The sequence below is a fragment of the Urocitellus parryii genome, chromosome 7 (assembly GCF_045843805.1).
Source record: "Urocitellus parryii isolate mUroPar1 chromosome 7, mUroPar1.hap1, whole genome shotgun sequence".
NCBI classification, from domain to species: Eukaryota; Metazoa; Chordata; class Mammalia; order Rodentia; family Sciuridae; genus Urocitellus; species Urocitellus parryii.
In genome coordinates this window covers 90,269,327-90,394,964 of record NC_135537.1, presented here as the reverse complement: position 1 = coordinate 90,394,964, position 125,638 = coordinate 90,269,327, and the positions used below count along the sequence as shown (strand labels likewise).

Below are 125,638 nucleotides of genomic sequence, written 5' to 3'. Positions count from 1 at the left end.
ACTTTTATGTGGTGCTGAGGATCAAACCCAGTGCCTCACACATGCTAGGCAAGCGTTCTACCACTGACTGAGCTATAGCCACAGGCCCTTGTATGTGTTTTTTAAATTTTGATAAAATCCAATTAAGAATTTTTAATTTTATGGTTTGTGGTTTATACGTCCTGAGAATTCTTTAGTAGAAGATTTTCTCTTATGTTTTCATTAGAATTCTAGCCTCTTACATCAAGACTATCAGGTTATTTTAAGCTAACTTTCGATTATGCTCTAAAGTCAAGTATGAGTTTCAATTTCTCCAAATTTGACATCCAGTGTTCCTAACTACTATTTGTGAAAAAAATTAACTATATCCCACTGAATTACGTTGGTACCTTTGTCAAAATCAATTTACCACATTTGTTTAAGCCTATTTCTATGGTCTGTTTCCCTGTTCTATGCCTATGATCAATTATTTCACTTTTTTCATTACTGTAGCTTTAGAGTAAGTCTTGAAATTAAATAAGCCCTCCATTTTTTTTTTCAAATTTGCTTTGGATACTCTAGGGCAGGAGTCTGCAAATTTTCTCTGTAAAAGGCCAGACAGTGTTTTAAGTTTTGTAGACCATGTTGGAGTTTGTAACAACTACTTGACTGCCACGTTATTGCAAAAGCATCTATGCACAATACACAAATACATTAAGTGTGGCAGTGTTGCAATGACACAATTTCCAAAAACAGACAGTGAGCCACTTTGGCTTGCAAGTAGTAGTCTGCCAAACCATGCAGTAGAGTCTATGTATTACTATACAAATTTTACAATCGGAGTGTCAATTTCTTAAAAAAAAAAAAAGGCTGCTGGGACTAACTCTACAGATCAATTTGATATCTTGCTGATCATGGTGGTGCACAAATAGAATTCCAGTGATTTGGGAGGTTAAAGCAGAAGGATCACAAGTTTGAGACCAGCCTGTTCAACTCAGTGAGACCCTCAGCAACTTAGTGAGACCCTGTCTCAAAATTTAAAAATAATAAATAAAATAATGAGGACTGAGGATGTAGCTCAGTGGTAAAGCATCTCTGGGTTCAATCCCCAGTGCCAAGAGAGGGGGGGAGGTTGACTTTTTAAATTTGTTTTAATTAGTTATACATCACAGTAGAATACACTTTGATATATCATACACAGATGGGATATAATTTCTCGTTTTTCTGAGTGTATGTTATAGAATCACATTGGTCACGCAGTCTGTTTCATTCTACTATTTGTCTTATCCCCACATCCTCTCCCCTTCCCTCTACCTAATCTGAGGTAACTCTATCCTCTTGTCTAAGTTTCACCCCCCCCACACACACACACCCCTGTGAATTAGGATCCGCATATTAGAGAAAACATTCGCCCTTTGGTTTTTTGGGATTGACTTATTTTATTTAATGTGATATTCTCCAACTCCATCCATTTACCCACAAATGCCATAATTTCATTCTTCTTTAAAACTGAGTAATATTCCATTGAATATATACACCACATTGTTTTTATCCATTCATCTACTGAAAGACACCTAAGTGTAGTACTGTATTTATTTAGGATCTTCAAGTTTTTTTCTCAAAAATATTTTGTAGTTTTTAATGTTATAGGTTTTGTCCAATTTTTGTTAAGTAAACCTCTAAGCATTTCTTGGTTTTCTAAATACTATTATAAATGATATTGCTTTATTTTTATTTTCAATTGTTCATGAGACAGATACTTCCTGGGCACACACCTGGAATCCCAATGACTCAGGAGAGGGAGGGAAAAGGACGTCTAGTTTGGGATCCTCAGCAAGACTTTGTCTCAAATTTTAAAATAAAGGATTGGGTATGTCACTCAGTGGTAAAAAAAAAAAAAACTCTGTGTCTAATTCCCAATCTAATAATAATGATAATAAAATAATTTTTAAAAAGATACTTCTATACTGATGTGTGTATTAACTTGTTATGTTCCTGCTAACCTCTCTGTTATCAGTTCTACTAGTTTTTTTAAAATAGGTTCCATAGAATTATCTACATCCAGAAAGATCACAAACCAGTTTTATTTTCCTTTCCAATGTATGCCTTTGCCTGCCTGGCTTACTGCACTGGCTTGCTCCTTTAGAGTACAATGTCGATAGAAGTGAAGAGAGAAAACATCTTTGCGATGGCTCCTGATATTAAGTGAAAAACATTCAATCTATACCTTTAAGTTGTCTGAAGGAAATTTTGGTAGTTGATTGTCCTCAGGCTGAGGAAATTTCCCTTGAAATTCTTTGTTTGCCTGAGAGTTTTAAATCATTAATGGGGATGTTGAATTTCTTCCAGTTTCTCTATTTGTACTTATACAATCATATAGGTCTTTTTTATTCAACTTATAAGGTGAATTACATTGATTTTTCAATGTTAAATCAAACTTGGAACCTTTGAATTCTTGGGATGAAGAACATTTGGTCACAGTATATCACCCTTTTAGTATATTCCTGAAAGTTAATATTTTGTAAACTATTTTTGGGTCTGTGGTCAAGAGACATTATTTTTTAATTTTCTTGTGAATTTTGTGTTGCTTCTGGTATTAGACTAATCATGTTGGCCTCATGGAATGAGTTGGGAAGAATTCCCCATACGTGTGTGTATTTGTATGTGTGTGTATTTTTAAAGAAATTAAGACAGGTATTACTTGTTCCTTAAATGTTGAAAAGAATTCACCAGAGAAGCTATTAGGGCCTGGAGTTTTCAATTATAAAATAAGTATCTTTAATATATAGCACTATTTATATTCTTGATTTTGTTTCTTGCATTAACTTCCAAGGATTTCTTAAACTCATCCCAGTTGTTAAATTAATATCAGCATCAAGTCATTTACAACATTCCATTATTACTCTAGTTTAGCCCCACCCTCCCCCAGAAAGGCCCAAGGCTCTTTGGGAGTTTTCACTAAATGCCCTGAGTGATCAACAAGGACTTTTCCCCTCTGGTTGGTAAAAGCTCAAATACCTACCACTCATCTATGACCCCCGATGTACGTCAGGTCACATTAATTTGGCCACTCTTTGTGCGGTTTTATAGTCTCACTCTATGCCTACATTAAGAAAAAGTAAAAGACTTCTATGCACATGCACACTTTTAACATTATTTATCTACATTGTGTCGGCTGGAACTTTTCTTTTCCTCTGCAAACTCTAGCTACCTCCGTTTCCATAAGTTCTGAACTCTGTCTCTTCAACTTGTTAAGGCCATCATTCTCTACCTTTGCTGAGGGGGTTAGGTAACTGTAAACTGCACCTTGCCGCAACCCGGCTGGGCACAGAAGCATGAGCCGCCGCAACCCGGCTGGGCACAGAAGCATGAGCCGCCGCAACCCGGCTGGGCACAGAAACACAAACCGCCGCAACCCAGCTGGGCACAAAAACACAAGCCGCTCAAGCGGGAAACAAAGCTTTATTTAAAAAAAACGTCAGCATCCCGTGTGCGTCCTGATAGCAAGCCGGTCGACCCACGTGTGTCACCGGAACTGGGTGCCCGGACCTCCCCCGGAAGTTCCCTCCTACTATCCTTCCCCAACCAATGGGAACTCTCCCATTACATGAGTAACATGAGTTCCGTAACAGGCCGAGGTGAACAGCAGGAGTCCAATTCCCATATGAAATGTAAAGCTTAACATAATCATATCATCTCAATGGCTAGCTGGCAGTCACCTAAACCAAAAGTGCCATGTATCATAATACTTTTGCTGTGGCTCCTAGCATCTGCCCCCTTCTGTTTAATTAAACAACAGGCAATGTGGCTACGGACCGTGCCTGTTAGGTATGTCCAATTCAACATATGGTTCTTACCCGTCATCGGAAAACTGACCTTATTGCATCAGCCTCCTGGCTTAGGTTGATACCACTGCAATCGAATCATGCCCGTCACTGACTACCGGTCCAGTATATAGCCATACCTGTGGAATAGGCCTATGCACCAGTGGGGGGGTGAGGTTCTTTGCCTCACCTCTGTTGGCCCCCAAATTTGGCCTTGGTGTCGGTGGGGGGGGTGAGGTTCTTTGCCTCACCTCAGTTGGCCCCCAAAATTAGACCATCACTAGTAGAAGGGAGGAGGATACAGAAATGCCACGACATCAAGTCAATTGATGGCTCCTTAAGAAAAATAGTAACACTGGTGACACATCAGCTAAGATATTTCAGCACTACCAATTTGCTGTATCAACAAATAGAGCACAATGCATACAAGTGATACATAGTCCAGGCTAGTTGTGTAAGCAGTTCAAAATGGAGGAGTCTATCAATATGTCCATTTCCTCTCAAAGTAAATCAAATCCTTGATTGAGCATTACTTGTTGAGTTATAGAAGCTGTAGTCTGGTTATATCTTAGTCTTCAGCGGCACTGGGATGGAGATGGGAATTCTGGCCATGGTGCTAAAGAGACATTATCCTGAACAGAATTATTAAATATAATGAAAAGGAAAGGTGAAAGTAAACAAATAGATCTGTTAACCACCTTAGAAACAAATTTTTAACAGCTGTTTACCTAATTTAAATTAAACCATTTAAATCACGTGAATAAATTTTTTTTTTTATTTTTGGATACATTTATACATGAGCGCTCCTCATAAATGAAATATGGACATACACACATACAGACATACAACACAAAACAGTGCATACATAACATACAACACATAAGACAATAGTAAATAAAGGCCTTGTAGCTATACCTAGGTGAAATCTCCATTGCAATGTTTAAAAACTCCACAGTCTAAAAATAAAACTGATCAGAAAAACATTAACCTAGGTTTGTATGAGCTAAAAAAAATAAAGTAAAATAAAATAAAATAGAACTTTATGATGTGGGAAAAATGCAAATAATAAAATAGATATTGAAAAAGGCACCGTGGTAAATCACTGTCGCAGATGTAAGAATAGCAAGGCTGGAACGCTGGATATCAGCTGTTATGGATTTGAGTCAAATCATCTTCTTTTTCTGTAGAAATTGTTTTAGTTAATCTCTCTGGAATCCAAATTGGTTGCTGTTCTTCCTGTGGAAAGACACATACAGAGCCCCGACTCCAGACTATTACTGGGTCCGGGCCTTTCCATTGTCCTGTTAGAATATCTTTCCAAAGTACCTTAGGCTTATGTTTAGAGTAAAAAGGGTTATTTTAAGTTTATCTTTGGGGGATATATACCCCTTTCCAATTCCCTCCTTTTGTTTTAATAAGTACATTTTAATAGTTTGATGAGCTCTTTCAACTATGCCTTATCCCTGTGGATTGTATGGGATTCCTGTTATATGAGTAATGCCAAATGATGAACAAAATTGTTTAAAAGACTTGGAGGTGTAACCAGGACCGTTATCAGTTTTTAACTGTTTAGGAACACCCACAGTGGCAAAATTTTGTAAGCAATGAGCTATAACATCTTTAGTTTTTTCTCCGAGATGAAGGGAGCCCATCAAAAATCCAGAAGAAGTATCAACTGTAACATGTAAATATTTTAATTTTCCAAATTCTGGCAAGTGTGTGACGTCCATCTGCCAAATGGTTAGGTATCAGTCCTCTAGGATTGACTCCAAGATTAACTTGTGGTAAAAATGTCACACAATTTTGACATTGTTTTATTATATGTCTGGCTTGTTCTTTAGTTATTTTAAAACGTTTTTGTAAAGTATTAGCATTGACATGGAACCTTTTATGAAAATTTATAGCTTCTTCTATTGTGGAGAAAATATGTATGTCATGTGTAGATTTATCTGCTAGTTCATTACCCAAACTAAGGGCTCCAGGCAATCCTGTATGTGCCCTGATATGTCCTATAAAGAATGGATCCTTTCTGTCCCAGATTAGACTTTGTATAGCAGAAAACAAAGAGAAAACAGCAGAGGAAGGATAAATCCTACCAGCATCTTCAAGAGATACAATAGCATTAACTACATACTGACTATCAGAAAATAAATTAAATGCAGAATCTTTGAATTGTTGACACCAATTCATGTCTTCATACATGTACTTTGGATAATGATATATATTGCATTCCACCATTTTTGCTTGTCCCATACCCCCCTCTTTCCCTCACATTTCTCTTGACATTGACTTTTGAAGAGAGACTGGACCAGTTTTTCTTTAGAAATTGCTCTTTGTTTTCTTGTCTTATTTAACTCCCTCTCTCATCCTCTGACCTTGTCATCTAGTTAGGTGAACCATTTTGGACAAGGACGTTTCTGGGCTGTGTGGGGCACTTCATGCAGCATCTCATCAAAAAGCACATTATGTGGGCACCCTATGACTTTTGATGCAAAGTTGATTACTAGATTATGACAAAGGAAGCCAGATCACTTCACAGGCAATATAATTTTTTTCTCTTTAGCACAGGCCAGCAATTGGGGGTGAAACACAAAGAATGTGAACATTCAGTTTCCAGAAAAATTCTAATCTCTTCAAGAGCCCTACCATGTAAATTAATATATCCAACTGATGAGTAAGGTTTTCAGCTCCCAGCAGGTATGGTGACACACACCTGTAATTCTAGTGGCTCAGAGGCTAAGGCAGGAGAATTGCAAGTTCAACACCAGCCTCAGCAACAAAGCAAAGACCTAAGCAACTTAGTGTGACTGTTTCTCTAAACAAAACTTTTAAAAAATGGCTAAGGGTGTGGTTCAGTTGTTCAGTGCCCTGGGTTTTATGCTTGGTACCCAAAAAATAAAACTAAAATTAAAAAATAATAATTTTCCCAAGGCACAGACAATTGAGAATTTAATATTCTTACTTGTATTGTTTTTGTTCTGTTTAATTTTCTTTTCTGTAAGCTCCATCTGTTTACCTCACAGGACAGACACAGTGTTGCTTTCTGAATGCAGGCAGGCCTGGTGTACCCGGCCCAAATCATAGTCCTCTGAAGGCTCCAGACACAGCCCGAGACCCTGACGGGCTGACAGTGGTTGGGGAGAATGGACTCCCTAGATGGGCATGATGGGAAAATCCCACTTTCTCCCCCATTCTTCTCTTCTAGCCTGGTGAATCCAGCAAGAAAAGCTGACCAGATTCCCTCTAAGGGTGGGGGAATATAAGAAAAAAAAATTCTCACATGTGTTGAGAATTAACTTCTAAAGTATTTAAGCAAACATTGGCTTATCCTGTCATTTGATAAGGTGTATCCAGCAAAGAGATGAGAAAAATTGGGAGGCTATTCTTTTAAATTTCATCAGGAGGGGGTTTGTTCCTGCTGCAGAGCTCAGAGGATTCTGTCTGAGAAATCACATTACCATCAGCACACTCAAAGACAGTATTGAGTGCTTTCTTCTTACTGGCAATTCAGGAATTCACAGGGATAGATAGATGATATATAGATATACAGATATATTGATATTGATAGATAGATAATATAGATAGATAGATATAGATATAGATATAGATATAGATATAGATAAAGGAAAAGGTATTTTTAAAATAAAGTGCATGTATGGCCAGCTGTCTAACCTGAGCCAGGGCTATAGCAAGGATGATTATGGAAGAAGAAATGGTTTGGTTAACCATCACACAGAAGTTTCTAATGGTTCTTCTGCAGGGACATCACCTCTTATTTTTCCAGAGACCCTGTATGAAGAATTCCATCCTGCCTGTCCCAGACCCCACTTTGAGTTCAGAATTTCTTCTTTCTTGGCAGGATAGGCAAGGAAGAATTCTAGAAAGATAGGGCTGGACAGCCAGCTTCCACTGGAAGATCAGAGTCATTGCAAGGCCACCAAGCCTTGGACAGAAAAGTTTGGGTCCAGGCTTTGGATGATGCCAATGGACCTACCTTCTTTCCTGTTCCTCTTCTGACCACCAAAAGACAGGAGCAGGTTCTATGTCCCTTTCCATGACATAGGTAGGCCCTCTTCCAGTCCCACCCAGGCATGGGAGGTGTCATGAACACTAGAGAGAGTTGAAAGTCTTCCATGAATGCCTTCTGTGACCCCAATACTAACCTTTTCTCTTTATGCCTCAATTTTTATATGGGTCAAAGAAGCTGGATAAGATGATCTTCAAGGCCCTATCAACTTTGCTCATAATAGTGTTTGTTCCTAAGATTCCCTGGATTTTTTTCTTGACATAGATTTTTTTCAAGAAGCAACTTTCCCTTCTCCCAGGGAAATCTTATCCACATGTTTCTGACACTCAAGTCTCAGAACCTGGCAATGATCCACTTGAAGCCAAGGCTCCTGGCATGTGACATCACACCCAGTCTGCTCCCCACCCAGCTTTGTCAATCTGACTCTTTAGAGAGGACTTTGTACCAAATCCTAAAAGAGCCCAAATGGCAGAGTGCAATGTGCCATCATTTCCGTCACAGAGGAGCTGTGGGATTTTGGATAAGTTCCTCCCATGCTCAGAAACCTTGATTTATTTTCATGAGTAATGAGTGTGAGACTCTGCACCTATCTCAACAGATTATGGTGGGCAGCAAAACTGCACAGGCTTCTCTGACTCAGATGTAAAAACATATTATCCTCTTTCACTCACAGCACCCACACATCTCAAGCATCACCTGTAGCAATACCTGACAGACATTTCTGAATCTCTAGCTGTCACCAACTTTGAACAGTCATTTAAAGCTTCATGAATATTTCCATACTTTCTAGTCTGTAATTCACCCAACAGACATCTAAGTAGGCAGTGCTGCTCCTGTCCTTGGCTGTAGTTCACAGATTTAGGAACTAAGGCCCACCATTGATGGTTCCCAGCTTGTTGAAGGGTTGACATGGAGTTGGAGCCCCCGTCAACATTTTTCCATCTTGTTGTCATTTGGATAGAGCAGGCTAGTAAGGACATCTCTACTACAGCCATCTGTGGTCCAGATGTGACCAAGACCCTCTTGGGCCCTGTGTCCCTCCACACCAGCCACGTGCCTGAGTTCAAAGGCAGCCTCAGGACTGAGCGTGGAGGTTAGCCCACAGGTCAGCCCTCCTGAGGCCACCCACGTCCTGAGGGCTGCTGGTCTTTTATTTTTTCTTTTTTGTGTGTACTGGAGATTGAACCCAGGGATGCTTCACCCCTAAGCCCCATCCCCAGCCCTATTTTGTATTTTATTTAGAGACAGGTTCTTGTTGAGTTGCTCAGGGCCTCATTAAGTTGCTGAGGCTGGCCTCCAACTTTTGAACCTCCTGCCTCAGCCTCCCAAGCTGCTGGGATGACAGAAAGCACCACCATACCTAGCTCTGAGGATGCATGGACACCTGTAAATGTACCATGACCCGAAGTTGAGTGGGACTCACCCCCAGAGCACTAGCCTATATAGCATCTTTCTCTAAAGCACACTCCCCAGGTCCTCTTCAATCCTAGCTGGGCACAGTCCCTGGGGACATGACTGCTGGGAAACTGCCTGAAGAACTGGATGATTTGGAATTTGTGCTTCATGGTCATAGGATGCTGGCTTATTTCTGTGTCTTCAATGCCATTTTGAAACCAAGGTGGTTCAGACTTCTTTACAAACAGCCAGTAATTAATTCAACTTCATTAAGGCAAATTAATCCTGGATTCATTATAAATTTGCCCAGAGGGAGTTATTATACTTTCCCCATTGATTGGAATTTGGGCTTTAAAGATGCTTTCAGGAGTGAAATGGAAATTTCTCTTTTCTCAGAGGGGACCTACCTTGCCAGCGATTGCCATTAAACCGGTGTGTTCCTCAGTGGGTCAAACACCAACCTCAGAGCAAACTGTCAGGCCTCCAGGTGAGCTCCCTGTCACCCCCAGAACTGAAAAGATCAGCTAATGCCACACTGAATCAGAGGTGGAGGAAGTCTGATGCAGTGGCAGAATCTCATTCCAGCAGGGCACAGTGGTGCTCATCTGTCATCCATCTGGCTCAGGAGGCTGAGGCAGGAGGATGGCAAGCAAGTTGGAGGCCAGCGTCCACACCTTAGTAGGACAGTAACTCAAAATAAAAACACCAAAGAGAGCGAGGGATACAGCACAATGGTAGAGTATGCCTGGGTTCCCTCCCTAGGACCACAATCAATGAGCAAACCTGCCACTGAATTTGGTTTACTAATACCAGATTTTTGTGAGAAATTTTGTGTCTATGTTCATGGGGATATTGACCTGGGTTTTTGTTTTGTTTTGTTTCTCCTTGTAGAATCTTTACCTGATGCTGTTACCAGGATGACACTGGCTTCATGGGAACATATTAGAAAACATTTCTTCCTCTTTATTTATTTATTTATTTGGTAAGAGTTTGGGATGCATATTGTTTCATTCTTTGTTTTTGCACCAGGGTTTGAACCCAGGGGTGTTTATCTACGGAGCCCTATCCCCAGCCCTCTTTCATATTTTATTGAGAGACAGGGCCTTACTGAGTTGTTTAGGCCCTCGCTTTTGCTGAGGCTGGCCTCTAAATTGTAATCCTCTTGCCTCAGCATCCCCAGCTGCTGGGATGACAGGAGTGTACCACCTTGCCTGGCTGGTGTTCCTTCTTTAAATACATCATAGAATTAACAATTGAGTCAAGGCATTGAGTCGTGGGCTTTGCTTTTCTCTCTTAGAAATCACTTGCAGCTAGCCATAACTTTTTTTTTTTTTGGTACTTGGGCTTAAACCCATGGTGCTTAACTACTGATCCACATCTCCAGCCCTTTTAATGTTTTATTTTGATACTAGGTCTCACTAAATTACTGAGGCTGGGCTCCAACTGGAGATCCTCCTGCCTCCACCTCCTGAGCCCAGTGATTACAAGTGTGTGCCAATGTGCCTAACTGAGAAAAATAAATAACTTCTATTTTGCTTTATCCACCCTTGTTTTGAGTCTCTCTGTTAATACAGTTATACTAACATTCTAACTAATACAACATTATATCATCAGTTGCACAGCTGTGAATGTTCAGCTGAGGTCAGAGGCCATGATGACACAAGGGCTCCTGGGGAACCCTGGGTGACCTTCTCCTCCTGAGCATCAGTACAGAAGGAAAGGCAGGATTGATGCCAGGCTTGGGGGTTGAAAGGTCAGATGGGTCAGAGGTCAAGAAAGGCAGGGAGCAGAAGAGTTGGGAACCAAGTGACTGAGGGCATCAGTCTTGAGCTGGAGAGAAGAGAGGTGGAAGGACTTAAGTTGAAAGTTGATGGGAGTGAGAAACTGAGAGATGGCAGAGATGGGTTGTCCAGTGCATGGTTCTGGAAGGTAGTTCTCCATAGGATTACTTGTATATGTTTCATTGCATTGGTCTGGCTTTTTAGTACCTGTTAGTAGATTAAAATATAATTGAAGCCAGGCACAATGGCGTATGCATATCATCCCAATGACTTGGAAGGCTGAGGCAGGAGGATTGCAAGCTGGAGGCCAGCCTCAGCAACTTATTGAGTCCCTAAGCAACTCAGTGATACCTTGTCTGTAAATAAAATATAAAAATTGGTGGGGATGGAGCTCAGTGGTAAAGTGCCCCTGGGTTCAATCCTTAGTATAAAAATAAAGAGCATGGATTCAACAGTGTGTGTGCGTGGGCAGGGGGGTGTTTTCTAGAACCTTCTTTGAATTCATAAGAAGTCTTATCTAGAAGCTGGTTTGTAGACTGTGTACCACGTTCCAAAATTAAAATTAAAATAGTAAATATGAGTTCTATACCTTCAGCTGCATGAGCGCATGCCTGAGCCAATGCAGAGTGGCGGTGTTTTAATATCCTCCAATGGGGAGCCCACAAAGGCGGGCTCTTGAGAGCTGCCCTAGTAACTGCCGCTTGGTAACCCCTGTGCAGGCACAGGGTAGTGGTTCCTGTTTTCCCTCAGTTTGGGCTCTGGCTGGCACCTTGAAGGTCGAGGAGGTGAAGAGCACCATGAAGATACTGCGCATTGCCTCACACAGCCACGGGAAGGGGCTGGGGCTCGATGAGAGCACCCTGGCCAAGCAGGCAGCCTCGGGGCTTGAGGGCCAGGAGAGGGGTGGTGGTCGGGGTGAGGGGCTGAGGGCATGGGGGCGTGAGGACCATCCTGGCATTGGCCCGACTCAGCAGACCGGGCCAGGGCCGTGGGCGTGGGGGTGTGGGGACCATCCTAGCATTCACCCGAATCAGTGTCACTTTCATGCCAGAGTTGACCCAGGGGCACTGCCCACAGAGTCACACTGTGGCCTTTTTGTGGCCCTTTTTGTGCTTATTCTGAGACAGGGTCTGGCTGAGTTGCTGAGGCTGGCCTCCACCTTGCAGTTCTCCTGCCTCAGCCTCCAGGTGCCCTGGGATGACTGGCCTGCGCCACCATACCCTGAACAAACCATCCTTTTACCAGTCAGGTCTACTTTTGTTATGTGGCAACTATACCAAGTCCCAGCACTTACAGTATTATTATTATTATTATTATTATTATTATTATTATTATTATCACTTTGCAGAAAAAGATGGCCCATTAATTGGCCACCGAGTTTAGTAATTAGAGCTGCGGTTTTCACTCCACCGCCTCTAAGCTGTTGGATCCTAGAGTCATGGCCTGTGGTCTCCCTGGAGGCTGAGCAGCTACAGAAACCTGCAATTTATATGAGCTTGTGACTGTTGCCTCAGAACCTCCTATTAACAGAAAGGGCCAAATAAAAGCCTCTGGTTTCTTGTCTATGTCTCTTTTGGGGGGATGGGGGGTGCCAAGGATTGAACTTAGGGAACCTATGATCCCTGAGCCCCACCCCAGCCCTATTTTGCATTTTATTTACAGACAATGTCTCTCTGAGTTGTTCAGGGCCTCACTTTTGCTGAGGTTGGTTTTGAACTAAGATCCTCCTTCCTCAGCCTCCCGAGTCCCTGGAATCACAGGTGTGGGCCACTGTGCCAAGCAGACTTTTCTCTCTCACCTCCTGTGTTGGGGCATCCAGAGCAGTGCATGGAGGGTGCTGGCATATGCCTATCATCCCAATGACTTGGAAGGCTGAGGCAGGAGAATTGCAAGCTGGAGGCCAGCCTCAGCAACTTATTGAGTCCCTACTAGTACTAGGTTTTGTTGCTTTCTGTCTCCATTGGGCTCTGGGGCACCCAGCTATATAGAGTTTCCATTTACGATGAAACTTATTGTTACTTATAATGACACAAGTGAGAATTAGTATTGATCTTGTGCTTTGCAGTCACCAAGCATCCCCAGGTGATGAACTCATGGAATCCCGTTCACCCAACTGCAACACTGTGATGAACTGGCTTATTCGGAAGAAGAAAGTGAGGCTGAGGCAGGTCAAGTAACCTGTCCAGCGGCTGGGACACAGGGGAGCCTGAGTCCAGGAGAGCAGCTTGATAGACTGCTGGAGAAGTCAGACCAGAGCCAGGGTTTAAAGGTCTTCACCAGCCCTAAAACTTCACATCTCATCCAAGGAGGCCAAAGAGGGCAAGCAGTATACACAGAGTAGTCTAGGATAGGAGACCCAGAAGCAATGATTATGGGCAGGTGGCAGGACATTCTAGGGCAGGGGCCACCTGAAGATTCAGGGAGGTAGGCAAGAGCTAGCACCCCCCCCAACAGTTAAAGTTGGGGAGATTCAGACAAGAGCATACCATCAACAAATATTTATCAACAAATCCTTACAGTGATAGAGGTTGAGAACAGGCTGAGCCAGGCTACCTGCATTTAAACCCCAGCTTTGCTACTTCCTGTGCGGCCTTGGTATAGTTATTTAACTTCCCTGTGTCCCAATTTGCTCATCTGAATAATGGGAATAATGATGGTAAACACCTCAAGGAGAATTGAAGATTAGATCCATTATTTGACATAAAGCATTTGGTGGAGTGCCTAGAACATGGTAAGTCTTAAATATTGGCTTCTGATGTCTTTGTCACTGTGGTGGCTTTTTGCCAGGCCTGGGCTGAGCATTAGGACAGTATCAATAAGCAGAAGAAACTGTGGTTCTTCTCCTCATGGAGATTTGTGTTTTGGGGGGGAAGGTTGACATTAGTCACAAAAGAACACAACCAGGTAAAATTACAACAATAAGAAATAGAGGGAAGAGGTCCACGGTGACATGCCAGTGAAAAATTGAGAAACCCTCCTAGCCAGGAAAATTCAGGAATGTCTCTGTGACAGATACTTGAATTTTGTTCTACAGTAAGAGTTGACCAACGGAAAAAGGAAAAGAAGATCGTTCTAGAGGGCATAGCATGTGCAAAGGCCTTATAGTACGATGGAGCTTAGGAGCCTGGTACAAGATGTGGATGGAGAGGTAGGCAGGGATTAAATCAAAGCAGACCCTGTAATTCAGGCCTTATCTTTCTTAAGAACAAAAGATAACCAGAGGAAAAATTTAAAGACACAGTAACATGATTAGTAAAAGACTACTTGGGTATGGTAGCATTTACCTGTAGTCCCAGCTACTGGGAAGGCTGAGACAGGAAAATTGAAGCCAGCTTCAGCAATTTAGAGAGATCTTGTTTAAAAAAAAAATGGTTGGGGGTGTAGGTCAATGATAGAGTGCTCTTGGATTCAATCCTCAAAAAGAGGGGTGGGGAGTTGGGGAAATATGGGGAGGGAGGTCCTGGATGGGCAGGGAGGGAAGAGACATGGCCAGCCTGTAGGTTTGAGGCAGATTTCAAACTGGAAGGTGAGGAAGGAAGGCCTCATCAGACAAGATAGCAGAATCTAGTTTTAACACATGCTCACACCCTTGACTCCCTTGCTCTATGTATGACCTTGGGAAATTCCTTTCCCCTATGTGGGCTTGGGTTTCCATCTGCGTTCCAAATGATCTTCCAAGTCTACTTTAGGGGTCATCTTGGCCTGACCAGAACAACCCAGAGGGGGGGATGCACTCTGGCCTCCTGGCTTAGAGGTTCCCTCTGGGGCCAGCTGACCCATTGCTGCCAGCCTGAGATGAGGTGGGACGTCTGGGTGGAAGGGAACAAGCGGGGAAGCGTCCCTAGCTCATGGCAGCCAGAAGGTTGGGGGGGGAAGGAGACAGGAGGAGACAGTTCGCAGGGGACAAGATGTGATTCCCCAGGGCATGTCCCCGGCCACACTCCACCTGCCCACACTCCTCTCAGTACAGTGGGCCTTTCAGATAATTAACCCACAAAATGGATGGATCCACGTATTAGGTCACAAGTCTCACAGTCTAATCATTTCACCTCTGAACACTGCTACTGTGGCTGACCCTGAGCTTTTGGTGGGGGGACCCCTTATTTCTAAGCCATAATAGCCCCTACAGACCATGTGCTTTGGTTAGAATACCTTCATGCAGTCTGGGAGAGTAATCGGGTGCCAAAACAAGATTAAAAGGAAATATCTGGTAACTGAAGATGTGACATTTGGAGCTTGGGGAAAAGCTCTGAAGAGGAGCCCTGGGTGGAGCACTTTAAAGTCCTGGTGACCAGGACACAAGAGGGCACCTGGTCTGTGGGGTAGCTGAGTGGCAGTGGGATCACTCATTAAAACAGGAAGGAAATGAGAAGGAGCGCGTCTGGGGAGAGGAAAAGAGGGAGGGAGGTTGGGCCTGGAGTCTGGGTACCTGAGGGCTCTCCGAAAGGAGATTCCAGCAGGCAGCAGGGGCAGGTTCCCAGGAGATAGGCCTGCGAGTCACGTCTTACTGTGACTGTGGAAGTCACAGGTGCTCATGAAGCCACCAGAGAGCAGGGTGAGGAGAGAGGGCCTGATGGACTGCGCGGAACAGAAGATGTCCAGAAGGAGGCTCACCAGCTCTCAGCACTCGTTCTGCACACCAGTGTCAAACCTCTGCTCTCTGTAATGGTCCTTCTGCACCCCAGTCTCCAACCTCTGCTCTTTGTAAGATCCTTCTGCACCCCAGTCTCCAACCTCTACTCTCTGTAACAGTCCTTCTGCACTTCAGTCTCCAACCTCTGCTCTCTGCAACGATCCTTCTGCATCCCAGTCTCCAACCTCTGCTCTCTGTAACAGTCCTTCTGCACCTCAATCTCCAACCTCTGCTCTCTGCAACAATCCTTCTGCACCCCAGTCTCAAACCTCTGCTCTCTGGTAAGGATACTTCTGCACCGCTGTGGGCACTGCTTCCCAGCTGAGCCACGTCCAGAGTCTTCAGTCAGGAGCAGTGTGTGCACCCTTCTCTGTTTTCTCCAGCAACGCCACGGGGTTTAAATTCACTGAAAATCAGTGTCACCATTTTCTAACTCATGATGTTGAAAAGGAGGGTGCTACAACACTTTTACAGGTAGATGTCTAGGTTCATTCATAGAAAGAAATGAAACCTCCCATGAAACATTGACCCATAAACAGAAAGCAATATATGATCTTTGTCCAAACAAATACCAAATGAATTTTTAATGTTTACACATTTAGCCAATTATGCTTTCTGAATCACACATATTGCTTACTTTAAATATGATTTGAAGGCATCACTGAGAACTATATTATCAAAATATTATGTAAATACATGTACTATATTATGTAATATACTATATTATATATAAACTATATATCTCATATTCACACATGTATTTACATAATAACATATAACATTAAGTATACTGTAATTATATTTAAATGTAATTATGTTTATATATAATTATATAAACACATGTAACTATACTGATATATATATAATATATGATATAATTACATAAAATTTTTTTATTGTAAATATAATTATATGTAATCATAATTATGATTATATTTATATATAATATACATTAAATGTATTATAGTTGTATTTAAATGTAGTTATATTTAATGATATTTACATATATATTTAATGCCCTATCAATATATTTCTCAGAGATGACTTCAAGTCTTATATATGTATGTATGGATATATATAAATACACACATGTACATATATATGTGTGTGTGTGTGTGTGTATGTGTGTGTATGTATATGTATATGTATATGTATGTATGTATGTATGTATATGTATATGCAGGAGACTAAGAACAATAATAATGATTTTTCTTGGTTTACTAGACCAAGTTTTTGTGGGCCAGGGATAGAGTAAGGAGTGATGTCCATTCCACTTTCCATGTCCCTCATCTCCCACGTTTGTGTAGGTCAACAAGGATGCTTATCACCATCATGATCAAAGTCCATTGTGGGAAAGTCCACTTATACACTACAGTCTGTGTGACACTCGGGACACTTCCCTCTTGGAGTTCTGTGCTGATGCATATCAACAGGCACCCACAACCTCAAAACCTCTGCTTTCTGGTAAGGATCTTTCTCTCCCTGTTGGTAAGGATAAACTTCACTGGAAAAATAGATTGGGAATGTTTTTTCTTAGGTTGAGTCTACACACTAAAATAAATACCTTGAGGAAGTCATGTTGAGTTTAAAAGAAGTATGTTTTAAAACATATCAATGTAAGTTCCTTATGACCCGTCTCATCAAAAGCACAAAACAAAACACAATGAATGAGTGAAAAAACCCCACATATTTTGCATATCTGAATTCTACCAGGATCTTTCAAGTAAGTAATGAGTAGAGAGACACATAGGAAAATAATAGCTAACACTGATGAAATGTTCTGTTAACTCATCATAGGGTTTCCATCCTTAAAGGAAACAAAATGGCCATAAAAGCAACCAAGGTAACTGGTCTGAGTGTGAAAACTCTTCAAGCACATAAGAAAAACAGAACATCTATTCATATTTTATGTAATATGAAGCAATCATTTAAAACCAAAGACTTAATTTTCATGTTGCCTAGTAAATTGCCTATTTAAAACACACACACACACACACACACACACACACACACACACACACCAATCAATGACAGCACTCAGGAGGATTTTTCTAAAAATCCAGATAATTCTAGGTGTTTGTGGCAAAATTAACTTATTGGTATGGAATGTTAACTCTCTTCACTTTAAACCAGGCTACTACAGGCATACGTCCACAGAATATGGGTGGTACGCACGCAGAAATCTGAAAACATTCAGAAGTCATCGAATAGTTGATTGTTCTCAAACTTCAATATGTATGTAAATTTGGGATATTTCTCTCTAGTGACATGGACACAAATCCCTCCATCTAAAATAGTCTGCAGTAATGGTGTGAAAACGACCTTCTTCTACCTGTTCAGCTTTGGACACCTTCCTACAAGACTTGCGATTAGCCTTTCCAGCCCTCTGGAAGAAGGACAGCTCCTCCTCTTCCTGTCTGCAGGGCTGGACCGTCACTGTCCCTCCCACTTAGCACTCACTGAGCATATCCTGTAAGTCAGGATCTCTTTGGGAAGAGCGATTCTCAGTGCAACTTGAAAGTGCAAGTACCATGATTGATCTTGTTTTTCCAGTGAGAAAAGTTCAGTTTTAAGAGTTCTCACTGGGAATTTGAATTCAGAGCCTGGGTTTTAACTACTAGGGAATACACTGTTTGAAGGACCAGGTCGTCTCACAATTCTCCTCAGTTGCTTCATTCCAACTAGAGCTCAGGAGTTCACTGGTCAAACTGCTGGACTCAGGTGGAGTGAAACCCCTTCCCTTTCAGGTTTCATGGGCTGGATCTGAGTTTGCTTTGACTCTTCAGACTCGCAACTCCTTGTTTCGCTAACCAGATTCTAGCTATATGAGCAAGGATTTTATAATAAGTGAAGTCGCGAGACCCACAGAGAGTGAGGAAGGGGCATCCCAGGTAAACTCCGGAGGACATTTCTCTCCAGTGATTCTGGTCCAGGTGATCCTGGGTACATGAATGTCCCCTGGCCTGTGGGAACTTGCTGTGCCCTTCTCTTGAGCAGTTTCCATGCAGACACTTAGTGATGTTGCCAATTTTCCAACTGAGAGCAGCAGCTCTCCTTCTTTCTGAATTAGTAAATCATCCCAGAAGACAAATGATTGAGAATGAAATTATTTAGGAATGACCTTGGGTCTGTGAAGTCTCTTTTAAAAAGTGACTGAGAGAAGTGGATGATTCACAAGCTTCCAGATTCCTTTTAGTAAATAAGCTGATTGCAACACACCTCCCAAGCATCATGTGTTGGACTAAGATGAGAACCCGTAGCCAAGTGAGCAAAAGTTTCCAAATCTGAATGTTATGCAAATTTGATATTTTATTAAAACAATTTCTTGTGTGCCCCACACTGTCATATCATAATGAATCAAAGGAGATGTGACTCTATGTTTTCTCCTTGAAAATTATTGCTACTGTTCTGCTTGTCAAAATTAGATTAAGAATAATGTTTTGTATTATATTTTACCATGAACATATTTTCTATTCATATTATCTTACTTCAGGCACTCCTCAGAATTTCAAGTAGACAAACTCTAATGTCATTTCAACTCTGGTTTTATTATTACTATTTTAGAAATTGATACACACAAAAAGTGATATTAAGCCAGGTGCAGTGGCGCATGCCTGTAATCCCAGCAGCTCAGGAGGCTGAGACAGGAGGATCGTGGGTTCAAAGCCACCTTAGCAAGGGTGAGGCACTGAGCAATTCATTGAGACCCTGTCTCTAAATAAAATACAAATAGGGCTGGGGATGTGCTCAGTGTTTGAGTGCCCCTGGGTTCAATTCCAGGTATCAAAAAAAAAGTGATATTAAGACTATGTCATTACGTAATATCATGAAAATGATAACAAAATATGTACTATGCCTTACGATTGTTTTTAAGAGTTAGGCCCTGAGCTGGGGAGACTTTTGTCTGATTTGTGATGGTGAATGAAGGAACTACTCACCGCTCACTCGTGATGAAAACCTGTGTTTCTGGCTTTGGTGGCAGGTCTTGCTGCCTCCACAGTAGTGGGGAAATTGGGTCTTGGTAAAACTGGCTGTTGACTTCCATGCATCATGATGGAGTTCCTGCAGGAACTTCCTAGAACATAATCCTTGCTTCAAACAGGAGTTCAAAGTCCTCTTTGTTTTCTCGGGAATTCACTTTCCTAGGGTGGCAGTTTATAAAGGCCTGGGGACTGAACCTTTGGGAGTATCCACCTAATTTGTCTCTCCGCAGCTGTTCTGGGATGCTCAGTGTGCAAACACAATGTGAAAGCCGGGGTCTTAATAGAAACTGTAGAAGTGAACTGCCGTTAATCCTCTGTTGGAGTCATTAAGGTCTTGCAATCATCTTTTCCCAGCATGCAAAGAGATCAGCTTCCTACCTCCTCTGGGACACTTGTGGGTGAATTTCAGCACCAGACTTGTTGTTCGAAATGTTGGGATCCGAAAACCTGAAAGACTGTCTTTTCCTCCTTCCCAGTGGGGAACATAGGTATATGCAAGGACAGGGGCTTACTTGATTGGATTCTTCAATGCATAAGAGAATTTCCTCCTTTGTCCACGTAGCTTGGCCATGGCATGAACCTGGACTGTGCTCCATGCCCTGCCAGTCGGACACGTATCTGTACCACAGGACCAGCACCCTATCGGCCGTCTTAACTTTAAGCCACTGATGGTTAGGGCTGCTTCCCTGGTGTAGCATTTCCTTTCTTTCCCACCATCACCATTTATAACATCGCCTTTTATAACCTGATTCTTGGTCCTCTCATTGCTCATGGTCTGGTGATGACACTGCTGCCGTGAAAGTCCAAGGGAAAAGGCACAGAGACGTGAGACAGCCGTAGGGGTGGCTGAGGAGAAGGTAGGAGTCTGGAGACCTCACAGCACGTTATTACACCAAAGTTTGGACTAAACATTAAGCAGTGTTAAGTTTCTAAAGTTCAAAATCCACTTAACAACATGGATTTTTAACTTATGTGAAGAAATGCACATTTGATGCCTATGGAAATGCAAATCCAAATAACCCGTGGCCACTTCCACGAGGGATGGTTATCATCAAAAAGACAAGTGACAATTGTTGATGAGGATGTGGAAAATTGGAGACCTTGTTCACTGCTGATAGTAATGTAAAGTTGGGCAGCAATTTGGAAGCATTCTGGTATTCATTCAGATTAAGCAGCGTTACCATGTGATGTAGCAGTTCTATTCTCATGTCCGTACCCAAGAGAAATGAAGTCCACCCAAAACTTGTGCAAAACTATTCTTAAGCATTATTATGAATAGACAAAGTGGGAATGATGCAATGTCTATTACTGATGAACAGGGAAAAGGTGCTACAACCATCAGGAACATTCTGTGAATGGAGAACTTATCCATGCTACAGAATGGCCAAGCTTGAGGACATCTCAGGGAAAGGGGCTGGACAGAACAGGTCACATACTCTACATGTCCATCTTGTTGAATGCTCAGAATCAGCAAATCTAGAGTCATGGATGATAGTTGCCTAGAGTTGAGGTTTTCAGGAAAAATAAGTGAGATGGGACTGGGGCTGGGGCTCAGTGGTAGAGTGCTTGCCTAGCATGTGTGAGGCACTGGGTTTGATTTCCACATACAAATAAATAAAATCTATTGACAACTGAAATAAATTAAAAAAAAGAAAAAATAAACAAATGACTGCCAACAGATAGGGCCTTCTTTTGGGGGGCAATGGAAACTTCTAAAATATCAGTTTATTAGAAAGAACCCAATGCACAAAGATGGCAAAGTGTGAGACACTAATCACAGGTGTGTTTGCCTTGGTGGGCGGGGGCACCGCAGCTGTCAAGAGACACTATTTAGAGAGAACGCTGTTAAATTCACTGCTGAAGGGTTCACAGTTAAGAAATCTTCTAGAATGACACCATCAACTAGTTCTAATCTCACTGTACAATCTGTCTCCCAGCCAGCTTCCTGAGGGCACTCTGGACCTCCTTGCTTCTCAGGCTGTGAATGATGGGGTTCAACATGGGTGTCACCACACAGAAGAGCACAGAGACCAGGGTGTCCGTGTCCAGGGAGTCGCCTTCTCTGGGCCTGTCATAGTGGAAGTTGGCTGTTCCATAGAAGACCACCACAACAGTGAGGTGGGACACACAGGTGGAGAACGCCTTCCTCCTGCCCTGGGCAGAGGGCATCCCGAGGATGGCCGCCATGATGAGTGTATAGGAGCCTGCAGTGAAAAGGCAGGGCCTCAGGCCCATGGTGGCACTGGCCAAGTGGAGCGCAGACTCGTGGACAGAGGTGTCTGAGCAGGAGAGCTTCAGGAGCAATGGGGTGTCACAGAGAAAGCGGCTGATCTGGTGGGGCCCACATAGAGTGAGTGTGGTGGCCATCACCATGTGTGTGACCGAAGTCACCTGCCCACACAGCCAGGACCCAGTCACCAGGCCAACACAGACCTTCACACTCACGAGGACTGGGTACTGAGGAGGACAGCAGGTGGCCACACAGCGGTCATACGCCATGGCAGCCCAGAAGCTACTCTCAATGTCAGAACTGGTCACCAGAAGGGGATCTGGGAGAAACACCTCTTAGGCTGAACCTGCTCTGAGAAGCTCTCCATCATGACCTGGACTAGGCGTGTACGTAGCTGATGTGGAGAGACCCAAGTTTTGAGTTAATGATACACGGAAATGTGGAGGGAAGGATTGACTCTGACTACATTTCTCAGAAAAATTATCAGATAAATATCCAAGGAGAATAGATATCGCACAAGAACAGATCTTGTAATTCAAGTCCTAGGAAGATGAATTCAGTGACCACTTTCTGAATTTCCATTTCTTTGAATTCTTCCTCAACTGAAATGATTATTGGGAAGTAAAATTTTAAAATAATGAAATGTGGTGACAGACCCCAGGAGAGCTCTTACTCACCCTTTCTTTGTTGGATTAGGTAATGTCTGTTTTAGATACTGTACCCTGGCCCTAAGACTAAGGGGTGTGCCTTTCCTCTCATTTCTTTACCTCCCTGTCCCTGACTTTATTCTCATGCAACTCAGTATTATTTGTTAGGTGTTTGTTTCCCTTATCAGTATGTAAATTCTATTAAGCAAAATGTTTGTCTATTTAATCCCTATAGACTCTATAAAACTTTTGTTGGAAGGAAAGAAATTCAATCTTCACTGATGTTGTAAAAACAATAGTTGATGAATTAAGATAGAGCCCCAATACTTTTCCTGCCAATGTTTCTCTTCCATGAAAAACACGGCAATACCAGTTTCTACCTTGTGGAGTGTGAGGTTATCTCCATGACCTTCACCACCTGGTTTACTCAGGTGAAAATGTGATCTAATAGGGCAGAAGGGAATTTGCAGATGTGATTACGTTCACATGACTTTAAAATATGGATTATCTTGTATTATCAGAGTGGACCCTTAAAGCAGAGATCATTCTCCAGCTGAAGATGAAATCAGAGGAGATTCAATTCACAATCATAATTCAACAGATCACTATTGGCTTGATGATGAAGGGGGTCACATATTAAGGAAATGCAATCCTTGGTCCTATGATCACAGGAAATCAGATTTTGTCATCAGCTTCCATAAACTTGGAAGTAGAATCTCCCCCAGAGTCTCTAGGTAAGAAACTAGCTCACCTGACACCTTGTCTTCAGCAGAGGACCTAGTTGAGTCACACTTTGCCTGGACTTCAAATCCACAGAACTGGAAGATAACAACAAATCGGCATTTCAATGACTACGCTGTGGTGATGTGTCATGATACCAATAGAAAATAAACAAGCCAAGCATTCCATTTGGTGTCTGAAGGTTCCGCTTGTTTGGGCCTAGTAACGAGAGACCACCAGTCTAAAAGCCTGAGGAGTGTCCCACATCCATTCAAATCTGAGACCACCCTTCTCTCTGCTATCTTTTTCTTCATTCTGCCTTGGTCAACTCTCCTCTTAAACAATAGTTAAAGAGATTATAGAAGAAAAAGCCAAACTCCTACTGTACAGTTTCCTAGTCAAGAGCTCCAGCAAAAGGCTAGAAGAAAGATGAATTTGGAACTGCTGAGTAGGGTGGTATTTGGGATTATTTTGAAGTTTTAATCACTCTCTTCCCATGCTGCTTTGCCATGACCAGCCAATGAATCCGAGGCCGTGACATAATGACCACAAGTTCTAGGAATTGTGAGAGCCCATCAACTTGCATCTGAAATTACTTTCTTGGCAGATGGTTCTTCAATGAGGCTTGGGTATCTCAGCTTCTTCATTTTCTGTAGAATCTGCTAAGCTATTCCTTTTCCTATGTGTAAATCAGTGGTCAGCAACCAAATCCAGCACACTATTTTTTTAAATAAAGTTTTATTGGAACATAGCCACTCTCATTCACTTAGTTGTTTATGGTTGCTTTTATGTTATAATGGCAGTATTAAATAGTTGGGCTAAGTCCACAAAGCCTAAAATATTTCTTTTCTGATTCTTTACCAAAAAGATTCTTCAACCCTTAGTGTAAACCTTTGGATTTGGGTTTTAACAGTGGGTTTAGATCATGGCTTTATCACTGGTTAACCTGGACCCTGAAAAACATCATTAGCTTCTGTGAACCTCAGTTTGCTCATGTTTAAGAAGGGATACTATCTGGATTACAGTTTTTTTATGAAGATTAGATTAATTAATGAATAACAAAGGAAGGAACATAGTTGACCTAGAACACATGTCTAGTATGCAAATGCCCCCATTTCAAGTTCCCCTTTAAAACGTTATTTCACTTTTGTATTTCTCCAGCTTGACTCAAATCTTATTTTAATTCACCACCTTTATCACCTCTACTTTTAAGCAACTGGCATATTATTAAATTACATAATTCCCTCTCATTAGATAAATACTTATGATCCACCTTACAGTAGTATCTGCTCTTTTGTTTTACAATTACATTTTATAAACATATTTTCACAAGAATCCAATGAAGAAGGAAAGTGGATTTCATTATCAACACTTTCAGATAATAAGATTTCTCTGAAACTGGAAATTAAAATAGCCAAAAAAATGAGGCTGCAAATAACACTGTGAAGTGATTGATAAAATTAGACCCAGGGCCTCTGAGAGTTCTCTTAATACTCCTCAACTCCCCACAGAAACCTAAAACCTGAGTCATCCTGTACCTTCCTTTCCCCGGTTCCATGCCCATACCTACGTCTTTAGCAAATCCTGCTGATTCTCTCTCAAGTGTACCTCAAACTTATGTGTGATTTTCATCTCCATGAATACTATCTAAATGGTTGGATCTGCTCCTCTTAAAGTCTCAACTTGAAAATCAATTCTCAGAGGAGCCTTCATCTCTTATAACATCATATTCTTTCAAATAATTTGTAACAATTTTTATTGGTATTTTTGTTTATCCATTGACTATCTGTATCTCCCTAGTGAATAAGCTCTAAGTGAGCAGGGATTATGTCTGTCTTTATCACTTTGGTTTTATTGCCTGGCCCATATATATATCGTTTTAGGAATGCATTAATGCCTGAATTCACTTTAAAAGATCAAATGTGATTATGTAATGCTTTGTCACTTTAAAATGAAAGTTCATTTACGGTATAAATAAATAAAAGTAAATAAAAATTTTTATTTACTGTATATATTTACTCACCCATATAATATTTTAAATCAGTCAAAAAGAAGGCATCATATTAAAAAAAGTAGTGATACAAGTTTCAAATTCACAGTTGATGACTAAACTATTCAGTTAACCAGCTGATTCAATCCAAAGAAAGGACCTGTGTATTGATGCAGCCTAGAATTGCAGAATAATAATATAATAGTAACAACAGTAATAATGGTTAACATTTTCTGCACTTATTACATGCCAAGTATAATTACTGTACTAAATGCTTTACATACATTTACTTCCTTTAATTCTCAAGTCATCATTAAAAAGTATCATTAACATTCCCCTTTAGATATGAGTAAACTGAAATTCTAGGAATCTGCCTATTCTCTTCCGTCTAGTTAATAAAACCACATATTGGCAAAGATTTGAAGATCCAGAATACACGTTCAACTCTATTAACTAGTCAAAGGACCGTTCTGTCTCTGGACATCAATTTCCTCCTCTGTAAAGTAGAGTAAAGTAGAGCTAGACTAGGTGCGAGCCGTCCTTTGTACCTTTGATATTTTGTGATTATATTTGATATCTGCTTACTTTCCAGATTCTAAGATGAAACCTGTAACAGGGCAAGGATGAGCAGCCAGAGGTCTTCTGGGGACAGAAGAGCTGTTTCTTCATTGTCTTTATGAAGTACACAGGTCTAGGGTGGGGGGAATTTACCAGGTGCACTGGTGAGGAAGACCAAGTAATGCCCCCACCCAGGATATCTGTTCCCTAACCCCCCTTTGTGAGGACATGACATTACACTCAAAATGGATTTTGAAGATAGATTTAAGATACAGAGAGATTATCCCAGATTATCCGGGTCAGCCAGAGCTTATCACTTGAGCCCTTCAAAGAAGACAGGTTTCTGCAGCTTGAGGGAGACATGCAGCACAGGTGAGGCCGAAGCACCGAGTTGTCGTCTTTGAAGAGTCCCACAAGCCAGTGAAGACAGGCAGGATCTAGAGGATAAGGATGTGGCTGCCGGGGCCTTTGTCCTAGGACCACAGGAGAATGATCCCACCAACACCCTGAATGAGCCCTAGAAGGATTCTCCTCTACAGCCTTCAGAAAGACACACGGCTCTGCTGACATCTTGATCTGAGTCTTTTGAGACTGTTAAGCACAAGAATTACACAACCCATGCTCTGCCCAAATTTACGACCTTCGGAGCTGCAGGATGATAAACTTGTGTTGCTGTCAGGCATCAAATCTGCTGGGTGTGGCGGCATATATGCATAATCCCAGACACTCTAGAGGCTGAGACAGGAGGATCCTTAAGTGAGAGGCCAGCCTAAGCAACTTAGTGAGACCCTATTTGGAAATAAAAAAACATAAAGGGATGGAGATATAACTCAGTGGTAGAGTGCTTCTGGGTCCAATTCCCAGTACTAGGCGGGGAAAAGCCGCTACATTTGTGGTAGTTCATTATGGTTTTTCAGTTGGAGTACCAGGGACATATTTTGCCTTTATCAACCCCCTGTGTTCATAGACATGAATTTGAGTTTTAACTCTATCTCCTAACATTTGAGCTTCTGAACATTATATTTGGATTGAGAGTTAAATTCTCCTTTAATTTAAATATCAACAAAGTTCCTAATTCTTTTCTTCTTCCCCGTCATTGAAACCTACAATGACATTTTATTTGTGAATTTGAAAAACTGTTTTTTTATGTTCCAGTCATGTTGGAATAACTGCAAATAGATGCCCCCATTTTAATAACTAAAAACTTTAAAGATTTAGACTTAGCAAACAAATACTTTAAAATAGTTTTTGCAAGTAGGTTCAAAGAACTAAAGGAAACTAAATAGTTAAAAGAAAGCATGAAAACCATGTCTCATAAAATAAAGAATATAAGAATACAAATTGTAGAAGCACCAAGTAGAATTTTGGGAGTTCTGTTGAGAATAAATAGCTGAGATAAAAATTTTACTACCTAAGTTAGAAAGCAATTTTAGTAAGTGGAAGAAATAATCGGGAAACTTGAAGATGGGCCAACAGAGACGATGCAGCTAGAGGGACAGGAAGAATGAGGAGTGAGGAAAATGAACAAAGCCTCAAAGACTGTGGAGCACTCTAAATCCCAGGGAGAATGAGAATCCAAACACAGAAAAGGCACCCACAGCCACATACAGCTACTTAAAAACCCCCAAGTAAGAAGAAGGAATGGTCTACTTAAGAGCAAAAATCAGTGAGGTTGAGAAAATCTATTTTTAGAATCTGCTTCTTTGAAAAAATCAAAAAAATTGATAAATCTTATTTTAATTCTAAGACTAACAAAGAAAGAAGACAGACTACAGATATCAACTGGATAACAAGGAAATATGCCAAATAATTCCATATATGAATTTAATAGCTTAAATGAAAGAACAGTTTCACAACTTACCTGATATTAAATAAATAATTTGAATAACCTGGTCAGAACTATTAAGAAAATTAAATGTTTAATTTAAAAAATTCAATATAAGAAACCTCCATGCTCAAATCGGTCTGCTGGAGAATTCCACTAAATTCTAATTTCACAAACCAAGCTGTAAAATTAATGCTGATTTTACAAAATAGTTTTCAGAAAACACAAGATGAAGAAACATTTCCAATTAATTTTATAATGTGAGGATTACCCTGATACCCATGTTAGAGACATCCAAAGGAAAGAAAACTATAAGCATTTGTAATAAATATAAGTGCAATGATTCTTAACACCAACTTACTATTATAGATTCAGCATTACATAAAATGAATTATGCAATAATACCAAGTAGGTTTTATTCCAGGGATGCAAAGCTGGTTCACTATTAAAAATTAAGCAATGTGATCCACCATATTTACAGGCCAAAGAAGAAAACTCACATGATCCACGCAGAAAAAGAATTTGGCAAAACCTAACATATATTCATGGTAAAGACTCTCAGGAAAAAAATGGAAAAAGAGGGAGATTCCCTTAACTTCATAAAAAGAACCTACAGAAAACTTACATCTAGCATATTTAGTAGTAAAAGGTAGAAAAATTTTCTCAGGGCTGGGGTTATGGCTCAGCAGTAGAGTGCTCACCTCACACGTGCAAGGCCCTGGGTTTGATCCTCAGCACCACATAAAAATAAATAAATAGAATAAAGGAATTGTGTACAACTACAAAAAAAAGAAAGAAAGAAAGAAAAATTTTCTCAATACCAGGAACACAATAAGGATGTCTACTCTCACTACTCTTATTCAATATAATGCTGAAAGGAATGGAATAAGGCAAGAAAAGGAAATACAAGATAAGTCAAGAATGAAGAAATAAGAGTTTCTTTTTACAATGATATTACAGTTGATGTCAAAAATCCTAAGTCTAATAAATAAATAAATAAATAAATAACCCTAGAACTAATATACAAGATCAGCAGGTCTCAGATGAACATACCAAAAAAGCCAACTGTATATTTGTATAATATTAATGAGCATGTGGAAACAAAAATTCAAAATATGATACCTTTTACAATTGTTTTAAAAATTGTTAGGTTTAAATCTAATGAAATATGTATAATACTTCTATGCTGAAAACTACAAAATGCTCATGAAATAAATTTTAAAAAGCTAAAGAAATAGAAGTACATGTTGCATTAATGTATGAGATGATTCAGCATTGTGAAAATATTAATTCTCCCCAAATTTATATGTCTAGGTTTAGTGCATTTTCTATCAAAGTGTCAGCATAAGTTTTTGTAGATATAGAAAATATTATTCTAAAATTTAAATAGACAGGTAAAAGAATATCTGAAACAGTTTTTATTTTAAATAAACTGGGATAAAATGAGAAAGGTTAAAGAAAACATATGTGTCCTATAAGAAGACTATTGTAGTATTGGTATAAGGAGAGACACATAGATCAATGGAACAGAATAACGAACCCAGAAATATACTCACACTAAAACTAATAACTGATCTATGACAAAACTGCAAAAGTAGTTTAGTGAGAGAAGGACAGTCTTGTGAATAGAAACTTTTAGCTACTCAAAGGGAAAAAGAATAATTGAACCTTGACCTAAACCTTATACCTTACTAAAAAATTAATGAAATGCACTGTATATTTAAATTTCAAATATAAAATGATAAAAAAGTTTAGAAAGCATTGGAGAACAGCTTTGGGATCTATGATCTGGTGAAGACTTTCCAGATAAAAACCTGATTTGAAAAAGAAAAAAACCATCAAACAAAGATTTGTTAAAGGAGAGCCAAGCAGCTGGGGCTGGGGCTCAGTGGTCGAGCGCTCTCCTGGCATGGGGAGGCGCTGGGTTCCGTCCTCAGCACTGCATAAAATAAATAAATAAAGTAAAGATAAAAAACAGAAAAGCAAAGGTCCACATCTCCCAAAGGCAGGTGCAGATTGCCCTTGACTCTCAGAGGATAAAAGATGAGAGACACCCCCAGGGCTGGGCTGGGGCTCAGCGGTGGAGCACTCACCTGGCACGTGGGAGGCCCCTGGGTTGGATTCTCAGCACCACCTAAACAAGCAAACAAACAAACAAATAAATAAAGGTATTGTGTCTCTGTACAACTAAAAAACATTTTAAAAAAAGACAAGGTTGAGCTGTCTGACTATGTATGGCATTTTCCTGAGAGGAAATCTGTGGTTCCCAAGCAAACCTTTATGAAAATCAGATCCATGCCAATCAATTGATGTTTGGGGTTCAGAATGTTCCCTTCTAATGAAGCAACCTAGCCTGAGTCAGATGTGGGCGCACTGCGCAGTTCTTTGGATCTGATGATCTTTAAATCAATTGTGCTTTGTTGTAACTGGTCTGTACTAGCACACACTGGGGTTTGTTCATCCCACCGCAGACAGGCATGGCTGGTCATGGTCACAGGTCCAGGCCTCCCTCGGGTAGGTATCTCCTTCCCCCTCCAGAGAGGCCCCCATCTCATGTTTAAAAACTCAATGAAGGAGAAAGAAAGGCGTTATCAGACCAGGCAGTCCTGCAGCCCTCCCCCATGGGAAACACTGAGGCTTACAAGAAAGGACACTAGAGAGTAACTCAAAGGCACTTGTTTAAAGAAAAAAACTGTAAAATAATTAGACAGTGGTTAAGTAGGTATACATGAAAGACCTTATAAACACATTTTGTTACCTTTTCTTCTGATTCAAAAGACTATTGTACAAATGTGTTAATTAGCTTATAATCGGAAGAGAAGGAAATTTAATGCACCAAGCTTCTATCCACTATTGGAATTATGTTCCTATTAGTATGAATTTGTTTAGTTTAAATTGAGATACAGATTGTGATGCTCATAGCAAACACTAAGCAAATGACTTAAAAATATAAAGTAAAAATAATATATAACAAACTGTATTTTCTGCTTCATTCTGTGAACTTAAAACTACACTAAAATAATCTATTAAAAAAGCAAGTCACCAAAAGATAAAAGAAACTTAAATGATACTTTTAAAATTATTTATTTAACCCAAAAGATGGTCGTAAGGGAAGAACAAAAGTAAATAAAATATAGAAAACAAAACTCAAAAGAACAGATATGATACCATTTCAATAGTTACATTAAATATGAGTGAATGACGTACAAAAGCCTGGGATTGTGATTGGGTTTAAAAGCAAGATCTAATTATGTACAAAATGTACATAAGAGACACACTTTAGATTCAATAGTGCAAATAGGTTAACAGCAAAAACATGGGGAAAATATACACTGTGCAAGCAGAAAAAGAGACCAACTGACTCCTTAATATCAGGAAAAATAGACTTTAGGACAAAAGGCTTACTTTTTACTTTATTTATCTATTCTAATTAGGTCTATATGACAGCAAAATGCACTTTGACTCATTGTACAAAGTTGCAGCACGACTTTTCATTTCTCTGGTGGTACACCATGTAGCCTTCACCTTACGTGCAGTAATTCATGTACTCCAGGTAATGATGTCCATCTCATTCCACCATCTCTCCTCTCCCCATGCCTCCTCCCCACCCTCCCTCCCCTTTGTCCAGTTGAATTTCTTTCATTTTCCCCATGTCTCCCCACCCATTATGGATCACTTCCACTTATCAGAGAGAACATTCGGCCTTTGGTTTTTGGGGATTGGCTTACTTTGCTTAGCATGATATTCTCCAACTCCATCCATTTACCTGCAAATGCCATAATTTTTATTCTCTTTTAATGCTGAGGAATATTCCATTGTGTATATATACCACAGTTTAAAAAGAGCTTATTTGAAACAAAGAATAATATTCTATAATGATACAAATTAATTAATTCAGAAGGAATTTTTAATGATTATAAATATATATGTATTTAAGAACAGAGATCCTGGGTTGTGGCTCAGAGGTGGAGCGCTCGCCTAGCATGCATGGGGCACTGAGTTCGATCATCAACACCACATAAAAATAAAGTGAAGATATTGTGTCCACCTATAACTAAAAAATAAAATATTAAAAAAAGAACAAAGATCCAAAATATGTGAAACAAAAAAAAAATCAGCAAAATTGAAAGGAGAAATAGACAATATGATGAGAGTTAGAAACTTCAACACTCCACTACCAGCATGTCTGGAACACCCAGACAGAAACCCAGCAAAGATACAGAAGACTTCACCAACAGCAGGAACCAACGTGACTTAACAGACATCCAGAAAATGTCCAACAACGTCAGAAGACACATTCCTTTCAAAGACACATGAAATGTTCTCCAGGATAGACCACATTCTAGACAATAAAAACCAATAATCTATTTTAAAGGGCTTGATTAATACGAAGTATGTTCCTGGACCACATGGAATTAAATTAAAAAAAAAAAAACAACAGTAGAATGAAATCTGAAAACTCTGCAAATATTTGGAAATTAAGCAATGTATTTTTGAATAATTCAGATCAAAGAAATATTACAAAATAAATTAGAAAATACTTTAAGTGAATTAATATGAAACATCACACATCAAAACATATGGAATGCATCTAAAGCAACAGTAATAGGAAAAGTTCATGGATTTAGTGCCTAAATTGGAAGTGTGCCTGCTTATTGTGCACTCAGTCCTGGGTTTGATCTGCAGCAGCAGCAACAGCACCAACACACACACACACACACACACACACACACACACACACACACACAAAGTTAAAGTTACAAGAAGGATAAGGAAATAATATGAACTTTATGCCAACAAATTAAACAACTTAGACCAAGTAGTCAAATCTCTAGAAAAGCAAAAAATATCCTAACTAATGCTGAGCCAAGCATGGAGGTGCATGCCCATGTCCTAGGTGTTCAACAGGCTGAGGTCAACTGGGAAAGTTGGTAAGACCCTGTCCGAAAATAAAACAAAAAGCCCAGTGACAGAACACCTGCCTAGCATGACTGAGGCCCTGGATTCAATTCCCAGTACCACCAAACAAAGGCTTCACTCTGGAAGGAGTAAGATATCTTTCCTTTTATAATCAGTGCATTACAGTTCTACATGACCATGGGGACCACTGTCACAGATTTATAGATGTGATGATTGTGATGATCATAGTCTGCTTCCTTTGAACCAGAGCTACCCTCTTCCCTCCTTCTTCCCCCATCCTCTTTCTCCTCTCTGCTGGTCTTCCATGTGTCAATTTATCTTTTAAATTTGTGCTTTATAGTTACACATAAAAGTGGGATTCATTGTGGTACATACATGGTGCACATGGTAATCTGGTTCATCTCCAGCTGCCGTTCCTCCCTCAGACTGGATCTCCTTACTGCAATGTTCTCCCTTGAATTTTCATGAGATCCCCCTTTTAAAAAATTCCTTTTTCTCTGTCACTTTTGCAAACGAGAGAAAACATTCGAATCTTAACTTTCTGAGTTGGGCTTATTTCACTTAGTGTGATTTTCTCCAGTTCCATCTATTTACCATCAAGTGACATGATTTCATTCTTCCTTAAGGTTATACGAGTTTAACTTCATTGTGTGTGTGTGTGTGTGTGTGTATGTATGTGTATATATACCATCTTTATGGATTTATCTACTCATGGGCATCTAGGCTCATTCCACAGCTTGATCACTTTGAATCGCACTGCCTTAAACAAGTTCCAGGGAGAGGGATAGCCAGGTCATATTTTGAGTTCATTCCTAGTCTTTTGAGGGATCTCCGTAATGCTTTCCAAAGTAGTTGTACTGATCTTCAGTCTCAAAAACAATGCATAGGGCTCGGGATGTGGCTCAAGTGGTAGCGCGCTTGCCTGGCATGCGTGAGGCACTGGGTTCGATCCTCAGCATCACATAAAAATAAAATAAAGATATTGTGTCCACCTAAAAAACTAAAAAATAAACATTAAAAAATGCATAAGTGTAATTTCCCCCACATACTTGCCAGTCTTTATTGTTATTTGTATTCTTGATGATTGTGGTTCTAACTGGAGTCAGATGAAATCTCAGTGTAGTTTTAAAAAAATTTTTAGCTGTAGATGGACACAATACTTTCATGTGTTTATTTATGTGGTGCTGAGGACCGAACCCAGGGCCTCACACATTTGAGGCAAGCGCCCCACCACTGAGCCACAGTGTAATTTTGATTTGCATTTCCCTGATTGCTAAGGATTTTGAACCTTTTTCATATTTTTGTTGGCCATTTGAATTTCTTCTTTTGAGAAATGTTTATTTAGTTCTTTTGCCCAATTATTGGTGTGTGTGTGTGTGTGTGTGTGTGTGTGTGTGTGTGTTGGTGTCCTTTGAGTTCTTATGTAATCTGGATTAACTTCCTATGGGAAGAGTAGGTGGCAGAGACTCTGTTCCACTCTGTAGGCTCTCTCTGCAGGCCCTACATTGCTCCCTTTGTGTGCAGAAGCTCTTTGATTTTTGATCTCTCTCTCTCTCTCTCTCTCTCTCTCTCTCTCTCTCTCTCTCTCTCTCTTTCTGTGTGTGTGTTTTGTGTGTGTGTGTGTGTGTGTGTGTGTGTGTGTGTTGGTGTCCTCTGAGTTCTTACCTCTGAGTTCTTATGTAATCTGGATTAACTTCCTATGGGAAGAGTAGCTGTTCCACTCTGTAGGCTCTCTCTGCAGGCCCTACAGTGCTCCCTTTGTGTGCAGAAGTTCTTTGATTTGAGGCCCTCCCACTTCTTGCTTCTTGGTTTCTTGCTTGTGCTTCAGAAGCCCTTAAGGAGATTGATGCCTGTAGCAGTATGTTGGTGTGCTGACCCTATGTTTTCTGCTCGCAGTTTCAGGGTTTCTAGTCCAATTCCAGCATCTTCCATCCACTTTAATCTGACCTTTGTGCAGCATGAGACACAGGAATCTGTTTCTACCTGTGGATACCCAGTTTTCCCAGCAACATTTGTTTAAAAGGCTATTTTCTCCAGGATATTTTTGGTACTCTGTCAAGGGTCAGATGACTGTCCGTGTGTGCATTTGTCTGTTGTCTTCATTCTGACCCCCTGGCCTTGATGTGTATCTCTATGTTAATACCACGTAGGTCTCTATAGTTCTGTAGCATAACCTGAGATCAGGTGTCTGAGGCCACCAGCCTCACTCATTGCTCAGTATTGTTTTGGATATTCTGGGCATTTTTTTCTTCCATAACTGTTTTTTTTTTTTTTCTGGTCCTGTAGAGAACACCGTTGGTATTTGGATGGGGAGCACATTGAATCTGTAAAGTTTGATAATGAGGCCATATTGACAAATGTTAATTCTGTCTGTCCAAGAGCATGGCAGACCATTCCATCTTCCAAGCACTTCTTCAGCTTCTTTCTCCAGAGTTCAGTAACTTCACTGTAGAGGCCTTTCACCTCCTTGTAGACTGAGTCCTACATATTTTATGTTTTAGACTATTGCGAATATATTTTTTTTTCCTTTCATAGAAGGTTTATTGTTGAAATACAGGAAAGCTGTAGATTTTTGCATGTTGATCTTTTATCCTTTTATTTGGCTGAATTCCATCTATCAGTTCTATTAGCCTTCTGGTGGAGTTTTTGGGTCTTCTAAGTATAGGATAATGCCATTGGCAAGCATAGATAATTTGATTCCTGTTCCTATTCATATCCCTTCCTTCTTGGTCTGATTGCCCTGGTTAGATTTTCAGGAATCTATGGAATAGGAGTGGTGGGGACATCCTCTTCTCATCCCTGATTTGAGAGGAAAAGATTCAGTTTTTCTCCACTTGATAATGTGTTGGATTTGGGTTTGTCATATTGTATTTATGAGGTCAAGATGAGTGCCTTTTATCCATGGTTTCTTCTGTGTTTTTATCATGAATTGGTGCTTTCTCTGAATCTATTGAAATGATCATATGATTTTTGTCCTTAATTCTATTGATGTGCTGAGTCAGTCACATTTATTGATTTGTTAATGTCGAACAGATCTTGCATCCCTCTGATGAAGCAAATTTGATCATGTTGTACAATCTTTTTAATGTGTTTTCAAATGAGATTGTTAATATTTTATTAAGGATCTTCACATTTATTTTCATAAGGAATATTGATCTGTAGTTTTTTTTTCCCTTGATGTGTTTTTATCTGGTTTTGGTGATGACAGCGTCGTAGAATACTCCCTTTCTATTTCATGGAATATCTTGAGGAGAATTGGCATCAATTTTTCTTTAAATTTCTGGTAGAACTCAGCTAAAAATTCATCTGGTCCTTTGTTGGAAAACTTTTAATTATTGCTTCAATATTGTTGATTGAAAATAGTTTGCTTAGGTTTTTCTATAACCTCAGTTCAGTTTGGCTAATCATACGTTTCTGGAAATTTGTCAGGATCTTTATGATTTTCAAATGTATTAAAATATAAGTTTTCAAAATAATTCCTAATGATCCTTTGGATTTCAGAAATGTCTGTGGTGATATCTCCTTTTTCATCTGTAATTTTGTTGATTTGGATCTTCCCTTTAAGGGTATATCAATCTTGTTTACCTCTTCAAAGAGAGGATTCTTTGTTGCATTGATTCTTTGTATTTTCTTTGTTTCATTTATTCTCAATTTCCTGAATTTTAGCTCTAGTATTAATTATTTCCTGTCTTCTACTGGTTTTTGAATTAGTTTGCTCTTGCTTTTCTAGGGCTTTGAGTTGTAACATTAGATTATTTATGTAGGAACTTTGTGGGTTTTTGGTTTATTTGTTTTGTTTTAATGTAGGCACTTGATGCCATACACTTTCCTCTTAGAACTGCTTTCATAATGTATTAGTCTGCTTATTTTCGATGCTATGACCAAAAGACCTGACAAGAGTAATCTTTGAGGAGGAAAATTATTTGGGGCTCATGATTTCAGAGGACTTGGTCTGTAGATGTCCGACTCTGTCTTTGGGGTCCAGTGAGGCAGAACATTCTGGTGTCCTAGAGGGAAGCAGCTTAAGACAGGGCTCCCAGGAGCCAAGTCTGCTCAGCAGGACAAAGTGTACACCCCACAGGTTCGCATGCCCCCAGGGGTCTGCCTCTTCCAGCCACACCCCACCTGCCCACAGTTACTACTCACTGAATTCCTAAGGAGGACTAATTTGCTGATTGGTCAAGGTTGTCATGACCCAACCATTTCTCCTCTAAGCTTTCTTGCGTTGTGTTACACACGACCTTTTGGAGGACACATATCCAAACCATAACATTTCATCCCTGGCTCCCCAAAGCTCATGCTTATCACTCAGTCAAGACACATTTAGTCCATTTTCAAGAGTTCCCAGGGTCTTAACAGTTTTAGCATTGCCCAAAAGTCCAAGCACAAGATGGCCTTTGAAAACCGAGACAAACTCCCAGGGTGAGCTCCTGTAAAATTCAAAAGCAAGTTCCACACAGCCAATATACAAAAGCACAGAGTAGACATTCCCATGTGAAGAGAGAGGGGCATGGAAAGAAGGGATGGGACCACAGCAAGACTGAAATCCAGATGGACATATAAGTGCGGTAACTGCATGTCCAGCAGCTGGACACACGGGGGCTTGTGCAGCTCTGCCGGGGGCTTTGCAGTTGCCCCCCCTGTTGGCTGGCCTGGGCTTGGTCCCTGCAGCCTTTCTCAGCATGGTGCCTGCACTAGCACTTCTTCATCCTGGGGGACTGAGGCTTCCTCCTCACATCTCCACGAGGAGTCCTTTCAGGGGCAGCTGCAGGAACCCTGACCCTGCTGCGATTTCCCTGGCCTCCCATGGAAGCCTTCATGACCCTCTGGCTCCAGCATCCTGCCTTCCTGCAAAACCAGCACCACATGGTGGCTGCCGAGATCCGCTGCCACCCAGAGACCATGGCTACAGCAGCCTTTGAGAGCCTTAGTGGCTGGCAGGTGAGACGACTTCAAGGGCCCCTCTGGTCTCTCCTCAAAGGAATCTTTACTTTTACCCTTGGGCCTGAGATGGGCATGGTCTTCCTAACCCTGAGATGCCCTCAAGCCATGTTCCTCGGTGTGGTGTCTCTGGTCAAAGTCTTTATGTATGTATTCATTCTATTTTATTTTTATTTTATTGACAATTTTTATTGAATGTGTTTGTAATTTCTTTAAAATGTTAGAAAATGTTTGCATACATTTTTAAAATTTGTTTTAATTAGTTACACATGACATACAATGACCTTGACATATCATACACTTGGATCAGATGGGAGATAACATCTCATTTTTCTGTGTGTACAGGTTAATCCTACTTCTATATAAATCTCTCAGCAGTGCATTTTTCTTTCTCATTAACAAAACCTATAAAAATAATGTATGCATGCACACATGGGCATGGACACACACATGGACACATAGCTTGTTATTTTTTAATGAAAGTATGAAGTAAAGGCTTCATTTCATCTACTCATGGTACTTTGATTCAACTCCAAGCATTCCCTGGATAAATTTTGTACTGGATTTACATTCTTAGATCTCAGCTGGTCTAAACTATTGCAACTTGATTGAAATTTGTTAAAGTTTTCTTCTTTCAGGGTGTTGAGCTTCTAATATTCAGCTGGTCAGCATTGCAATCTATGTTTTAAACTATTTTTAGATATTAAATTCGGACCACTCTCTAGCAAGGGTAATGCACTAAGGAAAAGAAGAAAATGACAAAATGTCTCAGGAAAATTTATAGAATCCAAACACACAGATTATATTTATCAAGAGTTTTACAGTTTACAATATGTCATCTCCTTATTTCAATTGTAAAAGAATTCTTGGAGTTTCTATGGATATTTTCATTTAGTAACAAAACTCTCCTTAAAACTGTAGGTATTGTATAGTCTTAGGGCTAGTAAAATTAACAACCGAGGAAGATTCATTCATTGCATTCACAAACATCCACTAACTACTTAATACGTGCCAGTAATCATACTGAGTTCTGGTAGTAAATAGAATTTTCTTAAGCTTGATATTTGATACCCTTGAAAGACTTATATTACGACAACAAAATAATCTAGAGAATTTTTACAATTGATTTTATCATGAAATAAAAGCAGATCTTTAGGGAACTGGATCATGGCTTTGAAAGTCACATTTTCTCTTGGTTCCTTAATTTTTTTAAAAAAAATTTTATTTTATGCAAGTAAGAGGCTACTTATCTCATTGTAGCAATCAGGGAGATAGCAATGTAGGCAAGCAAACATTTTCTTTGAATACAATTAGCCAGAAATTAGGGTTGTCAATGATTTGTTGGATTTAAAACTCTTCACTATTCCATGCTCTGCTGAATTATTTTCTACATGAACATTGAAGAAAAGTATAAGGTCCTGATATTTAATTTTATTTAATTTTCATGATATCATGTTTCTAGCATTTCTACTTGGCTTTTCTAGCTATAGTCTTTTTAGGTAGTGCCAAGCATTTGACATGTGATATTTAATTTATCAGTAGGCAAAGTGGTTAGGGCTACATGGAAGACAGAAAACAATCTAACACTGATCATAGATTTTATAGATGGGGAAATTGAGACTCAGATAAAGGAAATGGCTTATCCAAGATCACTGAGTTATTTGATCATGAGTTCAAGCTACAATTTAGCTTTAAGCTGACTCCCATTTTATCATCAGTTTCCACTAGCTACTCTCCAACTTTCTGCTTATTGTTAATTTATAGCTGTTTTGCACTAATGATAATAAATGGCCTCATAAATTCGAAAGGTTTAGTCTCGTGGTTCATTACATAATTTGTTTTCTAATAAGTTATCCCAGGGAATTTTAATGTACCTGATCTGATGCAGGAGCTCCACCACTGCTGGGAAATACCATCCCCACTCTTTCTCATCAGAGATGGAATGTTTTGATCCTCTTTGGAAATTCTTTTTTTTTTTTCATTATAACTTAAAAATAATGACCCTCTAGTGTGCCAGTGTCAGTATTCAGACACTTTAGAGTGTTAGTGTCAAATGCTTGGCACTACCTAAAAAGACTATAGCTAGAAAAGCCAAGTAGAAATGCTAGAAACATGATATCATGAAAATTAAATAAACAAGACATCTTATAAATATTTTAGCTCAATCATTTCTTTGGCTTGTGGCTCACAGAAAATACATAGACTTTCTCAAAATCACATATTGATACTGTCAACTGTAGTATTCATCTACTAGAATTTCTATAAAAAATTCCATTGGTTTGGTGGCTCAGAAAATGGATATCTGCATTCTTACGGTTCTGGAAGGTAGCAGTCCATGGTCAAGTTGCTAGAAAATTCTGTTTCTGGTAAGAGCACTTGCTTAGAGAAGGCTTGTTTTTTACTGTATCTTTAAACAGTGTATGGACTGTTGGCCAGGGGAGAATGAACTCTCTCTGTTCTCTTCTTAAAAGAAAATTAATCTTCCCCATTTTGATCTCATTTAACTGTGATTACTTCCATAGAAGTACTATCTCAAAGCATAGCCACAGTGGGGATTAAAGCTTCAACATGGGAATTTAAAAGGGCACAGATATTCAGTCCACAGTAGATGCAAATATTATTCTCATATTGATATTGAAAAGATATTCTTTGTAGGAGATGGGAAGCTTCGTTGCAGGTAGTTTTGTATCATTATACATTATGGTGCATTTAAGAATGGTATGTTCCCCAGAGGCCATGGCACTCACCAATAATCCAAGAAGCTCTGGAGGCTGAGGCAGGAGGATCATCAGTTCAAAGCCAATCCATCCTCAGCAAAAGCTAATGCTAAGCATCTCAGTGAGACCCTGTCTCTAAATAAAATACAAATTAATTCTGGAGACCTGGCTCAGTGGTTGAGTGCCCCTGAGTTCAATCCCCAGTACAGAAAACAAAACAAAACAAAACAAAACACATACACAACTAATGGTGTTTTCATGTCAGTGATGGCTTGAAGGATTTTCTAGGTCTCACCTTTATTCTAAGACTCTAGCATTCTGATAATATGGTATGTTAAAGAAAATGGTATGAATATGGAGAAAGAGAATGATGCATGTTCCTTGAACTTAGTTGTACAACCCTACGATGAGGAGCCACATCACTGGCTTGAAATCAGTATGTTGGAAAATAGAATTATCAGGGTCACTCTCTTCCTGGACAGCCTCTTATTGTACATTTTCTGGAACACAGCTGAACACAGTTTGGCCAGTGGATTTTTGTGTGTGTGTGTATGTGTGTGTACATGTGTGTGTGTATATATATATATATATATATATATATATATATATATATATCATAGTGTGTCTTTGATTTAAGGATTGTATAATGTATGTATAATGCCAGTATGTTAGAGTGGATCATCAATATACAATGATGTTGAAAAACAGTGAGAAAAATGCTTACCACTGATGAATCACAACTCTCCTATCTGTAAAATGGGATGAAATATCCACTCTTCAAATTAGTTATGACTTTCTGTATGTAGCGACTTCTGAAGAGATAGTGCAGAATGTTGAAACACATAGAAAAACAATCATATAGGACTAAGCACAGTGATTTAAATAGCAATTTACTAATTGATCTAAGGCCATCATTTAATGGGTCTTAGTTCTCATGTTCCTATGTACAAGCTATTATGGTTTGGTGTGAAGAGATATTTTTTTAGATATGGATGTTATATGCTTAGCTTATTTCCTGTCACCTAAGTAGTCAATCCTTGTTTTGTTTAGTTTACTGCTGTTCCTACTGTTGCTGCTGCTAGTACCATTATCATCACTACTGCTAAAGTTACTGCTGTTACTAGTGAAGAACTTTACCAGGAGCACAGCAGGAGGCTGGGAGACCTGAGGGTGTGGAGGCTATGACTATTTCCGGCTCAGAGCAGTAATATTCCTTTTATTTCAAAGCAATAAAATTGATAGCTCCTGACACTATGTTGGCACCTTTCCTATGCCAACAAGCTTGAAGTTACGAAATCCAAACTTACAAGAGCTTATTTCTGAGCAGAGAATTAATAGCAATTAAAAAGGTTTCATTGTGAACACCTCAGTGGAAATCAGTCTCTCCAATTGATTTCTTCTGACAGCGGGCTATGGTCTGGAGACTTTGCAGGGGAAGGAGGCAGGGGTGATTTCAGAATCTAGAGTAGTAATTGAAGATGGAAAAGTATAAAACTGGGTATACTTAAAATATGTTAAGAGAGGAGAGGTGGAAGACTTTTATAGGCAAAAATCTATGCATTTCACCTAAAATAAAAACTGGATAGATCTTAGGAATGCATTCATAATTGGAAGGAAAGACTTCCATAAGTCAAGAACATAGATCCAGTCTTAAATCATAAATATATTTTTTAAAAATAAATTTGGACTAAAGTAGGTGTACAATCCTCATCTGGCATATGAAATAATAATATACATTTCTTAATGAGTTGTTTTAAGGATTAAATTATGCAAATTATGGAAACCACAGATTGTAGTGCCTGGGACATAGTATGAGCTCAACAAGTAGAGTTTACTGAATTTAATAATACCAGCATGATTTTATCCTCTTTGTCTTTCTTTCAACATTGCTGTTATTGTCATCATGTCATCCTTCTTAACCATTATCTAACATCTATAGATGCCTTATAATGAGCCAAGCATTCTTCCTAATTAATACATACCATAATCCTCCAAAAATATTCCATCAATATTATCTTGAAGATTAATAAGTGGAGACACAAATAAGTAAGGTAACTAGAAAAATTCATGCAACTTAGTGGTGGAACTGAGTTTGGATCTGGGCGTCTTGACTTCAGAGATGCTGTGCACTCTCAAACATTTACACATTCATGTATTTGCTAATTATTACAAAAATATACATTCCCTGAAGCGCTTATTTTAGAATCATTTCCTTTAAGAATCTCCTCTTAATTTTGTTATCTGGCTATTTGAGTGGGGAATTGAATATGATTATAGCTAAAGTTCTATTAATCTATTAAAGATGATATGTGATAGCCTAAAAAAGATGCTGACAATTCAAGATCTGGGTTAATTTATGTACAAATATTCAGTGATTTCTTACCATATGCTGAGTACTAATCTTGATGAGGAAGATAAATAATAAAAATGCATACAAGACCCAAGTTATGAAATTTATACTCTAGTGGAAGCAAACAAAAAAATAAACTAGCAGGTTAGAAAACATTTTTTTTTCTTTAAATGGCCAGACTGTAAATATTTTATGCACTGAGGGCCATATGGTCTCTGGCATAACTACTCAACTCTCACATAGTACAAAAATATCATAGGTAATATTTAAATAAGTGTTTGTGTTCCAGTGAAACTGTTTGTATAAAAATAAGTGGCTGTCCAGATTTGGCTTCCATACTACAGTTTTCAGATTCCTGAATTACTAAATAAATGAATCCCAAACCACAGTGATATTAGTTAGTAGTAAATGCTGACTAAATAATACAAATAACAGTAATTTGGTAGTAATTTCTTTAGGTCATGGTGATTAAGAAGACCTCTTGAAGGAAAATTCACTTCAAATGAAATTTTAATGAATTGAAGAAGACAGACATTTGGAAAATCAGAAGAAAAAAGCATACAGGGAGAATGCAGATGTTAGTAGAAACTTCTAGAACTTACCAAGGAAAGAGAATGGGACAGATAAGGTTGGAGGTATGGCACTGGACATACATTACAGAAACTTATCAACCCAGTTAATAAGTTTTAATATCCTTATAAATGAGTTGAAAAAGCATAGAAAGACATGAATTATTTTGTTTTGTATCAAAATGTTACTGTAGGGGACACTGAGAAGATGGCTGGGCTGCCAGTTTTTATTCTGTCCTAGTCTCTCAAAGAAACAAAACAAAACAAAACAAAAACAAAAAAAACTCATAGGATTACATTCACAAGAAAACAAGGTGGAAAGATGTTCTCAGAAACACCAAACCTTAAGAAAACCGCCAGCCTCCATAGAAACTGCATCATGTTAACATTTGTGTTTTTTATATATATATATATATATATATATATATATATATATATATATATATATATATACCAGAGGGGAGCAACAAGAAATGAAAACCCATAACAATCAGCAGAATATCTATGTATACCTATTCATTAGAAACCCAGGGGGTCAATTTGAGCAAACCAGATGCAGGAATTTGAGCCAGATGATGGCACAGGATCTGTGGTAAGGACAAAGGGCTTGAGCAGGTTATCCACAGTGAACCAGGACCCAGAGTGAGCCCTCATTTCCATGTAGAAAGACAGCAACCAATGCTGCAGAAATCACTCCTGTGATAAATTGGAAATACAGTTAATCCGGACTCAATTGAACAGTTCCATCTCTGAACAAGCAGTGGGGTGGGATATGGAGGTTGGGGAGGGGAAGGAAAAAACACATAAAGCCCCTCCCTTTAAGATAGTGAAATGTGTCTTCTCATCTATAATGCAGCACCATAATGTTCTTATATGAGTTGAAAATACCAGGCAATCAAAGGCCATATGTCCTCAGCTTAGATCCTCAGAATGTCCATGTATTTTTAATCAAGGCTGCATTTCTGAAGCATGTTTGTGTTTTCTTGACATAAAAGATATCCCCTCTGATTAGCTCTGGACTGGGTTCCAAGAGGTTGTTATCTTCAGGTACACCAGCAGAAAGGAAGTTGGCAGATCCCCCATAATGCATTACTGTAGGGATAATGCAGGCTGCCCTTGAGGACAGTGAACACTGAGCATCCTCTAAGGCTGAGGATATGGACACAGGACTCACTGCAGCCTTCACTTCATAGATCTCTCTGCTTCTATGCTCTCCCATTCCCTAAAATTCCTTCTCCATGTAGCACTCAAATTGATCTGTTAAAAATGTAAATCCAATGTCTTTGTGCTCCCACTCAAAACCCTCTATGAAAAGTTGAACACATTTAAAATAAGCACCAGACCCTGTGATATGGTCCACACAGCTCTGAGTGATTTATTTTACTATCTCTCTTTCATATTCTACTTCAATTCTCCACACTCATGATGCTTCAGTCAAATTGCCTTTGTTTCTGTTTCCAGCCACTGATTATTCACTCTTCCAGGCAGTCTGTTAAAAGTATTGAGCCCTGTGTGTGTGCTAGGAACTCTCCTAGGTGTTGGGGAAATGCCAATGAAGAAAAGTGCCCTCCTAGACTCCCCTAGACCCTCTATCCCAGTGGAGAGTCATGGACCAGCAATACACAAGATGAAAATATAAAGTGTGTAGCATACTAGAAACTGACAATTCCTTTACAAAATATAAAGGAGGGAAGCAGAGAGCACAGTGGAGTCAGGAATAAGTAGCAGAGAGAGCTAGATGGTACAATTAAACAGTGTAGTCAGGACATCTCACATTGAGGCGCCTGCCCTCATGGATCTCCCTGCAAAAGTACCTCTCTCCCAGATATTCGTGTGAGTGTCTCAGAACTCAGGTCTCAGTTCAGATGTCCTTTCTCTGGGGGAAATCCTCTGCTCTCCAATGTGAAACACTTACTTCCCATCACTCTCTACCTTATGTGTAGGATAGTACTTAGTCCTGTCTGAAATTGTTTTACATTCATTGATTTACTTTTTGTTGTTGTTGTTGTTGTTGGCAATACTCATGAACCATAAGCTTCCTAAGAACAATGTCTTTATTGCCTCTTCATTATGTCTTCTATGTATATATCATTAGTATCTGGTATATATATATATATATATATATATATATATATATATATATATACACATACTCAGTAAATGCATGTTTGAATAAAAGAAAGACTGAAGATACGAGAGTATTGGAGCAAGAATGGTACATAATATTTGGCAGTAAGAAAATTTATTTATAAAGAGACATTATTTCTCTTCTGATGGTATCATGGTATTTGTTTTAAGCACTTCAATCCAAGAAATACAGAAAAGATCAAGAAAATAAAATAATCATCTAAAAAAACCAAATCACACGAAGATTCTACTTCCTTTATACAGTCAGGACTGTCTATCCCTGTTTTCATTGCCTTCACTCTGGTCCATGTACCACCATCTTTTGTCTTACCACTTCCAATCTTGCTGGCATTCAAAACATTTTCCAAGTCTAGCAAGAGTGAGCTTTTAAAAATGCATGCTTTTAAAATGGTTTCATATCTACCACATTATCCAAAATCATAAAATGATTTCCCGAAACTTTAAGAGCTGGACTCTGGATGCTTCCCCAATTTCATCTTGCAGTACTTCTCCCCAGCTCCATGATCTATCCAGGCTGAATTCTTCTTGGTTTCCTGAGTGCTCAAAGCTACCCTCTTCCCTTATGCCACTAGGAGATGATTTCTATTTTGAAAGTGCCTTCTTTACTCTCTCTGTGGCTGGCTAACTCATACCTATCTTTTAAGTCTCTTGTTAGACTTCATATCCTTTGGCACTGACTCTCTGATCCCTGAGCCTGGACTAAAGTAACTCTTCTCTGCAGTCTCATGCCATTCTGCCCTTGCCCTTCCCATTAATTCCTTGCCCAGTGAACTGCTCACTTTCTTCTCTTTCTTTCTATAATTAATCAATAATTGGACAGAGACAATGTTTGTCTCCTTTTTCCTTAGAGTTCATCCATCATTTAAGTCCTGGCTTGAATATATTTGTAAGTGTTTGGAAGAAATGTGTAATTGATTAAAATACTCCAAGTTTATTTTCAGACAAAATTTCGGGTATTATTTCTCACGCCAAAGCTCTTATGTGTCTTGGTATTTGGTGACAGCAGTGCTGAAAACTGAGAAAAGATATGGTAGAAAGTTGAGGGCACATAGATCATTGCTTGATATTTGTGCCACAGAGCATAACCAGGTTCTTCTGTTCAACCCTTTGCAATAGCTTTTGGGGCCAAGGAACTTGTGTCATGACAAGAATTCTGACTCACACTGGAAATACTGAGCGGGGGGGGGGTGCAAATAGGGAATTCTGGTGTCTTATTTATCAAAGTTGAAAGAACTCTGAGATAAAGGGCCTTGCCTGTGTCTCAAGACAAACCAAAGTGGGTATAGAAATAAGAGAACCTGAGAACCGGAAGGGATTTCTGAGAGCATAATATCCAAGAGTCTCATTTCACTGATGAAGAAAGTGAGAAGTCTAATGGTTGTTTAGATAATGTACTTCCTGTGTTCAAACTGAATTCTTGATGTTTCTTCACATTCTATAGTTTTCTTCATCCATTTCACTCAACTTAACACTTTTAACCATATGCTATGCATTGAGAATATACACACACACACACACACACACACACACACACACTCCTCAGCCCAACTTTTGGTATTCCAGCTCCAAAACTATAAGTGCTGTTTCACAGTTAATCTTTCAACACAATTGGATTCAGAAACCTGACCTTCTTTAAAATACTTTTACTAATTCACTTGCAGGAGAGCTTTGGAGAGCAAGACATAAGTTACTAAAAGTATCATAGGAAAAATAGACAGAGATATTACATCACACATCTCTCTAAGCAAACAATTTAGAAAGACTCTTATGTAAGAACATAAATTCTCTGAAGTCTCTTCCCCCTCTTGTTGTGACTGAAGTTTTCTTTTTCCTCCTCATCATGGAAGGTAGGACCATTTTTCTTTGGTATATTTCTCTGGTATATTTCTCTAGGCATTTCAAATTCTGTTATTAGACACCTGAAAAAGTTTCTACTTCCAACAGTGCCTATCCAAAGTCATCACAGTTGTTCAGCTAAACAAAGGGTCCTCTGATTAACAGAACCCTATGCACATCTTTATACTTGGCCAGAAAATCCCAAAGAGTGAAGTCATCATTAACCTAAGTTTCAAGCATCTGGATCAACATTTATAAGATGCCCCAAAACATAGAGTTGTTGTGTAGATCACATGGAATGAATGTGAAAAGAATCTGGCACATAACCCAGAACAAAGCAGCCTGGAAGAATTATGTGCACTGGCTTCTTTCTCCTTGATCTACTACCCAGAGTGAATCATAACTTCCCACTTCATTAGTGTTTAGGGGAACTTTCAATCTCTTGAAAGCCATTTCTCTCCCCAAAATATGCTCAAAATAGTCCAGAAAAACATTTTAAACCAAAAAGCTCATGTTTTTGTCATGCTTTTTCATGATTGAGATCTGATTATCCTAATGAAAATCCAGAAAATTGCATGTGTATTTTTCCAAAATTTTTAAACACTGAAATTCCTCTAACAAAAGCTGTGTTGTGTTCTAAAAGGCTATGATAACATGCTTTTGTTCACAACTCAATTTGACACTGTGTATACTAACATTCCAATTGTTAGGGGTGGCCAGAGGCATTTTGTGTGTGTGACACAAAACTTTGTCCATATGTAGAAACACCATAGTTTGAAAATCCCTAAGCAATGAAGTTTCTCTATTTATAATCTAATTCATATTCATAGCAAATCTTGCAAACAATCATGTTCTTCACAATAGCTCTCTGGCCATGACTGAGTAGTGCCACCGACCAGACATTTGATGCCATCTAACCATCAGAGATATATAACCTCTTCAGCCTTTTCCTCCAGCAATTCCAGAGAGGCAGGATCTCCTGGGCTTCTGTCCATGCAGCCAATGGCAAAAGCACTCATGTGAGTGGAAAAAAAATATTCATTTACCATAGAGATGAAACAGCATGTATTAAAGAAAATCCCCAGACTCTAGGTCTTAATTCATGACTACTGAATTATTATTCAATCTCTAATATTCCAAAACTGTATAAGTAATGTGTACTCTTAAAGAGCTGTAGAAATGAGTTACAATGGAATAAGTATTTATATCACCAATATTATATCAGTTAATCTGCACAGCAATTTCATAAGACTGATTATAAGTATGCTTATTTTACAAAAAGAAAAATCAAGGATCAGAAAGATTAGGATACTTGTCTAAGATTAGAAAATTCATGCTAAAATCATATTTCAAAAGGAGAAGTTATTTTTCTAGGGAGAAGGATTAAAACACAGTCATAAGCAACGTTGGAAAATGTTTTATATACATTTCCCCCTCTAATGTTACAAAAATCTTGGTTTGTCTCCATTTCAGAGATGAGTACACTGAGGTTAGGGGAAATTTGGTACTTGTCCAGAGAGATCATGCTAGTGTTTCAAGAGAAAGGCATATAAAGTACTCCTGATTTCTGGGAATCATCAGTGGTGTGGATTCAGGTTCAGAAAGATGCACAAAATCATCCAGGAAGTCGAAAACAGGGGAGAGTTGAAGAAAGGAAAGGATAGCAAAAGAAAAATAGTTGTATTAACAAGGACACTAATTCTGCTTCTATTGTAGATGGCAAATCTACAATTTCTGTTGAGTTATGTAAGAGAAAGCATTGTGTTTGTGTTCAAAGGGCAAGCTTGAGGAAAATCTCAGGACACTGCCTGCATTCTAAGTGGCCCAAGTGGTGGAGGGAATGGGCCCTGATCCAAATTGATTAGTTCTGCTACCTTCTCATTATTGTTCCGCCTGAAGTTTGGCACGCAAGCAAGGTCATTCCATGCATGGGTCTGCGTGACTTAACTGATTCTGCTACAAACTTCCTCCCCTTACACCCCCCTACCCCCACCACAGCATGCCACCTGCACTAGAGAAAATTAAAAATCAGCCCATACATTTTACATGAGTTCCCAGGACCAGTGAGAAATTAATATTATGTTGTCTTTTGATAAAGATACAGCTGTTTTTTAAGATGTTCATCCAATTCAGTAATAGAAAACCTTGTTTAAATTTCTCCATGGAGCCTAGACCTCAAGAGAGGAAGAAGAAATGCATGCAGGCTCAGAAGAATATGTTTGAGCAAGTTTTCATCTTGCAATTCACCTTACAACAGAATTTCAGGGTTATGTATTAGGTTGCCGTTCTCCCCAAACTCTTAGGTGCCTTATTAATTTTCTATTTCCATGTTTTTTTTTTCTTAGATGGTTTTCTTAGCCTGGAATTGTGTCTTCTCATATTCTCCTGTTCAAATCCTCCCTGTTGTTCACGGTTGACCTCAGGTGCTTCATTTTCTGTGGAGTTACATCATTCTCTCAAAGTAAAGCACCGTTGATCCCATCAGATCATCAGTAATTCCTAGAAAAGTTATGAATTGTTCTGATTCTTAGTCTCCAGCCAATAATGGGAGAATAATCACAGCTATATTTTAGTGTTGATTTTTAAAATAGGTATAAGAAACCTAAAAACTTGATAAATAATGTTTAATAAACAGTATCCATTTTATTATTCCAAATAACAAATAAATAAATAAATACCCAAAGTTATTTGTATGAAAGTGAAGCCTTCAGAATCAAGTGGTAGCCTCAGTTTCCAGAGTTCCATCATGCCACTTTCTGTGGGATATGTCTATCCTTGCCCTTCCACAACTCTCTGTTCTACTAACAAAACCCCTCACTGCAGTGTGAACATTAGGCACACACCCTACTGAGGACCTCCATGGCTCTTTTACTTTTCTCTGTTTCCTACAGTGATAACTGATGCTCAAATCACAGCAACAATAAGAGACACAATCAGAATTTAGATCCCATGCCTCATAGCCATAAACAGTTCTGCCAGGCTTCTAAAAGCCATCGGGTAATTATTAAGTTATATGGTTAGTTATGAGTGTAAGTTTTGAATTCAACAAAGAACTTTTACTATACCTGATGGTGACATACACATGTTCAGATGTGTCCCCCATAGTTCCATATGTCACAGACTGGGTCCACAGCTTATGCTGCTGTTAGCAGCTGGCAGAATCTTTAAGAGGTAGTACCCTTTGTAGGTAATAGAGGGCATACCCCAGAACATTGTCCTTTCCTTTCCTCTTTTTTTTTCTTTTTAAAGATTTGTTGTTGTTGTTGTTTCTCAGACATTAGGTAAACATCTTTGCTTCACCATAAAAACCTACTATAAAGTCTTGCTCACCCAAAGCCAACTGATCATTGACTAAAACTGCCAAAACTGAGACAAAATGAACTTTTTTTCTCTATAAGTTGTAATGTTATGTGTTTGTTATAGTTACAGGAAGCTGATTAACTGATTATATATATTGGTTATATCACGATTAACTTATTGGTGATATAACCAATATATAATATATATAAATATATATAATTTGATTCCCTATAATACTTTAAGATTCATGTACATATGTGTGTACGATATACTATATAACATATTGTATATTAGTATAAAATATATCTATATATGTATAATACACAAGTAAATATGACTTGAAGATACCTGTTTTGAGACTGACACAGGTAGAAATGAACCAAGAGTAAGTTGGTTTGAAATCAAACATTGATTAATTACTTTAAAAGATGCTGGACTATGTGTTTTAGTTTAGATATGTTAAAGCCTATTGCCATGCTCCCCACCATTTCAGACCTTGTGATAGGATCCAGAGGGCAAGGAGGGCCTCAAGCAGAGTAGAAGGTAACTGACATTCATTGCCCACAGTATCACTGGGTGGAGAGGGAGAGAAGAGAGTGAATTCCTGGTACTTACTAACTGGAAATGAACTATCTCTACCTAATTAAGAAACAGACCAGTGTCTGTCATCCAATAGTCAATGACGTACTTATCCTGGTGAGAACCTTGGAATAGGGTTGTTGCAAGTTGCCAGTTCGGCTCCTGAAGGAGAGAACCCTCCCAATGGGAAACAAGAAGTTCAGAGATAAGGGTCATTTCTAATTTTAGTACAATGCTTCATGTGTAGCAAGTAGTGCCTAAGTGCTATCTATTACCATGAAACAAAAACTTGCTATCGACAAGTTTTGACTGATCAACATTAAAATATTTTGAATGATGCTTAATATATCGAGGATACATGTGTATCTATCTTTCTATGCAGGCAGAAATAAACCCTTCAACAAAGACCACTGAATGAAGTGTTCTGTTGAGTGGTTTCTCCATCCTTGTGGAAAGTCTGACTCCAACAACTATTTTGCTGACCTTGCTTCAATACATTTGAATCCAACCAAATGCCTAGTTGAGCAGATGCATTCACAAGTCGCAGCCCACGTAACACTCAATCTGTTTGACCAAAATGTTGTTCTGGTTCATATCTGTGCTAATGCCGGAAATGGATTTGTGTCTTTCTGTCTCAGTGAAGCATAAATGTAAAGGGACGTCAGCAAGGAAGCCAGATGTGGAAGGGACAAGGGGTAAAGTGGCAGCTGGGGCATGATAGAGGCGGGACCCTTGGAAAGATACAGAGGAAGATGACTCAGACGATGTCATTGGATATAAAGGAGCACCCAGCAGCCCCTTCTTGAACTACCACAGCAGGTTTCCACTTCAGCCTGATATGAATTTAGCAGACTATTTTGATGACCCACTGAGATTGCTAGAGTGTTCTCTATAGGGGCGTGTATTTCCCCATGCCTGTATACATTTCCATCAAGGGAGAAATATTAGGGAGAAGAGGAAAAAACTTCAATTTAAAAAGATCCATACAGGGTGACATCAACAATGGATCCATTGTGCTAAAGACCTGCAGCACACTGGTACCTGAGGAATGAACTTTCCCTCACAGATCATGTGGTCAAAGAGAAAAAGCAGAAATAAATGCATATGATTTGACACAGTGAGAGTCATGTACATATAACACTGCAGAGAGAGGACACTAAAGCAGTCAAAAGAGCTCAATCTAAGGCAGAACTGGGGATTCAGGGTGGCAGAGTGAAGTTCTGAGATGAAATTGTTAAGAAGTGTTTTGGTCTCTCTGCCTCTCATTGGCCTCCTCAACTCCAGATAACAGTGTAAACACATTCCTATTTTCTAATCCTACCTATACTTCTTGATCTCAGTGATGATATGATGATCTGTTAGTTCTGTTAAACAAGAATATTATTTTAAACAAAAATTATTCTCCACTGTCTCTCAAAATCACATATGGCAATATGACCTGCTTTGATAAACTAAATGTGTCTCTTTCAGAGCTAAAAGGTAATAGATAACACCTTATTCAGAGTCCTGGAGGTCATGGACATGTGTGTTATGACAGAGTTTCCACAGTGTAGGTCCTGATGTGGATACGGTTAAGAGAGTCTTGCACGTCCACTTTGAACACACAGGTGAGCATAATCTGGGTCTTCACTGGTGAAAACCACTGAGGTGGGTGCACCCCACCTAATTAATGCTGCTCTTACTCTAGGGTCTGGGCATAGAGTGTGAATACACAGACAACTGACCTGTATTAGAGAGGAAGGGGTCCTGCTGGACATGTAATTGTTAGATCTCTTCAAGTGATCATTTAAGCTTCTCCAAAACTGCATACATCACACATCCTCCTTCTCATAGCCCACCTCAAGCTGGTCACCATCTCCATCCAGAGTTGCTCAAGTAAGTGGTAGGTACGGTGGTGCACGCCTGTCTTCCCGGTGGCTTGGGAGGCTGAGGTGAGGCACTTAGCAACTGAGTGAGACCCTGTCTCTAAATAAGATAAATAAGATAAAACATAGGGCTGGGGATGTGACTCATTGCATATTCTATTTGCAGAGCCACTATATTAAAACAGTTAATAGTTAACAAAGATTTTGGCTTTTCTCAGGTATTGCTCTAAGTATTTTAGAGCACAATAGTATTTAATGCTTACAATAACCCTATAAGGCAGGTCACAGAAGGCTAAATGATGTTAATGAGGAAATACAGGAACAGAGGTTAAGAAATGTGTTCAAGGTCACAGGGCTAGTGACCAACAGGTCTGCAATGTGAACTGAGTTAGTCTGATACAGCTGCTTACTCAAAACCACTAACTTACCTTATTCTCTTGATAAATACAGACGTGATTTTTTGAGACCTTAGGAGGATTATAAGTATATGTAGCATCTATACTGGGTTCTGACAGATGACCTATTAACTGTCTCCTGGAAAAACTTCAACTTCAGCCATTTCAGACAGATGGTGATGACCAACTTTAACAAGAGTTGGGGGGTCTCTACCACAAATCTGTTCTAAATCATAGCCATCATTCCCAGAACATCCTCTAATATGTTATCTATTTAAGTTAGAATTTGGGCCCCATAAAATTGATACTGCCACCAGCCAGTGTTGTCAAGGTGAATTTTAGCTGTCTGTACAAGTAAAAGAATCCTCCCAAATGGCAAATCATATATACCTAGTGTCTACAGGTTCACAAATGGAGGTAATGGAATAATTTGAAGGAAGGGTGCTATTAATTTCTCCTTCTATCTACTCATACAATTTCTCTCCTGGATCTTCAAAGTAAACAAACAAAAACAATGTTAATATAACTATTTTAAGCAATGATGATATTTAATGTAAGCGTAGCAGTTGACATAACCGGTATTCCATAAATATCTTCATTTGAAATTCTAAGAGGCTCATATCCTCTTAAAGATGGAAGCATTGAGACATGGGAGACTTTAATAAGTGTATTCAAGATCACACAACCACAATATTATTGCCATGGTTGTGACCCTCAAACATTACTCCTTGACAGCTATAGTTATTGTTCCTTGTAACAGGATACCATAATGTAGCAATCTTATTGGTCAAATCTCAGTGCTCTCTGATCCCAAGGTGAAGGACATGAATAGAGAGAAGACCTCCTCCAGCTAATGGCCAAGCCCCAATCTTACCTGAATAGGGAGAGAATGACGGTATTCCAACAAAGTGACAACAAGTGAAAATTTCTCAGTAATCATTCTATCTCCAAAGATGCATGGTCCTCTTCCTGAGGTTGGCAACAGGAAAACTTCTATTGGCATATCTCAACTTTCACAGCAGTTCATGCTCACTACTATGATACCTAGTGTTAGGTTGCCCCAAAGGCAATTCAATGCTAGTTATCATTATGACTACTGTTATTGTTGATATTATTTTATAACAGTGCTGAGTGACACCTTTCTTCAATTCCAACTTATTTGGAGTCTAACTATAGAAAGTAGGTATATTGGCACATAAAGCATATTCTATTTGCAGAGCCAATATATTAAAACAGTTAATAGTTAACAAAGCTTTTGGCATTTCTAAAAGAATGCCAAAAAGCATCATAAGCATCTCCCAGCTTATGAAACTGACTCAGAGTGGTTGTTTCTTATCTGTCGCTAGCCATTGTACACAGCTGGTGCACTTTCTACTTTACCAGAACAGTCACACACTGTTACTCAATACTTTAGTCAACACTGACGTTATCATAGCACTCCTATGGTTGAGATATGAGGTGTCCCCCAAAAACTCATATGTGAGACAAGCAAGAACATTTGGAGAGGAATAATTAGATTATGAGAGCTGTGACTTAATCAGTGGATTAATCCATTAATATGGATTAACTGGATGGTAACTGAAGACATGTAGGTGTGGCTGGAGGAGATAGATCACTGGGGGGCATGTCTTTAGGATTTTTGTTTTGTCCATAGCTCTGCCTCCAGTTGCTATGGCCTGAGCTGCTTTTCTCCTCCAATCCCTTCCACAATGATGTTCTGCCTCACTTCAGTCCCAGAGCTATGAATTCAGCCAACCAGGGACTGAACTTCTGAAACTATCAGCTGAAATTAACTTTTCCTCCTCTATGTTATTATTTTTCTTTTTATTAGTTGCTCAAGACAATACAATGATCTTGACATATCATGCATTTGATTAAATTGGGTATGAATTCTCATTTTTCCACATGTACAGATTGCAGGATCACATTGGTTATACAGCCATGTATATACACACAGGAATACTAGTTAATCTTGACTGGTATTTTGGTCAAAACAATGAAAAATCTGATTAAGCCAAGCATTATTCTTTACATTTATGGGCAGGAAGGTATTTACTAATTTAATGAATAGACAGGTGACCCTTTTGATGGAATGTCCTTTCCTGGCCTATTGAGCTAAAACAGTCGAGGGGGATATTCCAGAATATTCTTCAGGTATATATGGAGCTGTGATTCAGGAATGGACATTTCTGGTTCCATTTCTAGTATTATGTTCCCTCACTTACATGATGTTGGACACGGACATAACACATATTAATGGAATGTGAACAAAATGTTCTGAATTTTCCCTGGATGGAATCTTTGGTAAGAGGACGCATTCTTCATGATGATCTCTTCTTGATTCTGCAATGACTGTGGGAACCTGTGTCCAGGTTGTGTCTTGCACCATCCAGTCCCTGAGTGACCACACTGCATTAGAGAAGCCCTGAGCAGCCTTGTTGGACTTTTGCTAAGTAGTTGAGATTTAAGGGCTTCTGTTACTACCATTATTGTCATGTAATATTATTTGGTACACGATGTAGATATTTGGGGCAATATTTAGTAAGGTAATTATATGAAAAATATGAGTCTGGAAAAGAACTTAAAGGAAGTAGAAGTCAAGAAGTTCAGGAATTTGGAAGAATGAGGGAGGAAACTGCTTTTGAAATACAATCTATAAAAAGGTATCATTGAGAATGTCATTGAATTTAACAAAGGCCAAAGAAAACTCAGACTCTTGGTGAGGACAAAATGAAAGGAATGGCCATCAAAACTACTGTTAAAGTCTTTGAGTCAATTAAGGTGTTTCAGAGAAAAGGTATAATTAAGAGCTTGGTATCCAATAAGTGCATTCAATTGCACAAAATGATTCAAGGAGAAAAAAGACTAATATCTTGGCTTCCCTATGGAAGGCTTATTGGTGCAGCCAATTTGGAAAGCAGTATGGAGATTTCTCGGAAAGCTGGGAATGGAACCACCATTCGACCCAGCTATTCCCCTTCTCGGTCTATTCCCTAAAGCCCTAACAAGAGCATGTTACAGGGACACTGCTACATCGATGTTCATAGCAGCTCAATTCACGATAGCAAGACTGTGGAACCAGCCTAGATGCCCTTCAATAGATGAATGGATAAAAAAATGTGGCATTTATATACTATGGAGTATTATTCTGCATTAAAAAATGACAAAATCATAGAATTTGGAGGGAAATGGATGGCATTAGAGCAGATTATGCTAAGTGAAGCTAGTCAATCTTTAAAAAACAAATACCAAATGACTCCTTTGATATAAGGGGAGTAAACAAGGACAGGGTAGGGACGAAGAGCTTGAGAAGAAGATTTACATTAAACAGGGATGAGAGGTGGGAGGGAAAGGGAGAAGGGAAATTGCATGGAAATGGAAGGCGATCCTCAGGGATATACAAAATGTCATACAAGAGGAAAGGAGGGGTAAGACAAGATAATACAAATGGAAGAAATGATTTACAGTAGAAGGGGTAGAGAGAGAAAAGGGGAGGGGAGGGGAGGGGAGGGGAGGGGAGGGGGGATAGTAGAGAATAGGACAGACATCAGAATACATCAGACACTAGAAAGGCAATATGTCAATCAATGGAAGGGAAACTGATGTGATACAGCAATTTGTATACGGGGTAAAAGGGGGAGTTCATAATCCACGTGAATCAAACCGTGTAATATGATGTATTAAGAACTATGTAATGTTATGAACGACCAATAAAAAAAAAAAAACTCATAAACTTGTAAATTGTTTCCTAGAGATAATATTTATACTTAATTGCATATTTATCAATTTTTTTCAGGTCTTTGATTTCAGATCATCTTTTGAGGGTCATTTTTCTTTTTCTTTTTTCTTGTTTATAATTCTGGTAAAATATACATAACACAAAATTTATCATCTTAGCCATTTTTAAGTGTATAGTTCAGTAGTGTTAATTACATTTGCAGTCTTATGCAACCAATCTCTAGAATTCTTTTCCTTTTGCAAAACTAGAACCCTACATCCATTAAACAAGAATTCCCCATTTCTTCATTTTTCTCAGCCCCCAACAACCACAATAAAATAAATAAATAAATAAATAAATAAATAAATAAATAAATTGAAGTTGCTATAATTAAATTTGCAGGATATGAAGGGAAAGGCGGCGAGCAAAAAAAAAAAGTGATGCAACAAATTCTAAGAAATATATCTATAGAAGAGCAATGTGTATGCTGTTGACACAGAATGACGATTGTCAAAGAGATGTGAAGTCCCCTAACATTTTAAATAAGTGACACTGCAAATAAACCACAAACAGCCTTTAACTACATTGAGATTTAAAATTATACTAATGATCTCAAACCCCTAAGCAGGAAAAAGGTTGAATGGGATGCATTCTATAACATCAACTTTGGATGTGACCAAGAAGATTAATGGAACTGGACAAACCCCAGATTACAGGATCATAGGGTACAAAAAAAAAAAAAAAGGATTGGAAGCCCCACCCAGGAAATGAATGGGACAGTAACAGGAACACTTCCAGTGGTGGGGGGGGATTGGGTAGAGAGAGAACTTGTTACATTTTTTCAGTGGGATTTCAGGTTTCTATAGATAAAGAATTATCGCTTCCATTTATGGTTGGGAGCATTGATTGAACTAATCCAGTGCATGCTGCTCTGTTATGGATTGTCTCCAAAAAAAATGTCTTTTTTAGTTTGTTTTTTTAGTTCAGATCTCTGAACCAAAAGAAACCACCTCTGGATTTGATGAAGAAGCAACAGAGAGCCCTGCAAGGATCTGAACTTCAAATGGTCACACAGGATGAGCTATCCTTTGAGTTCTTCAGCTAAGTCCACAAGCTGTTGCTCCTGATGTGGAAATGATTTTTTTTTACAAGCAGGAAAAAAAGAAAGAAAGAAATGTTTATCACCAGAAAAAGCAAACTTCTGGAGTTATTAAGGCTGTAGAAAAATATTCCAGGACTGGTAATATACCTCAGTGGTAGAGGGAAAATATTGCAAGAAAGCAGACTGAAATAGGAGTGTCCAAGTTTGCAGGAGTTCATGCATTTTTAGCGATTTATTTAACATTCTTTGGGCATAGTTCTAAAATATTCATGCATGTTAGACCTAATTATGGCATTTTATTGTCCACTATGTGTCAGTGAAATGTCATTTTTCCACTGCAGCTTCTATCATTTCTGGGGCAATTGGGAAATGCAAACAATTAGAAACACAGAAGTCTTAAGTGGTAGAGAATTTGTTTTATGAGTTTTATAGTGAAACTTTTAAGTGTGAATGCCGTACTCAGGGAATTATTGAGAACTGAATAGGCACATATCTCTATACAAAGCATAGAGTGGTCCCTTTACAGCCGTCATATTTAGAGGGACATTGAACTAATGATTAGAGAGATCACAAGATATCCTAGTAAAGAAGGAAGAGTGAATAAATTATTATTCCCAACCTACAAGTGACTTGTTCTGTGCTGTTTCATAGGACTCCATTAGTACCATGGAAGTGAAGAGGCTGGTTTGTTTTGGAACTCATCTTTCATGGTGAATTGTTATCCTTGGTATTAGTGGTGTGTTAGCAGACGGATGCTAAGAAATGGTGCTACATGCCGGGAAGCAGAGGAGACTAGAGACATTCCAGCGGATATTTGACATCCTGGAAATTGCTTGAGCTTTGGTGTCAACCAGGTTAGCATCCAAATCTTAACATTCTCAAACTGCTGACCAACTGACTGTTGGGTTTAGCTTAACCTTTCTGAATTTCGACTTCCCTCGCTTATAAATAGGAATAGCTGCTCAGGTTGTGAAGATTTCTTTCTTTTCCAAGGCTGAATAATAATACCCCATGTGTGTGTTTGATCTGTCTTGATTTATGCATAGATCCAGTGATAGAGGCTTAGGTTGTTTCTATATCTTATCTATTGTGACAATAAAACCCAGTATGTGGCAGGTTCAGGCACATCTTTTATATATTAATTTAATTTTCTTTGAATATAAACCCAATCCTGGGATTGCTGGATCATATGCTGGGTCTTAAGTTTTTGAGGAACCTCCCTCCAAACTTTTTTCTTCAATGACTACACCAATGCACATTCCCACCAACAATGCATAAACTTTCCCTTAGGGCTCCATATCAGTACCTGACAGTGTCTCGCTTTTTTTAATAACAGCCATCATCACAGATGTGGTAGATGTTTCATTGTGGTTTTAATTTGAATTGCTGATAGTAAGGGCAGTTCAGCACCCTTCCTTACACCTGTTGCCTTTTGTATATCTCACTTGGTCTATTCAGGTCTTCTGCTCGTTTAAAATTCGGTTAAATTTTAGGATTTGGTATTGAATTTTATGAGTCCTTACATATTTTGCATAGTGACTCTCATTGGATATATGGCCTGCAAATATTTTCTCCTATACCATTAGTTGTCTTGTCCTTTTGTTGATTATTTCCTTTGTGTGAGAAAAATTAGTCTAATGCTGTCTCACCTATTCAGTTTTGCTTGTGTTGCCTATAATTCTGATGTGATACACAGGCAAACATTATCAATACCAAGTTCATGGAGATTTTACCCTATCTTTTCTTGTAAGAATTTTACAGTTTCTGGTCTTACATCTACATTCTTTTTTATTTTTATATTGATTTTTTAGTTGTACACAATACCTTTATTTTGTTTATTTATTTTTATGTGGTGCTGGGGATCTAATCCAGGGCCTCACACGTGCTAGGTGAGCACTCTACCGCTGACCCACAACCCCAGCCCCTTTCATCACATTCCTAATCCATTCTGATTTGATCTTTGTATATGAGGTAAGGTAAGGATCCAATTTCTTACCACTTCTCTGCCTCCACCCTCCCTCCCTTTCTTTCTTTGCATGTGGATATTTATGTTTCAGAATGCTACTTATCAAAAGGACTATCCTTCCTCACTTGTGTGATCTACAACCTCTTTTGAAGACTACTTGACCATATATGACTGAGTTTATTTTTGTGTCTTTCATTCTGTTCCATAGCTATAAGTGTCTGTTTTTATGCTAAGATCAAAACTGATTGCAACTACTATAGCTTTCTAATATAATTTGAAATCAGGAAGTGGGATAACTTTGGCTTTGTTTTCTTTCTCAAGATTCATTTACCTATTTGGAATTTTTTAGGGTTTCATAGAATTTTAGGATTTTTTCTTCCCTGTCTCTGAAGAATTTCACTGAATTTTTCATAGGACTGAACTTGGAGGACATTTTATTAAGTGAAATAATCAAGACACAGAAACACAAATACCACATGATTTCACTCGTACATAGAATTAAAAGTTCAAATTCATGGAAAGATAAGAGAAAGATAGTCACCAAGGGTCAGAGCAGTGGGAGAAATGGGGAGCTTTTGCTGATCAAAGGGCACACACTTGCAGTTCCGAGAGGAATGCTTGCTGAAGGCAAAATGTGCAGCATATTGGGGATAGATAAAAATAATGTACTGGATACTTGAAATTTCCTGAAGGTAAATGGAAAATATCCATTCCATAAGGAAAAAGGAACTATGTGGGATAAGTGTTATGTCAATTAGCTTGATGGTAGTAGTAACTTCAGTATTACATATATTACATATATACATGCATACCATGTATGTGTATATGTATATATGTATATACATATACACATGCATGTATATACACATATGTGCATACATATATTATATATATATATATATGCATATATACATATATGAACATATATGTATGTATATATCAGGACAGTATATTTTAAACCTTAGCATGTATAATTTTAAGTTATCAATTATATCCCAATAAAGCTAGAAAAAAATATAGTGAGCGTATTAGCCTACTAAAACAAAGAGTAAATGAGGTGACATATGTAAAAATTTTTACAAATAAAAGAAACTTTTTAATAAAAATTTCTGGGCAAACCAGCCTTATGGAAATGTAATACTTCACTGTCACCCAGTAGCTACATGAAAATGTTCCTCCGTCTTTCCATATCACTAATTGTAGAGTGTCTTTAGGTTCTGAAAACATCCACTATCATCTTCTCACATCTAGTAAAAAACACTCACCTGAGGCTGTTTTTGTTGCTTTTCTGGTTTTGATATTTAAATCCCAACTTTGTTTTCCCAGCCCTCCTGTGCTTACTTCTATAGGTAATGAATTTCCCTTTATGTCTTAGGGTTCTTTTATTTTACCCTTCTTTACAATTGCAGGGTTTTTTTTTTTTATGAGAACGTCAAAAGAAAAAGATGAAAACGCAACATTCTTCTTGACCCTTGTTCCAATTTAAATTAAAAAACCAAAACAGTGGCATTAAATCCAAAAGGAGCTTTGGATTAGTCAGTCTGGTTTCTTTTTATTTGGTGGCAAGAGAGGCAGCTGTGTTTTTACAGCAGTGGCTTTATTTCCCTTTGTTGCAAAGAAATCCAGCTTCAGTCACCATGCTGCCCGTGGCTGCCAGATACAACCCGGGGAACTCACAGCTACTGCATGTAGTGATCAACCTTGATATTCCCTAGGTTAATTTATCTTCTCCATCCTTTTGTTTTTTCATTTTTTGTTTATCATTGTCTTGTTTATCATTGTCCTAAAAAGCCCAACCAGAATTTTGTATTACAACCAGAAAAAGAGTAATGCAGAAGACTCGTGCACAATCTACATGGTCTCAATCATCTCTATTAACCAGTGTGCAAGAATTGTAGGGGCTGGATAAACAGCTTTCCTGTCTTCCATTCTGACCAAGCAAATCTCTTTTGAAGATGATGTCTAGAGTTGTCCATCTTCCTCTATGATGGGCTAAATTTATTTGTCAGGATGAGCATCCCACATTTGTGAGGACGGCTGTTATCAAAAAGCAAGACACTGTCAGGTCCTGGCAATGATATGCAGCAAAGGGAATATTTACATTGTTGGCAGGAATGTGCATTGGTGTAGTCATTACAGAAAATAGTTTGGAGGGAGGTTCCTCAAAAACTTAAGACCCAACATGATGCTAACCTTTTAGTGGACTGAAAGAGTTAATTCCTCCTTTTTTCACATGCCCAACAAGAGGTACAGGACAGGCTCTGCACACTGTAGACTCTAGGTGACCCAGCCTAATGTTGAAATTTACAGATGATAGAAACAGGATCCATTAGCTGGAGAGCAGGACACCAATGTTATTTCTGACAAAAGGTGGGTAGAAATAGGTGATTTATAGGTCATCCACAGTGTTCTTCCTAACATTTAACCAGATCTTATCTCAACTAATAAATCACTCTCCACCAGCGGTAAATGAAGGAGTCCTTCTGAAGATAGCAAAAACACCAACAACCATTAACTTATTGAGGAGAAATTCCACAAGCTGCGAAGCAATTTCAGACCATTTCTCATTTTGTCCCCAATATACAGATGCCATTTTCTCCCTATTTTTTTTTAGAAAAAGAAAATCTGTTCTCAGCAGATGAGTCACTAGTTCAGTGTTAGAGATTTAGTACATTGTACAATATGGTAACAAATAAATACATAAATTATTAAGAATGCATATTAAAATAATGCTAATGGGTTAGATATGCATGAGTCTTTAAAATTTATGAAGTGATTTCACTTGCATCCTCCCACCCAAAGGGGATTCTGCACAATCCTGGAAGGTGATCGGAGCAGAGAAAGCTGTATGCTTTTCATAGAATAAGAAATCACAACTAATATTCATATAGCATTTGCAAATTACAGAGCATGTTCCTGTATATCACTTCACTTAATCCTCATAACTGCAGGAAAAAGATAAGCAGATGAGGAGAAACAGTAGGAGAGAAGAAGGGTGTGGAAAGCTGTCCTGGTGTTCACTGGAGAACAAATCCCTTGTGCTAGCATAAGTGAATCACCTCCATGTTCAGGAGGAACCTTATTCTCATATGACTATGATACATCTTTTACTTGACTAACTCATGGTTTTTCTCTTTCATTTTTACTCATTCAGGGAAAAATGACTTATTTAATTATCAATTTTTGGAGAAGGTATGAAGAATATTTGCTTTCAATTCCTCCTAAAATTACTATCAGAGATGCCTACTTGTCGACCTTCTTTCTGGTATTTGATACATTTTCTTAGAATCTTTTCTGCAGAGAAGACTTGGAAGTTTTCAGTTTAATTTGTAACTTGCTAGGTTCATCAGTCAGAATTGGCTAGGCTATGCCTGGTAACAAATGATACCAATAATCAAGTGGATTTTTTAAGGCTTAGTTCCTGCTCATATTCCATGTCCAATAAGCATGGCCAAAGGCTCAGCCTAATGGATATTTAATCTCACCAGTTTCTACCATGTGTGCCAAAGCAAAAAATTGCAATGCATCAAATCACATACTGACTCATTTAGCCTCCATCTTCAGGGGACACATGGCACTCCCATTCATAGCTCATGGCCTAAAGCAAGTCCCTTGGAGCAAGGCATTGCATTGTTCTTTGTCCACTGGCCTAAAGCCTCCAATGTGCCTAGATAAATGAACTAATGCACATATTTGGTGACTCTCCCAGTGACTGCCGCAGTGGATGGGTGTAGAGTCAAGGGCTTTTATTTTATTCAGAATTGTGCACCCACCACTACCTCCATCCATTTTAGAATATTTTTGTCACTTACATAAGAAACCTGTCTGCACCCATTAATTGTCAATCCTTACCCTTTGTAAATAATAAAAGCTAACCAGAAAAAAAAGAAGAAAAAAAAACCAGCATGTGTAATTTGTAAAACGTATTATTTATAAGTAATAAAGTACGTATTAAGAAAAAGGAGCCCTTTAATACTGGCTGTGGTGAGGTGTGATGTAATCTCAGTTACCAAGAACCTCAGGCAGGAGGATCACAAATGCAAGTCCAGACTGGGCCATGTACGGGAGACTCTAGCTCAAAACAAAACACAACACAAAGGACACTACTTCAAGGTTCTCAAGAGAAAGTTGAACCCGAGTCATGGGTCTGTGTGTGCTCTTTTTGCTTGATTTTTCCATGGACTTGAGTTTTTGGCATTTTGTCAATTGGCCTTTCCAAGTTATGCACTGTTTCTGGTGTCCTCTAAAACAGCATCTTGTGCTCATATTTTGCTTCTAATCTTCATGTTCTTTTTTCCCCCCTTGATCATGTTGCAATATTAAAGCATTAGCATGAGAGCTTAAATGAATTTACACAATACCTAATAGTAAAATTAACATTAATACCACCACCCTATATATGTGCAATTACCTGTATTTATACAAAGTGCCATCACAAAATTTGGCTCCATTTAACTTCACAGTAAGTCTTTAAGATACCTATAATTATCTAAATTTTACAAATGAGAAAGTTACACTCAGTAATAGAGTTAGTACCTAAATGTGGGTTTCCTGATTCCATGTCCAAGGGTCTTCCTTGTAATGATTTTAGTATATCATTCCTTGCAGAACTGAAAAAGAAATATGCCAGACTTTGATAATCAACACTGTCTGCATCTTAATAATAAATTGACTGATGTTTTTTCAATGTTTGCATAAAAAACAAATATTGAATAATATCACTAATTCTTTGACTCAGGAATGCTGAGGAGAGAAATTCTGAGAGTCAAATAACGTGGTCAGAGCAGAGCCAAGGATTATGAGAGACTTTTAATCAAAACACATAAATAAGGAATTGGTGAGAATGTCGTTGGGTGGGTCAGAAGCAGAAGGATATAGATTCCAAGAGAAAAGTGAAGTTAGGAGTGATAATGTTCCACAAAGATGATCAGAACTACAGACGTTTTCCCAAAGCTAAAGAAGGAAGAAGACAGAAAAGATGAAAGGTAAGACAATCAGAATCCATTATTAGTTGGGCAATAAGCATGAGTTTTCATTTAAAATCTTCCTCTTTTTAAATTTTTAAACAGTTTTGATGCTTATAAGCTACCTGGCTTTTGCCAATTTTCTTAACTCCTCTGGATCTCAGTTTTTTGGTTGATAAAATGGGGGTGATGATATTTATCCCAAAGTTGTATTCTATTCTATGACCACATCAATTATATATTCAATGTGGGTTCATAGCTCCCTAGAATTCTCATTTATAGGAGTCATTCCTTTTACCTACTTCCATAATACATGTCGGCAGCCACTGTCCTACTGATTATCACTGCATCCACAAAACATCCTGCTAAATAGAGGTGATTTAGGAAATTTGTATAGAATCGTTTTGATTAAAATTATGTGGATGAATTGCTTAGCATATAGTAAGCTGTTAATTTTATTTTCCTTTAGAGCAGAGTTCAGCAAACATTTTCTGTAATGGAACAAATAATAAATATTTTAGGCTTTTTCATCCATAGAATCTAGATCAAAACTACTCAATTCTGCTCTTGCAATATGAAAGTAGCCATAGATTATATGCAAATGAGTAAGCATGATTGTATTGCAATAAAACTTTATTCATGAACACTGGCAGAGGGTCAGATTTGTCTCTGTCATTATAGTTCATCAATCCCTGCTCTTGAGTAAATTTCTATATATCACATGCTGTAAAAAGAACTACTTTTTAAAAATTCTGATCCAAAACTTAAGAAGTCTTTTTAGTAAAAAGATTTCATACAACTAAATTGTGACCCAGCTTACAGAGTTAAGCATTTCTCTGCCTGCACACCCTCCCCACTCCTTCCATATGATGAAGTTCGCACTGTTAATTTTCGTGGCAAAACTCTTTTCTCTCATAGACAGCATCAAAACACACTTTAACCCAATTCAGGCTGAACCATTTTTGAATATGCAAAATGCATATGGATTATAAACTTTATAATCCTAATGGGCCTGGAAATATGTTCATTTAATTATTTTTGTTGAAAGTAAATAGGTGTTGGGATATACATGCTCCAATTGCTTCTCATGTTATCATGGATACCAATGTCTTTTGTAGTTATTACAAGTAAAAGTTTTACATTGATCTTATCAATAATTTCAAGGTACGTTTTTCTCCCTTGAGTCTTCTGAATCTAACTGGATGCCTCCTTGAGATGCACAAGTTGTGCAAAATGAAGGAGATACTAATATACCCAACAAAAATATCCATTAGAAATAAAGGTAGAGTGAAAACATGTTTAGATTTGCAAAATCAAGATAATTTGTCTCCTGAGTTCTGGAATTATAATAAATACTGATGCAGTTCATTAGGCTGAGGCATTTTGACAGATCTACAGAAAGAGATAACATGCATCAGAAATGAGAAGTGTTAAGAGTAAATGTAATAGAGCATTTTGTACTTAATTAATTTATTGAAAATGTCTATGACAAGAGGAAAAATTTGTAACATTGCATGCATATTTCATATATGTAAGGTATATATGACACCATATGAAAGGAGGACAGCAAATAGATACCTAATATTTCAAGACTTTCAATTCAATAGAAATAATGAGGTCAACGCTCAGTCAAGTGTTCCAACATCAGGGTGAGTACTGGGACTCCTAAGCAATAATTTCAAAAACAAGTGATGAGGCAAAGCAGAGAAGTCAATAGAGAAATTAAAATGAAGTTCTGGAAAGTATTTGATTAATCCAAATGAAGACAGGAAAGGACAAATAGCACAGTAATAATAAAAATCATAGCCCTAATTCCAACTATATGAATAATATTAAGTCTAATCCAACTAAGCTACAACCAAAAGGATGAGACTGTTAGACTAAATAAAAAGCAAGATGCAGTGTCATCAAGTTGTACTTTATGAGGCCAAAGAGAGTTTGAAAGTAAAATGACAAGAACAAAATGTATAATGAAAACAGTAAAATTAAGAAAGCTAAATTGCCTCTCTTACTATCCAATAGCATAGACTTCAAGACAAGAACACATTAACTTTGTAAAAAATTATCCCAAATATACAGAAAAGTTGCAAAAGAGTTTTAGGAATATCTATTTATTCTCTACCCAGTTTTACCAGGTATTAACTTTTGAAATATTTTCTAATTTTTTTTTGCTATGTACCTCTTTTCTCTCCTTCTCCCTCCTTTTTTCACTTTGTTTATCTGTGGTAGAGTCACACACACACACACACACACACACACACACACACACACACTACACAGATTTTTTTTTTCCTATGTTGCCTGAGAATATGTTACAAACAAAATTCTTCTATGCTTAAATATTTATTAGGTGTTTCCCAAAACACATTATCATATGTAAACCTCAATGCAATAATCAAATCAGAAAATTAATATTGATACAAAATTATTGTCTATCTATAAGTCCTACTTAATATTTTCACTTATCTAAGGTATTTTTCTTTTCTTTTTTAACAAAAATAATTTTAATCCAAGATTAAATAGACATGGTCATGTCCCTTTCCTTTACTTTATTGTGGAACAGATTTTTGGTCTGTCTTTCATGAACTTGAGGTCTTAGAAAATTATAGGCTTTCTTTGGTAGTATTCTCTTCAAGTTTTGCTTAAATTTTTTTTCCCATGATTTACTCAGTTTACACATATTTGAGGAGAAGATCTTGGAAGTAATGGTGTTTCCTTTTCACTGCAAAATATCCAGGAGAAAATGGTCTCTGTGTGTGTTATATTTCTTCAGGTTCACTTTGGTGTTTCCTGTCAGTTTTTTCCTCAATGGATCCTGTTTTCACTCTTGTGAGAGATGCTGTGACACCATGAAAATATCCTGTTTGCATGAAACGTTCAACTACTGGTCAGAATTCACCGATGACCCTTTCCTGAAACAATTTGCTACCGTGGTAATTGCCAATCAATCAACAAACACATGAAAAAATGTACATCATCACTAGCAATTAGAAAAATACAAATCAAACCACTCTCAGATTTCATCTGTCTCCAGTCAGAATGTCAACTATTATGCATACAAACAACAATAAGTGTTGGTGAGGATATGGGGACAAGGCACACTCATACATTGCTGGTGATACTGCAAATTGCTGCAGCCAATATGGAAAGCAGTGTGGAGATTTCTTAGAAAATTGGGAATGGAAGCACCATTTGACCCAGCCATCCCTCTCCTCAGTCTATACCCAAAGGACTTAAAAACAGCATTCTACAGGGACACAGCCACATTAATCTTTATAACAGCGCAATTCACAATAGCTAAACTGTGGAGCCAACCTAGATGTCCTTCACTAGATGAATGGATTAAAATGTGGCATATTCACAATGGAATATTACTCAGCAATAACAGAGAATAAAATCATGGCATTTGCAGGTAAATGGATAGAGTTAGAGAAGATAATGGTAAATGAAGTTAGCCAATCCCCCCCAAAAAATGCCAAATATTTTCTTTGATATAAGGAAGCTGATTTATAGTGGGATAGGGAGGGGGAGAATAGGAGGAATAGATGCACTCTAGATAGGGCAGAGGGGTTGGAGGAGAAGGGAGGGGGCATGGGGTAATTAACGATGATGGAATGTGGTGATCATTATTATCCAAAGTACATGTATGAGGATATGAATTGGTGTGAATATACTATGTATAAAACCAGAGACATGAAAAATTGAGCTCTATATATGTAATAAGAGTTGTAATGCATTCTGCTGTTATATATCAAATTTTAAAAAATTAAAGTACAGATGATGCTGAAAAAAAAAAGAGCAAGACAAATAGCCAGTGACAAAGAGCAAAATATTGATACTGATAAAATGGTCAATTCATTAGAAAACAGACATCATAAAGTATATAGGCCACATAGAGTTTCAAATATATGAAGCCAAAAAGAGAATGGCAAATCCACAATCATAATTTAACATTATGATACTTCTTTTTAACAGCTGACAAATAACTAAACCAAAACTCAATAAAGTTATAGATCTGAACGGAATTTTCAAATCTGTTCATCTAGATGACAATTGTACCATACTACACCCAGGAACTACAGAGCTGACAAAGTTTTCTAATATACATGGACTATGCACCAAGGATAGACCATATGCTGATTTCTAAGAATCTCAACAAATTTTATAAGATCTACATCTTACAGAAGGTTGACTTTAAACAAATAAAATCTTATTATAAATAATAAACATAGAAATAAATTAATATTTAATTACTTATAACTATGTACTATCCATAAATATATAACATAATAATAATAAGATATACCTATCTAACCCCCAATTATATGGACCTTAAAATGCTACTGGAGTGATTTTTCTAAGGAGATGTCCTTATAGAAAATTCTAAATATAGATTCCACAGTGTGATGCCCTCAGGGGGTTTTGGAGAGAAGTACTATTTTTATGCATTTCATTATTATTTGATATTTGCATACTCAACAGAAAAACTTACAGGTAAAGGAAGATGACAATTATAATTAAATATAGATGCAGTATGTTGATTCCATGGTTTGGTAAAGATCTCTGTCCATAAGAAAAATAAAGTGGCCAGACCACCTGCCACATGACCAGCTGGGTAGCATGTTACCCCAAACACAGGTAGGATGGGGACCAGTGTGTGTCATGGGACCTGCTCATCATCCAGGTTGCAGTGGCTGTATCCTCCAGGGGTTTTTGGTCGCAAACCTATTTCTTCCCAGATTCCAGCTTTTAGAGATGGTGACATTATTTCTGGCTTCAGGGAACTATAGAAATAAAGCAGCAGCAGCAGCAGCAGAATTACCTGGTGGCACATCTCGGCATAAATGCCGCTGGATCTTTATTAGAATGGGAACAGAATGTTTCGGAGCAGCTGACCTCGGGAGGCTCTTTCTGCCAGCCGACGAGTACAAAATTGCATGTGTGACTATATACACATTTATACCATTCCTATATTTTATTTTGTTTTGTTTTATCTCGTAATTTTTTTCTGATGTGACTGTTCTTTAAGTAAGAGGTAGGCATTTATGAGTGTTCATATATACACACATATATATATATATATATATAGGTAAGCAAGTTCAATGTTCCAAGCGAGAAAGTTTTTCCTTTTTCATCCTCCTTTTAGAACATTACACTGTTCCTATTATTTTGGGAAACAAATCAGTGTGTTAAAATGATCAAGAAACTAAAGGGGGAAAGTTGTCTTGATTTATTTTATTTTTTTTTTTTTAGGTGATGAAATTCACAGTTTGGAAGGGAGAAAGGGAACCTGAGAATACAACTGTGCAAGTTAAGATTCAGTGAACTACTGGAAGTTGGGGTGTCAAGAAGACAGAGGTGGAGGGGGTGGGCATCAGGAATTAAGAAAGCGATTCAGTCAACTGACTCAAAAGGTCAGGCTGCTGAGAGTCCCTGCAGGGTGAGAACCAGAAATCACAAGACGCAGCCCACGTAGGCCCACATGAACGACCAGAATAATTGATGATATAAGAGCAAGGATCTGTGTAATTCACAGGATCTTAAACCACCCACAGACATGCAGCCCAACTGTTTCTGTGCAAACATCACAGAACTTGGGGATGGAGGGAGCACGTGGGGCTGCAAGGTGATAGGGTCTCTAAACAAGGGGGCTGGCTAGAAAGAGCCCTGAAACCCACCCTGATGCCACCCACTGTGTTTTGAAGACAAAAGAAAAAATAAAACCCCTACTTTGTGTGAATACATGCACCAGAGTCGAATGATGCAGTACTGAGCTCTTCAGTAAAAGCTGAATTGGAGTTGATGCTTGGCTTCTGGGCCTCAGCGCACATCCTCCAACCCCATCTAATTGTACTGCTTAAATCTAACTTGCATTGGCATATCCATGCCTACCTGGGAGAGAGAGACATAGAAAGACATTCCTACTGGGGAGCATTCCTAGTGCTCCCCAGTAGGAATGTTGGTTTAGCTCAGGCTTTCTGCCTCTTGAAGAGGTAGAGGGCATGCAATAAAGGTGCTGGTATACAGTTCTGGATTTTTCCAGACACTGTAACATTGTGACCTAATTAATGACTCAGTCTCCACCCATCAGACTCATAACTCTTCCTGCCATTGGAGAGAGGATGTGAATGGAGATACAGGCTGGCATGGGGCAAGGGGTAGAATTGTCCCCATCTGCCATCTCCAGTGTCACTCAGAACCAGTACAAGGGATCCTGGATTCTGTTCTCAATAACTTATACCCTTGAACTGACCTGGGCCTCGAATGATAGCCATTCTCTGTGCTTCCCACACACTAAATTCTTAATTTAGTTTAGGACTTGGATATCCCTTGGTCACCAGCCCATGAGTTGAGCAACTTCCTCTGCACACCTTCCCACCATGATGCCCAGCCTCTCCACATGCCCAAGCTGTCGCAGTCTGGCTGGCTGCAGCAAACTAAGGGGGGCGGGGTGATGAGCAACTTGTGTAGATTGATACAGCAGGAGTTGGAGCCGTTTATTGTAGGACAGGAGGGGTATATATATACATTACACACAGCTTATCTTAATTAACATAAACTGGATACAGCAGTCAACCAATAAGGAATCTCCACACTTAACGGCTTGCTAGCATTACTTCACAAACCACTCCCTCTGGCATTTTGCCAGGCGCCATCCAGACTTGTTTACAGACTCTAACATTTCTCTGGCAAAATGCCAGGCGCCATCCTGACTTGTTTACAGACTCTAAAACCAAGCAACAGGCCAAACAACCATGGACTAAAACCATGAGTTAAAATAAACCTTTCCTCCTTTTAAGTTGATTAGCTTAGGCATTTTGTTACAGTGACAGAAAACTGACAAGAACAGTTCAACTACTTTGAATATGGCTCTCCTACCATCTCTTTGTGATTTCTCCAAACTGGGGCAAGGAAGAGTCAAGCTCCTGCGGTGGTACTGACTGACCTTGGGAGATCTCTCAAGCTCTCTGGGACAGCCACTTTTGTTAATGTTTGAATTCACCTACTTCGTGCTCAGCCTAGTGCTAGGAAGCTTGGGCAGGAAGCTGAGCAAAGATCTCTCATGTGGACAAGTCAGACCATGACTAGGAAGCAAGGTGCTGATTTAGAGAGAGAAGGTGTCTAGGATTTTGTAAAAGGAGAAGGGAAAGAGATTGGTGCCAACTGGATATTGTGATGGAAACTGTTAATTTTCCCTTAGAATCCATTTGTTCTTCTGTTCTCCCTTTTAACAGTGGAATCTTCCAAGACATCGCTGGGTACATGGTCTTTCCACCTCATTCCAGGCATGGGCTTAGTTCTGGATTTATGAATGGGAATAGAAATGCTGGACCAACTGTGTGGTGATAGTCTTTACAAAGGAAACATCTGTCCTTAACTCAGTATCTTTCTCCCCATCAGATCCCAATGGATATGAGGGCTGGTGAGCCACTTAGTTGCCTAGGGGTGAGTAATACCTCCAGGGACAGAGGAAAAATAATCCAGAGGTACCCTGAGCTACTGTACGTCCTCACATAGAAATGGCTGACTATTCACCTGTGGATTCTTATGTGGTAGAATAGTGAACCTCTGCTTGTTTGAAGTATTTATGGGGGTCTGTCTGTTATGGTAGCCCTAATCCTATACACTAAGTAACACAGAGTTCCATAGAAGAAGGGATTAACATCTGCACACAATCTCAAGTGATAGGAAATGGTATTTCAGGATTATAAAAAACAGATAAATAATTCCACCTAAAGAAAATAGCATATTAAATAATTCAGGGGATGCAGAAAAGGACAATTCAGAACTTCCCCAATTTGCTTTGTGACTGAGGGGATTTGACCATACCCAAGGATGGATGAGAGAAGATGGGAGAAATTAGCAGCAGTTCAACTCATAAAGAGCCTTCTTGTCCATTCAGTTGAGACTTTATCCTGCAGGCAATGGGGAGCCTTACAGAATTTGAACAAGCTAAAGAGAGATCAAGTCATATATGTCCCCAAATAATGCCCTTTATTAGAGAGTGAAAGAAATAACCCTCATAGCAGGGCCTTAGTAAATGCAGTCATCCGATGTGTGCTCCGGGGCTCACTTCCTTCAAGATGGCCAGGTTGCTGTGGTTCAGAGGTGGGCACACTGTGGCCCATGAACCAAGTGGGACCATTCTCTTTATGTTTAATAAAGTTTTATCAGAGTAAAGTCATTTGATTTGTGTGTATCTTGTTCCTGGCTGTGTGGGTGCTTCAGTGTTAGCTTGCCCCTGCTGCACATCAATCATCCCACCCCAAGAATGTCCTGAAGGGAGGCCACACTTGTCTTTCAACTGTCTCTTCAATCACAGCAGCTGTATTCCTGACCATTATGTACGATTGACCTTTATATAAGATTTTGTCAAAAGGATTCTACTGAAAAAAACAAAGATAGTTTAATAACCACCAGCTTGTATGATCTTCAGTTAGGATACCTTCTCACTCAGGAATCCTGATGAATATGCTCATTGAACAAATAGACTTTGCCTACTATGCGCTAGGTGCTAAATTAGGCAGAACAATGAAGAGGAAGAGGAAGATAACTGCCCTCTCATAGAGCATACAGAACAGCTGAGCATTTAACTTCTAGAAAAATGCTTCCATTTAACTCCACAGACACACATGTGTATATGTACCTGCACAGGTGTGTGTGTGTGTGTGTGTGTGTGTGTGTGTGTGTATGTGTTGTACATATGTTATAGTAGGCTATATTAATACAGCATGCTCTATTAGTTTGCTAGGATTTTCATTGCAAAATACCATAGACTGCATGGTTGAAGCAAGAGAAATTTATTTTCTCATTTTTCTGGAGACTAGAAGTCCAGGATGAAGATGTCAGAGGTTTGGCTTAATTTGAGGCCTCTCTCCTCTTGCAGGTGGATGCGTCATTATCGGTTTCTCCCTTGGCCTTTTTCTCAGTGCAAGTGCATGCACCAGGCTGCTTTTCTTATAAAGACACCAGTCATATTGGATTAGGGCCCACTCAGACAATCTCTTTTTACCTTAATTACCTCATTACAGGTTCTGTCTCCAAACACAGTCACATTCTGAGATACTCCACGAGGACTTCAATATAGGAATGTGGGCGGACACAGCCCATCATACAGGCAAAGGGCTATATAGATTTAAAACAAAGCAAAACATGATCCCTGCTTTTGAGATCTTTTTGAACCAGTGGGAGAGGCAAGAGCCTATCTAAATATAAATCATGCCAGGATACAGCACTCCAGGAGCTTAAATTCAAACTGAAGAAACACAAATACTCACAAATAAATGCTGTATGAGTATTTGGAAAGTCTTCATGGAAGAGTTAATAAGAATGTTAGGACTGAAATCAAAGGAGGTAAACTCTCCTTTCCTGTCATTTCTAAACAGTGGTGCTCCTGGGAACTTTGTCTTCCCACCCAATAAGTATTGCTACAGGAAACGGAGATGTAGGGCGGGGTGGCTAAAGCCAGCTGGTGAAGCTACCACAGCCTCCAGCTTGATAAACCCAAACTCTTTCACTCAGCTTTCTTTACCTTATCAAGGATTGTGGTTAATTATTGCCCTTCAGCTAGACAATACTAATTCCCTCAAATACAAATCATATGGACTCTTGCCATGCAAGAATAGGAGAAGCCTTAGGAGTCCATGAAATGGAGGGGAACATGAATGGGATTTAGGAAGAGCTGGGAGCCTCTGAAACAGTAATCAATTTTGTGATTATGCAAATCTTATTATTACATAAAATCATGTCACTCCTCGATAGAAAACCCTGCATAGGCTACTTTATATTGAAGTTGGAATAAAATCCAGCCTCATGACCAGACCTCACATTGATGTGCCCCTGCTTTTTGACTTCATTTCTTACCTCTTTTCTCCTTACTCCCAGATCCACAGGTTCCCCACCATTATTTCTTTTCTAAGAGCAAACCACACAGACTCCTACGCCAGGAAATCCCCAGATTGGTGCCTGACTCGTTCCTTCAGATCCACCAGCCCTAAACTTGAAATATCACTTCTTTCACACCCAAGTGGTTAACCTTCCCAGTGTTTATCACGTGACAGCCACTCGGTTTGTTTTTATGATGTCTCCTATCACCATCTAAAATCATCTTCTCCATATGTTGGTTTACTTCCTTATTTCATCCCACATGTCTATGCTGTAAGCTCCAGGAGACGAGGCCTGTGTCCATGCACCTGTGTCAAGACCATGTAGCTGCTTAGGATCTCTTTGATACAAAGATCTTCACAGTGACCCACGATTCTTGACTGAAGTCTAAACTCTTAAAACAAGAAAATAACTGAAAACAAAGTACAGCCGACAAACACCAACTTCCTGGAATTTGCTCATTTTTAAAATGAAGAAAAGAAGGCTAGAGGAGCCTATCCATCCTACCAAGCTCAATGTGGAATCATCCTAAGCCCTTTGCCATCTGGGGACCCTTCTTTGAACCTGCTCTGTCAGTGTTCTTCCTAAATGTGGCACTGAGAGCTTAAACCTTCCAGTGGCTTTCTTGGAGAAGCAGAGGAGGATGGCTTCCCTTATCAAGTACCCTTACAATGCTCCTGGCTTCAATTTGCTTCCATATCTTCCTTATGGTGTGGAGCAGTTCCTTTCTTGCTGTTCTTTGGGAAACAGCTGCCATATTTCCTGTTATTAGTTATTACCAATCCAAACAAACACTTTAGATTTCCCAAACTCTAGAAGGAGGTATTTTTCAAAAGGCCATCTTAATTATACATAAGCAATGGAGAATCACAGAGGATTCATTAACATAATAAACAGAAGTCTGTTTCCAGCATCCCACAAGCAAGGTAATATATAAACAACCATTATTTGCTGCTCAGCAACTGGCAGCTTTCATTTCCAAGTCTTTGTCTGGCCTGTTCAGCTAAGGGACTCTCCTCTCTGCTCTGGCCTGCACTTGAGGGGAAAGGGAAGGCTTCAAGGAAAGGTGGCTTGATCTCTGTTAAGAGATAGAAATAGAAACGACAGTGGGATGCTCTGGACCCTTTTAAAACAACAGAGATGATAAAGTATGAGTCTGGGTGAACATGTGGCAAGAACACAATGATGGAAGCTGAGAGATCTAATGCTAGCTCCATGACCTTGACCCAACAGGATAATCGGGGTCTCTTTCTTCCTTTGTAAAATGGCAGCATCCCCTGCTTCAGTGAGTTGTAAAATACATTTGCATGTACTGGTCCCCTAGCAGAGTGTCCAGTGAGTTCTCAGAAACACTAGCTCATTTCCTCCAAGAGAGTCACTTAGCTCTGAGCTGTCTTTTCCCTTCTTTCTCTCTTCCCCTTATCTTATCTTGAGCAGTTGACCTAACTGGATTCTTCCTGGGTCCTCCAGGCTAAGTCTAGAAGCCCACAGGCTCTGAATGGTAACTGCCTGCCAGTTGGCAAGGAGGAATGGTGTGCTGGAGTGGGGATTGAACTGTTGCCATTGGAGATGGCAACAGATGCTTCCTGGTTGAGGCTTAGTTGGCTAAATTGTGGCTCTGTGGTTTGAGACAGAATCCCAATTATTTCCAATTAGGGGATCGCAACGACAGCTGCTCTTAACCCAACTGCTCCTCACTGCTGCTGACCTGGCCTCATTTAGTTAGTCTGGACTTGAGATTGGTGAGGGCATTCCCAACAAGCATGGTGTTTGCATCATTTGTTTCTCTTGCTCTCTGAACCTAAGGTCCCATACCCCTTTAATCAAAGGTTGTCCTGGGAGGTAGCAAAGGGAAGTAAGAGGAGAACAAGGCTCAATTGTCAACACTACTACATGCTGATGACCCCAGGAATCTCTGGCCTTCAGTTTTCTCATCTCAAAAGAGGATGGTAACTTGAGACCTACTGTAATGATAATAGTGAGATGTCCATTAGGAATGGGTTGTTTCAATGGGGAGGAAATATCCACAGGGCCATGTCATTGATGACCACTTCCAGGTGACTGGAGCCTGATAAAGTCAATAGAAAGCAAAAGTTTCATATTATGCAAATATGTAAATATGTCCACAGGCAAGATCCCATCATTTTCACCTATTGGGACATTATATCTCTCAAATTGAAGTAAAATTATTAGCAGGGTGCTTGCCTTACAGATTTTGCAGTTTTTATGGGAGTAACATTGAACTCTTGGTAAACTGTAAAGTGATGTGTACACATGAGCAATTATTATTATGTTCTTAGGGCTTTTTTTGGTTTGGCACCAGTAGAGTCAGCTGAATGCTCTGAGCAAGAACAATCTGTTTTCTTTCCTCTTGGCAAAGAACACAAAAGACAGAGCAGCTCAAGGAAACTGGGGCAGGGAAGAAAACTTCTCTCTCTCTCTCTCTCTCTCTCTCTCTCTCTCTCTCTCTCTCTGTCTCTCCTGTCTCTCTCTCTCCCCACACACACATACACTCACTCACTCACCTTCACACAGCATCTCTATAGATTCCCACAAGTTCAGCATCCAAAATATCACATTAGAATTGAGAAAGTGGCCTCATTTCCTACCCAGTCTTTGTATCCCTGGTCCCAACTCTCACTGTTCATCACCCAGCTATAGTTAAGATCTAAATTAAGAACAAGTCCCTGGCTCCAGCAGACCTTGCCACTTTGTGTACAGCCCTAGACTTGGATCTGAGAGGATCAGCTCTGCCATTTCTTTAGCCTTTTCTTCACCCTCAAGCCAATCAATTTTCAAGTTATATTAATTTTGTGTCTGAAAAATCTCTCCTATCCACTGCCTTCATTCCAATCCCTTTGACACCGCTTAGGGCAGACCACCAAATCCTCTTCACTCCTCCACCCGTCCAGGAAGAGCCTCCCTGCCAGATGCCATATCTCTGCTCCAGCTTTCATTTAACACATTCTCACTCTGCAGAAAGAGGGATCTTTGGGGGGTACAAATGCTAGACACTCTTCTGCTCAAAATTTAAGGGTTTCCCATTTATCTACCAAAAAAAAAAAGAAATCCTCAATAACTCGGGATTCTGCATGATTGAGACTTACATGTCTAGGAAACTTTCTTTTATCCTCTGAACTCAAAAGATTTTTTCTATCTCCATGGGGAACATTATCTCCTGACTTTGGTCTATTCATCCAATGTCTTCCCCATGCTAGGAATGTCTCAAGACACCCTCCTACTTACTCTGCCCCATTTCCATCTAGTTAGCTCTACCGTTCTGCAGATCACGAGTTTATAGGCCCTGCCTCTAGGTGTATCGTCCTTGGTTTCTCAAAGTGGGTTATTCCCTGAACTATAAATACTCATGGCTTGTCACCTTTTCCTGTGCACATTTATCTCAGTTGGACAATATGTATGTATTTATATGATAATACAATTAATATCTGACAAGACTCTGATCTCTGAGAGGGTAGAAATCATGTGTTTGCTGACCTCATAGACCTAACTTCCTACATGGCACATTACCTAAATAGTTTTGAGTGAATAAACATGAGTTTGGGCAATGTGTTTCTTCTTTTTCATTTTTCTTCTTCCTCTACAAAATTAAACTAATATTACTTTTTCTACCTATTTCACAAAATATATGAGAGAGAGAAATGAAATCACACACCCAATAATACAAAGCAAATAGAGAATCATCTCCAGGATCCACAAGGTCCTGACCAAGCCACAAGGACAGCAGATGGTAAGGAAGATTTTGAGTCAGAATGCCAGTTGTGCTCTTGGTTAAGTTCCTTGAACATGTGTAGACTCAGTCTACTCATCAAAATTGGATAATAGTAGTAAAATTGCTGAAGCATGGTGTCTATCAGGGACTGTGTACATAAAGGAGATGACACTGGGTCTAGAGCATATTAGATACTCCGGAAAATCCATTATCTTTATTACCACTCTGATTCCTGTAATTGTTGATATTCATAACATGTCAGTCTCTAGATTGTCCCATTTCTTACCATCTTTACAAAGAATTTCCTACAAAATTTTGTAGACAATATTCTCCTTTTCTGACAAATTTTCTGCATCATGAATGTTGAATTCAATACAATAAAATGTGTGTATGTTGTTGCTCAATAATGAATCCACATTTGTAAATCTTGCCACTACTTCAGAGCAAAGACTCATATGAATCCATCTTATCCCCAGTTATACCCCACTTCTGTAGAAAATGTGCTGAAGATATTTCCTAGCTAGATTCAGGAGATGCTAGTAGAGTGAACTTAGTAATTCAGACTTCACTAAATTGCATTCCGGAGTTGGAGTGGATACGGAAGGAGCTCAAGTCTGTTTATGGGAGAAGCGAAGCATATTCATAGATAAAGTCAGTATGATTAAACTCATGGGGAGCATCAAATGTTTTGTGAAGAGTTTTGAGTTCAATTTATTATTTGCCTCCTATAGCAGCAGGATGATTCACAATAGCAGGCAGTGACATCCCAATCTCCTCCGACTAGGAGGGACTCCCAGTGATGGTGTGAAGTTGATGAGTCTTCTATGAGAAAACTTTGTGTAAAATAAATACATAATTAAATTTACTCAAATGCCAACTTTGTAAGGGAGCAACATGAGAACAAATTTAATTTGTAAAATTGTCTTCAGAGTCAATGCGACGTTGGGGTTATGGCTCAGTGGTAGAGCACTTGCCTAGCACATGTGAGGCACCACATTAAAAAATAAAATAAAATAAAACAAAGTGATAAAGATAATGTTTTTTTTAAAAAAAAAGTCAATGCAACACCTATCACTGCAGGACATCTGTGCTATGGAAGGTCTATGTTAGCTGATCTTGAACCAAGGTCTGAGCTCCTTGCATAAGGACGTTGCTTCAGTACACTATGGTCCCTAAATCAAGACAGCACTGAATATCAGCCAGGGTACTGTGCTTTGATGGCTTTGAGGCAGCAGAGCATAGAGTGAGGATCCTGACATGGGAAGCCAGACTAATGAGTTTCAAGTCTTAGATCCACCACTTACCAGCTATAGGGCTCGGGCGAGTATCTCACCCCTCCTGTGCCTTAGTTCATTCATCTGTAAAAGCATGATTGGACTTCTTCACAGGATTCTGTATTAACTGTGTTAATGCAGAGTGTAGTGTGTGCTGTCTAGGAGTCAGTTGTAATTGCTATTTTTAAAGACATTTTTGCTTTTAATTTAGGCCACACATAATTTTTGCTTAAAAATTGACATTGGAATTTCACCCCTGAGGAAGGTACAGCTTCAATGAATCTATAAGATAATTACAAATAATTTAGATCATTATGAAATAAGGGCCTTCTTGGTCCTGGTCAAAACAGCAATTTGTCAACTCCATTCAAAATAATTGCCTTTTATAAGTATCCAAGCATGCTTCAAATGGATGTAATATATTTAATACTATTGTGTTTATTTTAAAAATACTGTAAACCTGATTTTTTCATTAATTCCTACTTTCCAGGCATCCCCAGTGTGATTTGAAATAAAAACGGGGGTTTGTTTCATGTTATTCAGCATAAACTCTACTTGGAAAGCGTATGACTCATGGTGACTTGTAGCTCCACGCCAATCAGCGGCAGCAACATATGGAGAGGAGGAGGCATTTGGAAGAAACAAAGCATAAAAATTAAAAACAAGGCCTCTGGATTGGAAGACCTTGAGTTCAAATCCAAGATCTGTATTGAATTGGATAGTTCTGAGTATGGTAATTAATCTCTGAAGCTTAATTTACTGATCTGGAAAATGGTGGGGTGATAGTGGCATATGTCTCATGAGACCCGTCATTATAATGAATGGTTATCATCTACACAATGTGGCTGACTCCTAAGAAGGAATAAATAAATACCAGCCATTATTACAAACACACCTACACCTGCATCCCAATGTAAACACTCCATTCTCTTGAATCCACTGAGTTCTTGTTTACTGAGCTAAGTGCAACACAGAGTTGGGAATCCTTTCTCAACACTTTGGGAAACATTTATCTTTCAGAAGATGCTCATCTAAGACACTTCCTTTCTACTCATCATGACCATCCAAAATGGGTGCATTTCTATAATTTTTATGCATTTATAAATTTTCTCTCCACTAAAATTGTGGAAGTCCTTAAGTTAAGAATAATTTGAACCAGAAGCCCTTTAAACAGTGTATCTGATCATTGATCTTTGCCAGATACTCTTTGAAAAAAAGGTACTCACCAGTTAACTGAGAACCTAAAAGATTCCAAAACTGATGGATGTCAATATGTTCACTGCTCAAGATAAAGTACTTCATGGAGATAATCTCAAAGACTGAAAAGTGGCTCCATGTTCTTCTCCATCTATCAAAATTTCACTCATCTCTTAAACCCCAGCTCGAAAGTTACCTCCATGTGAAATTATCCCTAATAATCTTCAGCCTAATCTTCCTCCTCTGAATTCCTCTGCACGTCTTTTGACCAATCTTCCGTGAACAACTCTATGTGATTTGCTGGACAAAAGCTAAAGTTTATTTCATTTGTAAAGAGGAAGGAGATTCAACCTTTTAAGTACGTATGTGTTTCCATATAATTATAATGTACTAATTAAATAATAATAATAATAATAATAATAATAATAATAGAAGGGAGATCAGGAGAATAGAGCAAGTGGATCAGGAGGAAGGAGGAGGGGAGGAAGAGGTATAGTACTGGGAAATGAGACCGATCAAATTTTGTACATGTCCAAATACAGCATAATGAATCCTAGGTTTATGTATAAATATACTAATAAAATTAAATGAAAAAAAGATTATTTTCTGACCTATATATATTGGAATCCGAAATTTCTTTACCTGTTTGCCAAGTGGAAATTAATTTAGAGCTCAAATTTCTAGAAGGAAGAATAATACCACATCAAGGTGTGGCTAGAAGTTACCAAAATGTTTCTGATGAATACTGAATGACAGAGGACCTTCTCTGACTTCAGGAGCTTAGTGTCAACAGGAATACTTGGTGGGGATTACACAGAACCCTCAGCAAATATTCTTTGTTAAGTCTCTGGAAGCTATGAATAAGTGAGGCTTGGACTCTGCTTTCTTAGCTCTTTTCTTGGATTCCGTCTGATTTCATAGATTTGACTCAAGGTCAGTTGACCACTGACCAAGTGAATTCCTGTCTCATTTCCTAATTTTCCCATTTACTCCAAAACCCAAGCCAAATCAATCACCTTGCTAAGCCTGGGTTTATTTACAGAAAAGAGGAATACTAATATGTTCCCTATAATCCTTGTAAAGTCTTATTTAGATCAGTAGATTCTGAAGAATATTCTGTATAATGTTAATTACTGACCATATAAATAGGTATTCTATAAAAAAAAACTAACATAGTGAAAAATATTTGGAAATTGATGTATTAAATACATTTAAATAGATGTATTTAAGGTAGAACTTTATAAATGTTTTATATGTTAATTTGAGTTGTGAATCTCTAAACAGGATATGATGATTACTATCTCCTTAAACTATTAGTCATGGAGTATATGGTAGCCAAAAAAAATTTTCTGAACCTGGTTTGCTATTATTATAAACTGAATGTTTGTGCTCCCTCTCAATTCATCTGTCAAAATCATAAAACCCAGTGTGATAGCACTGAAGACAAGGACTTTGGAATTATAATTGGGTCTTGAGAATGAAGTTCGCATGAATGGAATTAGTACTTTATAAAAGGGACCCCAGAGAGCTCTTTCTACCATTTGAGGATCCAACCAGAGACAACAGTCTACAATCCAGGAAAAGATCCTCATTAGAATCTGATCATGCTGCCATGCTGATTTTTGACTCCCAGCATCCAGAACTGGGAGAAACAAATTCCCGTTGATTACTAGCCACTAGTACATGCACTGTGTTATATCAGCCTGAACTAATGTATTATGTTACTCCATTAAGAAAGGTTTCTCACAAAGAGTAACTGTGGAAATTTGAAGTCCTCTAATTCCTTTCTTCATTATTAATTAAGAAATAATTTATTAATCCAGCAAACACCTATTGAACTTTGCTGGACAATGTGGGAAATGGCAGAAGCACTTTGAAAAACAGTTAATCAGACTCTTAAAAATGACCCTGCAAGTCTCACAACTGCACTAGAAATGCCTTTTTACCAAGATAAATGAAAATGTCCATTCACAAAAAGGACCTGTTGAGAATGCTCATTGCAGCCTTATTTAAAAGAGCCAAAGAATGGATAGATGGCCATCCTCAGGTGAACAGGTGAACAAAATGTGATAGTTAATATGATGGTTAACAAAGTATGATGGTTAATATTTGTTACCAACTTGTTATATTAAGTGATGCTCATAAAAACTGGTAAGGTGCACTTTTGTCCCTGTGAAGGTGTTGCCAAAGACTGGCATGTGGGTCAGCAAACTGCATGGGGAAGACCCACCCTGAATATGGGAAGCTCCACCTAATAGGCTGGGGACCTGGATAGAATGACAAAGTTGGAGACAGGAGAGGCTCATGGGCACCTACTCTAGCCTACCTGAGCAGGTGCCTTTTTGTTTTACTCCTTCTCCTCCTCCTACTCCTGCTTCTGCTCCTGTTCCTCCACTTCCTCCTTCTCCTCTTCTTTTTCTTCTTTCTTCTTATCTCCCTTTCTTTGCTGCTTTTCCTGTGAATATCAGATTCCAGATTCTTCAGCCTTAGAATGCAGACCTGCCACAGCAGATCTTCAGCGAGGTGTCAGGGCTTCAGCCTTAGCCTGGGGCTGCACGATTGGCCTGTGTCTCTTGTTCTGGGGCTTCCAGATTCTTAATCTGAGCAGCTATCACTTTCCCTGGCACCCCAGTCCTCAGACAGCCATTGTGAGACTATTTGGTCAGACTGTGAAAACCAATCCAATAACCTTTCTCCCTTCTTATGATTATATATACTTTATTGACTCTGTGTTTCTGGAGAAAAGATGCTAATACACGTAGTGTGCAATATTACTCAGCAAGGCAAAGAAAAGCCCAGCCTATCGTACACATCTGTCAATCTTGGAAACATGCCGAGCAAAGGAAGCCAGGCGTAGAGTATATGCCATGTACTTCTACTTATGTCAAGTTCCAGTACAGGAAAATTAACCTGTAGGAATAAAAATCACATTAGTGGTCACCTGCAGCTATTGGTGGAGAATTGACTGGGAAGGAACACAATGGAATTTTTTAAATTAATTTGTAATAATTGTATAGGTTTATATGTTAGAGTGTGATAACACATGTATGTAGTGGGCATTGATGGAGTCAGAGTAATTAGCATTTCCAGCACTTTATCATTTCTTCATATTTGGAGCTTTCAAGTTCCTCTTTTCCGGCTCTTCATAAAATATATAATAGGGTATTGTGAATGACACAATAGAACCTTTTGAGAGTGATGGAAATAGTCTATATTTTGACCAAGCTGGTAATCACAACTATTCATGCATTTGTTAAAAGTCATTGAATTATGTATTTAAAATGGACATGTTCATCTTATTATGTATAAATTATGCCTCTGCCAAGTAGATTTGAAACTGTATACAAAGATTTTTCACATTAAATATTGTTGAGAATATCATTTCTTCTCTCACAGTCTAGAGTTATCATTTACTTACTCATTAGAAGGAGGCTAGAAAAGTTTCCCTGTAATTTTGAGTTTCTCTACACTTTAATAATGTATTTGGAATTCTAAAAATATTCAACTCCATGCATGTAAAATTGCTAAGTTTTTATTCTTTTCCTTTTCTTTCTTTCTCTATTTTTTTTTTTTTTTTGGACAAAATGTTGAGCTGACAGCACCTGCTCTGATTTGTCAAACCAAAACCAAAGTTGTCTCCACTGTGTGACGTTTCACATGACTTTGGGAATTCAACCAAGCCTTAATATAGGCTCTACCTGCTAGTACCTTCTGTTCAGGTGTGCTTAACTCATGGGAACATTAAAATATCTGATTCTTGAACTTTCCAGCAGAATGTCAACCTTCATCTACCCTGCTCCCATATGGCATCTAAGGCACAGTGTTCTCACTGAGATGTCTGGGATGGAGCATAAGCCCCAGCTCTGGATCACAAGTCAAGCCTGCTGAGAGCATCCTCAGTACTAGGAGGTGAGGAGCCCCTTCAAGGGCATTACTTGCTTTACTTTTCAGAATATCAATAGGGAGTTGATGACTGCTTTGCTTATGGACAGAGTGGCTAGTTAGGGCACACCTACCATTCCAACCCACAGAGAGCAGTAACAAACATGTTCCCATGAAGCTGCATTACCTCCTCACTGACAGTATCTGCTAGGAGCTTCTGGCATTTGCGATAGCTGGGATAATATAATGTTTAGTCATGGGTTAGGTTAACACATCCAGATAAAGTTGTACAAAACCTGTGGTCTCAGTGTAGAAGTGTAGCTTCTCTGATTTGCCTGTTTTTTTTTTTTTTCCTCTGATTTGGAGAAGATCAAGGCCAGAAGTCCCTTATTTCAATAATGTTTATGTGTGTTTGTTTTCATAAACTAATAAAGGAAAGTAGGACCGGCTACATAATTTGTGGAAACTGGTGCAAAATAGATATGCTGGTCTTTGTTCAGGGATGGGAAGACTGAGGCCCACTACTCAACCCATGGCAGACAGGTATTAAAATCTCTCAAAATGTCAGCACATGTGTGGTACCTGGATCCAGGGGAGGCAAGAGACTGCCACTGACTTGCCCATAGAATGAATCATGAAGACACCAAGCCAGAGCAAGACAGTCACTACCATTAGTCACAAGCTAGTCCCCATCTGCCCCATGACCTCATGGAGACCCCCACTAGGACAGCCAGTGGTGGTGGAATTCAGTCTCTATCCCAAAACTGTGATCTAGTCACCACCCTGGAAGGTGGCAAAGATCACTGGGTGGAGGTGGGAATGTGGAGGACAGACAAGGCCCGGACACCGGGGATGGGGAGCAGGAGCAGAGAATCCATCCTGTAGCAACTCTGAGTTCTCAGCATATGCTCCACTGTGCTATCAGACTTCATTGACAAAACCACAGGTTTAAAGAAAAAAAATTAGAATTTCAAGACAGGCACAGCAGAGCACTAAACCCCACATGGAGGACCCCTGTGCACATAGGGGTTGTTTTTGGTATAAAGGCCCTGGGCACATGACCCAGAAGCTACTCATGGTGATCACAATGCATGTGCCTAGTTAGAAAAGTGGATGCTGGAGTATCTCCCCAAAACTGCCTAGGTTCAAATACCAGCTCACTATCTATAGCTATGCAACTTCTATCCAGCTGCTGATCCACACTACACCTTTATTTTCTTATCTGCAAATAACATCATTGCAAAAATTCAATGTATAAAACAAATTAGTCACTCAGACTAAGGCCTGGCACACAGCAAAAGTTACATAAGTGTTAGCTATTTGATTACTGATTTTAAATATTGCCTACATAAATGTCCCAAAGCCCTTGTATGCATTGTCTCCTAGCAGATCTGTTTTTACCACTAATTCACTGAAGTGAATCATAACCTGTATGCCTCCCTACTTAGTCATCTCCACCCGCATGTCTTTATTATTGAGTAGATTATTTCAAAACAATATTTTAAAAAATTGCAGACAAGAAAACAATCTTTAAGTGCACACTCATACATAAATATTTCATTTTTGTTTATAAGATGCCAGTATTTGCCCATATATATGCATGCTTTTATAAAGCCACAATTGTGCTGTATATATTTGTAATTTTTTCACCTAACATTAAATTATAAGCATTTTTTCATGATGCTACATTGTCATAATTTTCATTGTAATGGTTGCATAATATCCTATTGTGTTGATATGTCATGATTTACTATAAATTATTCCCCTATTGATGGACATTTTAAGTTGCTCCATTTTGGGGGCAATTATAGCTAATGCTGTGGCAATCATTGCTGAGTACTTTTAGCTCTACTTTGTTTGTGGTTGTTGAATTATTTTCTTGGGATCCATTTTCAGGAGGAGGATTCCTATGGCAAAGAGAATAAATACATGTAAATTCTTTCTACACATTGAGCCACTGTTTTCCAGAGGGGTCATGATAATAAACAATAGTAGTAACAGCAACAAGGGATACTAAATCTACAGATAGATCATTCCATTCTTCCTACATCCTTAGGAATTACAATGCTCACTTTACATATGAGGAAACTAAGGCACAGGAGAGTTAAATAACTGCTTTAAGGTCTTATTGACTAAGTTGAAAAACTGGGAAAGGAACCCAAATTAAGTCTGATATGGAAGACTGTCAATTAAGGCATCATTCAAACACCCTTCTTATGTCCCATTGTGGGTACGGTTCAGATCGGATACCTTCTCAAATCATTGCCCTTTGGGCTATCCAGAGATTCCTTCCAGCACCAGCTCCCAAGGAATATGCCCTCTTTGACATGGGTTTTCATCCTACCTAAGGCAGTAATGGCGGCTACCTTCACCCTCTCGTTCTGCCCTGCTGTCTTACATACCCTTCCCACAGCCTTCACCCTCTCTCTTTCTTTATTTTATATCTTCTCATCTTTTCTTTTGGTCCTCTCTATCCCCTGCACACATTTAGAGTATCAGTGAGGTGCTAAGTTTTGCCAGAACCCGAGATGGAGTTTTTATTTCTGCGTTTTAGTTGTCATTACATTTTTTCCCTCTTTCAAGTTTTTAAGCAATTGTGCCAAATGTTAACACAATCTTCCATCTACTTTGCATTTATATTTTGCAACTTCTTTTGAGTGCTATTAAAATTAAATTGGTGAATTAATATTTTTCTTGAAATACGATAAGCTATTTAAGAAGGTTTACAGAAGTCTAAGCAGGAATTTTTTTTAATCCATCTCATAACATTTTTTAATAAAAGAACAATATTTTCATAATATATGAGAGACTTGGTGGAGGTTTATATAGACTTTCTTTGCACACTTTTTAAGAACAATCACTGGAAATAAATTGAAACATATTTGGTTGCACAGGTTCATATATTGTTTGAAGTGTTTCTAGTGTGGGAGTTGATCTGGTTCCATTGTTTTCAATATAATTTCTATTACAGGAAGAGAATGTTCAGAGGGTTGTAAGCAAACGTCGACTGAGCCTGTGCTCTGTCGCTTAAAAATAAGTGAGAGAAAAAAGACACAGGGAATTAAACAAGTAGTTTCAGAAACACACACACACACACACACACACACAGAGGGAAATTGAACAGGTTTGAGTAAGTCCTGGGGTGGAAGAACTCTTCCACACCCAGAACGTTCTATCAGAGGTGTTGAGAGTGCACCAGGGAGAGGTTCCCCCACATCCCACATGTAATTCAGCGGTGAACTTTAGAACCAAGCCCTGCTGGGAAATCAGTTTTAGATTACAATGCCCATCTCCAGGGGCTTGCTCAGGCCTCTCTCTTCCTCATGACTTCCCTCTCTCACCTCTTTCCCCCTTAAGCCCCTTTCAATCTGCAGCAAAATGAAACATTCCAATACATTATTCAGTCTGGAAGAAAATGCCAGCTGTTTCTTTTCCTCTCCCAATTTATTGTTTTCTCTGGTTTTCCTCCCGGTCACTGCTACAGACCCAAGTCTCCGTGGGTATGTTCACCTGTGATATTTTGAAATAGAAATATTGCAAGGAAATATTTCCCTGAACATAGGGAAGGTGAGCAGCTAAGAAGCAGAAAACCAGAGGTTTCTGAGAGTACCCTTTGGCTGTTGCTAAAATAGGTACCAACATGACAGGACACCGACAAAAAACAAACAAACAAAAAAAAAACCTCAGCCCAGTTCTCCTAAGACCAGATCATCCTCAGGCCAATTATCCTTTTTTTTTGAGGGGAAGGGGGAGGTACCAGGGATTTAATTCAGGGTCACTTGACCACTGAGGCACATCCCCAGCCCTATTTTGTATTTTATTTAGAGACGGGGTCTCACTGAGTTGCTTAGTGTCTCACAGTTGCTGAGGCTGGCTTCGAACCCATGATCCTCCTGCCTCAGCCTCCCCAACCTCTGGGATGACAGGCGTGCACCACCACACCCAACTATCCTTTTTAATAAAGACTTGGGTGCAGCCCAAATCTGAGAGGCATTTATAGAGTGGTAATCATGCAAATTCTGAAAAAAATGTTCCACCAAGACTAGGAGACAGCTTCATTTTTGCTTTTGCCACACCTAATGTCTCAATGTCTCTGTAGCATCTCACCTCATTCCTCCTTCGGACCGAGATATCCCCACACCTAGCTCTGTGCTGGGTTCATCTTTGAACACCCAGGGTGTCCAGATAAATATTTGCTGAATGAACTGCCATAGGAGGTCCCGTCAGTCTGGGAAAGGAAGTCCAAGCAAAAGCACTGCTGTGAATCTCTCCCTCATCTTTTCAAAAGGGATCATGCAACCCGACAGGTCTTCAGACAACAAACGGACTGCTTAAGCAATAGAGCTGAGTAGATTTCCAAATGTCTAAGTTATGACATTCACTGCAACATGGCTGACAAAGGAAAACCAAGTCCCAGAGGATGCCCCGTTTATTATTATCAGTGAGTAGGTAGAGGAATACCATGGTCTAAATGTTCAAGACAATGAGTTCTGTCTGCAGACATCAGGAGAGCCTCCCTGGTCTGCTGGGGGGTGGGGGTTTTCTTCCTTTTCTCTACCCAACATGTAAAATGAGGCCATTGTTCACATCCTTCTGTGTATCTGAGGGATGCACCTTAGTGACTAAGATGTGGGGGGTTTTATTGTGGGTCCGACATTGGAAATGTATATGATTCACTTAATTTTCATAAGCCATTCTGAGGGACAGGTTATAGGATGGAATCCCATTTCTTTATCTCAAGGAAACAGAGAAGTCGATTCACTTGTTCCAAGTCACAGAAATGGAAAATAGAGAAATGGGTCCCCAAACCCAAGGGGAAGGCAGGCAGGATTGTACTAAGCATTGAGTGCTGACTTGAAGACACTGTCACCAGTGTAGCGGGGTGAGATCACTGATGGTTCACTCTCCATGGCGTAGATTTCTCCTCTCATGTTCATCCTGAAGGTGCCCCAGAGGACCATGTGTTCAAGGCTTGGTCCTGGCACTATTGGGTAAGCGGCCAGAAACTTCAGAATATGGGGCCTAATGAAAGAAGTTAGGTCATTGGAGTGAACCTTAAGGGAAATATTGGGAACCCCCTCCTCTTCTTTTTCTTTGCTTCCCAGATACCATGAAGTGAGTGGCTTCCTCTCCTCCACCACAATATGTGGCTTTCCCACAGGCTCAGAGCCACGGGGCTGGCTGATCATGGACTTGGACATCTGAAATCATGTGTCAAAATAAACCTTTCCTCTTTTTAAGTTGACTATCTCAGGTATATTATTACAGTAATGGGAAGTTGACTAGAACTACTTCCCTTGTGTTTAGTTTATTTTTAAAACCACCTAGCAAGATTTTTATAGTAAAAAAAATATTTTTAAAAACTATATTTTGAAAACTAAAAGGAAGAGGCAAAAGGCCTTAGGAGTATATAAGTCATTAAAATCTAAGAGTCCTGTATATATAAAATTGTAATGACCTGGTTGTGGAAAAGAAAAAGAAAGGACTGAAGTAAAAAAGGAAATAGAGAGAAGGAAGAAGGAGGCAGAAGAGGAGGCGAGAGGGCAGGAGGGAGGGGAGAAGTAGGGAAAGTGGAGAAAAAGGCTCTCCCTTGCTTTCTTTATGGCTATAGAGTTCAAAGCTCAAGAGGAACTTAAAAGTAATAATAACAGAAAAAAAGGCACAAGTTTACACTAGAAAGCTACAACTACCATTTCAAAGCCTTTATTTTTAAACCCCACAACATTTCTCTTCTTTCCACACTTTCCTTTCCTCTCCCATGTGCTTCCTTGGCCCATGTGAGCCCACCCCCTCCCAATCTGTTCTGTGACATGCTGTGAGGAGGGACTGAATTGAAGGCATCAGCTAGATGCCTCCTGTTGGATCGGGTCACCAAAACAAGACCTAACTGAACAATGCATTTCTATTCTTTTTAATTGAATCAGGCCACCTGGTGTTTTCTGTGTGATTTCCAGAGAGTCCTTCTCTTCTGACCTTCAATCTCACCTGTGCACAGTCTGTGGTTCTAGAGAAGGAATCCTAGGGCCCCCAGAATCCAAGGTCAAGGCTTAGGCTAAATTGTAAAAAGGGAGCTCTGCCCTTACACTGTGCAGCAGAGAATGAGCCTGGCATCTGAGGGGACATGGATCAGGGCAGCCAGTTTTCTTATCCATCCACAAGCACATTCCAATTCCCTTGCCATCAAGAGGGAGAAGTGCCCCTTCATAAATAAGAGGGGTCTGACTACCCTCTTTCCCAGGCCTTTTCCCCATACCACACTGGATATTACATGCAATGCTCCCATCCAATAGTAGGTACTAAATAGGCTTGAAATTCCCCACCTCTTCTTTCTTCCTAATTCGTATGTCCAAGACTCGCCAATGCTTTTACCAACCCACAGGACTTCCTGATTTTCTTTAGGAAAAAAAATAATGTCAATTGTCTTGGTTTCAATCTCATTCAGAGGTCAGATTCCTGAAACTTTTAACCAAGAAACACTCAGGACACACTGCATTCACTTTTTGAGTCTCAGTTGCCCAAGCTGCAAAGAGAGATGATTAAAGAACACAATTTGAGTTCTTTCCAGTACTAAAATCACTTAATTTCACATGTTTCTCTTGCTTTCCCTCCTCCTTTTCTTCTCTTCCCACCCCCTTCCCCTCTCTGCATCATGCTCAGCTGGTGAGTCAAATTCGATCCATGAATCAGATCCAGGTGTTTACCTGCATGGCTCACAAACAGACTGAAGGGTGCAAGAATAGATTCCCCTTTTCTGATAGAATTAGTTCATTTTGTGTCTTCCTATTCCCTCTCTATGGCTTCCCCTCTATTTTTAGATAGACAGTCTGAACAGTCTTAATATATCAATGACATTTATAACACATAATATCTAAAGAGTCAATGCTCTATTTGTAGAAATGACTGCTGATGAGATGAGATGCTTTTATTATATCAGTAACTTTTATTATAAATAGGATGAAACTGCACTCTTCTTGGGAAATTAAAGAATAATAATAAGCTATGCTCTGCCCTAGTTTGTCCAACCATCAACTTCGAGTATGAGGTTTTACTTTTTTTTTTCGGTGCACATTTTATAAATTGCTCTTTACAAGTTCAGGGCGAATATCTAGAGCTTGGAACAGATGACAGCAGGCTCTTCTGGGAGGATGCATTAGGGAGGTAAGTGTGGACACCTGGGGATCCATTTTATAATCTTTGTAATTTCTCAGGCTCCCTACAGGGACTAGCACCTCAGAACTCTGGAGGTAGCCCTTGATGTGGTTTTATATAAAGTGTACAAGACCTGTCTCTGCCTCTCCACATTTTTACCCATCATTAAAGTGCATTTCACAATTACAAGAGTTATGAGTTAAGAGCATCTGTTTTGGGTGAAGATGGGCACAAGATGCAGTCTCTCCTGTGTCACTTGGGAAAGTTACTCAACCCGTCTGAACTGTACTTTCATCTACAAAAAGTAGGGAAATAAATGCATCTACTTCAAAGACATGGCATATGGAAAGCATTTGTACATATTAGATATTTAACATGGATTACTGTTGCCTATTTTTTATAGTTACATTTATTACTGCCTCATTCATGAAGAATGTTTTTCTTGCTCCTCAATCATGGACTGACCTGCTATATATATGACCTTCCACTGCCACTGTGTTTTATCTGGATATCATTTGTCACTTCCTATTGTCCAACTTTATCATGTCTTCTCACAAAAAAAACACCTCAACAAATTCATGTGAAACCTACACCCTAACCATACAGAATTTTACTTTTGTTTTCTAAACATGCTGAGATTTTTCAAGCTGCTATGGTCTGAGTATTTATGCCCCCTGCTCCCTGCACAAAAAAAAATGCATATGTCAAAATGGAATGCCTAGTCCAATAAATTAAGAAGTGGAGATTTAGGAGGTGTATAGGTCAGGAGAGTATAGCCGACACTAGTGAGATTAGCGCCCTTACAGAGGAGGCCCCAGAGAGCCTACACAGCCTTCTGCAATGTGAGGATGCAGCAAGGAGGAACCATCTATGATGCAGTGAGTGAGCCCCCACCAGACACTGAAACTGCTGGTGCCTTGATCTTGGACTTCCCCATTTCCAGAAAGTGAGCAATGGATTTCTGACATTGATTAAATCACTCAGTCTAAGTTATTTTGTTATAACCACACAAGCCAACTAAAACAGAAGTCTTCTCTTTGTCTGGCTAGTTCCTCCGGCTGCCTATCTTCCTTTCTCATCTAAACCATTCCCCAAACTCAGCTTAGATTTCGCCTCTTCTGGAAAAAGTCCTCACTTGTCTGATCTGAAGTTCATCTTCCTCTCTGTCATACCAGGGACTCCTCTACTAGCTCCAGGATGGCTGTGACCAGAGTTATCAATGTATTGACCCCCGTTCCCCAGATCATGACTTCACTGAGAGCAGAAATCCTGTCTGACTGCCTTTGGACTTCTGAGTCCTAGCAGATAGAACACAATAAATTTATTTTGATCAACTGATTGGTGCATGTTTCTGATGTCTCCTGATAGATTATCAATTCCTCCAGTTTGTGGATCAATACTTAGTTTTTGCTGGTGTCTATCAACTGTAGCACAAATCTTTATTTATTCGGCAAATATTCTCTAATGACTGCTTGGTTCTAAAATAGCCAATGAGACATGATTCATGGTGCAGGAATGGGCTGACCTGCTACATATATGACCTGCCACTGGGTTTTAGCTGGACATCATTTGTCACTTCTTATTGTCCAACTTTATCATGTCTTTGGGGTGAAGATGGGCACAAGATGGGCCTCCTCTGTAAGGGTCTTGTCTCCACGCCAGTCCTGCCTGGGATATTCAGCAAATTGTTGGGAGCAGAGGCTGTATACCCCAATAGGCAGGATCTGCATGGCCTTTAATGTAGCCTCCCATATTTTACTCAAAGTGTGAGACAGTGAGGCAAGCATGTCTCCTCTCTTGTACTTTGCCTTCAACTCTCTGTGGTGGAACAAGTGCTGCTTCTCAAACCTGGCCATTCTCTGCCCATCCGCACTTCACTCTTCCAAACAGCTCTCAGAAAATCCCAAGATTTAAAGACTTACTTGCAATCGAAGAAGTCAATGCTCTACTTAGACATTTATGCAAATTCATGTGCCTCAACCGAATCTTTCCTAGATTACTGTGCTGCAAAAGCAGGTGCTTGTACAATCATTATTAATAGTTTTTTTTTTTTTTGGTTTAATGTGTTGTGATGTTTATTTGGTAACTCCTTGGGATCCCATAGAAGCAGAGGCAATGGATACAATTAAAACCAGGGATACCTGCATTTGTGACTCTAACATCATTTGATACTATCTTAACCTTGACTTTGAAGAAATAAGTCCAGTCCTTAGCAAGTTAACGTGCCAGTGGAGGAGACAGTCTTGAGCAGGTAAACATTACACAACAACAAACGAAGCATAGAAAGAGTGATAAGAATTAACCATATTATACTTGGTATTTTTATGATTTTAAACAACTAATTTATTTTTTCCCCACTGCTGCCTCTACAGGATTCAGTCCTACATCCCAAATTTGGGAATCTTTCAAGGTACCATCTTAAGGAGAGTCCCAGCAATCTTTACGGACGATGTGTTACACAGAGTTCCAAATTTCTACTTTTCACAAACTTATAAATTTCTATAATTTCATAGAGATAATATTGCAGACTTCAGTGACTGTACTAAAAACTAATTTATATTTCAAAAATAACTAAGAGATTGGTATCAGATATCTAACCTTAAAAATGATAGGTAAGTGAGGCAATGGGTATGTTAATTATCTTGATTTTGTCTTGCTAAGTTGTACATATATATCAAAACACCAGTTTACCCCATAAAAAAACATACAATTAGGATTTGTCAATCAAAAATAAATTGAACAAATTTTTTAAAAGCATATTAAAGGCTACTCATTTTTCTCCAAATGTTTCAATTTCAGAAACTCTACCAAGTAAATTGATTTCAAGAGAACATGAAATGGTTTTTAAATGTTCTAGTGCGAGGCACAGGTGGCAAAGATGAATCTCACTCTATTAGTTAGCTATTGCCATCATAATGACATCATACGGAACCACCCCAAACCTCCGTGTATGGCAACAATAATCATCTCTTTTCTTGCTTATGAGTCTGTGGGTTGGCTGTGGCAGTCCTACCTCAGCATTCAGATCCCAGGGTTCTGTGCTGAAGATTCAGGTTTGGTTTGGGTAGTCTCCAGGAGTCTCTTTTGACCTTGAATCAGCATTGTTAGGCCTAAGTTTCTCATAGAGAATCACAGGAGTGTTCATGAAAAACCAACCTGGACAAGCACATGTTGACCTCTTATCTCGTGTCTGCTAGCATTCCGTTGACCATAAGCAGTCCCATGACCAGTCCCTCATCACTAGCATGGGGCTGTACTCTGAACAACAGGAGAGCACTCAGAAGTCAGGAGGCAAACAGCTTGGATGTGCAATTCTATAGTTGGGAAGGGAACCCCTGGGTCCATCTATGCAAACTACGCCACGTGGCTTCTGCTTACCCTCTCCTTGCTCATGTGGCACCACAGGGCCTCCTTTATGACACCCACCCTTCTTAGTTCTTCCTGATGTGCAATGGATAGGACGCACCACCTGGAGTTGCTCATCACTGCAGGTAATGAGAAATCTCTATTTGTGCCACTTTCAGCAAAACCTTTCTTCTCACTGGGCTTCAATGTCTTCATCTATATAATGAAAAAAATTGGATTGTGCATTTTCTAATGTTTCTTCAGCTCTGGCATTCTATGGTTTGGGTGACTTTTATTCTTCACGAGGGAGTGGGACACCATGATTCAAAGTCTGGGCTCTTAGGTCAGACTTCCTGGGTTCAAGGATGGGCTTCACAATATATTTAACCTCAGATCAGTCATTTACCCTCCATGACCCTGTGTGAGTCAGCTTCTCATCTCTATGACCAAAATAGACAACCAGAACAACTCAGAGGAGGAGAAGTTTATTTGGGCTCATGGCTTCGGAAGTTTAGTCCATGGTCAACTGACTCCCTCACTCCTGGGTCTGAGGTGAGGTGGAGCATCATGGCAGAAGGGCATGGTGGAGGAAAACTGGCCAGCTCATGGTAACTCAGAAGGATAGAGAGAGAAGCAAGGGACCTCAAGGAAGATGTGCCCTTCCAGGACAAAACCTCAGTGGCCCACCTCCACCAGCCACACCTTACATGCCAAGTTCCTCCCAGTTAGTCCACTCCAACTAGAGTGGACTGATTAGGTTTCAGTTGACATGATTTAATCATTTTCACCTCCAGATGTTTGTCCTCAACACAGGAGATTTGGGAGGGAGGCACCTCATCTCCAGTAACAGGACCTCAGTGTGCTCATCAGTAACACATGAAAAATAACAGTACCTGTTCATAAAATGGTTGTGAGCATTAGTCACAAACTGTGCACGTGTTTGGAAAGAATGTTAACAAAATACACTTCAGGAACTGAAAGATGCTCAAAATGAAGTGCTGAGGACAGAAGGTTAAGTCTAGAAAAGCAAATAAAGCAACATGGATACAGGGCTTAAACCATAATAGAGTGTATGATCTTGATCTTAAAACCAACGTGGGCCAACCACACAATATTCTAAGCAAGAAAATGGGGTAAATCCCTGAGTTCCACACAACGATGAGAAAAGAAGAATTAGCTGACCCACAAAGTTAAGCAAGCAGCACAATTTTAAAATCTAGTTTTTTAACACTGGGATAGAACTGGAGCAGGGGTAGGGCAGGGAGATGCGGAGAAAAGTTACGATGGTCTAAGTTTAGCTACTTGAGGGTGATTTGCCAGAGGCCTGGAACTCAGAGCACAGGAGCCCGGGGCACCTAGCAGTGCCTGGGTCCTGTGTAGGGCTGCTTTCCTAACCTGCTGCCTTCTCAAGATGCAAGGCGGCTGAGGAAGGGGGAGGGGAACTTCTTCTGCCTCCTGAATGCCCTCAGCCATTTGAAAAGTGAACTGATAGAGTTGGGATGAGCTGAGACAGGTCTGTGCTTGCCATGCAGAAGGAGCAAGAGCTCTGCAGAGGTATGGCATCTTTAGAATAATTCCCTGAGGAGCTGAGATTGAAGTCTCGGTGTGCTTTCCCGTGCTCCTCTTGGAGTGAGCTACAGCAGCACTTTACCTAAAGACAGCAAGAGGAGCAGCTCTGAAAAACACCATCACTTGCTTGCCTACCTCTCATACTGGATTTTGGGGACACTTTCATAAACTCCCCAAAGAGGGTGCTCCTTCCTTTCTCACACAGTCTTTTTGTTGTTGCTTAAGAAGGAAACATCTCAATGATTGGCCACACACATGAAATTATTTAGGTGTGTGCCTCCCAACCCCCCCCCAAAAAAAAATTCCCGTTCTCCGTATCCCCTCTTTCTTTCTTCCTGCAATCTCAGACAGCGAGTAGCAGCCTTTTACCTATTCTGAGAGGATGTGCTCACACCTCAAATTCGGTTCCTTTTAGGAGTTTAATATTTTTCTTGCCTGGGACGTACTAGCCAGAGTTGGCCTGAGGATTTAGACTATTATAATGGGAAGCTCAAAAAGCTATTCCATGCTAGAAATCTCTAGTCCTAAGTATGAGAGTGACTGGGACTGACCTGTAAAGGTCATGGCATGGATTGAAGGATAGTCCAGATTTGAGACAACCCATTCATTCATTCATCCATTCCTTTATTCATACTTTCACTGAATTTAAGCAAGTAACTCCTGCTAGGTTCGGTAGCAGCTACTTAGTGCATAGTAAAAATGGTCAATAAAAATGAATCTCAGATAGTTATTTTTGGTATGATTAGTGCTAGGAAGGAGGAAGATCCTTCATGGTAGGCATTTGAATGAAGAGAAAATATACTGAATATAATGAACAGATAATACTGAGAAAAGCCAGTAAAAGCGGGACATGTAGAATGGTCCGCCCTGTGGGTTAAGGAAAGCATCCAGGTCTTGAGATATAAAGGACTCTGTCAAGTGTGAGGAAGCTGAGGGCAGCCAGGATGGACAGGCCGGTGATCGGAGAGGGATATGGTCAGGACCAAACAATGAAGATAAGCCATGCACCTTAGAGGTGGAAATTGAGGCCCAGGATGGGCAAGCATGTTGCCCAGTCTCACCAGCAAAACTGAGACATACATTATCCAATGAATTAGGCCTTCCTTGGCCCTGTTTTCAAGTGGCATATCGCTTCTATCATCCCCTACAGGAATAAACCTTATTTTTTTGTGTGAAGTAAGCAAAATAAACAAATTTTAAAGAAAGAGATTCTTCAGCATCTTTTTCAAACTATTTGAACAAGCAATTTCCTCATATCCACAAAGCCCTTTTTGATAGCTAAATCCCAGATTCACAGTATATTTTTTTCTGCACTATTTTAGCAGTTTGACAGAATATCTCACAGTCTTCCCTTATGAAGGAGGCCTCAGTAGACCACAGAATTATTATTATGCTTTAAGTCATTCATTTGTTTCCTGGTATGGTATTATGCAGTATTATGAGAATTTTTTTCCAGCTGTTATTAAAATGAAAAAGGTAAAATTTATACTTGCCTGTTTATTATTCTTTGGGGCTCCTCATGGTATATGACACAGTTGCATAAAAAAAAAACGATATCAAGTAAAGAAGCCATGATTTCCTAAAATACCTTGTGTATTAGCTAAATTAGAAGTTGATAGGAAGACAAGTTGGACATACATGTCAAGATCCTAGTACATGCATTAACTGACCCAGAAATGCCACTTCTGAAAATATGCCCTGAAGAAATAATCACAAAAGTGATAAGGAGAATAGTAGCACATGCATTCTGTTTAAGTAAGCTAGTGGCTTAAATTAAAAGAGAGTAAAGGAGAAACAAATGTCAACATCTCCAGTCGTTATTGATTTGCTCCTCACAGGTATTCCTGTGGTAGGAGAAGGCTGGACAGGAGAGAGCTGGCCAGGAATCTCCAGTAAGCCAGGTGCTTCACATGCTGTACCTCATTCAGGCCTAGGGACAGCTGGGAGAGCAATGGGTTAATTGTTAATCCTGTTTTGCAGTTAAGGAGCCTCTGAGGTCTGAGATGGGAAGGCTAAGGTTCGGGACAATACTACAACTGATAAAGTTTACCCCCGTCCACACTTCCATTAACAATGTGAAATTGAGCAAGCACAGTGAATTAGGGAACTCCAACAGGGTTCTCCAACTGGCTTCTTACCACTCCCTGAAGCTCATACACAAAAACCCATCTCTGGATTCATTTCTCTAACACTTTGCTGCAGGGTCATTGCTTCATCTCCCCTACCTTTGTTTCCACATCTGTGAAATGAAGATGATTATGATTTTCTCAAAAGGTCAGTATGAGTATTAAATCAGTCTAGTCGACTTCTCAAAATAGGCCTGATAAGTAGCAAACTCTCAATAAATGTTATCTATTATCACCACCACCACCATTATTATCCTTAAGTGCAAGACCTCTTGTCCAAGTCTTGCATAGAATTCTCTCTCATTCTCTCCCCCCTTCTCTCGTTCTCTCGTTCTCTCTCTCTCTCTCTCTCTCTCTCTCTCTCTCTCTCTCTCTCCACACACACACACACACACCCGCTCCATGGGCTCTTCTGTTACTCTCAGTACCTCCCTTTCCTCTAAGCAGGCACTCAGTCTTGCTCACTGTGGCCTTCTGGCCTTCGTCGTGTTCTCCATCTTGATAGGCCCTCTTTGATGATTTAGAGAAAAGTAACAGTGGGGTTTTATTGATATGTCAGCTCTCTCTCAAGACTTAAGCTGAAGGATCAATGGCTCTAAGGCTCAGGAGGACAAGCCATCCCTCACAGGGGCAAGAAACAGAAACTGAAGGCTGATTAACAGGCAAGATAAGTGATCACACTTCAACCCAAAGATGTTCCATTTCCTCTGGTCTAACAGACTCAGGGAGAAAAGAGGATTCTATCTACAGAGAATCTCTCTGACTCTAAGCCAACCTCTGGGCTGCTAGTAAATATAGCCACGGAGCAACTTACCCAGGGCCCGGGGACACAGTGTCATTCGAGTAGATTTTAAAGTAGACAGTAAAACAATCACAACATTAAAAAGAGAGAGAGATCATCATTTGAATTATTGGGTGTGTGATTTTGGAGCATGTAGCATCACCTCCCAGGTAGTTAAATATCATAATATTTATCTCACAGGGTTTTTATGAAGATGAAATATATGTCATCAATATGGTGCATAGGAGGGAATCAATAAATGGTAGCTATTATTATTGTGGGTTATAAAATGAGTAAAATACTGCTGCTTTTTGTCCTGGTAAGAAAGATAGAGGCAAACAGACCTGTGTTGAATAATATGTAAGGAATGGTAACTCTATGCTGCATACTATATATGCGTCCACACATAGTTAATCAAAGTTTGTTGTTAATAGTCAATGGTTTTTAAAGTTAATGATTTTTAATAGGTAATGGTTGGTAGTATCATAGCTTTGACAATAGTAACAAAAACATGGTTGATTAAAAAAATAAACTTTAGCTGATAAACTGATAGTGCATGACTATAATCCCAGGAACTGGAGAGATTGAGGCATATGGATTGCAAGATGGAGGACAGCCTCAGCAACTTAGTGAGATCCTGTGTCAAAAAAAGGGCTGGGATGTAATTCAGTGGTAGTATGCTTCTGCTTTAATACCTGATACTGCTAAGCAAACTAACTAAAAAAAATCATGGTAGGAGGGACCACAGTATATTACCTAATTGTAATACAAAACAAAATTTAACAAATGCTTTAATAGAACCATAAAAACCAAAATAGGGCAGATGTGGGAATTTTGGTTTTATATAGAAAATGATTCTATGATTAGTTAAGTTTAGGAAATACTGGATGTAGAAATTAAATAGAGTTTACTCATCCAGGATATTTCAAGGCCTTTAAAATACTGATATATCTTGATAATCTCAAAAAGAAGGATACAACATACATTTATTCTGTGGATGTTCCTTTCACAAGATGTTATAAGAATAGATTGGAAAGAAATGGGTAGAGATGAGAGGTCTTCTTTAAATAAGTTTGGGAAATATTAGTTAAACAAAGTGAACTTTTTCTCTTAAACACAAGGTGTCCTGAAGACCATGTAAACTAATGATAAGTGCAATACGAAAAACTATAATATGAATAATGTATGAGTAAGTAACCACAATTTTGCTCTGCCTTGATTACTTTTATTTATTTGGTTGGTTTGCTTAAATATTCTGTGCAACTATGTTTTTTAATAGTTGCTATAAAATTTTAGAAGAGAAGACTTTACAATACTATTTGTAACAAAGACTGATAATTTTTTTCCTCAAATATCAATTCTTCCCTCTTTCTGTAGCAACAGCACCTCTACATTTTAGCTAAACACAAGTCAAAAGGACAGCTACTATTTTACCAGCTTTCCTAACATGATCCCTTTCTACTGAGTGGGATAAGGAAGTTATATTTGCAAGTTCAAGGGAATATTCTATAACAGCAAAACAATTTTTTCCTTGTAAAGAGCAAGATAGCAAATATTTTAGGCTTTCCAAGTAATACATTCTCTCTGTTACAACTACTCAATTCTGACATGGTATCATGAATGCAGCCATAAACCATATGGAAACAAATGGGTACAGCTTTCCAATAAAATTTTATTCATAAAAATTGATATTACAGTAAAAATATGCACTATATATAAAACAAACACGAGAAGACGGATAGCTTGAAAGAAGGCAAGAATACTATTGAGGAACCTTGTAAGATGAAAAATGGCATCATGTGTCCTGGAAATGGCATTAAAGAAGCTGACTTGCAGAGATACCAGTGAACACAGGTAAAATAGGTCAAAATAAAACCCTGCTTTCATAAAAAAAAATAATAATAATAATCAGGAGGAGTTGGTTTAACAAGACCAAAAAAAAAAAAAAAATGCAGGGAATGACTGCTTAACACCACAGGGAGAAAAAAGTCACCTTGTTGTCTCCCAATAGGGCAGATGTGGGAATTTTGGTTTTATATAGAAAATGATTCTATGAACCTACACTTCTATCTGGCAAGGCTATAAAGAGACATGCCAACAGGCTTGTGATCATGGTACCAAAGAAGGCAGAGTAGGAATCTGGTACTTTCATCACATAAAGTGGTAATGACTCCCACCCCAATCCATGGTGTCTTAAAGGCTACAGAGAAAGCCTGAACTTCCACCTCTACCCACAGTTATGAAGGTTATGAGACTATCCCTGCTACAGCCCAATGGAGTGGTGTCAAAGGACAACAACTGGAAGGTCATATTTGCACTATTGTGCAACATTAAGGGGGGCTACCCTGTCCACAGTATCAGCAGAGACTGTGTATAAAGCTCGCACAGTACTGAATGACAAAGAGCAGTAATGAGGAATGATATCCCCTTGGGGGCAATGAAAGTCAAATAGAGAATCAGGACTCTACCTGCACCCAACAGAAAAGAAAACAACTAAAATGGTTTGAATGAACTCTAGACTCCCATAATACCAAAAAAATGTAGATTTTAATAAGAGACAACTTTACACAATGATCCAAGATCTTGCATCAAAAAAAAAAAAAAGATAATCACATATGTCACATTATATTCTAAGATGATGGAGATCATAGAATTTTGTGATGATGGTTTTAAAAGCAGCTTCGATTTTACAAAATACAAATGCTTTGATAAGAAATTAGAAGTATTGTTAAAACAAATTAAAAATAAAAATATCTCAATGAAAAACTTGAATAGACTGAGAAATACAAGAACTAAAATAGAAAGCTTGACAGGCAGGACCAAGAGCAGAAAAGAGACTATGAAAAATATCAGTAAACTAGACACAATAATAAAAATGTACCAATTGTAATAACAAATAGAAAATAGACTAACAAAGATGAACGAAATCATAGAGATTGATGGGAATATAAGAAAACATTTAACATTTACTTTAGCAACTTCCCAAAGGAGAGGAGAAAAAATGATATAGTTTAAAAAGTAGTCAAATATATGATATGAAACCTTGTAAAATTGGTTAAGACATAAATCTTCAGGATCCACTTAGCTAAGTATTTTCCAAACAAAATAACTTCAAATAATCCACATCAAGACTCATTATAATTAAACTTTTGAAACCTAAGTCAAATATATATTATTGAAAGAAGCAAGAGTAAAATGATATTTTACCTACAAGAGAAGAACAACTCAAATGACTGTAATTTTTATCATGAAGACAAGAAAGGAATTTTCTAATATTTTTCAAATGTTAGAAGCGAATTGGCAACACAGAATCCTAAACCTAGACAAAGTATGTGATATAATTGAGTGCAGATTAAGACATTCTCAGATCAAGAAATACTAAAATAATTTGTTAGACAACCTACATGAATGGATTTCTAAAGAAAGTTCTCTAACAGAGATAAATCATAAAAGAACATAAAATATCAGAATCAAAGAAAACTGTACACAAAGTATGGGTACACACTGTACATAAAAATAATAGCCATTCTTATTCTTTTATTATTCCTAAATTATATTCAATAGATAAAGCAAAACTTAACCAGTGTCTGATGTTTCTATGTTTTTCTATAGGAAATGCTTGGATAATTATATTACAAAAGGAGAAAGTAAAAGATAGTGAGGGAGTTAACATTTCTGTACTCAAATAATATTAGGTAATATTAGGACACTAACATACTATGTTAAATATATGAAATTGTAATGCAATGTAAATATAAATAGGTTAAACTCAAAAAACCATATATACACTAAAGGGAATTTTAAAAATGTTTATGACTATAAGGAAGACACAAAAAAGAAAAAGATAAATTTAAAAAAATAACAAACAAAAAGCAAAGAAAAAAATGTAGACTAAAATCCTAATATGTTAAAATTATATTAAATATAAATGGTCTAAATATGCCAATTAAATAAATAGAGGTTAGAAGATTGTATTTGAAGGAACTCACCCAAATAAAGCAATTTACTTAGATTTGAAAGCTGAAAGATTAAAAAAAAATCATTCAATTATTAATGGGAGGAAAATTGCAAGACTATATTAACATGAGCAACTTGAACTTAAGAGCAAAAAATAAAATTTGCAACAAAACAGAGGGGCATTAGACAATTTTTTAAAAGTATCAATCTGCCAAGAAGACCTAGCATTCCTAGATGTGCATTCACCAAAGAACATCCTATGAACATGTGAAGAAAAAGCTGATCAGAGCTGGGAAGAGAAATTAACAAATCCAAAATTTTAGTTGCAGATTTCAACCACTGATGCCAAACTCCTTACTTGATGGTAAAAAATGGCAGAAAATAAGCAAAAAGTAAAACAAATGCTCAATATCACCATCAACCAACAGGTTCTATTCAACACTTAAAAAAAATTCTCCCAATAATAATGCCAATTCTTGTCAAGTGCACATTGAACATATGTCAAGATAGACCATATGCTAGGACATAAAACAAACCCCAACTGATTGAAAAGAATTTAAATCATACAGAGTATATTTTCTGGTTATAATGGAATCAAGAATATCTCCAATTAGCTGTAAATTAAACAACTGCTGTGATATGAATACGGGTTGTGCTCTCTAAAACTTCTGTTCAAGCTTATTCCTCATTGTGAGGTATTAAGAGAATGGAAAAGTGATTCAATTAGTGTTTAGAGGTGGGGAACTTCAGGAAGCAATTAAGATTAGATGAGGTCCTAATGGTAGAGTCCCCATAATTGAATACTAGTATTTATAAGAAGATGGAGAGAGACCAGAATACACACATACATGCAAGCAACATGTAGTTCCCTGGGTTTCCTGAGGACTCTGACAGAAAGCTGGATATCTCCAGATGTAGCTATTCGACCCTGGACCAGAACTGTGAACAGAAAGAGACCTCCAATTTAATTTCCTACCCAGTCTGTGGCATTATGTTATTGGCAACAGAAATAGACCAATACAACAGCACACTTCTATATAATACATGGATTAAGAGGGGAACTCAACAGAAATACAAAATACATAGAGCTGGATAAAAATGCAACATATTAAAATTGGTACAACACAGCCAAAGCAATAATCTGAGTTCTTGCTTCAAGGACGAAGGAAAAGGAAGCATACCAAATCCAAATCAAGCAAAGGGGATAACATGGTAAGATTAGACCAGTAATCAATTAAAGGAGAAACATGAAATCAATAGAGAAAAAATAATGTAGCAAAGAGCTAGTTGTCTGAAGACAATAATGTAATTAACAAACCTTTAACAAAACTGATAAAGAAATTACAATCAACCAATATCATAAATGAAACTGGAGATATCACGAAGATCCTGCATCTATCAAAAAGATAACCAAGAAAACAGAATAAACGACTCTACACACATTAAACTCTGCAACTTTTAAGAAACCAGCCAATTCCTAGAAAAGGGGGGGGGGGGGGACTATGCAATTCGCCTAACATGGAATGGATGATTTGAATATATCTATAAGTATTTTCAAAAATAAACTCACAACATAAAAATTGTCTGAATCAAAATCTTTTGACATAAATAGGTATACAGAAAAATCCTACTAAATATTTAAAGAAAAGAAAAAATAATATAAATTGTATACCATCACATCCATAAATTGAATAAAAGGAAAAATTTGGAAATTTATTTTATGAATCTGTTATTTCCCTCAGGGAGTGAAAAACAGACAATGATGGTATTAAAAGGAAAAAAGAAAAAAAGAAAAAAATTAATGAAGAACAATATGAATATAGACACAAAAAAATCTTTAACAAAATATTAGCAAATAAAATACTACCACATATAGTAATAATTTCATACCATGACCCATTTAGCCTATTCTAGGGATGCAAGGTTGATTACAAATTTAAAAATCAATCAATGGAATTATGACATAATAGCTTGTCTAGTGCTTGTATCTGAATCCTTTTTTAAAGCCCTTAGAATTTTCTAAGTGATACCGTTTCCTTGCTATTGATGGGCCCCTTGGATCACTATACTATCATTCTCATTACGCTAATGAGATAATTTGTGGTGGGCCCCTGAATGGCTCCTAGACAGTGCTGGTCACCAAATGTTCCACTATGTGATCAGTGTTGGGACTTCGAGGCAGGCTGACCTCTGAGGAGGAGATGGAGGTTGGAGAGTAAGTTTAACCAATCATGACTGTCCAATAAGCCCCAATAAAATCTGGAACCTGAGAGCTCTTTGGAGTTCCTAGTCAGTGAACACATCAACGTCCTGGAATGGTGATGTCAGGGTTCCACAGGGAGTGGTCACTGAAGATATGTGTGTTTAGGGCCCTTCTAAACCTCACCAGGGTCTCTGCGTGCTTAGCAGTTTCCTAGTTGTACCCTTTATAAGAAAACTGGAATAGTAACTACAGCATCTTCCTCAAGTCTTTGAGTTCTTATCCTGAGTAGTGAACGTGAAAGGGTCATGGTAATCCTGAAGTTTGCAACCAGTCAGTCAGAACAGCAAGTGCCCTTGGGTCCCCCTGCATCTGCAGTGAGGGAAGTCTTGAAGATCATGCCCTTACCTGTGGGAAGGCTGAGCTAACTCATGTGACTAGTGCCAGAGCTGAATTGTAAGGCACTAGTCAGTAGGAGAACTATTGGGGGTTCAAACAACACTTGGTCTCAGAGTAGTGACCCACCTTTTAAGAAAGACAAGGAAAAATTATAGGATCACATTGATCTATGCAAAAGAAAACCATTTCACAAAATTGAACTCCCTCTTCATGATAGATATTCAAAAAAGAGCAACAGAGAAGAACACTCAGTTTGATGGAGAGTATCTATTAGAAAAACAACAGCTAATATTTCACTTAATGGTAAAAGAATATTTTTGCCATAGGATTGGTAACAAGGCAAGGAAATCCAGTATCATGACTCTTATTTAGTATAATACTGGGAGTTCTAACCATACAGCAAGGCAAGAAGATGGCATTGAAGGCATACAAATCAGAAAAGAGGAAATTAAAAAATTCCCTTCTTATAAATGATAGACAGCAAATCCCAAGAAACTCCAAAAAAAAAAAAAAAACAAAATCTTCCTAGAACTAATAAGCAGGTTCATCAGGGCCACAGAGTACAAGGCAAACATGAATATCAATTGTGTTTCTTTGTATTAACACAGAATACATAGATATCAGAATTAATAATACAAGATTGTTTAAAACAACCCAAAATAAAGAAATATGTGTAGATCTAAAGAAACACGTATAGGACTTGTTGGCTGAAAATTACCCAGCACTGAAAAAAGAAATCAGAGAAGATCTAAATAAATGGGGAGGAATTCTGCCTTCATGAAGTGGAGAAGTCAACCTAGTAAAGATGTCAATTATCTCAAATTGACTTATGGTCTTATCTCATTTCCTATCAAAATAACAGCAAGGTAGTTTGGCATAAATAGACAAGATTTTTCTAAAATGTTGAGAAAAGGAATAACATGTAAGGAATCAGTTTACCTGATCTGAAGACTGATTAAACTACATTAATTAAGTGGCCACAGGGGTAGACACATAAATCCAGAGAATAGAATAGAGAACTTAGACGCAGATCCTCACACATTTGCCCAGTAGATTTTTGACAATGTTGTCTTTTTAAACCACTGAGTCTGTGATCATTTGTTATTGGCAGATACAGAAAACAGTGCACTCACTGATTAAAAAATAAATAAAATAATAATGTAAATGGGTCTTGGGGCCAAAAATAAATTAAGAACCACTCATTTGCTATCTTGGGAAAATATTTCAATCCTTACTAAACTTGATTTCTACATCTGTAAAATGTGATAGCAATTTTCTCAAAATAATTGGATTGTTTTGAGTATGAAATAAAATCATTCATTTAAAGTGGCTAATATAATATCTGGTTTTTGGTTACCACTAAGGTGTGTACCTACTATTATTGGCAGAGCTATGGTTACCAGGTCAAATTCTCAGAGGAAAGAGCAAGGTAGAGAGAAGTATCAAAAATGAATAAACACAGTAAATAACAGTTTTAGAAGTATCTTTTAATTTTTTTTTAGTTGTAATGGACACAATGCCTTTATTTTGTTTATTTATTTTTATGTGGTGTTCAGGATCGAACCCAGGGTCTCACACATAGTAGGCAAGTGCTCTGCCACTGAGCCACAACCCTCAGTCCCTAGAAGTATCTTTTTTCTTTAATGAACCAGATTTGACTGCATTAAAAATGCACTCTGATGGGGCATCCTAAATGTGAATCATCTTCTATTGTTGGGAAATATTGTTCAGTGAAGTCAAATTCTCCCTATATTTTAATAAAATACTATAGATCTAAAATTTTTAAAAAGTAGAAAGAAAGAAAAAAAAAGCACCAGTAGCAACAACAAAAACAGCACAAAAATTGCACTGGCTCTTACTGTTTTGAAACACAATGGCTCTAAAAGGTATGTTCCTGATGGTGTTTCATTTCTGCATATCTGGACAAATTACTTGGGGAACAAAGGCCTGGCATTTTCATACATTATCTCAGAACTTAAATGCACATTTTTCTAAGCTTGGTCTTCCGTTCACGTGTCTTAGGGAAGATGAGCATAAAAATATTTCCTTTCTACGCACCACTGGGTAGATCTACCTGCAGGAGTACAGAGCATATTGAGATCACATCTCTCCTTGAAGAGACCAGAATAAACTTAAAATTCCTACAAAAACAGAAACAAAAAACAAACAAAAAGAACAACAAGCAACAGAAACAGAGCTAGCATTGTTAGCCATCCCTTCCATCTTTTAATTTCAAAACCGAAGTTCATGTGGGGTGGCTATTCCTTTCTTCTCTTGTCCACCTATCAAAATATCTTGATCAGCTATGGATAGGGAGTCTCTTTTATTCCCTGAGGATGTTTCCTCTAGCTTAGAGTTGACAGTCTGATAATCATCATAATCTAGTGCTTATAAGAAATTTAAGTAAATATTCCAGGTAGCACCTTATGCCATCTAGGTCCTAAGAAGGTGCATGTTTGGATGTTACAAGTGACAAGATGAAAATGTATATATATTCTTATCATTCAGACTCTATGTAAATTGATCTAACCTATCTCTCTCCTCCCTTGGGTTACTGTTTCATATCAACATTTTCTTTTTTATACCTTTATTGCAATCTGAAACTATTGTGACCATTTATTCCTCTGTCTGTTTATTGTAGGTCATGTCCTGGTGATTATCTATTCTAGGACAGGGATGTCTGGTGATTTTTGTCTCTGAGGTGGAGGACCCAGAACTATGCCTATTGTAATGTCAGTTCTCAGTATGTGTTTAAATGAATGGATAGGAAATGTTAGCTGGATTGCCTCACTTTTATTGGTCTGGAACTTCCTGTCCAATATGACAGACATGCATAGTTATTAAATATTTGAAATACGGCTAATTCAATATAAGTCCTACCATAAATGTGAAATACATATCAGATTTCAATAACCTAATTTAAAAAGAGCATACATGTCATCAATAATTTTTGTTGATTCTAGTTTGAAATAATAATAATATTTTAAATATATTGGGTTAAATAAAACATACCATTAAATATTTAAAAGTTAATTTTGCCTGCTTCTTTTTACTTTCTTAAATGTGACTACTAGAAAATTCAGATTTTCTTCAGGAGTTCACCTTTGTGGCTCCTGTTATGTGTCTAACGGACAGTGCTTCTGTAGAATAGTCATGAAAAACAAATTCTAAAAAAAATGCACAGATGTGCATGGGTTGATTAATACTAAGTCTCAAGCAAGAGCCAGAAACTCTTGGAATAAATTCATAGTCTGGCTCCAGGCAGGTGGGGAAGTAAACATCTCAAATTAAAAGAGGTGGAGCCAATATCTGCAGAGATGAGTCCAAAGAAGCTACACACCATGCCCACCATTGAAAATAAAGCAAGAAGTGCCCCAGGGCTAAGGCTGCCACCTCCACACACCAGAACCTTTCAGGATCTACAGCCCTTCCCTGGATGTGTGAGCTGCATGCTACCAGGAAGGTGGGCAGCAGCGATTAATGGCGACAGCTTTACGAGCACAGAGGTGCCCAGAGACGCAGACAAGGAGCTCCCCAGTGGCTCAGGAGGGACTTTTAAAGGCCATTAATTCAACTCTGTAATATTTTATGTTTCCCTCCAACAGTCCTGGCTTCAGATGCACCAATTCAGAGAGGCATCTGCATACATATGGGTGCATGAAGCTTCCTTAGAATCACAACAGAAGGTCAATTCTGCTTTGCTTTCCATGTGAGTCTTGGACAATGGCATGGAGGGATGGAGGGTGAGCCTTGACTTTGGTGGTTTTTCCTAGCAGAGAAGAGTCCCTTTCTTGTTCAGAGTTTTTGACTCTTTTTTTTTTTCTTCTGGTGAACCCCTTGCTTCAATTAAGTGAATGTAAAAAAAAAAAAAGCCAAGGAAGCTGAGTGGGTATGGCTCTAAGATTTTTCTCAACCACTGCTTCTCAAACATTAATGGGCATAAAAATCCCCAGAGGAGAAAATGCTAAAAAATGACCCTGTTCTTGCCCTGGGTCTGAGTGGCACTTAGGAATCTGTCATTTTAAGCTGAGTGATTCTGATGCTGATGGCCTAGGTGATTTTCACTGATACTGGATATTTGTCTCATACATCAGATGAAGAAATTGAGGTCGCTGTAAGGAAAGACACTTATCCAGGTTTGCATTGAATCCTGACTCCTGGGGATTCAGCCTTGATGTTTTTTTTATGCTCACTGAGCCAAATTAGGGGCAGACTTTGGCAACATTTTTAAGCAAAACTAATGGGAAGGGTGAATTCTGGTAGTGCTTTCTGACCTTTAATGCATTCTTCAGCCTTGGACCTCCACCCTACTTGTACCCTACTCAATAGCTTTGCCCAGTATAGAAAGTGCTATTATTGTGGCCCTCCATACTTAATGAAGGAGAAAATTAAAGATGAGGCTAAGTGAATGACCCACAAACATAGAACTTGTAAATGGTAAGACCCTTTTTCAAGCCCAGGGGTTCCACCACCAAATCCAGGGCTCTCTTCCATTAGCTATTCTGTCCATTAGATGAATGAGAAAATAACCAAGAAGTATTATTCAGGACAGAGATACTTTCCAGTCTGTACCTTTCCCCAAATTACTTTGCACTTTCTCCCTAAACCTAGCTTGAAGCCCGGAAACAAAGCATGACAGTTCTAACACCTCAAATGCAGAATCTGCAAACAAATCCGTCTCGGCACCTGCAGGCTGTCAACTCTTCACCACTATATGGAACTCGTGTGTTCTCTCTGTTGTGATTAATATCTTGCTAAAACTAAGACGGTGGAAAAATCAAGAGTGAGGTTAATGCTCACACACTGCTGACCTCTGAGGCACCCAACAAGAGGGTAAAATGAGGAATGAAGAAAGGGCCCTTTGTGGCCACCAGTGTGAGCCCCAGCTCTCTCCATGTCTGGATCTCCGTGGCAGGTTCCCTTCAGTTCCAAAGCCTATCTCAGTGGAGCCAGAGATAACCACTAAAAGAGTCAGCAAGAGTTCTTTGATGAGTAGCACCCAGAATCAAGCAAGAGCCACTACAAGTGGGTTGACCAGTATCCTCTGCTTCGTGAAAATGGGTGATGATTGAAATCCATCTCCCTAGTGTCCTTCCTTGGTCCCTTAGCTCCAGTTGCTCCCACATTTCTAGAAGTTACACCACATGGTAGGGTTCCCAGTCTTCTGCCTCCTCCATGTGCCACTGGCTGGTGTGCCTGATTATTGTGAATGCCTTAACTTGATTGTCTCTCTGGGCCTCGACTCTACTCTTCAATATAATTGCTTCCCATTAAAAAAAAAATGTTCTCCATATTTGCTCTAAAGGGGCTGCAGGTGTCAGAAACATTTTAATAATTTGGAAACGTGAAAGACCTTGAACTTTTGTTATGTGTGTATCAGTGTGTGTGTGTGTGTGTGTGTGTGTGTGTGTGGCGGGTGTCCCTGTCAATAGTTGACAGGGAGGAAAAGCATCCAGGAGGTTCTTAGTGCAACACTGTAAATTTCTATTCTCCATATATAAACATGCTGCCACCAATGACAAATGCAATCGTTAATTATTCAACACCACAGCTCTTCCGGCATCCACTGCTGAGGAAGGCCTGTGGAAGAAGGGACAGGACCTGTACCTTTGAAGTTAGGACCCAGGCATATTCTCAGACATGTCCCAAGGCAGTATCATCTGTTTCTACATTTAATGCATGCCCACCAGTGCCCAGGAGTACATAGTGGTGATGAATGGCACCATGCTTGAACGCCAGCTATGATGGAGAGCTCACTACCTGGGTAGAGTTCCTCTCCATCATTCCACAGTTGAAACATTTCCCTCTAATAGCTTCCATTGGTCTTAAGTGGCTCTGTACAGCTTCAAAGAGCCAACCTGTCCTTCCTACCTGATGGTACTTTCTATCTTTCCCCAGTCTCCTCAAAGAGGAAAACGAGTTTTGTACCATTAATAAATATGACCTTTTCCTCTACAATAAGAATGTATTGAGACATGGGATACAAGAAACATACCTGTGAAGATCAACCCCACCATGTGTATTACAGACAGAAGTCTATCTGGAGGGCTAAAGGTCGTTCAGGGTTTCCTGTACTTCACCCTTGGATTAAATTTGTCCACCCATTATTATCAGCACTGGACTATTTCCCATCCCACCAGCTAAACCATTATGGGCAGAGACAGCCCCTGTCAATTTACGGATGTGATCCTGGAGGTGTGTAGGTCCCATAGATAGGCTGGCTCTGAAACTGAGCCTGGGTCAAGTTTTTCCCATCCATCCTCAAGTCATCAAGCAAATCCCCATCCTCTGAAGAACAGAGGAAGTGCAAACAAACATAAAGAAACTTAACGTCTATTTCCCCGTTGAACAGGGGAGTGGGACTTACTTCACTTGGGGGAAATGGGTGCATGCCCTCTCTATTCTCTCCCTCACAATTGACAGCTCTCCTTCTGCTGTCCTTACAATCTTGCAATCCTCATTGACCTCCTCTGAGATACATTCGCAGTTCAAATTTCCCTGTGACTCGCCTGCCTGAAAGTAGATAAAACAGGGATGATAATGCAGGAAGGAGTTCAGATGGGGAGTCTGAGGTCCTAGGTGGTTATGTGACTCCTTGAAGATCACACAGCCAAATGTCAAACGCATGTCCCCCACCCAGCTGGGGTCTTTGCCTCTTTGCACTCCTCATCCCCATACTGGTTAACAGCCAGGTTAGGGCCATTAACAAGATGAACTCTTGTTACAATATCATCTGACAAACAAAAATCAGGATTCTGAGATCCCTGCAACCTGAGCCAAATGAAAACCTGTAGCCTCAGGAGAGAGGATTTGACTCAGCCCAGTCCCTCAATCCATCCTGCCTTCCCTCCCCACGCAGAGCCTGGGGAGAGTTATAATGTGTCTCTCTTCCCTAGCAAGTAAGCAGATGTTGAATGCAAGCAGAGAACCGCCCGCCAGAAAAGCAAAATGGAGGGTTTTTTTTTTTTAAAAAAAGCTTTTGATCAAAAGGAAGGGAAAAAAGAAGAAGAACAAAGGAATAAAGAGGAGATAAAATGGATTTTTTTTTAAGAAAAGGTTTTGGTTGCTGGAGCAGAGAGACAAAAGAGAAGGAAGATGTAGCCAGCTTCCTTTAAGGGAATCACAAGCCTTGCATACCCTTGGTGGGGGACACCCACGGAATCATGTTCAATTGGCCTAGTTTTGCAACCAATAGGAAGTGAGGCACTAAATGTGATCTATTTTAAATGTATTGCAGTTGAATTATTTAATTCGAAATTTAGCTGGTGCCACAGGCACTGGTGCGGGAGCAAGAAGAATGAGCAAAATTATTTCATTGGAAAACGGTTTAATTTTTAATTATAAGAAGGGGCACTTTGGGAGAACGAGGCAATTGGCCCAGGAGAGCTCCGTCTCTCAGCTTCATGTGGAGTCCGGACAGGCACTTAAGGGTGTTTAATTATCCTGTCCTGGTGTCTGTCTGCAGATTCAGAGAACTGAGAGGAATCAGAGGCACAAACAGGGTAACTACAAAAATAACCATGACGACTGTAGCTCATGTTTTTGGAGAGGAAATTTCCACTCCTGTGCTGCATTGTTGTACTGTAAGGTAATCTGGAAGTCCTTGTGTCTTTTGTACAAAAGGAAGAAAATATAGTAGAAAAGAGAGGGGACTGGGAATGCAGAATATGGGGAACTAGTTTTATTGTTGCTGCTTCATGACTGTAATTGTGTCGTTTTGGACAAGTCACTTTACCTCCTTAGGTCTCGAGTTCCTTAATTTATAATAAAGTTCGTTGGGACTGGTAGTTTTATGACTCCTTCCAATTTTTAAAATGTGCATTTCTGGATTTGATTCTAAACAAAAGATTTTCCTACCAACCAAGCTATTCTCTGAAATGAAGCTGCTTGGGAAGAGCCTCCAATAAACACTTCATCCTACACAATATCTTTCCATTAACATATTATTCAATAACTCTTTACTGAGCAGTACCATATTGTGATAGTGGTAACAGACTAACAGACCTGGATTTGAAATTGAACAGGTGAATCCCTATCCTTCTACATACTGTGCAGGTCAATTGATTTCTCTATGTCAAGTTGCCTTATAATAAGGAGAATGATGTTAGATCAAAGTTTAAACATTAAATAAGATGATCCACGCTGAGTGCCTGAAAGTGTTGTTATAGAATGAGAACTCACTGTTAGGCCCTGTGTCACCGTCACCACCGTCTTTGTCACCATCACCACCACCATCACGTAGTGGTAGACTTTCTCTCAGACACTGGGACTATGAACCTGAATAAGATGTACTTCCTAATTTCAAAGAGACCTTGGTGTTTCAAGAAAAAAGGGTGGACACAAACTATAAGTATTGCCATTGACCTTTGAACTCTGAGACTTCAGAAGGAAAGGGGAAACTGAGATTAATGGAGATGAAATGGCTTACCCCATACCATCCAGAACACTATCTATCCATAGTCCTGGAATCAGAGGACCAGTATTCTCTGCTCTGTATTATAAAAAGTTCTTTAAAATAAGACACTTCAAGAAACCACATGAATTCAGTATCACGAGTCCAACTTCTTCAGTTCTTCCACTCCTCCACACTCCAGACTACTAAATGGAGAGGATTACTATTACTGTGTTATACTCACAACTAAACCCAGAATTGGTAATCACAGAATGGAACTTGTGAACCACATCGACAAAGATCCATCTACCTACGTGTGTGTTGCTGTTAGTGTGCAAGCATAGATGTGCAGAAACGTGTGCATCTGAAAGCACACGTAGCCACCTCAAGAGACGCACACTCAGTCCCTATGCACACAGTAGAAAATGCCTAAGCAGGCAGGCATACACGTGCCCACGTGCACATCCATATGTGTCCATGCATATATTTAGACACAGGCACGCATGTGTCCAAACACACATCCGCATGGATACATATGCACAGAGGGTATTTTGACAACACTGTGAACAGCTCCAGCAGCAAACACTGAAAGTTCCTCCAATGTGATCCAACAATTGTCATCAAGCTTCCGTTCTGTTTCAGGAGGAACTGGGGTTTCCAGCTGCACTGGTCTTAGTCTCTCTTCATCTCCTTCAGTCAATTAAAACCCTGCTTTAAAACATCAGTTTTCTGCATTATCTGAATGATCTAAAATATATAATGTAGATTCAGTTCCAAGTGCATCAGGGAATGCTAAATCAAACACAGATGTTGATAAGGGTTCTCAAACTTCAAGGTCATCGCAAATCCAGGAGAATTTCTGAGGTGCCAATAATTTGTCCTCAGCCCTAACTAAGTCTCAGGTAGCACTTAACAACCTTCATTAGTGACTTAGATGCCAGTGGTTCATGAAATATTATTTGAAGTGTAATAAATTACAGATTATCAAAAACCTTCTCCTTTTTACCTTAAAAAAAAAGCCAGTAAAGATCCAAAACTACTTTCCAAAGCTATGCTATTATCAATGGCATAATTAGGTTTGGAATCAGATCTTGTCCCTGTATCTCAACAAATTGATATATGGAGTCCCATCTTAAAACAGGACTCTACACTCCCCAAGGTAACACTGTTCTCTCTCTCTCTTTCTCTCTCTCCTTCTCTTTCTCTAGGGTTTGAATATGCATAAAAAATAAATGAAGAGTATAAGCAGAGAGCAATGTACAAGAAAAATGACTCTCTTGAAAGAAAGTGACTGAGTTGAGAAGATATTAAGTATTTACTAAGTTTCTTATTACATGAGAGGTACTGTGGTTGAACTTTGTACCAGTTAGGGCTATGATTGGCTTTGAATTATAGAAAACCTGGTTAGACTAGCTAAAACTATAGAAGTCTAATTATTTAGCTTTGTTAAATAAAGTTTCAGAATTGCAGATAGTTTTAACAATACAGCAACACCAAGATTGATGTCCAAATGGTACTAGTTTTCTTTGTTCTTTCCTAATGTTTATCAACTCATTGTCACAAGATGGTTGCTGCATCTCCAGTCATTGTATTTGAATTCATGGCAATTATTTTTTAATGAATAAATAGAAGAGGCTGGGTGGATATGCCAGATTCATTAGCCCCTTCTTCTGAAGAGCAAAATTCTTTTCAGAAAATTTCAGAAGGCTATAGTTTATACATCACTGGAGGAGTATTTGGCTAGGAACTAACTTTCGGAAATGAAATGGATTCTGTCAGCAGAGAGGAAGAGGGGGTAGCTTTGGCATGTTTTCCCTCTTCACACTTATAATGAAGAAGAGAAGAAATTATCCGTGTGATGTAAAGTTGGAGCAGTAGACTTTTCTCTGCCAGGGTTTCGTGGGTGACAGTGCGAAAGATATCTTTCCATAGACCAGGCATTGTTCAAGTGTCCTTTCTGTACCAAGAACCGAGGCAGGTGCTGTGAAGACAATGCAGAAATAGACACAGTTCCTGTTCTCATTGACAGTTACGGGTGCAGCCATGGGAACCGCACCGCACATCACACAGTATGTATGATGATAGAGACAAAGTCTCCTGAATTGACGTGTTGTCTCCATATCTCTCCAACAGTTTATTTCCTCTCTCTCTGTATACCTAAATAACTAAATTCACAAAGTTCACAATGATCAAAACCGGATCGGCCTTCCTGGGCTCATTGTGAGCTGTACATATTTGTAACAACCTCTTCTCAGGTCCTACAATGGATCATGCATTTTCCTACTGCAGGCCCTGGGCACATTTCCCCTGTCTTGACTGTCTTGCCCACCTCCTTAACCCACTTCACCTATTCATCTTTATTTACCATTCAGATCTCGGCTCGCATGATATGGAACCTACTGGACAAGATCTTATCCCTCATAGCACTCACAGGGCCTCCCACTTTTTGCTAGTTTATGATCAGATGGCAATTTTAAAAATATATGTTTCTCACTTTACTGACTGCATGAGGGAAGGAGCCTGAAAAATCACTTTATTACCAACGCTGACTGCATGGTAGGTATTCAGTAAGTTCACATTAAATGGGCAAAGTGAAAAGCATAGGCACTGCTTAGAGGTGTACCTGGCTTCACAGTGGAAAAGCATTCCAACTTGTCTCCCCTGATCCTCAGTTTTCACGTCTTTAGTTGGGTAGGACAAGAGGATTTGTCAGAACCTTCCTAGACTTTCTGCTCACCTAAACTCACTCTGGACTCTGGCTCCACCTCTGTCTCCCTGGGTAACCTGGGAACCTAGCTCAGCATCGCTCAGCCTCAGTCTCCCTCTGCGTAAAGCAAGTCAAGATGGTCTCCAAGACCCCTTCCAAGCCTGAAGCATCAGTGAGTTTTTCAAACTCCAGAGGAAACATGAAAACCGCAGGGTGAGAGCCGGAGGGATTCTGCTGAGTTGTGGGTTTTGCAGGTGTATCTCAGCAGGTTCCCAGGAGCCATTCTCGAAGGGACTCAGTGTGTTACCTGGACTAATTTATAAAGGAAATGAAAAGGAAATGAACTCGTTATAATGAACCCCATTAATTCCCCACTCCAGACTTCACTGTTTGAACAGCGAGTATCAAGCGATTCAGTTGTCATTTGTCGATTGCATTCTGCTATTTTGCCTGCCGGAAATGACCAGCCAACACAACAGGGTGCAGATGATGGCGTGACTACTAATTAGCATATATATTGTTTGTCCGGGTATAAATTTATGGCAAACAGCAATATTTTACACTCCAGTAAAGTTAATAAATGAAGCTTTGGGCTATAAAAATTTCATGTTCCTTTGTGCAAAGGTCAATTATAAATAGTTAAGCACATATTCATTCAAAAGCTTGAGGCCTCACAGCCGGGAGAATGAAATATATTCTGGTCAATTTGCACTCTGACTGGACTTGCCTTTCATTTTACAGCCTCGATGGATGACATCCCTCTTTACTCATCCACACTGTCCCAGTTCCCAAAGAACTCCCTGGGCTGCAGAAACTGAATGAAATGAGTATGTAAACATCCCCAGTCCTGTGGCTCGACACTCAGAATGTGTTCAATAAATGTCATTTTGATCTGAAAGGGACAAGTCACATGAAAGGAGGGGGAACAGAGATGCAGAGGAACACCAGAGCTTCTTTGTTCGTGCAAAGAACAGCCCACTGGAGTGTGAGGATGCGGGCTCTCGTCCCAGTGCTGCTACAGATGGGGGCCCTTGGGAGAAGGACAAGTGCTCCAGGCTTTCATGTTCCCATCAGAAAAAAAGGAAGGAAGTGCATTTACACTTTAGTGTTCCAGTTTCTATTGCTGACTAATAAGATATTCAAAAGGTAGGTAGGTGGGTTTAAGCGATTTTAAAAATGTGATCATCATCTTCCATGTCAAGATTTTGGGGGTCAGGAAATAGGTCAGGGCTCGGTGGCAGATTCTCCTGTTCCCTGCATCAACAGAGGTCACCCAGCATGATGCCGCTGATGGATTGCCTGGTGCAGAGGGTCCAGGACACCTTCTCTCAAATGTCTAGTGTCTGGGGTGGGGCTAGGCTGAAATGGAGGACTGAAGCATCTGTCCATGTGTGACCTCTCCAGCAGGGCGCTGACAGGACAATCCGACTTCTTTGGTGGCAGCTTAGGGCGCCAAGGGATAGAAAGTGAATGCTGCCAGTTTCTTAACACCTGGGAACAGATGCTGGCACAGCACCGTCCCTATCACTTTTATTTCATAGAGCAGTCAGAGACTTTCTGGGTTCAAATGGTGGATCATTGATCCTGCCTCTTCAAGAGAGGAGGACCAAAAGCTTCATCGTCGTCATCTGCACTATCAATGCTTTTCAGTTGGAAGATCAAAAACAAACAAATAGGTGTCACATGCTAAAGGATTGGGTGGACGACAAGTTTAGGAAAGGGTGAGCCAGAAAGTTGTGCCATTTTCTTTCTTTCTTTTTTAACTACAAGACTTCTTAGCATCGTTCACTTACTCCTTCATCCTCTCACTACTTATTGGGTGTTTACTTCACAGCAAGACACTGTCAGTTAAAAAGTGTAGCAGTGAACTCAACAGTACTTGCTTCTATTCTAGTGTAGGCGTGTGTCTGGGGGAGATTACACAATAACAAAAGAAATCTATACTGTCAGGTCCTGCTACGTATTAGGAAAGCTAGCTTCAGTGATGGAGATGGACGAGATTCACTGCTTCAGGTGAGGTGGTCAGATGGAATGAGGAACAGACACACCATTAGATAGCTAAAAAGTGAGAATTAAAACCATAAAGAGGTCCCCACTATAGCAACAGCAGGGCCCAAGGACAGGATGGGAGCACTGTTTGTCAGAGTGTTGAGTGGAGTAATGAGAACATAAGTGGGCGGAGCCGAGATCAGAGAAGCAGGCAGAGCCTCGGGAGCTGTGGCAGACTCTAGAACAGACCACAAGTGTGATGGGAGGCCACCAGAAATTCTTGAGCAGGTGTGGATGCCATCTGGTGTTTAAAAGATCACTTCCTGTTCTGTGGAGAATAAACACGGAGGGACAAGGAAGTAGGGATCCATTTGGAAGCTAATGATAATCCAAGTGGGGAGACTGACTGACAGCATGCCCAGTGGTAATTGTGGAAATGGAGAGGGAGGTCTAGATTTTGGGGTGTATCATGGAGCTAGATGCAACAAGTTTTGCTAATGGATGGAATGTGGGAGGAAAGAAAGTAAAAGCATGAGAAACGCTCTGTACCCTTGGTGTCTATGTAGTTGTGGAACTGCTGTGACCATCAAGATGTACACTTGCAGACTCATTCTCCAGCGTTCCAAGGGACATATTTTGGGAAGTGTGAGACTATGACTCTTATCAAGGAAAAAATTACACCAGCTGGAGTTGAACTGGCAAGGAAGACTAGATTCCTGACTGCAACATGGGGTTTAGACGCTGCAAAAGGGCAGATGGAGCTCAACTCTCTGAAACAAAATAGAGTGGATTTTCAAGAGCTCAGGTAAGTTAGTGGAAAAGAACCAGAGATGTAAGAAGGGGAATGGGTCCATGAGATTAGGCCATCTGTGCTTGTCAGTTGTGAAGTCAGACCCCTACCTTCCCACAGAGACTGGGAGACCGCCGCAGTGTCTCCTGTAAGGATTCTTTTGTAGAGAGGCTCCCAGTTTCTCAAGGAAGAAAAACTTGTAGGTTGCAAAACTTGCAAGAGCTGAGAGAAGACGTATGTCTCAAAGGGGCAGAGAAAGTTTTAAGAATTGAAAAGTTTCCAAAGTTAAGTACTCTTTGAAAAAGAAGGTCAGGGGGAAAAGTCTGTCTAAAGTCTAATCTTTTTTTTTGGGGGGGGGAGGTAGAGTATATTGATTTTCATTTTTAAATTTTTTTATTAATTTATTAATTTATTTTTACTACATATATATGACAGCACAATGCATTTGTCCAATCAAAGTTCCTCCATTTTCCCCATGCCACCCCAATTATGGATTAGCATCCACTTATCAGAGAACACATATGGCCTTTGGGTTTTTTTTTTTTTTTTTTTTGAATTGGCTTACTTAGCACCATATTCTCCAACACCAACCATTTACCTTCAAGTTCCATAATTTTATTCTCTTTTAATGCTGAGTGGTATTCCATTGTGTGTATATACCACAGTTTCTTTAACCATTTGAAGTACATCTAGGTTGCTTCCATAGTTTAGCTATTGTTAATTGAGCTGCCATGAACATTGATGTGCCTGTGTGACTATATTATGCTAATTTTGAATTACTGAAGCCCAGGTCCCAGCCCCTGGCCAAAGAAAAAAGTGGCAGCAGTGGCATAAATGATCTGTAGAAGTAGTCAAATGAGTCATGTGCAGCTGCTCTGGCCATTGGATAAATAGTTTCTATAGATATGACAGCAAAAACTGATGCAAGTGTATGAAAGACTACCAGAATGAGAAATTGCAAGATAGTCAAGAAGTATAGGAATCCAAAGTATATCCAGTAGAGAAAGATCTCTGTATTTTGAAAATACCCATCAACCTTCCCCATTGTGATGATTGAGTCTGGGGAGAAGAATAAGGATAAAGGCCTTCAAGTCCAGTCAATGGATGATGCATAAAATGAAACAACAGCAGCCAATGGCTCCAGTGAACAACTGGCATGGCCAGCCCAGGCATCCAAGTTTACTCCATTATACCTGTTAAGCAGAACTGGTGGACTTAAAAAATAATTTACCCAGGTGGCAAGAGAGAAAGACTATTATTTTTTTCTGTAAGAATTAGAGATAAACAGCATTCTGTGTTGCACCTTAAGAATGGAGAGGTTAGCATTGCTCCTTATAGTAGAAGTTGTAAAATGCTCAATGCCATGAGGCATTTAAGAACAAAAAAAAGACCAAGTACCTGTCCAGGCTTCCACAGGGCTTTATTTTTAGTGACTAGCCAAGGTTATAAACACTCATATTCAATCTATGTACTCAAGGTCAAAAGTATTTGTTTGTGAGCATGCTCTTACATCAGTAAAATGTTGTTGATGTGCCTTCTTTGTCTGACCTGCATAAAAAAAAGTTCTATTTAATAATTTGGGGGGCTGAGGGATAGAAGCTAGAGGATGGTTCTGGGCTATTGCTGCCTTCAAAAGTAGCATGCCTACCATCTCAAAATTTCCTCACATCTTCTTTCAACTGCTTGAGCCCAAAACCTTGCTTTTTTGATATGAGCCCCTGCACAACAGCCACAGATGTGAAATCATTATTAATTTGAGACTATCACAAATACTCTGCTTTATGCAAGGAGCATTGTGTTGTTTTGTAGACATACACCCAGATAAAATTCATATAGTGGAGATTTAGTATATTATTTATTTCAAATTACACATATGGCCTTAATGTTGTCTCGCCCTCACTTTTTTTTATGTAGTGTTTCATATTCTTCATTTACAAAACTTTTGTGATACAGATACAGTTCTTTTGTTGCAGTTTCCATAGCATCCTGCATTTTCATCATAACTGAAATTAAGTATGCCTATCTTCAAATTTCTCCTGATAAGAAATTAAAAAAATATTGATTGTTCTTGATTTTTCAATTCAATTTTCAGCAATTTCCCAAGTTTATTTTGAATCCTTGCTATAAGTGTAAAAGTTTTTCTCAAACATATTATCCCCATTGAATAAAAGGTTCATCAGATGTAAAAATTTTGTTTTTCTTTTTTTATTCTTTCTTTTTTTTTAAGGGGTGAGGAATGAATACATAACCCAGGGTAGTTCTCCTAAACCCCTGTATCACCAGGCTTTTTAAATTGTATTTTATTTTATTTTTAGTTTTCACACAAAGTCTTGCTTAGTTCTTAGGGCCCTCTTATATTATTTAGGCTGAATTTGAAATTGTGATTCTTCTGCTTAAGTCTCCCAAATTATCAAGATTGCTGACATGAGCCACATAGGTGCATAACCCCCCTCACGTTTTTGAATAAATGTCACTACTTAAAAATGTCACTACTTAAAAATAATGATTAATCATGGCTTTTAAAGGAGGTAAGTTTTGCCTTTGGGTCAGGCATATTTGATCTTGATATGTACTAAAAAATTGTGGGCACACAACAAAACATCTTTGTAAGATCCTGTCTCAAAATTAAAAAAGAAAAGAAAAAATTGAGGATATAGCTCAGGAATAATAATTCTCTCAGTTTAACCACCAGTACTACACTCATATAAACACACACACACACTCACACACACAAACACACACACACACACACACACACACACCCATACACACAGTACTTGTGGGATTTTGAAAATATTTTTTGACACTGAACAGCTGTATAAACCTCATCTATTACAAAAGGCAGAATTAGTGACATAATATCAGTAGTCCTTTAGCCTTACCTGTGTACAGAAATTTGGTAATGTGATTTTACTCCTACTCTAGCCAAATGCAGAATACATTCTACAAAATTTGGGTCAGGGCTCTTCTTTTTTTATGGCTTATATAAAGTTGTGTCTATGAAAGAGTACTAGTCAGGTACCTAGTCAGGAAATATTTTTTAATGTTTTTGCTTTTGCTTTTAGAACACTGTTTCCTCAATGGGAACAAGCTCACATTAATTTATTAGATTCTGAGATATCATATGAGGAAGATTCAGGGTGCTTTTTTTTGGCAGCAAGATCACCCTCTGAAGTTCAGTAATCTTAACAGCTAAACGTATGCAGCAAAAATATTGCAGATGAATGCAGTTCAATCCAAATGTGAACTAGTAAGTTTTAGAGGGACTTCTTATACAGTTATATACAACAATATAAATACTGTAGGGAAAATGTCAGGTTTTAATCATATGTGGTACAGTGAATATCTGGAAAACAGCAGATATCTTATAAGAAGTACTTTAATTTCTCTTATTTAAGTCCATATTCCCCAGCCCTGATCCTTAGTCTTATAACAATGAAAATGGAACATCCTGCCTTTTGGACTTGATTCTGGGCCCACTTGCTTTAGGTTGGAGTCAGTGCCTGAAGACTTATCCAATTAGTCTCTTGGGTGCCATTCTTTTAATCATTTTGTAGGCTTTCTGACATGGATCAGTAGCCCAAGTTTCTGTGCTAAGAAGAAGTTGAAAACAAATCACAGAGAGAACTCTGAAAACCCTGAAAGCAAGAAAATGATAAGAGTGCCTTGTTATCTTGAGACTGGATAAGTAGGTTGTTTGAAGCTAGCAAGAGTGGCAATGGCGGAAAATGAAAATTGTGGCTAGGGACTTGTTGTGAGGGGGCAACAATTGTGATATATGCAGTACAGGAGAAAAATAAAGAATTTCCATGCACTTCTGCCACTTTCAATGCTTTATTCATTCAATTACTCAACATAATTTCACTCTATAGGTACTTAATCAAGAAAACAACAATTCTTAATGCTAGGTACTGCAATAGACATAATCCCTTCATAGCTAACAATTATAAATTAATTAGGCAGACAAAACATCTTTGTTTGTATGTGGTGCTGAGATTCAAACCTGGGCGGCACGCATGCCAGGCGAGTGCACTACAGCTTGAGCCACATCCCCAGCCCAAGAAAACAACAATTCTTAATGCTAGGTACTGCAATAGACATTATCCATTCACAGCTAACAATTATAAATTAATTCTAAGCACAGCAAAGCACACATAATTATGACAGGCTAATTACAGACATTCCCTCTGCATGCTAATTTCAAAAGTCTCAAGCCTTAGGCTTTATGTCCAGCATATGCACACTCACTCAGACCAGGGTGATCAGGACAAAAACCAAGGCAGGCCTTTCCTGGTGTGGAGCAGATGACTGCTTGAGGAGAGGATGATAGGGAGAAGTTGCAGCTCTCACTAGGGTCCAGACAAGGGCACAGAGTTGGAGAGTGGTGAGGATTATGCAGAGGATCAGGAAATGAAGACAAGTGATGGAATGTCAGGTCCTCATCAGGCTCTCCAGCTCAAGTGCATCCTTGTTTTGGCTGGCTGAATCCCTGTGCATTAGCTCTATTATTCACATAAAATTGTGGGCTTTTTGACCTCCCCTTGCAATCTTCTTCAGCTACCACCAGATTTCTCCTTATCATTTACCCTGGGGTCAGAAACATCTGGTCTGGTGGTCGCCACCCTGATCTTTTTGCCTTTCTCTCTTATCAGGCTAAGACAGCCTGCCAGGGGCTTCACTCTGTTTATCAGGTTGAGGGGAAGTAACTCATTTGAGGTCATACTGGAGTGCTCTGTGTATGTGCCTGGAGAGATTGCAGGATTGAAACTAGAGTTTTTAAAATAGAGTTGTGTAGGCTCAGGCCTAAGGCCATCTTCACAGGACTCCTCAGAGGGTCTCTGTGGCAGATCAACCTCCACCCCTTCCCCTTACTAGTCTAGAGAAGCATAGATTAGCAGTTAAAAACCTGGGCATTTTGTTCCATAATCGTATGGTGTTTTCAGCTTGTCTCTAAAGCCCTTTGTGGGCATCCATGTGCCATGAGTCCAGCATGTCCCCACATTGTGTGGTGAAGACTGGGATAATTATCTGGAGAGAACCCCAACTTCTTATGTTGTTTCCATGCACAAGAGAGATTGTACTTTTAGAGCTTGTTGCACATGAGGTTTTTTTGTTTTGTGTTTGATTTTCTGTTTGGTACCAGAAATTCTACCCAGGGGTGTTCAGCCACTGAATCACATCCCCAGGCCTTTTTAAATATTTTTGTTTGGAAACAGGGTCCCTTTGAATTTCTTAGGGCCTCATTAAGTTGCTGATACTGGAATTTAACTCAATGCTCCTCATGACTCCTGAGCTTTTTAAATGTAGGGGAAGCAGTATCACAAA

At 39.1% G+C, this 125,638-nt stretch overlaps 1 protein-coding gene across 1 annotated transcript; it reads right to left on the bottom strand.

Annotated features, from left to right (window-relative positions):
* Positions 1-21,515: 21,515 nt before the first annotated feature.
* On the bottom strand, positions 21,516-69,775 carry LOC113178625 (olfactory receptor 5V1-like). Its single transcript, XM_077801203.1, has 3 exons — positions 69,611-69,775; positions 23,230-23,296; positions 21,516-22,150 (listed from the first exon to the last, which is right to left on the bottom strand). Exons 1-3 carry the CDS (start codon positions 69,773-69,775, stop codon positions 21,516-21,518), a joined length of 867 nt encoding a protein of 288 aa, XP_077657329.1.
* Positions 69,776-125,638: the final 55,863 nt, after the last annotated feature.

Excerpts from the sequence above, each read along its gene's own strand:
- LOC113178625 (XM_077801203.1), bottom strand. The coding sequence starts at position 69,775 with ATGTGCCACCAGGTAATTCTGCTGCTGCTGCTGCTGCTTTATTTCTAT. Across the intron at positions 23,297-69,610 it reads GCAACCTGGATGATGAGCAG|TTCTGTGGATTTGAAGTCCA; the intron begins GTCCCATGACAC and ends GTTATCTTCCAG. Across the intron at positions 22,151-23,229 it reads TGCTGAAGACAAGGTGTCAG|ATCCCCTTCTGGTGACCAGT; the intron begins GTGAGCTAGTTT and ends TGTTTCTCCCAG.